This window comes from Neofelis nebulosa, chromosome 9 (genome assembly GCF_028018385.1).
Source record: "Neofelis nebulosa isolate mNeoNeb1 chromosome 9, mNeoNeb1.pri, whole genome shotgun sequence".
In the NCBI taxonomy this organism is placed as follows: Eukaryota; Metazoa; Chordata; class Mammalia; order Carnivora; family Felidae; genus Neofelis; species Neofelis nebulosa.
The window spans coordinates 56477604-56621782 of NC_080790.1; the positions used below are offsets into that span (position 1 = coordinate 56477604).

The 144179-nt window shown below is 39.6% G+C and overlaps 2 long non-coding RNA genes across 2 annotated transcripts; one reads left to right on the forward strand and one right to left on the reverse strand.

The window, feature by feature from the left end:
* The first annotated feature begins 52487 nt into the window (after positions 1-52487).
* LOC131485001 (uncharacterized) lies at positions 52488-102223 on the forward strand. The gene is made up of 6 exons (XR_009248568.1): positions 52488-52620; positions 53013-53106; positions 74180-74339; positions 78122-78170; positions 99141-99338; positions 102005-102223. It is a non-coding gene; the product is annotated as an uncharacterized LOC131485001 (long non-coding RNA).
* Positions 101344-113778, reverse strand: LOC131485002 (uncharacterized). Its single transcript, XR_009248569.1, has 3 exons — positions 113672-113778; positions 112972-113021; positions 101344-107680 (listed from the first exon to the last, which is right to left on the reverse strand). It is a non-coding gene; the product is annotated as an uncharacterized LOC131485002 (long non-coding RNA).
* Positions 113779-144179: the final 30401 nt, after the last annotated feature.

The following is a 144179-nucleotide window of genomic DNA, read 5'->3' on the forward strand; positions in this document are numbered from 1 at the left end:
AATTTTCTTGAATACAGAGTAATCATTCAATAGCTTAAAACTTAAAGTTTAGGGGCGCCTGGGTGGCGCAGTCGGTTAAGCGTCCGACTTCAGCCAGGTCACGATCTCGCGGTCCGTGAGTTCGAGCCCCGCGTCGGGCTCTGGGCTGATGGCTCAGAGCCTGGAGCCTGTTTCCGATTCTGTGTCTCCCTCTCTCTCTGGCCCTCCCCCGTTCATGCTATGTCTCTCTCTGTCCCAAAAATAAAAATAAAAAACGTTGAAAAAAAAAAAAAAACTTAAAGTTTAAATATTGAATGTCAGGTGGTCAACAAGAAGGCCCAACAGCTCCACCCTCCCGAGTGACAGGCCATCTTCAGATGCAGCCTTTCTGTGCCCACTCTTGAGACAAATTTCGATCACTTACTGTAGCTAATTCTAGATGCCCTTTAATATTGTGAACAGATATACCATCTGGTATTATGAAGCCCATGTAGGCAGAAGCCTATTCCTCTGAGATATATGGCATGTAGGTTGCTGTCTTTACAACTCCTCTCTCTCCAACCATTGTGTTCTTAGCCCATTTCTATGTGCCTCCCACTTTATTTCCAAGTGACATTTTTAGTCTTTCAAAAGGAAGAAAGGGAGAAAGACAGAAGGAAAGAAGGAAGGAAGGAAGGAAGGAAGGAAGGGGGGGAGGAAGGGAGGGAGGAAGGGAGGGAAAGAGAAAGAAAGAGAGGAAGGAAGGAAAGGAGAAAGAAAGAAAGAAAGAAAAAGAAAGAAAGAAGAAAAGAAAGAAAGAGTAGGTCATTCTGATTTTTTCTTTCCTTCTTTTGTTCCTTTTCTTTCTTTTCTTTCTTTCTTTCTTTCTTTCTTTCTTTCTTTCTTTCTTTTGTTTTACATTTGAATGGTAACTTCTTAAACAGTCTCTGTGTCCTTTCCCAACCCCGCAGATCTACAATGGACATCACATGAGGGAAACCTGAAAGGATAGAAAATGGAGACATCAAACTTAAACCTTGCTGTTTATTCTCCAGCAAGTTAATGTTAGGGTATTGACATCCAGTCCAGAGTCTAATTGGTATCTCTAAAATCTCATTTAGAAAATTCCTAAACACCATACATAGCCAATTCTCTCTTTGAAGATTGTCCCCTGTTATACTACCACAGAGGAAAAACAAAGAAAGAACGGACAGAAAATTTATACCGTAGTTCAGTAATGTGTGACTTTTGCAGTAGTTAGTCTCTCCAAAACAATCTACTTTGCTCAGTTAAATCACTGCATCAGCAAATCAGTTACTCATCAAGCTGGACCACAGATTTTATCTTGTTCAGATACTCAAAACATCACATTTCTTGAATGAACTGAATGAGAGCTATGCTTTTCATTTCTGAAAAATCCTTTGTTTTCATAGATTATCATATTAGCATATCCTATCCTGATAAGGGAACTATTTATTGTTTTTCCTTGTGATATTTCTCATGGCTATTTCTCTGACCCTTCCCCAACCTTCAAACATACATACATAAACATATACTCACCCTCCCTCTCTTAAATTTATTTTTCACTTATTTTTCAAAAATAGCTTCAAACTTCGAGACACTTCTTGCATATTTAAGGAAGATGATGAGATTCCATTGATTGTTTCTGGCTTGACAGTTTAAAATGTCAAGTTCTGTTACCCTGTATGAGATAATATTTGTTGTTTTGCTTTTATTATAGTTATTTGTCTTTCACTGATCAAACAGTGTCTCCAGTTGTTAGTTAGTGTGTACAAGATGAGGTCCATCCTTTATGCTGGTTGCATACCACATTGTGCAGCATGACCCCAGTGAATCAGCCATTAGTTGTTTTAGGCCCCAAGACAACTGAAGGCAACCCACAAATCCTCCTGCCTAAAGTGGCAAGAATCCAGATCTTGTTATCCTAGGAGCTGCTGCGTGGGGAATGAAGAATGAGGGTTAACAGAGCAGGCTTGGCTCACACTAAACATGGCTTTCTAAGAATATCCTGACATTTCCAGAAGGTTGGGACAGGTAAGATCCCAGTTGGAAAAACCATGAACGTATTTACTTCATAATTTTTAGGTTTTCATATCTTTGCTTTACTATGTGTAGAAATAGATTCAACCTGAGCAACTTGAAACAATAAAATAAAGAATGGGGTGGGGGGTGTGCAAGGAAGGCTAACTTGAGCAGAATATATCAATGTATATACACACACCAAAAAAGAAAATCCTCAAAACTATTGCCTATATTGGGAAGCGAAAATTTATAAAAGAGAGGCAGACATAAAAGAAGAAATTGTTTATTTGTTTGTTTGCCTTTATAAAACCCATTTGGGAGAAACATCCATATATATACATCAGTTATCTGGCTTGTCCCAGTTACACTGATGTTAGAGATGTCCTTTGTTAGAAATTAATGTGTGTAATAAAGTTTTACATTTTTCATATGTTTTGAAGTATATGAGCTATATTTCTTTTGACTGCATAATTACTTTTTGTACACAAGAAAAATGAGGTGCTTAGCCCTAAGTAAATAACCTCAAAACAAACCAAGAATAATAGTTACATTCTTTTCATCTTCTGGGCTGTATACAATAAATATTTCCAGAAACTTTTTAAGTTACGTTATTGTGACTTTTTGCCAAAAAAAGAACCCAAACTTTTATTGACTCAGAACCAAGTTCAGATAAAAATATGCCCACCTCCATATTGATATTTTGATACATTTGTTGAGAACACAGACTAATAGCTAAAAGCTTTTTTCCCAGTTTATATTAATTTCCAAGGTGTTTTCCCTTTACATTCTAAAGGAACAAATCTTCCACTCAGTATAAACCTTTTGGGAAATAAGACAGTAGATTTAAAGCAGTTTAAGTACTTTATTTTTTCCGTGTAGATGCTTTCAATAACTCCTAAATTCCCACAGTAGAGAACGCTATCAACAAAATTGTATGTTGTATTGATTACAGTTAGTCTCCTTTGCATAAACTTTGTTTTTAAGGCCAAGCATTTGGTTGTTTCTAAACAATGGGACTTAAAAAAAAATTAAAGAAATTTGCTCTGTCATTCACACCTTGAAGAACCAATTTGGGTCTTTAAAAATAGTTCTGTGGAGGCTGTAAAATCTCAAATTGAGAGTTGGGGTGAGACAGTGCTACAAATGCTAACAGACTTGTTAAGAGACCCCTCACCTTTTCTGGTAGCTGGCTCCACTGTAACTACCAACCTGCCTGTTGTTTTCTTTTCCCTCCCTGGTAGCATGTAATGTGACCTTGATATATTTTTTACTGCATTACTGAGTTTAGTAAAGAAGTTCTAAGGTTTGCTAAGATTGAGTAAATCAGGAAAATACTGATATTTTAAGTTGTTCATGATGGACTCCATATAAAATATGCATGACTTATTTTCCCCCTCACCTGAGTAATTATGACTGTAACTTGGATTTTTTTAAAAAGGTAATGGGGAAAATAAAATCAGAGTGGATTTTTCTTCTTTTTCTCTCTCATGCCTAGACCAAAATCTCTGTGTGTATATGGGTATTGCCTATGCCTGTAGATGTATAGAACAAGAGAGCAGGGAGTTCCGGAAGATGGCGGCGTAGGAGGACGCTGGGCTCACCGCGCGTCCTGCTGATCACTTAGATTCCACCTATACCTGCCTAAATAACCCAGAAAACCGCCAGAGGATTAGCAGAACGGAGTCTCCGGAGCCAAGCGCAGACGAGAGGCCCACGGAAGAGGGTAGGAAGGGCGGCGAGGCGGTGCGCGCTCCACGGACTGGCGGGAGGGAGCCGGGGCGGAGGGGCGGCTCGCCGGCCAAGCAGAGCCCCCGAGTCGGGCTGGCAAAAGCGGAGGGGCCGGACGGACTGTGTTCCGACAGCAAGCGCGACTTAGCGTCTGGGAGGTCATAAGTTAACAGCTCTGCTCAGAAAGCGGGAAGGCTGGAGGACAAAGGGAGGGAGAGCTGCTGAGCCCCCGGACGGCAGAGCTCAGCTTGGCGGGGAACAAAGGCGCTCGCCAGCACCATCTCCCCCGCCCATCCCCCAGCCAAAATCCCAAAGAGAACCAGTTCCTGCCAGGGAACTTGCTCGCTCCGCGCAAACACCCAACTCTGTGCTTCTGCGGAGCCAAACCTCCGGCAGTGGATCTGACTCCCTCCCGCTGCCACAGGGCGCCTCCTGAAGTGGATCACCTAAGGAGAAGCGAGCTAAGCCTGCCCCTCCCGCCCCCGTGCACCTTGCCTAACCACCCCAGCTAATACGCCAGCTCCCCAGCACCACAAGCCTGGCAGTGTGCAAGTAGACCAGACGGGCCACACCACCCCACAGTGAATCCCGCCCCTAGGAGAGGGGAAGAGAAGGCACACACCAGTCTGACTGTGGCCCCAGCGGTGGGCTGGGGGCAGATATCAGGTCGGACTGCGGCCCCGCCCACCAACTCCAGTTATACACCACAGCACGGGGGAAGTGCCCTGCAGGTCCTCACCACTCCAGGGACTATCCAAAATGACCAAACGGAAGAATTCCCCTCAGAAGAATCTCCAGGAAATAACAACAGCTAATGAACTGATCAAAAAGGATTTAAATAATATAACAGAAAGTGAATTTAGAATAATAGTCATAAAATTAATCGCTGGGCTTGAAAACAGTATACAGGACAGCAGAGAATCTCTTGCTACAGAGATCAAGGGACTAAGGCACAGTCACGAGGAGCTGAAAAACGCTTTAAACGAAATGCAAAACAAAATGGAAACCACGACGGCTCGGATTGAAGAGGCAGAGGAGAGAATAGGTGAACTAGAAGATAAAGTTATGGAGAAAGAGGAAGCTGAAAGAAAGAGAGATAAAAAAATCCAGGAGTATGAGGGGAAAATTAGAGAACTAAGTGATACACTAAAAAGAAATAATATACGCATAATTGGTATCCCAGAGGAGGAAGAGAGAGGGAAAGGTGCTGAAGGGGTACTTGAAGAAATTATAGCTGAGAACTTCCCTGAACTGGGGAAGGAAAAAGGCATTGAAATCCAAGAGGCACAGAGAACTCCCTTCAGACGTAACTTGAATCGATCTTCTGCACGACATATCATAGTGAAACTGGCAAAATACAAGGATAAAGAGAAAATTCTGAAAGCAGCAAGGGATAAACGTGCCCTCACATATAAAGGGAGACCTATAAGACTCGTGACTGATCTCTCCTTTGAAACTTGGCAGGCCAGAAAGGCTTGGCACGATATCTTCAGTGTGCTAAACAGAAAAAATATGCAGCCGAGAATCCTTTATCCAGCAAGTCTGTCATTTAGAATAGAAGGAGAGATAAAGGTCTTCCCAAACAAACAAAAACTGAAGGAATTTGTCACCACGAAACCAGCCCTACAAGAGATCCTAAGGGGGATCCTGTGAGACAAAGTACCAGAGACATCACTACAAGCATAAAACATACAGACATCACAATGACTCTAAACCCGTATCTTTCTATAATAACACTGAATGTAAATGGATTAAATGCACCAACCAAAAGACATAGGGTATCAGAATGGATAAAAAAACAAGACCCATCTATTTGCTGTCTACAAGAGACTCATTTGAGATCTGAGGACACCTTTAGATTGAGAGTGAGGGGATGGAGAACTATTTATCATGCTACTGGAAGCCAAAAGAAAGCTGGAGTAGCCATACTTATATCAGACAAACTAGACTTTAAATTAAAGGCTGTAACAAGAGATGAAGAAGGGCATTATATAATAATTACAGGGTCTATCCATCAGGAAGAGCTAACAATTATAAATGTCTATGCGCCAAATACCGGAGCCCCCAGATATATAAAACAGTTACTCATAAACATAAGCAACCTTATTGATAAGAATGTGGTCATTGCAGGGGACTTTAACACCCCACTTACAGAAATGGATAGATCATCTAGACACACAGTCAATAAAGAAACAAGGGCCCTGAATGATACATTGGATCAGATGGACTTGACAGATATATTTAGAACTCTGCATCCCAAAGCAACAGAATATACTTTCTTCTCGAGTGCACATGGAACATTCTCCAAGATAGATCATATACTGGGTCACAAAACAGCCCTTCATAAGTTTACAAGAATTGAAATTATACCATGCATACTTTCAGACCACAATGCTATGAAGCTTGAAATCAACCACAGGAAAAAGTCTGGAAAACCTCCAAAAGCATGGAGGTTAAAGAACACCCTACTAACGAATGAGTGGGTCAACCAGGCAATTAGAGAAGAAATTAAAAAATATATGGAAACAAACGAAAATGAAAATACAACAATCCAAACGCTTTGGGATGCAGCGAAGGCAGTCCTGAGAGGAAAATACATTGCAATCCAGGCCTATCTCAAGAAACAAGAAAAATCCCAAATACAAAATCTAACAGCACACCTAAAGGAAATAGAAGCAGAACAGCAAAGGCAGCCTAAACCCAGCAGAAGAAGAGAAATCATAAAGATCAGAGCAGAAATAAATAATATAGAATCTAAAAAAACTGTAGAGCAGATCAACGAAACCAAGAGTTGGTTTTTTGAAAAAATAAACAAAATTGACAAACCTCTAGCCAGGCTTCTCAAAAAGAAAAGGGAGATGACCCAAATAGATAAAATCATGAATGAAAATGGAAATATTACAACCAATCCCTCAGAGATACAAACAATTATCAGGGAATACTATGAAAAATTATATGCCAACAAATTGGACAACCTTGAAGAAATGGACAAATTCCTAAACACCCACACTCTTCCAAAACTCAATCAGGAGGAAATAGAAAGCTTGAACAGACCCATAACCAGCGAAGAAATTGAATCGGTTATCAAAAATCTCCCAACAAATAAGAGTCCAGGACCAGATGGCTTCCCAGGGGAGTTCTACCAGACATTTAAAGCAGAGATAATACCTATCCTTCTCAAGCTATTCCAAGAAATAGAAAGGGAAGGAAAACTTCCAGACTCATTCTATGAAGCCAGTATTACTTTGATTCCTAAACCAGACAGAGACCCAGTAAAAAAAGAGAACTACAGGCCAATATCCCTGATGAATATGGATGCAAAAATTCTCAATAAGATACTAGCAAATCGAATTCAACAGCATATAAAAAGGATTATTCACCATGATCAAGTGGGATTCATTCCTGGGATGCAGGGCTGGTTCAACATTCGCAAATCGATCAACGTGATACATCACATTAACAAAAAAAAAGAGAAGAACCATATGATCCTGTCAATCGATGCAGAAAAGGCCTTTGACAAAATCCAGCACCCTTTCTTAATAAAAACCCTTGAGAAAGTCGGGATAGAAGGAACATACTTAAAGATCATAAAAGCCATTTATGAAAAGCCCACAGCTAACATCATCCTCAATGGGGAAAAACTGAGAGCTTTTTCCCTGAGATCAGGAACACGACAGGGATGCCCACTCTCACCGCTGTTGTTTAATATAGTGCTGGAAGTTCTAGCATCAGCAATCAGACAACAAAAAGAAATCAAAGGCATCCAAATTGGCAAAGATGAAGTCAAGCTTTCGCTTTTTGCAGATGACATGATATTATACATGGAAAATCCGATAGACTCCACCAAAAGTCTGCTAGAACTGATACATGAATTCAGCAAAGTTGCAGGATACAAAATCAATGTACAGAAATCAGTTGCATTCTTATACACTAACAATGAAGCCACAGAAAGACAAATAAAGAAACTAATCCCATTCACAATTGCACCAAGAAGCATAAAATACCTAGGAATAAATCTAACCAAAGATGTAAAAGATCTGTATGCTGAAAACTATAGAAAGCTTATGCAGGTAATTGAAGAAGATATAAAGAAATGGAAAGACATTCCCTGCTCATGGATTGGAAGAATAAATATTGTCAAAATGTCAATACTACCCAAAGCTATCTACACATTCAATGCAATCCCAATCAAAATTGCACCAGCATTCTTCTTGAAACTAGAACAAGCCATCCTAAAATTCATATGGAACCACAAAAGGCCCCGAATAGCCAAAGTAATTTTGAAGAAGAAGACCAAAGCAGGAGGCATCACAATCCCAGACTTTAGCCTCTACTACAAAGCTGTCATCATCAAGACAGCATGGTATTGGCATAAAAACAGACACATAGACCAATGGAATCGAATAGAAACCCCAGAACTAGACCCACAAACGTATGGCCAACTCATTTTTGACAAAGCAGGAAAGAACATCCAATGGAAAAAAGACAGTCTCTTTAACAAATGGTGCTGGGAGAACTGGACAGCAACATGCAGAAGGTTGAAACTAGACCACTTTCTCACACCATTCACAAAAATAAACTCAAAATGGATAAAGGACCTGAATGTGAGACAGGAAACCATCAAAACCTTAGAGGAGAAAGCAGGAAAAGACCTCTCTGACCTCAGCCGTAGCAATCTCTTACTCGGCACATCCCCAAAGGCAAGGGAATTAAAAGCAAAAGTGAATTACTGGGACCTTATGAAGATAAAAAGCTTCTGCACAGCAAAGGAAACAACCAACAAAACTAAAAGGCAACCAACGGAATGGGAAAAGATATTTGCAAATGACACATCGGACAAAGGGCTAGTATCCAAAATCTATAAAGAGCTCATCAAACTCCACACCCGAAAAACAAATAACCCAGTGAAGAAATGGGCAGAAAACATGAATAGACACTTCTCTAAAGAAGACATCCGGATGGCCAACAGGCACATGAAAAGATGTTCAACGTCGCTCCTCATCAGGGAAATACAAATCAAAACCACACTCAGATACCACCTCACGCCAGTCAGAGTGGCCAAAATGAACAAATCAGGAGACTATAGATGCTGGAGAGGATGTGGAGAAATGGGAACCCTCTTGCACTGTTGGTGGGAATGCAAATTGGTGCAGCCGCTCTGGAAAGCAGTGTGGAGGTTCCTCAGAAAATTAAAAATAGACCTACCCTATGACCCAGCAATAGCACTGCTAGGAATTTATCCAAGGGATACAGGAGTACTGATGCATAGGGGCACTTGTACCCCAATGTTTATAGCAGCACTCTCAACAATAGCCAAATTATGGAAAGAGCCTAAATGTCCATCAACTGATGAATGGATAAAGAAATTGTGGTTTATATACACAATGGAATATTACGTGGCAATGAGAAAAAATGAAATATGGCCTTTTGTAGCAACATGGATGGAACTGGAGAGTGTGATGCTAAGTGAAATAAGCCATACAGAGAAAGACAGATACCATATGGTTTCACTCTTATGTGGATCCTGAGAAACGTAACAGAAACCCATGGGGGAGGGGAAGGGAAAAAAAAAAAAAAAAGAGGTTAGAGTGGGAGAGAGCCAAAGCATAAGAGACTGTTAAAAACTGAGAACAAACTGAGGGTTGATGGGGGGTGGGAGGGAGGGCAGGGTGGGTGATGGGTATTGAGGAGGGCACCTTTTGGGATGAGCACTGGGTGTTGTATGGAAACCAATTTGACAGTAAATTTCATATATTAAAAAAAAAATAAATTAATTAAAAAAAAAAATAAAAAATAAAAATAAAAAAAAAATAAAAAAAAAATAAAAAAAAAAAAGAACAAGAGAGCAAATGCCATAATCCATATATTAATAGTAGTTATCTCTGCAAATTAGAATTCTCAGTGATTTATTATTTTTACTTTCATATGACCTCAATTTTTCTGTGCTAAAAATTATTATTTTTATAATAAGTTAGCTTATTAATTTATTAAAAAAATAGTAGTTATAACTTGCCAATAAAATTTGTGAAATAAGTTAAAAGGAGTTTTTAAGTCTCTTTGCAAAATAGAATGTATTACTTTTCTTTTGGAAATTGTGTCTGCATTAGTGACAGTGGGAACACACGGATGATCTGGTAAGAGTATAAAAGTAAAGATAAAATATCAGTAAAGATCTATGCCAGGCAGTAATCTGCCTTAGAAAAGTTGGAATAGAGAGAGCCAATCAAAAAAGACTGAAGGAACATATTGACAGAAAAGAAGCTAGTGTGAGGAATGATGGCAAGAATATTTCATCAGTCCAGAATATTCGTTTGCTTGCTCATTTATTTGTTTGTTTGAAGAATCTGCCTACAGAGAATTATAGTCCAATACCAGCAACGAACACTGAGGGAAGGGTAGAGACTAAAGAGAGGCATTACTTCAAGTTTCCAAGTACTGTGAGTTTCCAGAAGGGTCATTCTCTGCAGTGACAGATAAAAGCCTTAAAATTAACTGTTACTCCTCAAGAGTGCAGTCCATATAACTGTGCCTTGGAATATACCTCTCAGATTCAGATGGAAAGAGAGAGAGAGAATGAGGGAGATAGAGAATGACTCTGTTGCTTTCCTTTCTAAGTCATTATCTACCATTGATGCAGGAACTTCTGATAAATCTGGTGGGTTTTAGGTGGTCAATTGGCCATGTTCTGTTCTGTGTATCTTTGCTAGAACTCATCACTGTGATGGAGATCTTGGTTTTTGGACTCTGAAATTTTTCTGGGAGATGAGACACAGCATTCTTGTCCATCTTCTCACACACTCATTTTTAGATATTGGTTTAAACTCTTTGGTGGTTTATCTAGATTATCATGTTCCCTGCCTACTCTCTACCTTTATGGTTTTCATTGTTTCCCAGCAAGCATCCTTCTGCATTCAGACCACCCTTCCTTGTACTGAATGCAAAGAACTCCTCATGGTCTATAAATACCCTAATTCATTTCTATCTTTTCAATTTTGCCCGCCTTACCAGAAATACTTCTTCTAGATTCACCAGCCACCTATTCTCAAAGATTACATAGAAGATTCCACATCCACACTGAACAAACCTTTCCCCAAATCTTTGCAGTCCGGTCGTTTGTAAGTTGAACATTGCCAGGGCAGAGAAAGAGCACAGAGTGTTCTACACATACACATTATGTGAATTACTTGTGGGTCTTCTTGCTTCCCTCTCATTCTCATTCTGCAGCCATATAAGAGAATTAGAAGATTGGTCCAGAAATGTGGCCTAAGTGCTCACATCTGGCTGACCTCTCCTTCCAGACTGCAGTTCTGCGAGCCTGGCTCTTTTCAACTGAATTAAGGTCAAAACTCTCCACGAAAAGACTCTGGCTTCTTCTGTCCTCTTCCCACTGCCCGCTCCCTCCCCCCACGTCACTGTATCCTGTTCCAGTTGAGGCTTGGATCAGTTTAACCAGATGATTTCCCTTATGTCCTATAGCAATTAAAAAATAAATAAAACCAACACTGCCGCTCCTCCTCATAACGAAGGTACTTTTTCCCTTTCAGTAAGAAAAAAACAAGTTTCACACTTTGGGTCTGTTTACTGGGTAGAACCCAAAAACAGAGCTGTAAGACCGAGGACAGAGTTTCAAATGGTGACTTGTCTGTTTACAGATGAGTAATTGGGCTCCCGCACTGGCGCTGTGGGATGGTCACTTGCAGGTCTGATATTTATTTCCACAATTCACTGAATGTAACGGATCTTGAAATATAGCTTATAAATATTTAGAAAATATTGTTTCTAAGTATCTGCAGCTTCTTTACAGTGCACCGGGCTATTTATTTTGAAACAGCATCTCTTTTTATTGAGAGGTAAAGTAGATAGCTGAGCAGAGACGCATGCAGCATGGAACATAATTAATATTGTGGGGGAGAAAGGAAGGAGATCACTGTTATGCGGCTGACAATCAGTCCTCCCTCACAGGGAAGCCTTTTCAAATATGCAGATGTGGATGTCACCCTTAGATGTGCATTTGAACTTCCTATATTATGTTCCTCGATTTTATGATGCTTTAGTGGAAACGCACTTGTTCAGGACCAATCAGTAGGCCCTCCAGACCAAAACGCTGAAGGCTTGGTGATAGCTTCCAAAAGTGGCCACAGAGCACTCTTTCCTCACCTGGCTCCACGTTCTTGAAAGCAGGCTTTGCAGCTCTGTCCCTTTGGAGATAGAGTCTACTTCTCCATTTCTTGAACCTGAGCTGCCATGATGGCATGCTTTGACCAACCGATCGCAGCAGAGGTTTATTATACCAGTCTTGATATATGCTCAAAGGGCTTTCCACCTTCTGCTCTCACTCCTAGAACCCTGAGTAGCAGCCATGAGGATAGCCTGAGCTGCCCTGCTAGATGATGAAACTCATGGCCTAGTCACTCCCATCACCACAGGTGACAGCCAGCCAACCCCAGAAGCCGAGCCCTCTAGCTGACTCGAGGCTGACCACAGATGCAGGAATAGGCCCGAAGAAGACCGAAAACACCACCCAGCTGAGAGCCCAACCCAGATTTCAGACCTATAAAACCAAAAGCTAAATTAATAATTATTGTTTTGAGCCACTAAGTTTTGGGGTAGCTATTTCGGCAGCAAAAGCCAACTGATGCAGGGTCATGATAGTACAGTGGGTCATAACCCATGACCAATGTCTCAGTCACGTGACCATAAGGCAACCTCATTTCTACATGAAACAAGAAAGTCATTTATTCAACCTAAATTTATTGAGAACCTAATCTAATTCAGGTACTCTTTGTTCAAGGTGCTGGGAAGTACAACAATGAACAAAACCGGCTGAGTTCCTTCCTTCCTTGAACTTATACTTAGTGACTCATAGAGACAATGACAAATAAAAAAGTAAATATAGAAGATAGTGTGTTATAACGACAAGTTCTATAAGATAAAGAAGCTGAAAAGAGGGGTAGACAGCAAGAAGGGAGACTAAATTTCATAAGGCAATCAGAGATAGCTATGCTGAAAAGGAAATTTGAGCAAAAATATAGGAATGAACTATATAGAAATCTACAGCAACAGTACTGTTTGATGGGACATTTTAAGTCAAAATTATATGCGAGTGGTCCCCATAAAGATCTCAGTCCAGGATTCGCTTTGTGTCTTTTAGCAGTGATTTAATAATCTTGCCTAGCATTCGTATCTATCTTGTTATTAAATCTCCACATTTTAGATTTAATGGTCAGTCATATGAATTGCTGAAAATGTTTCTGGCAGGTTGACGAATTTTCTGATGTTAAGTTGTTAATGGTAGGCAAAATCATATTTCTGTGATTATACAAATGTATCTCTCGTGAAATACAAGTTATTTCTCTGGTGATCTTTTATTAGATTTTTTAAAAAATATGTGTAATTAAGGCTCTTTTCTTTTAATCCCTCAGAAATATCTAAGGTAAAGCAAAGCTTTTGTTTTTGCTGCTGTTATTTTGGTTTATTTTAATAAAAGGCATTATGTATGTTGCCTGAAATGTTCTATAATTATGGTTTTTTGTTTGTTGTGAAACAAATTGAGTGAGGCATAGAGATAAAACTTTATAACTCATGTTCTGTATTTGATTATTAGAAAGCAATATTGAACCTTTTAATTTACTTGCAGAATTCTAAAAGCATCTGGTAAATACCATAGAAAAAAGGAAGTTAGTTGACTTCCAACAAAGATGAACTCATATGCCCTTTAACAATCAAAGAAACCATCCTCCACAGACTTGAACTAAATCTGAGTTGGAATTCATGCAATGGTTGAATAAAAGGTGAGATTTAAGAACACATTTCACCATGTGGTTGAGTATGAAACAGTGTGGTATAGGCTGCTGGCAGTTTTTTCCTCTTTCTGGCATAAAGTTGGACTACATCCCCAGCCTGTCTTTCCCTTACAAGTGATCGTGTGACTGACTTCTAGCCAATACAATGTGAGCAAAAGTGTTCAGGCCATAGAAGGCCTGGCCCATAAAAATGTACATGCAGTCACCTATGTTCTTTCTCTTCATTTGACAGAGTATTAGCACCCAGGGGATCCGTGTAAGTCTGTTCTGAAGCTGCCACAGCCTCCATCAGTCTGGGTCCCTGAAAAACTATGGGAAACAGAACTACTAATTGCCTGTTAAATGGGGAATAAGTAAAATTTCTGTTCTCTAAGCCATTATATTTGGCAGAGGGAAGGGAGTTGGGGGGCTCTGGTGTTTGCAGCTCAGCATATTGTAATTGATACAGGAAGTATCTACCGTTCTGCTTTACTGCCCACATCAGAAAAACAAATGTACAATATTTTTCAGTGAGAATGCTAAGGCCGACAGAATGTTGAATGAAAATGACTACAGAAAAAATTGTCAACAATGAGAGTTCATCAACACGTATGTCTAAGAAAACCATGTTTCTAAATAGAGATCATAATTCCTATCTCTTTTTGATTTCTAACAGGTGAAAGAGATGTTGAGTTGACTATAGGTACTCAGAAAGTACTCAGTGAACAAATGCATGCATGCATGAATGAGTTAAGGGTGCAGGGTGAGAAAACTTGAGCAACATCAGGACACACAGGTTTTTACTAAATATTTTGCCATGACATGGCTGTGTGAATTTAGATATGTTTCTCTCTCTAAGCATTAGCTTCTTTCCTGTGAAATTTATGGGGTGGAACTAAATTTTTCCAAGCTGGAAAATTCTGAGCCCTGTGTCTATGGGTAACTGGTCCTTTCTGGTAAGTAAGTGAGAAAGACATCAAAGGCCCAAGGTCACTATAGTGTGAGAATAGAGTTGTACAGCCTGGGGAGCCAACGTCTCTTAGAATTCAGGCCACAGTACAAGGTGCCTCTTTGGCTTGCAGGGTGTTCCAACCTACATATCTATAAAAAAACTCACCAAAGCAACTCTTAAATCCAAAGAGGTCCTAGCAAGTCTGTGGTCTGAACTCAGTTTCATCACAGGTGAATAAATACAAATGAGGTCCCTGGAGGTTAAGTCACAGAGTTACTTCTCCCAGCTAGGACTAGAATGTACATTTCTGAGCTTGCTACTCAGGGTACTTTCTTCATGTCTTGCCCATGCTTACCCTTATCCAAACTTAAAATTGTATCTAACCCATGTAATAAGCATTATGTTTCTTTTATTTGGTTGGTTGGTTGGTTGGTTGGTTGGTTAAAAATATTTTGTGTTATCAAGACTTCATCACATCTTTTTCTTCTCCAACAACTTTGTAGTAGACCTCTAAATCATCTCCACTTCTTTTCTCTTTTAATATGCATTCTAAATATAATAACCATAATAATCTCAAAGTCTTTTGTGACAAGTTTTCAATCTGATCTGCCATTCTTCCCAACTGAGATGGATGTTTTGGTCTTTGCCCTGAAATACACTATTTTGCAAGCTTTCCCATACCAAACTTCACCAGGCTGATACCACCAACCCAACCTCCAAATCCCAGCACACATATTTGTTACAGTTACTAGGTTAGTGTGGTTTTAATCAGCAAAGCAGGAAATCTGAAAGGAAAATCAGCGTGAGAGATAAATGCTACTAAGTTTGTCATGTCTAAGAGAAATGGTATCACCAGGACAGAATGAAGGATGTTGAAAGAGGGAACCCATAAATGTAATCAGAAATTTCAATAAAGTGGGGGAGTGCCTGGGTGGCTCAGTCAGTTAAATGTCTGAATTTGGCTCAGCTCATGATCTCATGGATTGTGAGTTTAAGCCCTGCATCAGGCTCGGTGCTGACAGTTCGGAGCCTGGAGCCTGCTACAGTTTCTGTCTCCCTCTCTGTTGCCCTTTCCCTCCTCGTGCTGTGTGTGTGTGTGTGTGTGTGTGTGTGTGTGTGTCTCAAAAATAAATAAACATTTTTTTTAAAAAAAGAAATTTCAGTGAAGGGAGTTGACACCAAAGAAACAAATAGGAAATGTAGGTAAGCCCTTAGCTCATTCATTCTTTCAGTGTTTTATAAATGAGTGTTAAATTTTGCCAAATGTTTTGTATGTATTTATTGATACAATTATGTGATTTTTCTTCTTTAGCCTGTTGATGTGATAGATTACATTAATTGATTTTCAAAGGTTGAACCAACTTTACATACCCAAGATAAATCCTACTTGGTCATGGTGTATAATTCTTTTTATACATTGTAGATTTTGATTTGCTAATATTTTGTTAAGACTCTGTATATTTGTTCATGAGAGATGCTGGTCTGTAGTTTTCTTGTAATGTCTATTTGATTAAGTTATTGTAGGGTAATACTGGCCTCATAAAATAAATTAGGAAATATTCCCTCTGCTTTTACCTTCTGAAAAAGATTGCAGAGAATTGGTATCATTTCTTCCTGAAATATTTGGTAGAATTTACCAGTGAACCCATTTGGGCCTGATGTTTTCTTTTTTGGGAGGTTATTGATTATTGATTCAATTCCTATAACAGACGTAAACCTGTTCAGATTCCTTATTTCTTCTTGTGTGCAATTTGGCAGGTTATGTCTTTCTAAGAATTGGTCCACTTCATCTAGGTCACTGAATTTGGGGACACAAACTTGTTCATAGTATTCCTTTATTATCTGTTCGATGTCCATGATCTCTGTAATGATGTCCCTCTTTCATTTTTTTTTTTCATGAAGTATAGTTGACATACAATGTTATATTAGTTACAGGTGTACAACAAGTGATTTTACAATTATATACATTACATTATGCTCATCTTAAAAGATGTAGTTACCATCTGTTACCATACAAAGTTATTATATCATTGACTGTATTCTCTATGCTATACTTTTCATTCCTATGACTTATATATTTTATAAGTGAAAGTTTGCAGCTCTTAATCCTCTTCACCTATTTAACCTACTTCATTTTGGATTCAATAAGTTTTGACTTTTCTTTTTTCTCTTAGTTAACCTATAAAGAACTTTATTTATCTTTCAGAACTTTTGATTTTATTGATTTTCTCTACTGATTTCTTGTTTTCAATTTCATTAATTTCTGCTCTAATTTTTATTATTTCTTTTCTTCTACTTCCTCTGGATTTAATCTGCTCTCCTTTTTATAGTTTCCTACAATTAAATCTTAGATTATTGAGTTTAGATTTTTCTTCTTTTCTAATATATGCATTCAAAGCTATAAATTTTCCACTAAAGCACTATTTTCACTGCAAAATTTTTCTAATAATTTTGATAAGTTGTGTTTTCATTTTCATTTACCTCAAAGTATTTTTAAATATCTCTTGAGATTTATTCTTTGACTCATGTTATTTAGAAGTATGTTTTTTTTTAATCTCCAAGAATTTGGGGATTTTCCAGCTATCTTTCTGATGTTGACTTCTAGTTTAATTCCATTGTGGTTTGAGCATTCATTGTATGATTTCTAGTCTTTTAAATTTGTTAAGATGTGTTTTGTGGCCCAGAATGTGATTAGTGAATTAGCAAATATTTCATATGGGTTTGAGAAGAACGGGTATTCTGCTGTTGTTGAATGAAGTAGTCTGTGGATGTCAATTATATACAATTGATTGATGGTGCTGTTGAGTTCAACTACATCCTTACTGATTTTCTGCCTGCTGGATCTGCCCACTTCTGATACACAGGTGTTGACACATCCAACCCTAAGAGTGTTTTTATCTACTTCTCCATGAAATTTTACCAATTTTTGCCTTGTGTATTTTGATATCCTATTGTTAGATGTATACACATTAAGGATTGCTGTGTCTTCTTGGAGTACTGAGTCCTTCGCCATTATGTGATGTCCCTCCTTACCCTTGATAATTTTCCTTGCTCTGAAGTCGGTTCTTTGTGAAGTTAATATAGTTGTTCCAGGGATGCTTGGGTGGCTCAGTCAGTTAAGCATCCTACTCGTGATTTTGGCTCAGGTCATAATCTGACAGTTCATGAGATTGAGCCCCAGATGGGGCTCTGCACTGACAGGGAGGATCCTGCTTGGGATTCTCTCTCTCTCTCTCTCTCTCTCCACCCCCCCCTCTCTGTCTCACAAAATAAATAAATTAATAAATAAACATTTAAAATATATAGTATTCCATTCCAAATTCGTTCCATGAGGCCAGTATCACCCTCATACCAAAACCAAATGAAGATACCACAAAAAAAGAGAACTATAGGCCATATCTCTAATTAATATAGATGCAAAAATTCTGAAAAAAATATTATCAAAACAAATCCAACAATACATTTAAAAAAATCAAACACTATGATCAAGTGGAATTTGTTTCTTTGTTGCAAGGATGGTTCAATATTCACGAAGTAAACAATCAATGCGATACATCACATCAATAAGAGAAAGGATAAAAACCATATGATCATTTCAGTAGATGCAGAAAAAGCATTTGACAAAGTACAGCATCCATTCATGATAAAAACCCTCTCCAAAATAATTCTAGACAGAACATACCTCAACATAATAAAGGCCTTGTGTGAAAAACCCACAGCTAACACCACTCAATGGTGAAAAACTGAAAGTTTTTCCTCTAAGGTTTGGAACAAGACAAGGATGTACACTCTAACCACTTTTATTCAACATAGTGCTAGAAGTCCTAGCCACAACAATGAGACAATAAAAATAAATAAATAAAAGGCATCCAAACTGGTAAGGAAGAAGTAAAACCCTCCTTATTTGCAGATGACATGATACTATATATAGAAAATCTAAAAGACCCCAACAAAAAATATTAGAACTTATAAATGAATTAAGTAAAGTTGCAGGACACAAAATCTGTTGCACTCCTATATGCTAGTAATGAAGCAGCAGAAAGTAAAATTCAGAAAGTAATCCCATTTACAATTGCACCAAAGACAATAAAATATCTAGGAATAAACTCAACCAAAGAGGTGAAAGGCCTGTACCCTAAAAACTATAAAACACTGATGAAAGAAATTCAGGATGATGCAAAGAAATGGAAAGACATTCCATGCTCATGGGTTGGAAGAACAAATATTGTTAAAATGTCTATATTAAAAAAAATAAGTAAATAAATAAATAAATAAATAAATAAAATGTCTATATTACCCAAAGCAATCTAAAATTTAATTCAAACCCTATTAAATACCAATAGCATTATTCATAGAATTAGAACAATCATAAAATTTGTATGGAATCACAAAAGACCGTGAATAGCTAAAGCAATCTTGAAAAAGAAAAAACTGGTGATATCACCATTCCAGACTTCAAGTTATAGCACAAAGTGGTAATAACTAAAACAGTATGGTACTGGCATAAAAATAGACATATAGATCAACAGAACAGAATAGAAATCCCAGAAATAAACCCACAATTATATAGTCAATTAACCTTCACCAAAGGAGGAATGAATATATGATGGGAAAAAGATAGTTTCTTCAAGAAATGGTGTTAGGAAAACTGGACAGCTGTGTGCAAGAGAATGAAATTGGACCACTTTCTTTCACCATAAATAAAAGTAAACTCAAAATGGATTAAAGGGCTAAATGTGAGACCTGAAACCATAAAAATCCTTGAATAAAGCATAGGTAGTAATTTTTCTGACATTGGCCATGGCAACATTTTTTTACATATATCTCATGAGGCAAGGAAAATAAAAGTAAAAATAAACTATTAGGAATAGTTTAAATGAAAAAGTTTCTGCGCAGCAAAGGAAACAGTCAAGAAAACTAAAAGACAAACTACTGAATGGGTGAAGAGATTTGTAAATGACATATCTGATAAAGGGTTGGTATCCAAAAATATAAAGAACTGATACAACTCAATACCCAATAAAAACCAAATAAAAAATAATCCAATTTGGGGCGCCTGGGTGGCTCTGTCGGTTAAGCGGCCGACTTCGGCTCAGGTCATGATCTCGCGGTTCGTGAGTTTGAGCCCCGCGTCGGGCTCTGTGCTGACAGCTCAGAGCCTGGAGCCTGTTTCAGATTCTGTGTCTCCCTCTCTCTCTCTCTGACCCTCCCCCGTTCATGCTCTGTCTCTCTCTGTCTCAAAAATAAATAAACGGTAAAAAAAAAAAAAAAAAAAATTAAAAAAAAAAAAAAATAATAATCCAATTTAAAAATGAGAAGACATAAACAGACATTTCTCCAAAGAAGACATACAGATAGCCAACAGATACATGAAGAAATTTTCAACATCACTCATCATCAGGGAAATGTAAATCAAAACCACAATGAGATTTATCACCTTGCACCTGCCAGAATGACTAAAATCAATAACGCAAGAAACAGTAAGTGTTGGAGAGGATGTGGAGAAAAAGGAACTCTCCTGCATTGTTGGTAGGAATGCAAACTGGTGCAGGCACTATGGAAAACGGAAATTTTCTCAAAAATTTAAAAATAGAACACCCCATGATCCAGTAATTGTACTACTGGGTATTTACTCAACAAATGCAAAAATACCAATTTGATTCAAAGGGATATATGCACCTCTATGTTTACGATAGCCAAACTATGGATAAGAAGAGGTGGTAGAGGGGGATGGGTGAAATAGTTAAGGGGATTAAAAAGTACACTTATCATGATGAAAAATTAATTAAATATATGTACACATAGCATCCCTTCTAATTTTGGGTTTAATGGTGGTCATGATGTACTGGGTAAAAGGAATTCTGATAAGCACAACTTTAACAGTGCCGTGGTAAGGTATGAATGGGGGAGGAAAAGCATTCTATGGTCCTGTGATTACATCTCAGTCTTTTAGTGAGTCTGTATCCATACACTGGGAACTTCATAAGTGTTTCTCAGTTTTGTTTTGTTTTTTAATTTTTTGAACCTCCTAAGGTGGTACAGGATGACTGGAGTTCAGTGTATCCCTTCTCCCCGTCAGTGAGGCTCTGCTAACAACCCAGTAGATTAGGCTTTTATAAAATAGCTTCTCTCAAGGGAAGGCTTTATTAGGAAGAACACAATGTTCTAGCACATTTCAAAGTGGTTACTTTTCCCCTCCCTCTGCCAAAAGCCTTGGCAGGGAGGAGGTGGGGGGGTGGGGGTGGGGGTTGTTGTTTTTTCTCTGATTTTCACTGTGAAAACCTGGTTGAGCTCCTACAGGTAAAACACAAAAGTGTGAAGGCCACCCTATGGCTGAGCCCCCCTGGAATCTTTACCTCACAGATTTAGCCACACTGAGCCTCCAGCAATTTATCAATTCCAGCTCAGGCTATCCTGGCACTGGTTCCGGTGGAAGTTTATGCTCCTGGGTTTCTGCTCCTCAAAGCTGTAGTTCTCTGTATCTGCCTGTTTGTCTCTCCGATTTTAGGGGCAAAATTTGGTCCTGTATCCTTACTTCTCTGACAGATTTTAGAAGACTTGTTGATTTTTCATATTGTTCAGCATTTTACTTGTTGTGAGGATGAAGTGATGACTTCCAAGCTCCTTACATGCTAGACCAGGGGACTTCTTTTTTTAACAAAATAATCATCATGGTTAAATGAGAAAGAAAGAGAGAAGAGGAGCCAGAGCTTGTAAGCTGGGTTCAAAGCCCAGTGTTCCCTCTTGCTTGTTACCGCCCATAGGCAATTTAATCCACTTGAGTCCAGCTTCCTCTTCTGTAAAAAAAGGCATATTGAAATGTATTTTCAAAGATATATATATATATATATATATATATATATATATATATATAAAATATACGATACATATATATATGATACCATATATATATATATATGTGTGTGTGTGTGTGTGTGTGTGTGTGTATACACACATATATATTCATATATAGAGATATTCATATTCTAGTTCAGGATCTGGTGAGTCATAAGTCTTCAATAATTATTAGTTCCTTTCCCCTTCCTCTTATCAGTTGCCACAATAAACCATTTAATATCTCTAAGGCTATTTCTTCATCTTTCAAAGGGGATAATGATACCTAAGCTTACAAACTTATAGGACTGTTTTGATAATCAAAGAGTCGATGTATATTATACTTAAAAAAAAAACTACAGGATAAGTTATTAAACAAAGACAAGGCAAGAATATTAGCACCATAATAATAATTATCATTACAAATATCCAAGGCTGTGCCCGACTCACCTGTCTTTATGCGGTTTAAAACTAAATCAGCAAGCCTTACATGATTATCCAGCCTGAGCTATTTTCCAAACCATTTACTTGCTTTAACATTTACTTGCTTTAACATTTTTTTCTTCGATAATCAAAGCTCTTTGTCTCCAAGAATTTATAAGACTTGTCAAAAGAGTTTTCGGTTACCTTTCCTGAATTTCCTAAGCCTGTGCAACAGAAGTCCGCAAACAGAAGGCTACAATTCTCCCCTCTCCCACTCCAAGGTAGAGCCCTTGAGGCTTATGTTCTCAAGTGCCAGCGTTTTGCCCACTCTCTACCCCCTGCCAAAGAAGATCGTTTTGAGTGATGTAGCATGTAAACCATCAACCACTCCTTAAGACCAAAGGCATCACAGTGAGCATTCTAAGCCCTGCATGGCTGGAAGGCAGAAAGAGAACTCAGAATTTGTTCACTGTTCTTCACCACTTCCATTTTACATGTATTCCCTCCAGGGCTTCTCATTTTCCAGAATTCCTCACTAGGTATTTAGACCTGCCAGGCTTAAGTGACCAACCGTTTCCAATATTCCAAGATCTTAACAAAGTTATCTTTGTCTCACTACTCAATAACTTCCATACAATATTCTCCCAGAACTCGTTCCCTTGGGGCTGCTGATAGGTCTTTGTCCTGAATGATGTGAAACCTAAAGATGCTAGACAAAACCAGCAAATGCCTTCCCTTTCCCTGCATCCTTTTCTGCTACTTCAAGTGAAAGAGTACTGCATTGTCAACTGATCGTAAGCATGTTGCATAATTACTTGTAACTAAACTGTTGCCACGATGTGTCTTTCTTAAAAAGAAAAAGATACTCCTGTTGCCCAATCTTGCACAGTCAGCAGCTTTCTTTATGGCATCGTTCATTACTGCCCTCACATTAATCCTGTGCACTGTAATGCCTCCCCAGTATGAGGTTTCCTTTCCTCTTCATATAGTTTGCTTTTCACTGTAGCTGCCGCACAGCATAAATCAATACAACGTGCACCATAAACACCACAAGTGCTAACCCTGCCAATTGGTTCTCTTTAATTGGTTTCAGCTAAAAACCTGTAAACCTAGTTGAAGTGAAAAAGCAGACAAATCAAAGGCAAGATGAATGACCCAAAAGCCCTCACTGAGCCAGGGGTTGCGAGATCCAACATGGTATTTTTCATCTCTGTCGTGGGTTTTTTTCCTTTTCTCTCTGGATCCTTTTTTACATCCCAGGTATTATACTTCAGCTGCCTCCTTCTGTATAATTACAGAAAGGAAAGTGTAAATACTCCAGAGGCCAAGTGGTGCATTTTAGCAATTGTGCCAATGGAGAAAGCAACTTGAATTGAATAAATATCCCCCACAATTAGTGTTATATTGACAATTCTTCATGGTTCCCTTCTTTATAAGTAAACTCAAGCCCTGAAGAATTCTCCCTTAGACGTCACACGCAAATGGCAGATTTGCTGGACATTTTTATCACCATGCTGAGTTTTTAAAACCTATGGCTTTGGTTTTTCAAAATACATTTACATTTCAATTTGCATTGCTGCAGGGACTGCCTATGCTTCAGATATTATCCATGTGTTTATCCACAGTGACAACAGTGCCTCAGGTACTGCTCAGTTTCTAAAAGCCTATCATTCTGTTGAGGCTGAGGTGATTGGATGAAGCCATTTCACTTGAGGGAGTCCGGCCAAAGGTCTATGGGAATGGCCTCTTCACTAGACCCCCCCAGAGCTGGCAATAATCCACTTTCTTTCTCTTGCTTCAGGTGAATACTCTAGTCAAGCAAATTACCTAGTCCATGGTCAGAGTCACTGAGCCAGGGACCCTTTTCTAGAAGGTTCCAAGTCTTGTCAAGCATGTAGTGGTATTTGAACAGGAGAGCTCATGTGTTCAACCAATGATAATTAAAACTGTGTGGTAAAGCAGCCACAGAGAAATGCCCTGGGTAGAAATACACTAAGGTTGACATTCATAGAAGGGCTTATCAAACAGTAAAACATGTGCATGCATACACACACACACACACACACACACACACACACACCATCAGGAGAAAGGAGCATTCGCTGGGCACATGTTTCAGAAGTGCAGGCTGTGTCTCAGAAGCAGGACCATCTCTTAGGCAGTTGCCACATCTAAATTAGCATTTCAATAACACAATCATTTCATCACACTCTTGAAACCACTTTTATCTTCCATTTTATTTAAACAGTGGCAGCGGCCAAATTTTATGAGAGGCTAGATACTAAGGCAGCCCCAAACTCAATTCATAAATCTTACACCCAATTCAGGGAGCACAAATGCAGTCATCTGGCATGTTCGTTCAGATCTTTCTTTAGTGTTATTTTATGGTTCTCATTAGCAGCCCCCAAAATGCTACTGACACAGTTTTCAGGGTTCAATGTGAGGTTGAATTTCTAGTCACACCGTCAGGAGGAGGCTAACGGTGTAAGGTCTCTCCTACCCAGGGTTGACATGCATATAGAAGGAAGATGGCTCCTAGAGTATCTTTAAACCTAAACAATCATCAGGGCATGCCCTTTGATCAGAGACACAGAACAGGATGCACAGGACATCTCATTACAATATGTGCAGGTCAAGGTAAGATGATGTGGAAGCACAGAGCTCAGTGCTCCTGGTTTTGATGAAGTTGTCATCAAAATGATCTCTTTCCCTGAGTTTTTGCTTCCTGCGATGGCACACCACCCCTCCTTCCTTAACCTTCTTAGGTAACATGAGCATAGCTTCATTTATTACAGGTACTGAGTTCCCATTTTAGGATGCCTTGAAGAAACTTGTTAAGCTGATGGATCACAGAATAGTCCATGATTCTGATGTGTCATTCAGTATAAAATTTCCCCCAGTCTAGTCAGTTGCTGCTCTGTAGATGAGGAAGGGGGCAGGTGGGGAAGCAGTTGGGTGTAGGACATGTAGCAATGAAGAATTGAAAAGAGTTAGAAAATGCTTTTTTTGTAGGCTGTATTACTAATTTACTAGGAAGAAAAAAAATCACCTCCTCAACTCTGTTTCAGCGAGTTGAGCTATTTAAAGTATACTGCAGGATGAGAGCCAGGGGTTTTCCACAGATGAGCTCACCTGGGTGTTCAGAGGACTATCGGTTTTCTAGAGTTTGTTCATAAACACACAGAAGCATGGAGGTTTCCCTGCACAGAATTTCCTTCCTAACTTTCTTTTCCCTTAACATCCCTATCTCCAGCAAATCTGAAAAACAGTTGTCTGGGCTTTGGCCAATACCATGTTGACGATCCTCCTCTAATTGTAGGCTCATTAGAAGGAGATGTTGAAAGTAGCATTCTTCTGCCCTACCATTCTGCCTTTTCTTTTTCTTTTTTCTTTCCATGGCTTATTTCATGTTTAATCTTTAAAGTTAAGATAAATCTCTACAGGAAAAGCAAAATATCCCTGTAATACAAGTGTATACAGAGCTTAACCTTTTCACAAAAATAATTTTCAATTATCTAAATAGCTTAAATATTAATACCACTGAAAAAGACTAAAGGCAAGATTGCAGAAGACAGAATGATGATGCCAATTTTTAGCTATAATTAAGGTTTTACTGTACCGGAGTCATCATGATGTTGAATCAGTCTACCTTGTGGATGGAATGAGCTGGGGTATGTGTTCAGAATGTGGGGCTTATTGAGAACAGGATAGTGCTGCTTTTCTGGTAACAGATCCTGTTCATGTTCACTCTTCTTATCCCTGCCCTGAATCAAAATACATGCACAATAATCCAGTCAAAGAACATGTCAAGAAGACTGCAAAACCACTGGCATTTCACCACTTCCCAAAAGACAACTGGAAACACCTTTTTATTCCCTAACACACTGGTGCATTCTAGCCAGGTGGCCCCTTCAGAGTTCTAGGCAGTGTTCCTACTCTGGAGCTACATGATTTATTTGGGGGGAAAAACTGACCCATGCACCTTTCCCTCTAACTTCATCACCGTGTTCCAATCTCCTTCATAGAGCCGGATGTTCTAAAAGACAAAGTACGCCGGCCACTTTCTCTTCCTCCAATCTGTGGAAATGAGTAAGGGAAACCTCATCTAAAATGAAGCTGGGAGGGGTGCCTGGGTGTCTCAGTCGGTTGAGCGTCAGACTTCGGCTCAAGTCATGATCTCACGGTCCCTGAGTTCGAGCCCCGCGTCCGGCTGTGTGCTGACAGCTCAGAGCCTAGAGCCTGTTTCAGATTCTGTGTCTCCCTCTCTCTCTGACCCTCCCCCGTTCATGCTCTGTCTCTCTCTGTCTCAACAATAAACGTTAAAAAAAAATTTTTTTTAATTAAATAAAATAAATAAAATGAAGCTGAGAGACCAGGAGGTGGCGCTCTCGTGCCCTATTACCCCGCACACCCTGTAAAGTGAAAGAAGCCAGGTTTTACTATCCTTGAAGAAGAGTGGAAGACTTTCTCCTTGCCTGGCAACAGCCCAGCCAATGAGAGACTGACGTAACTCGGCCAATGAAAAGCCCAGTTTAGTTTATAACAGCCCCGCCCAACTCCTCTCTCCTGTATAAAAAAGCATTTCTCTCTTTTGTTTTCACAATTGTCCAATGGTTTGGCTATAACCGGAATGTTTCAAACTGCAATTTTCTGCCATTCCCGAATAAACCCATTTTGCTGGCGAAATAACCAGCTGTTTTATTTTTAAATTTAACAAGTCTAAGTGGTAATTCTGAGCCAAACGCCTCCGCCACAGTTCAGAACAACCATCACTATCTAGGTACTTTGGGGTTTTGTGCCTTCACAATTCAAATGAATTTGGAAAGTTTTCCCACATCTCCAACCAGTATTTTGCTTGTCACGGAGAGGCAAATGAAAGGGAAGACTTGCCGTGGCAGTATTATTCCAGACATCTGCCCTTTCTTTGTCTTCTTTTTGAATGTCAACCAAAAGCATATTTTCATCTTTTAATAAGAATTGTGCAGGGAAAGTGAGATCGGCTAAACTTCTGAACAGCAATCCCCAATGGCTTCCGAAATAAATGCATCAACATTCTTATTTAGCACCACCTGCAAGAAAAGTCTATGGTCAGCGTTCAGGCTCAATAATGTAAAAATGAAAATTATTAGTTGGGAAATAGGTTTCAGGATCAGGTCTACAGAGGATAACTTTAAACAGAAACATTCCTCTTGGAGACAGCCTTCAGAATGCCTTACAAGCATGCTGTATTTGGAATTTATCTATTAGTTTCATCCCCTTTGGGTCACACTCCTTCTTCTAAATCAAATGGCTTTCAAATACAAACTCAACATTGTGAAGTAAGGTGAAGTTATTCTTTATCAGCTTTTCCTAACAGAGTTTTCTCCAGAGAATTAAGCTCCATAGAAAATGATTCAAGTGACCTTTTCCTCAGTTCTCTCGAGGAAAGGTGCTTTGCTAGTACTGTTCTAGATGCAGAGTAAATAATTAATTCTTTACATACAATTGATGCCTTAGGGCCTTAGGATTTAATTCTGTAGGCCAGCCTTGAGAAGGGTTGTGGGGTGCTTTGAAGAGCATAGAAATGTCATCACAAACTAATCTGAGTAGTGTTGCAAGGTCTTCTGTGTCCCCAAATATTACTAACATGACTACCACCACAAAAACTCTTACTACTACTAGTAAGATTAGTAGAATAGCTTCTATGTGCCAGCCAGTCACTATGCTAAGCACTTAAAACTCACCTACTCATTGAAACAACATGACAACTATATGAGATGAGTATTATTATTATTACTATCATTATCCCATTTGACAGCCAAGGAGATGGTAATTAGAGAGGTTAACTGGCAAATGCCACATTTGAACCCAGTGCTTGTCTGCCTCTGCATAACCAGGAGAGAGGGGAAATCAATTATATTGTGACAGATGCAGAGGAGAAGTAAGGTTAAGGAGGTGATGGAACTGAGAAGGCTTGCTTACTTGTTGGAATAAGCGAAAGAAGGGAAGAGGTCAAGATGGAAGGTAGGTTGGGTTCATGACCATGGCCAAAAAGGTCAAGGCATAAGAGAAGGGGAAAATGCCAAGAAGAGGACTGGGACCCCAAAGCTAGGAACCAATGGGAATCAGACCAGTACTGGGATATGTTGAGGAGGCCACCATGTATCAGAGCTCTAGGGCAATAGTTCAAATCAAAATCAAAAGAGCATTTTGGTGTGCCTGCGTGGCTCAGCCAGTTGAGCATCCGACTGGGGCTCAGGTCATAATCTCACGATTTGTTAGTTTGAGCCCTGTGTTGGATCACCGCTGCCAGCTCAGAGCCCACTTTGGATCCTCTGTCCCTGTCTTTTTCTCTGCCCCTCCTCTGCTCACGCTCTCTCTCTCTCTCACACACACAAATGAATAAACATTTTTTTAAAAAAGAGCATTTTAAAATGGTAAGTAGATCCAAATTTTTCCTTTCAGAAAAGTATTATGATTTGAACAGCCTCCTTCTTTCCTTTCCCTGCATTGCCTACTGCAGCCTTCTTTTGATTCCCGAAGGACAGTGTTTCTAATAGGATTCTTCAAACACAGTGCATAGGATAAAGAAGAAAGAGGGGCATGCCAGTCCTAAAAATGGAAGCCAAGGTGCCTGGGTGGCTCAGTTGGTTAAGTGTCTGACTCTTGATTTCAGCTCAGGTCATGATCTCAGCGTTTGTGAGACAGAGCCCCACATCGGGCTCCATGCTGACAGCACTGAGCCTGCTTGGGATTCTCTCTTTCCCTCTCTCTCTGTCTCTCTCTTCTCCTTCCCCAGTCTCATGCATGAGCACACTCTCAAAATAAATAAATAAACTAACTTAAATATATGTATATATTGAATATATATACATATATATAGAGAGAGAGACAGAGACAGAGACAGAGAGACAGAGACAGAGAGAGAGGGAGGGAGAAAAGAAATGAAAGCAGCATAATGTTGACTGTAAACTGGCTGCCTGGAGTTGAAAGGTACGTTCAAAGTAAAAGCTCATGGCTACAAGCCCAATGGTTTCCCTTTACGTCTGAATGAATCTCTTGTCTCAGTTTTTCCCACAGATAAGATCCTACTTTTAAGATTTTTTTAAAAAATTATAAAAATCAGCTAATTTCTATTAAAAGAAAACAAAGCATTTGGATGCTCTGAAAGTTGAAATTAAATATTCTGGATGGAGACATCCATGTGAACTATCTCCTCCTCTTTCCCAGTTTGTAAAACTATTTCACTGAAAGACCAAATTGCTTTGATGATAAGAGATTCCCTCATTTAAAGCTCTTCTCAACTTGGAACTCTGGTGTTGGATATCAAGGATATGGTATTTTTCTTCTTTTACGGTATTTTATTGGATATAAGATTTCATAGATTATAAGATGCACCATTATTTTGTGTACCACTAACAAAAAAAGAGCTGCTATTCGAATTATAACCAACCACCAACTTGAAGAGACATCTTGCTTTTAAACATGTTAAAATGTGGGTGGAAAATGTATCCCAGAAACAATGAAATACGGTGACTCTTTGTTCCTTACTGCAACTGCCCGCACAGTCCACATACCCCTCAGGGAGTTTAGGTGCTGCTCTATTAAATCACACATCTGCCTGCTGCTGACGAGGGCAGCCTGCCGAGGGACCTAACACCACTGCTGCTGCTTCCTGCTTGACTTAGGTCTCAGCCCGTTGAGAACTGAGGACTGTGGTCCATAGCTCTCAGACACTCCCAGAGAGCTAGCACAGGGCCAGGCACAGAGAAAGCACTCACCCAAAAGCTCTCCCTGTCTGTAGAGTCTTTTGAAGTCAGACCTAAAGAAGCCATGTTCTCTTCTGACACATGCCACATGCATGAGATAGACAAAGCAGGGAGTATTACCTGTGCTCATGGAAGAACACAGAAGTACCCAGATTAAGTAGCTCCCCCTGCCCAAAGTTACCCCGTGAGCAAATGGCATTGCTATTGGGAAAACCCAGTTTCGGACTCCCAGAGCAATACTCTATCTTTTTTCTGTTACCTCTCTCTGCTGCCAAACTAAAATGTCAAATCTGGAGGCTTCATCTGGTATTTTCCACCAGTCTTGAGACCAGGGAGCAGCATGAGCACCTGAGATTAGTCTCGGGGACCTGGTCCCTGTGGGGCTGCTCTGGGACACCTCTGGGACACCTGCTCCCGTCTCTCTATTGACCTTGCCTTCCCCAACCCCCTCTCCACCCTCTTATCACCTCCACCTGCCAGTGTTCCCACCTCACAAGCCAGGGAGCAAAGGAAGTCACAGCCAAGAGTTTAGGATTTGGATTCCTTATGACTATTTTCTGAAGTATATATGTATATAAATGTTATAAGAAAAACTAATCTCAAATCCTAGAATACCTGATTTCTCCTTATTGAGGTATAGAAGCAATGGCAACAGCCCAAAAATGGTATGATTCCATGAGCCCAACAGGCTTTTCTCTCTGGAAGGGAAAACAAAAAAAACAATTAAAACATATTATCTTTTCACTGCTCTTTCCTTGCTGCAAAAGGGAAGCTTCACTACAGAAATCAGAGCATTCAACTTGTAAAATTTAAGCAAGAGAAGGATTATACGAGATAATTCTCCCTTGATTCGAATCCCTTTTACCCCCTCCTCCCTTTTTTCAGAAAATGAAGAAAACTATTTATTTTTTTCATAAAGGGGGGATTGTGGACATCATGGGTGTCTCACTATAATGGTACACTTTCTTTCCCATTAAATAATAAAATATGCTGTAGAGTCGCACAACTCCTCAGACCCAGGGGACATTAAACCAGGCTCATCAAGCACCATCCATGTGGAAAGATATGAATATATTTTTACCTGGCACATACATATTTCCTTTGCAGCTGCCTCAGAACCCTTGCTTCCTTATGGACTCACACTCCTTCCCAAAGCGCAGAAGAGGGCAGGAGGGAGGGAGGAAGGACGGGAAAGAGAGAGGGAAGGATGGAGAGAAAGAATCAATTTTACTGATGACCAGAGAAAAAAGACTTGTAATATCTGAAAAGAAACAAGCATGAAAGCATATGTAGAATTCTTAATAATGTAACTTTTAACTATTTTTTAATTTTATTTTGTTTTCACTTGTAGGTGAATTTTTAAGTGGCTTGATTTTAGTTGCTACAGGCTGGGTTTATAGTCACTTTCTGTTCATTAATTGGTAATGATTGGATATTTTATCTTTATCTGAATTTCATTTTTCTTCCATTTTGACCCCAATGCACCAAAATGTTATGCTCAAGAAGGACCTGTTGAGGATTATATGTTGAAGCCAAGTAAAGATACAAATCATGAATTCCACTGCAAAACCTACTAATTGTCAGATTTTTGTGGAAGACTCTAATTAAATCCCATAGGAAAAGAACACCATGCAATGGAAAAAGAAAAATCAGTCATTTAAACAACTCTGCTAAGAGCTTAAAATAGACACAGAAGAACATCCTAAAAGTGCTTTTTTTTTCAGGCAAGGAACAGAAAAATGTTGGGCTAGATAATAATATTCTAAGCATCTGAAAGGTAGCATCTATAAAAACTTTATGAGATGCGCTAAATTTATTCCAGACAAAAATCCTCATCGACTGACTGCCTGTTAGATTGTCTTTATTGTCTTTCATTCTTTATAGAGCTGTCACAGGAAGATTCCTCATGCTCAGCCAATCATGGAAGATTCCTTAAAAACCCTAGAGAAGAAAGAGATTGGTACATCAACCTAATCCATGCAGATGAAAACCCCTCCTCCAGTTCTACTGATAACAGCTGCCTCCTCCCCCCCAAAACAAGTGTCTTTTATGAGACACTCTTCAACGGAACAAATGACAAATCCCCCCAAACATAAAACAGATTTCTCACAAAGAAAAAGCAGTACACTCGAACCACAAAATCCTCACAAGTTTGAAAATATCTTTCTCACAGATACAAATGTGAAAAGAGACATCAAAATTGTATTCCTCATGATTTAGATGTCCCAGATTAGTAAGGTCAACTCACAAATTTTGTTTTGGTGCCCTGACAACATGCACAAAAGTGCCCTGTCCAAAGCCATGCTCCATTCAGACCTGAACAAAGATAACTTGGTCTTACCATCTCCCTGTCCCTGGTGATGGTATTTCAAGACTGGCCAGGAATGTGAAAAGATATGTGAAGAGAGAGCTGGTTCAAGGGAACTTCCTGGATTCCATATCCCACTTGCCTTGTCCAAAAGCAGCATAGTGCTCTACAGAGCTTTCCCTAAATGCTGCATCACTGTCCCAAATGGGCACAATGGCTTTGGGTTTTGTTTTGTTTTTTTTCAAATCTCCATGTGAGTTTCCTATAAAGCAAAGAGAGACCTCCAGAAGTGGTCCTCACCCTATGGCCCTACCCCACCTCATCCCTATGGGGTCCCACCCTTCCTCTTTCCCCTCTGGCTTCAAAGAAGACAGCTGCCTTCCTCTGTCCACCTGGGATTCAGCCTTGGAAGGCACCTTGCTCCAGCAACAGTGCCATCTGTCACCTGCATGATGATGAACCTTTCCTCTTTGCTAGCATGTTCTCCTCTACACATAATGTGGATCTACATTATGATATGGATCTCTCCACAGTAACACGTTTTCAAAGTCCCTGAGGTCATGTGTCTTATCGTATCTATTGCCCCGCTCCCCCATTCCCTTACAGCTTCTTGGAGAGCAGACCATCCCCCCAATAATGTAGCTCCCATCCCCCTCTCCTAACTGGGCTCTTGCCCAGGTCAGTAAGAGCCTTGATTGACTACAGCCACAGAACCTTCCTCCTTCCTCCCCTCAGCTGCCTTCCCTCTGGAGCTTCAGACTTCCTTTTGGAAAATCTCCTCCTTTGACTTCCTGAAGGGCCTTCTCTCCTATTTTTCCTTCTATTTCTCTGGCTACTTGTATACAGCTTTCCTGCCTCTTCTTTCACCCAGCTTGTCATGGACTTGTCACCCTCTTCATGTTCCTATGTTTTCTCAGTGTACTTTCCTCTGGGAAAAGTGTACTTTCCTCTGGCTCCCTCCTCTGGGCCCAGCTTCCACAATGATTGACACTATGGGTGATGGTGTTTACGACCTGTAACTTTGCCACGTTGTCCCTGTCTCTGCCACAACTTTGTTTATGCCCATGAAATAATTTCCCAGGAAACATAGATCCCATTTCACTTTAAGTGTTTATATATTTTTAAGAAAGAGAGAGAGAGAGAGAGAGAGAGAATGCGAGCACTTGCGGTAGGGAGGGAGGTGCAGAGAGAGAGGGAGACAGCATCCAAAGCAGGCTTCAGGATGACAGCAGAGAGCCCAATGCAGTGCTCAAATTCATGAGCTGAAGTTGGGCACTTAACCTACTGAGCCACCCAGGCACCCCCCCCCCCATCTCACTTTGAAGCTTAAAATGCACAAAATTCTTGGAGGCGTAAAATTCCAGCAAATTCTTTCCTAAGAGATCATTTTGATGGTAGGGGAAGAGGAGAGGCAAGTCAAACATTCTCTATTCCTCAATTTTTCAAGTGGGATAATAACAGTGTCCTTACATCAGCCATCAGAGAGATCGACATGTCTTAAAAATTTTTTAACTATAACATTAGTATTACTAACTGGCCTGCGTACAACTAGTTTTTACTCTGGAAAGTGCTCGTGCGTCTCAAGCCTTACACTCTCTTCTGAGCCAAGGAACAACAAGTTTTGATTAGAATACCTCTCAAAAATTTCCCTAACATCTCTGAAAACCTGTTGAGTTGTCCCTGTCGGACCCTGAATTCACTAGAAAACTGAGTCTCAGGATAGATGAGAGATGGCATAATGAAGGAATAGAACAGACACAAAAATGGGAATTCTAGTATAAATATGGATGCAAAACACTTTTATATCTAGTAGGAATACTGGGGTAGGAAGCATTGATACAAAAAAAGACACCTGTTTCTTAATGTTGTTGACAGTTCTGTCTAGTGTCAAATATCTAATGCAAAAAAAGCTTGCAGTGAACCCTTACTACCTTCTCAGAATCTGAGAGGAATTTGGGTATAAATTAGGAAGCTGGGCTGCCATCAAGTCACCTCCATATTTTGGAATCTATGACCATTGTACACTGACTAATGAAATTCACCACATATTTCTCTTTCATTCTTTCTACCCTTGATGTTCCGTGTATCCATGTGACTTGCATTGGCCAATGAAATGTGAGTAAAAGTAAAAAGTAGCACCTTCAGGCTGAAGCTGTAAACACCTTTATGCAATTCATTCTATTCTCCTATTTGTTTTCTGCCATGGCCAATGGCAACATTATAGAAGAGGTGCCCATCCGCCTGGGCTCCAAAGTCAGGATAATGCAGAGAAGCAGCCCCAGTCAACGTGCAAAGAATACAGAGCATGAGCAAACCAGACTTATTTTTACATAGTATACCTAGATCTGTACTGGTCTACTCCCATCAATCTAGCATCCTAAATCCTACCTAGTTAAGTCTTCTGCTAGCTTTCTTATCCTTATTTCTCAACATGCTCCAACATGAAACAGAGGTCTATTCATTTTTTTTGATGGCTGTGTAACAAATTACCACAAATTTAGCAGCTTAGAACAATACCGTTTGACATCTCAGTTTTCAACAGGTCAGGAGTCCCGGCATAGCCCATCTCAGAAGGCTTCTGATCCAAATGCTGTGGTCAAGGTGTTGGCCAAGGCTATGGTCTTATCTGAAGACTGAGGTCCTCCTCTGAGCTCATCCAGGTTGTTGACAGGATTTTGGTTTTGGTGGCTGTAGGACTGAGGCCCTCAGTTCCTGAAGGCCATCTTTCCCCTTAGGCAGATAACAATGTGGTTGTGTGATTTCTTCCACGCTAGCTAACAAATCTCTCTCCTGTAAAGGTTCACTTATTTAGGTCAGGCCCACCATAAATATCTCCCTTTTGATTAACTCAGAGTCAGCTGATCAGAGACTTAATTGCATCTGCAAAGCTTCTTCCATCTTTGCATATAATACAACATAATCACAGAAGTGACATTCCATCATATCATAGGTCCTGGCCACACTCAAGGGGAGGAGATTATAAAGGGTATGAGTTACTGGGGGGTCATCTTGGAATCCTGCCTATCACAGGAGGCCATTTTGCTTTATAATGTCTATACCCAAGCTCCAACTTCTCTTATGGCTTGACCGATACAACACCCTCTTATATTCAGTCTTTTCTTCCCTGTGTGTTAATCCAAAATTTTTACATCCTTTAGCCTGAGATAGGCCCCTCTTCTTGAAAGCCTCCTGTAAGACTGTCACCATATGCAGAGAACACTTTCAATTTCCCACTTTAGTTAAGTCTCAACTCTGAGTCATAATCACTGTACAGCAGACACATAGCAGGAGATAAACTCTTAGGACCTTAATCATCTGCGTAACACATGTATCAGGATGATAAAATAAAGGTTTAAAATGATGCACAAAAATTCAGTATTGATGAAACTCCTACATGAAGTGCCAGATGCAAATTTTCAAAAGAAATAACTAAGAACAGGTTTCCTAAGTCAACAAACTTCTTTCCCACAAGGAGAATATAAAGGAATTAAGAGACTTGGAATTGTGGGAGAGTATTTTTGTAACAGCTGTTCAGCAGCCTCAAACCTCCCCTGTTGGGCGGGGGGGGAGTGCTCCCTATTAACGCCAAGCAAGAAGGGCAACAGCAAGCGGCATGGGAAGCTTGTTATGTGCGAAGGTCAAAGTAGCCTATGAGCAGACCAAACTCCCCTCCAATCCTGGCTAAATGTGGTAAGTCCTGAGGACCCAATGTTCAGCTTGTCCCCGAGAGAATTAGTGTGAGGTCATTTTAAACAAGACTGGAGTCCTAAAGAAGGCCTGACTTGATGGTATAAGGGGAATCAGGAGTAAACGCTACAGGAGATGGGGTAGAGCTAAACGCGGGAATCAGGAGGGCAAGTGCAGAAACCGATAGCACTTACATCAAGAGAAGGGCAGGTGATGTCTGTACAAGCCTGAACTTTCTCCAGGGGAGACAGAGTCATCTTTAACCCTCTGCTAGAACGTCCAGTCCAGAGAAAGCAAAGCCAGCTTACAACAGTATCAGTCATGAAAGAACTTTCCTTACTTCTTTCTGCAACCCCAGTGGGGTCTCTGATGGCAGCTGGACAGTGGAGGAGGAACCACACGAGGAGCAGAGAAGGAGTCAGTGGACAGGTGGGCAGGTTGGAGCGGGGGGATGAACACTTACTCTTTGTGAACTTGAAAGTTTGATTTGGATTGGCCATCTTATCTAAGTTGATACGGTTGGGGTTTTTTTTTTTTCCTTAAAGTGGACATTGGAATTTACCATCTGAAAGTATGTACAAAGGCCACAGGATTCAGTTTTTATCGAGTGGTGGGGAAAAACCATTCCTCATTGAGCAGGTTTAAAGGGAGAGGTGGGGACAAAAATCAAGTTACACTTGGGATTCCTCTCCATGAGTCCTGTTCATTATTATGAAATGTTCTTATCCAGCACACCTGTCTCTTCATGTGGTTGTGAGCTTTTTTAAGGGGGCAATTTGTTGATTTTAAAGTTCAAAGTCATAGGAGCCTGGGTGGCTCAGTTGGTTAAGCGTCCGACTTCAGCTCAGGTCTCAATCTCGCGGTCCCTGAGTTCGAGCCCCGCGTTGGGCTCTGGGCTGATGGCTCAGATCCTGGAGCCTGCTTCTGATTCTGTGTCTTCCTCTCTCTCTGCCCCTCCCCTGTTCATGCTCTCTCTCTCTCTCTCAAAAATAAATAAAACGTTAAAAAAATTTTTTTTAAAGTTCAAAGTCATGAATTAATCAGTCTTGTCACCTTCGTGGAAAACCAAGAAGTGGTATTTCTTGTCTTTTCTGAGAAGGAAGAAGGAGTGGAGACTTCAGCTCCTACACATGCACACACACACAAGCACACACACGCACAAACATGCACACGCACCACACTGACACCTCCCCCAGTCTTCTTGAAAGGAGGCAACACAATTCCAAGAACACCATATGTGCAACCATTTTTATTTCCCAAGCAGACAGCCTACCGATCTCACATTAAAGGCAGCACTGGGTCTTCTCTCCAGTTACTCAACTTTGATTTGGGGTCTGAACAAAAATTCCTGGGGAAGGAGATTAAAGGGGAGTTCAAAGTGGAGATCAGAGATTTTATGCAAGTGTGCTATAATTTGAATGATGAGAAAGCAACTGTTTGAAATATCTCAGTGTTTTTCAGACGTCTGGGGAGTGAAAAGGGAAGGGAGCAGTGGGTGTCTCAAATGCCAATTATAATCACAAATAGAATATGATCATACCTGCAATTGATTTGATTGAAGAAATAAATAATAAGCTACTTCAGTAGTCACTAAACAAGGGGAGAAGTCAATATGTGGCTCAAAAATATCACAAAGAAAACACATACACAGAGTCAAGTTAATGTGTGTGTATGTGTGTGTGTGTGTGTGTGTGTGTATTTACAAAGCTACAAATTCATTTTATATGACCACCTCTACCACCCCGCAGGCCAAAAACCAGAAAAATCAACTAATGGAATCAGATATTGCTTCTAAAATGTTCATTTGTATCTCCAAGCATAGATACACCCAAACCCTCTGTTTACTTTCATATATTCATTGGCTGGCTTATTTGTTTGTTTGTTTGTTTGTTTTGCCAGTAAACCCCAATCACTCCAGCTCCATACGATATACTGACATTTGCTGCGTGGTAGCGTGAGAAATAAACCCAAATGGGTCTTTTATTAAATGGCACTCTACAAAGACGTTTCCCAATGGCAAGTTGGTGAAAAGAGGTGTTCTGCTCCTTGCATGGGACCGGCCTGAAGTGGGACTGCATTCTCCAGATTACATCAGCAATGTTGGCTGTGGATGAACCAGGCCTGTGCATCAACCACATGCCACTGCACTGAGAAATCCGAGCCAAAGAAAAAGAGGAAAGTGATCCTAGATAAACTGGGGGGCTAATTGGGAAAGAGGGGCCAAGGAGCAGATTTATTTGTTTTGTGAATTATTAGCAAATTCCCTTAGGGTGCGGCAGATAAAGTGATACCGATCACAGTGTTATGGAAGAGGAATGAGTCTGAGATACAAAAGAGACTGAGGGATGTATTATGAATATTAATACTTCTGTTAACAAGGCCTTAAATGTGCCTTCCTTGTATTGAAGCCTCAAAGGGACCCATGTCTCAAAATGGACTTGAACAGGCTCCCTGCTGAATCATAATCTTCTAAAAGCTGATAAATTGCTCTCTTCTGGGGAAAGAAAGGAACTTCAAAGCAGACATTCCTCGGGAATAAGGATTTAGAAGTTAAAAAATAATAATAATTAATTTCATTTAAAATGTTTCAAAAAATCAGGAAACTACATCTCTATAGTTTGTCACTTATTGCAATGGAATTAAAGCCTTTACCGTGGGTTGAGGATAGGAAGTCAGAAAATTAATAACGTCAGACATGTATTCACCTACTAAGTTCACTGAAGACTGGTGCAGGCCACACGCAGGGAATGCGTGGAGCCTGCAAGATGTGGAAAAGCAGCAGTTACACCAAGAAAGCACTGTAGTGAGTGACCTCCACACCTTACCTCATTCACTTCTCACAGTGCCACTGTGAAGTAGGCTCTTGCGTTATCCCTGACTTCACAGATGAGGAAACCAAGCCTGGGAGGATAAGGAACTCTCTTAAGGTCGAGCAGATATTCATTGGTGGGGCCAAAATCACAGCACATTTTAGCCCAACTCTTTGAATCACGGTGTCACTCTGTGAACTTGCGAGACCTTGAGTTGCAGCGGGAGCAAGTAAGTGGCAGTAAAAGTGAAGAATAGGTCACATAACTAAGTGAGAGGCCAGTATGAAGACAGGAGAATGAATCCATAATCCCCTTAAATGCACCATGACCATCATACCTCCCTGCCACTGTGCAGGCTGATCCCCCTGCTGGGAAACCTTTCTTCCTTTCTTCATCCCCATTCCTGCATTCTCCTTGTACGTGGGCTCTCCACTGTCTTTATGACTATGTCACTTCCTGCTGTGGGCGCTCCCCATCTGGCACTCCTGATACTTCTGTTACAATAGGTTGCATTATAAAGTGTGCTTTATATATGTCTCTGCCATTGGATGCTAACATCTCAAGAGCAGAACCAATAGATAGATGACTCTTATTTAATTGCCCTAGCTTTTAGCACGGTGCTAGCACATAACAGGCATCTATAAAATAAATGAATTAATAAATGACTATGAGGATAGGAGAAGTGGATGCCACGTTTATGTTATAATGAGAAAACTAATTTGGGCAAAGGAAAGTAACATGAGAAGAAAAAGCCAAAACAGGAGTGTGGGGTCAGATGATGCAGGTCATTCATTGAGCACAAGGTTAAGGTGCTTGGATTTTAGATGTTATCAGCAACGGGAGGCTCAGTAGGCTTCAGGCCAAGGGAATGGCATGATCTTTGCAGTTTAGTCAGTTTCCACAGGCCTTTAGCCACAGAATAATTGGGAAGTTAAGGAAACCAGAAGGGAGCTGACTGATAAAGGACAGATCTGGTGTCATTAGTACTAAACTTCAATTGGCTTTATCCTTTCCTTGAGACGTATGCACAATAAGCGTTGACTCAAATACTGGACATATCTACTTGATAATAATATATATGTTCATAACTTAGTACAAGCCAGGCATTCTTATTTGTTATGTGTATTCTCTTTTGACCTTCACAACCAATCAGAACCAAAAGAAGCCCAGTTATTTATTTTCCTTATTCTAGGAAGCAGCTTAAGTGTTATTTTCCTTATTCTAGGATACCTTAAGTGACTGGCCCGTGGCAATACAGGTGGTAAATGGTGGAGGTGAGACGTGACCCCAAGCAATATCCCTTCAGAATTCCACTACCCCCAATACAGCATTGTCACTTGGATACCTCGCAGGCACTTCAAACTTAGTATTTCCCAAAGAGAATTCTCAATTTCTCCCACACCCCAAAAATCATTCCTTCCCAGCCTGCCTCATCTCAGTAAATGCAACCATAATCCACCAACTGCTGAAGCCAAAATAAATTTAGTCATCGTTCATTCTTTTATGAAATTCACCCCCTCCCATCTGAACTACCAGTCTTGTCCCCCAATATATTCCTAATCTGCCCACACCTTCTCCATCTCCTTTGCCTCCACCCTGGTCCCAGACACCATCAGCTCTCACCCAGACAAGACAATCACCTCCAGACAGGGATTCCTGTATATTGCCCTGTACAACCTATTCTTGACACAGCAACCAAAGCAATCTTCTAGTAATTGCAATGTCACATTACTGCTTGCTTAAAACTCTCCAGTAGCATCTCTTACTTTTCTTGGTCCTGACCAGTGGCATTTGGCCTTCTCGTTCCCTGGAATGTTCTTCTTTGCATAACTGTCTTCTCATCAGTCAAGTCTTGGTTATTGTAACCTCCTTGGAGAGGCCTGCCCTGATTACTTGGTCTAGTTAAGTCCTCTGCCAGGTACTTGCTATCCTATCACACGGTCTTACTTTCTTTATACTTGTAATCTACCTGAAAGTGTTTTCTTTATTTGTTGGTTGACTTTTATATGAATAGGTCTTTTATCTAGAACTCAGCTCTCTGGGTAGTGGCCTTTCTTCTTTTGTTTCATTTATCCCATCATACCAAGTAACTAGAACAGTGCCTGGCACGTAGTAGGTACTGAATAAACGTTAACTGACCCTGGTCAGTAAAACACTGACCCTGCTCCTTGTGCTCTGTGTAATGCAGAACAAGTGATTGGACTCTCTAAAATCTACCCCATGGAGTGATCATGAGACTTTCATGGTATGAATGATGTAACATACATAACATAGTACTTTGTACATATCAGGTGTTCAATTCACTTCTGTCCCTGTCTCAAATACACAGAATGCATATCCATGTGTTAACATTTCTTTTAATTATTTATTCCACTCTCTGTTTCTGTTACTGATAAGCATCCCTCCTGCTCTTCCAACTTCCCTCTTATAATGCTCCATTATGCTTCTTTTTCTATTGTCTGAAACAGCACTGAGATCTTAAAGAGGTGCTCCTGGGATAGGGTCATGTGACCACAAAAGCAGATTTTGCTAGTCAAAAGTGTCCAATAAAGATGGGAAGTTGCTTCCTAAATGTCTCTGGAAGTCTGTGGTTTAGTTCACAATATCTTCACAGATTAAGTTAATGCAAATAGCAGATGTATTTTGTAGCAACAAGACAAATGTTCAGCAGAATTAAAGTTATTCATGTGTAGTCACACTGGGAATATTTGCATGATATTTTGCTAATTGCTCCAAAATCTGACTTATAGCAAATAAACAAACGGGGAAAAAATAAACCAGCAAAAATTAGCCCCAGGCCTCTCTAGATTCTCTCAAAATCCCAATGTCTTTCTTCAACCCCTCAACCTTTTTCTCTGAAAGCCCCGTGGCATTGCTTAGTCTCTCAAGCATGTTTTTGGACCCATCATTTCTGTGGAGACATTCATGGTTTTCCTCTGGTAATGAGAGGTCTTCAGAAGCACTGAATATTTTTCTCTCCCCAACTCCCAGTGTCCTCCTCAGACTTCAAATCTGTCTGCTTACGTCTCCTAACTAAAGGATCATAGTGATAGATTGCATCACTTGAAGACAGTGTAAATTTGTCAAGACTTCTTAAGATATTTCAGATGATTTTTTTTGTCACTATATATGAGGTGCATTACTTTCTGAGGGCTGACAGAACAAAGTGCCACAGACTGGGCTTGAAACAACAGATATATATTGTCTAACAGTTTGGAGATTAGAAGTCTGAAGCCAAAGTATCAGTAGGGTTGGTTCTGTCTGAGGGAGAATCTGTTCCACACCCCACTCCGAGCCTGCTGTGATGGCCGGCAAATCCTTGGCATCCTTGGCTTTTAGATGTGTCACTCCAATCTCTTCCTCCATGTTCACATTTTCCCTGTGTACCTCTGTCTACATATGTCTATCTTTCAGGACACCAGTCACAACAGGTTAGAGGCCACTTTACTACAGTACAACCTCATCTTAACTAAGTACATGTGTCACAATCTTATTCCTAAATAAGGTCACATTCTGAGGTACTAAGGGTTAAGATTTCAAATAGTTTCCAATTCAAACCCTAACAGTAGGGGTTTCCAAACTTTTATAAACATAGACAAGGGCACCTGGGAGGCTCAGGCAGTTAAGCGTCTGGATATTGATTTTGGCTCAGGTCGTGATGTCACAGTTCATGGGCTCGAGCCCTGCATCAGGCTCTGTACTGACAGCACGAAGCCTGCTTGAGATTCTCTCTCTGCCCTTCCCTCCACTCATCTGTGCACATGCATACTTTCTCTCTCTCAAAATAAATGAACATTAAAAAATATTTTTAAAAAACCACAACTTACATCCTTAGTAATTAAAATATTCAGGCACATACCTCAATATGTTGTTGTGTGTTTGTGTGATAGAAACATACATATCCATGTACGTTAAACATATGGAATAGACTAATTTATTAATATGTCATATATATTATAAAGCAAGCACAAAAGTAGAAAAATTAAATAATAAAAAAAATGTTAATGATGAGAAAAAAGAGAGTAGAAGTGACAGGACTTAGTTCCCTCACCCCCAGCAGATCCTCTTGTCCTCCCTTTTTTGAAGACCACTTCCTGAGTAACGTGAAGGGGATGAATCTAATGCCATGAAGCAGAAAAAGGAAAAATAAATCATTCAAGAAAGAAAAGCAAGATGACTAAATGTGAAAGATCTAAGCTAGAGCAAAACTGAAGAGTTTGTGGTTAAATGCACATCTTAAGTTCAAGTTCATCATAATTAAAATAACCCACCATTAAATTAGAAATGGGAATTTTATTCCAAAAGAATAGGAATCACCACATTCTGTCCTTTCTCTTAGAATCAGGAAAGAGTGAGGAGAATATCATTCTCCATGGCAGCAGGACTTACTGCCCCTCTGTTTTATTTCCTTTCCATCAAGAAGTGATTTTCCGGGTGGCTTAGTCAGTTAAGTGTCCAATTCTTGGTTTTGGCTGGGGTCATGATCTCACGGTTTGTGAGATCGAGTCCTGTGTCAGGCTCTCTGTCTGACACATGGAACCTGCTTGGGATTCTCTCTCTCTCTCTCTCTCTCTCTCTCTCTCTGCCCCTCCCCCATGCTGGTGCACTCTCTCTCTCTCTCTCTCTCTCTCTCTCTCAAAACAAACAAATAAACTTAAAAAAAAATTTTAAGAGGTGATTTTTCACCAGTGTTGTTTAATCACCATGCAAGACACGGGTCCCAATGTGAAAGCAAAAGACCATCATGAACTTCACCTTGCAGAGCCCAAAGAACTTGAGAAAATGACCCTCATCCAGGTTCTCCTCTTCCTCATCCAGACATACCATCCTCCCTTTCCTCTGTGAGACCAAACATGGCTCTCGCTGGAAGCAGGCTTTGAAGAGCATGATATACTGCACAGACCATACAGGGACCCCCCTGCATGGAAGCCAATGCAAACAGCTACTGTGAACTCCCTCAGTTTCTTGATCTGTGAAATGGAAACCAAAAAGCCCATTCTGTCTATCTCAGAAGGACTTTGTAGGAACAAAATGGGAACATGGACAAAGAAATCCTTTACAATCAATTAAAAAAATGCTCTTTACTCTAAGACTATTATTCATGAATTGAGAATGTAAATGCAGCTTGCTAACTCATTAATTTCCTCTGTGAAAGTAGACATTGGTTCTCAGCTTTGAGAGACCAGCAAAGGAAGCTTCGTGTCCTTCAGCTGGTTAGTATATACCTCCACATCCAATTCAGAAACATTCACAGGAAGTCAGCGACAAGGGCAGTAAAGCCAGCGCCTGGAATCACTTCCAGCTAAGAGGAATAAACCCACATTTAAACTAAAACATCAGAGTAAAATCTACAGTCTTAAATTTCCCTGTCACCAGTACCTACAAAAATCTTAGAGAAAATTACAGAAAAGCCTATCACATTGTTGTTGCTTATTGTCTATGAGCTCTGTTGTCGATCCACATTCATCACAGCCATCTCACTTGCTGTTTTTTCCTTCTGAAGTTTGCATTTTGGTTTAAGATTTTAGGACATAGAAGGGTTGAAACCATGGAGCTCTGAAGACAGTCCTGCCTCCTGCACAGCCATCGCTCAGAATACTGACTTCCTTTGTGGTCATACAGTGAGGCCATGCCTCCATGAGGAGGACAGATTCCATCTTGAGAGAACACTCCCCACACATTACCCACCAACCGAGTGTCACCCAAGGGCCCACGGATAGGACTCCTGTGCAAAACCATTTATAGGGTCTCTGGCACATGCGTTCACTCAGAGTCATGCTCAGTGTCATGCCCCTGGCTTCTCCAACCCAACAGCCACTTTAGGGCTTCCCTTCTCTTCACCTCAAATCCACCTCCAAGCTTCCTCCTTAACCACAGCTTGTCTGGAATCCCCTCATCATCCTCTCTACGCAAGCTCTAGAAGTCCAGGGCAAAAGCCTCTCCCGTCATTTTTAAATATGTTTAGAAATTCCCATTCTTCTTCCATCCACTCTTCTGTAATCACCTGACAAGTCATCAAAGAAACATCTGACAAGTCTTCTTTAGCCGGTGTATGTGTAGATACGCGGGCTAAAGCTGCCCTCCTCCAGTTTCACAGTCCTTCTCTCCTCCACTCCCTTTATGTTAGTCATCTTGGTTTCAATCTGCCTCTGAATCAAGTACTGCTTCCTGTTCAAATCTGCACTGAACTTTATGTGCCCCCTACACGGGCCCATGGAAAACTCTTCTCCATCATAGGAGGCACGTTGGAAGATGACAAAAACAGGGCCCACTCAACTCTATTTCAGAGTAAGAGAGGGCTTAGGGCTTTGAAGCTGAGAGTTAAGATCAGAATCCAACTTTGTGATTAAAAACTCTGTGTTAGGGCACCTGAGTGGTTCAGTCAGTTAAGTGTCCAACTTCGGCTCAGGTCATGATCTCGAGGTTCCTGAGTTGGTGCCCCACGTCAGGCTCTCTGCTGTCAGTGCAGAGCAGGCATTGGATCCTCTGTCCCTCTCCCTGCTCCTCCCCTACTTGCACTGTCTCTCTCAAAAACAAATAAACACTAAAATAAAATAAAATAAAATAAAATAAAATAAAGTAAAATATAATGAATAAATTAAAACTCGGTGTTTGAGGGCAAGCTCTCTGAAGCTCTGTTTCCTCATCTGTAGAGCAAGGACAGCAATACCCACCTCATGGGATTTTTGTGAAGATTAAGTTCAGTGAGATAATATGCCAAGCTCCAGGAACACTGACAATATTCAATTCGTTAATAGCCACCTTCCCATTTTGCACAGTACATCTACAGGTAGCAAGCTATTCTAATGACAAAGCTGAAGCTAGCAAGGCTTTACATTAGAGATCCTGGGGTGCCTGGGTAGCTCAGTGGGTTAAGCACCTGACTTCAGTTCAGGCTGTGATCTCATGGTTCATGGGTTCGATCCCCACATAGGGCTCTCTGCTGTCAACACAGAACCCTCCTGGGAGCCTCTGTCCCCCATGCCCCGCTCCTTCCCAGCTTATGCCGCTGTCTCTCTCAAAAATAAATAAACATTAAAAATTTTTGATAAAAGTATAAGAAAGATTAGAGAGTCACAACCCTGACTGTACAATTAATTCACTGGGAAGATTTAAATCCCGATGCCCAGGCCACATCCCTGACCAGCTAAATCAGTCTCTCTGACATAGGACCCAGACATCAGTATGTTTAAAGTTCCCCCAGATAAGTTCACAGTGCAGCTGAGGTTGGAAACCCCTGCTTGAGATCATGGTGTTTGTTTTTCCAAAGTGCAAAAGATGAGAAGTCCTCGGCTTGCTAACCTTGAGGATGAAGTGAGGAGGATGAAGAGGAAAACCGGCTCCAGAAGTGTTCAGTTTAGCGCAGCCGTGCTGTTAAAAACTACAAATTCCTTGTCCAAATACTTTCTTTTCCGTGCAAGTGGTAAACATCTAAACGGACCTATTTCAATCACCAGATTTTGTGGCATAAGGCGCCCCTGGCTAAGGCCAGCAGTGGACATCAAGACAAGACTTCTTTATAAGACTTCACCAAAAGCCAGCAAGAGTGTAAGAGCATGGCACGCCTCAGCCCACCCCCCTACCCCACAGACTTGGAAGTGTAGAGTGTGTTAGAGCAGGATGTGTTCATGCTTTCTTTTTCCCTACAACCTTGAGACTGACATACCCCCCCAAAATAAAAGGTTCTACTCAGCCAAATAGACAAAGCCTTACCTGAAATTTTAGGAGCCTAATTATCAAACTCAGCCACAAGGACAATTTAGTTTTTCTTTCTAAAGAAAAAACAAGGGCCCCAAATAGTATTCTTGCAGGAAGCATAAATTGTATTGCTAGAAGTAATAGCAATCTCTTTAGCTATATCCCTTAGGACTCACTTCAGTCTATTTTCTTAAGTGCTGTATTTTTAAAGCTCTGTTGCATACCTCCCTCTTAGACATACTGAACTGAACATTCTAAATTCTGAGCACTTAGTGATGCAAGGTTGGTTGAAGATGTACTCTTAGAAAAATGAGTTCTTTTATCAATCACTATTGCTATGTGAGTCCCTGGGGAAGAAATTATTCACAGATCTGCTGGCCTCAATTTAGAATTTCTTGTGTTGTTATACTTAGGGTTAGATTGATTATTGCTCAAAAATATTTACTCCTGACTGCTTATTTCTTTTTTTTTTAATTTTTTTTAATGTTTATTTACTTTTGAGACAGAGAGAGACAGAGCATGAATGGGGGAGGGGCAGAGAGAGAGGGAGACACAGGATCGGAAGCAGGCTCCGGGCTCTAAGCCATCAGCGCAGAGCCCGACGCGGGGCTCGAACTCACGAACCGTGAGATCGTGACCTGAGCTGAAGTTGGACGCTCAACCGACTGAGCCACCCAGGTGCCCCATGACTGCTTATTTCTATAGGAGAAATATATTTCCCTAAATTTGGATTAAGTCATGTGACTTTCTTTGCCAATGAGATATTAGCAGGTATGATGCAAATGATGGCTTAAAATGTGCTTATACAAATGCACTTGCCCTTTTGTGCCTCTGTCATCAATACGAGAAGAGTTTGGGCCCAGAATGAGTGGATGCATATGGAGCAGACCTAACCCCAGCCAGCAATAAGGAACTCAGCCTAGCCAGACCTACAGCCATGAATCAGAATCACCCAGCTAAGCCCAGACTAGATTAGCCAACTCCCACACAACCCACAATTGTATGGGTTGAGAATAAATGATTTTTACTTTAACTCACCTTGTATTTGGCATGGTTTGTTATACAGCAATAGCTGACTGATATTCACCATAAGACTTGGTGTTGAATAAATAAGAACCCACAGAGAGAAAAAATAATGGTTTTGGAATGAACTACTTATGGCTAATTCAACATATTTTTTTGAAATGAGTTGCTAGGGTGAAAAATCCATTTTATGCTGCAAAATAATCATGCTGTTACAGTCATTATTGAATGTCTATTATTAGTGTATATATAAGTAAAGTAAATAATTACTTCTCTGAATAACTATTTTAGATGGTGAAAAACTCTATATCTTTGAAGCTTAATGGAAAAATTGGCTATAGTCCATGGTGGCTTAATTATCAGTTTTGTTATTAGCTGTAGAATACTAATCGTTACAATTGTCATTCATTGAGGACATACTACAGTACTTTACCAATATATTACCTCAAAATACCAAATTAAGGTAGGTGTGATTATTTTTACCCATTTTACAGAAGAGAACATTGAGGCTTGAAATGTTTAAGTAACCTGCCCAAGGGCACCAAGATATGAAGCAGAGACATCAGGATCTGTCCCAAGTCTGTCTGGCTCAAGAGCCTAACTCTCACTACTGCCTTTCAGAGTTAAAAAGACAAATGTGTAAGCAGAATGATGCAATAAGAATAAGATCATTAACATGGTTCTTTTCCAATCAAAGATAAGTCATAACATAAATCTCTATGACAAAATGTGGCTTCCCGGTTCCCCTCTTCTACCGACCACTTTGAGTTAGTGTCTCAAATGTAAATATTCAACGCAATTAAACAAATATTTCTTTGGCCCTAATACGTACCAGGCTTTATGCTCAGGCTGAGAAATCCAGTTGAGTGCAGGACACAGTTTTTTTCTTTTTAGAAGCTTTCAGTCTAGTAAATAATTGATGTTGAAAGATCCTAACCAAAAATCCCAGTATGAGCTCTATCATGTTCTAAACGCAGAGTGAACAGATGTTCCAACTAATGATTGCTGGGGTGGGAAAGGGTGAGGGTTGGGGAGTTAGTTACATTTACTCACTGAGAATGCTCATTCCTTTCTGAAGGCAGCCAGCGGCCAAGAAATAAGACAAATTCTAAATTAAAGGGGATATCAAGCTGTGCAAGACTGCTGATTATAGTTAGAGCAGAAAGATAATGGCTGCACGAGACATTGAGCTCTACTCCATTGTGGATGAAGCAGAGTGACATGCCCAGGCCTGGTGACCCAGATGGGCATGTTGCTGGCCAACAAATAATAAATTGAGGAAATTAATGGGGGAAAGAATGGATTCTGTATAGCATTATAAGACTGCCTCCCATATAAAAGGATTAAAATTTATTAAGTGGAGATATTTTGCTTAAGTGAAAAACAGAGTTGTAATACAGTGTTATGGTGCTACTCTCCAAATGGGTCAAATTTTCTGCTGCCCCAAGACTGAAGATGACAACAGACCCAAACATAGACTCTGTTGCCCCAAAAACTCAACATTTTCCAGCCCCTTTCTCTACCCATTCAAAAGGTGGGCCTCATCTGAGCTTCCCCCTACTTCTCAATATCATTTAAAGAGGAGGAAAGAGGGAGTTGGCTAAAGCCATTTCACAAGTGGGATGCTAAATGTCAAAAGGTATTTATCATAGAGAGAAAGCATCCAGTGTTCCATAATTTTCCTTTACCAATTTAAAATAAACTGTTCCAATTCTGTTTCATAAACAATTACCATCAGGGTACATTGATGTAATCCTGCACAGTAATAGCAAGCAGTGTCATCAAATACTACATATTATCAAATACCGTATCTCTCTTTGCAAGAAGTCAAAAATTAATTTTATTCATAATTCTAATTCTTTTTTTGTAAGTTTATTTATTTTTGAGAGAGAGAGAGAGAGAGAGAGAGCATGCATGCACTGGCAGGGGAGGGACAGAGAGAGAGGGAGAGAGAGAATCCCAAGCAGGCTCTGCACTGTCAGCACAGAGCCCCACACAGGGCTCCATCTCACCATTCATGAGATCATGACCTGAGCTGAAATCAAGAGTCAGAGGCCTGACTGAGCCACCCAGGTACCCCTCATCATTCTAATTCTAATTTCAAATGTGGCAACATCCTGGAAATGTTGCTTGCTACTTTACCTACATTACTTAAGTGATCTGAGCTTCAGTTTCCTTACCTGTAAAATAGGAATAAGAAACCTACTGAAAGCATTGTTATGAAGGTCAGAAGTAAAATACAAAGGACACTTTGCAAGATGCAGAGGAGAAAAATAAATAAATGGCAACTATTACAGGTCTCTCTGCTATCTGAAACTAGAGCATTCCTATGAAAATTTTCATGAACCAAAATGACGCAAAGTGAAAAAGCTATTACCATTAATTTATATAGAAAAAACTTCTGTTTTTCCAGACCCCAAAAATAATCTCTCTTAGGCTTTTCTGATACCTTAGGATGCACATCGCTAATGGATGCACAAAATAAATCCAGATAAAGCACACATACATACAGATGCAGTTCAAAGCTATGGTGGCTGGATGCTGAGATGCTGACTGTGGTTCCTGAGGAAGGAGCTTGGTGGTGCCGCTCTTGCTGCTCACAGTGCACACTGCCTAAGTTTGCGAAAAACAAATGTTGAATGCTACTTTTTCATAAAAACAAAGATCCTCTTTGGATTTCTTTCAGTCAGCAAAAATAGGTACTAATGCAGGTCCTTCATAAAAGCAAAGGGGTATAATCCAAACTAGAAAAACGAGGAATCATTATTATTGACACTTTTCATATTTAAAATTCTGTTATCACTTATATGTCTTAATTATGTTGTCATGTGCTTTGGTATGTTTCCTTCTGGACATAAAAGTTAAAGCAAAGTGGCCCTAACCACCTACTACTTTGTTGTGGGTCACAAGTCCTTTGGATTTCAAAATGGCACTGTTCTTCTCTCATTGCTCCATGTGTATGGGACTGGAGTTCACAACTTTAACCCCTCTTGCTTCCCAAGCTTCTTGGGATCTTGCTGAAACCAAAGTACCCTCTAGATTCAGGATTTAATGTTTGTTTAAAATTGGTGCCAACTCAAACGTTGAGGGAGAGATGGGATTTAGAGATGGTTCCTGTTAGTGACAGGACCCAAGAAATCGTAGCAGCTAGCCATCCCCTTGGTCAGTAGGGAGATTGTTCCTTTCCCAGTGGTTCACAGTTTCTAAGATGGGACATGAAAGTGCTTATGAGTGGGTCCCAGCAGGCACTGGAGTTGCAGCCTACCCCCTTCCCCAGCCAAGTCATTACCATCATCACATCTTGGCACAAGTTATTATCTTATTGGCTATTAGCTTAGCCTAGAAAACCTCAGCCAAAAGGAACATCAGTATAGTTACAAAAATAATCTAACAGTATTTTCTTATGATGGATGATGTTAAAAACACCTATTCCTCGCCCCCCCCCCATTCAAATTCCATTTCTCTTCTTTGGAAATGAGCAACTCCTTTCAGTCTTTCTACGTAAGAAAAAGTCCAGTGAGTCAAGGGGTTTGGGAGCTGGTATTTTCCTCCCAGCATCCATGCTCCCCTTTCTTTTGGTAACAATGCCCAAATTTCTTTTGGGGATCATGTGCAGTCTCAGTGGCCTCATCACACAACATGCCATAACTACCAACAACTCACTCATCCATTCTCCTCTGATGGACGTTTCAGTTATTCCAGTTTTTTTCTATTGAGAACAGAATGGCTATGAATATTCTTTTGGGGCTGAAGTTAGTCAGAGGGGGTTTCTGTTGCTTACGACCACAAAATATAAACTTATCTGTGGGAATACGGAAAATCCCCAATTATCATGTATCATTATTTATAGATGTAATTCATTGTTCTTTATTAGGAACCAATTATTTTACAAGTATAGGATTTAAGGAATTCCCAAGGGCACTGTAGCACGGTTCTGATTTCACGAAGAGAAGCTATTCCATTCCTCTTGGTTTCTGGTCATCTGTCATCTACCAATTGTGGATTTAATTATAAAAGACTTTAATCAACTGACTTCTCTTTCTTTCCTAATGAGAACTGGATAGATAGTTACCTTTCTAGCTTAAAAAAAAAAAAAGGCAGGGATGACACAAATTGCTAATAAATATTTGCAAAGATGCTCAAACTCATTAGCAATCATGGAGATGCAAATTAGGACCACAATGAGAGACAGTTTATACACTAGATTGGCATAAATTAAGACATAATATCAGAGATTGAAAATGTGGATTTATGGGAACTTATATTCATATTTGCTGCTGAAAGGAACGCAAACTGGTAGGACCACTGGGAAAAAGTGTGGCAGTGTGTTGTAAAGTGGGATATTCAAATGCACTACAACCCAGGGCAATAATCAAAGAACCTTTTGCCCATATGTCCCAGGAGACATGAATAAAAGTATCCGTAGCAGTTGTGTTCACAGCAGCCGAAAAAAATCTGGGAAACAACTTAAAGATCCAACAGCAGAAAAATAAGTGAACAAATTGTACTATAGTCATATAGTAGAAAATTACAAAGCAAGAAAAATAAATAGAATTTCACAAACAACATGGGCGCATCTTAAATATTGAGTAAAAATAGAAAGTCCCAGCAGACTAATGCAAGGTGTATCATTTTTATAAAGCTCAAAAATCCATCAAAGTCAAGCAACACTCTATAGGGAAAGTCAGACAAAAAGAGAGAGAATGATTTTTAGTACAACAAGCAATGTTCAACACAAAGTTCATCTCCAGACTTGGAGGAGGCAGAGGCACATGATGTGGGAGGAGCATACAAGCAATTACAACCATGTTTGGGTTCTAAAATTGAGTGGTGAATCCACAACCATTCATTTTACTATTCTGCTTCATTCCTTACATGTATGTTATGTGACGTATATCCCCACACTGAAGAATGGGATAAAGAAAAAGAAGCCAGAAGTAATAGCTTCATCCAAGAGCATTGTAAGAGCCTAGAGCAACACCGAAGATATCTGGGATATATTCTGAGTTCCCACTCACTTAATACCTCAATAACCTCTCCTGCTCTGACTCTCTTTTTCTGTATCTAACTCATGTTTTTCATAGACCACTTCCCAGGGAGCAGTCTGCAGCATTCTAAACACTTACAAGTCCTATAAACTGAGATAAGCAGAGTGAGAGAGTAACCGATCTCTTATAATTTTGCTAGTCACACATGCTTAACGTGTACATTTTCTTCATAACAGAAGAGACCATTTCTATCAGAACCACGGGGTTAATGTATTCTTTCCTTTCCCATCTCCCACCCCCAGACACTAACCAACCCCTCTGGGAAAAAAGCTTTTATCTTATCAGAGGCTGATGCTTTGGGGATAATGCAGCAATATTTTATTATTGCTGCTAATATGTGCATGTGGCTATAGATGGAACAATAGGCAAAGAACATTGCTTTGTTCTATGAAGTCATAAACCTACATTGACCAGTTTAAGTGGCTTCCTTCCTTTGGCAGCTGCCTTCTCCAAGATCTGGATATGCCTAGGTCTAATAGAAGGTCTTTGGAGGAGATTTTTGCCCACTAAAGAGAAGTAGAGAAAGAGATCTCTGTCTAAGGCTACTACAACTAACATGGTTCAAGTGTATGATCAGGGTATGGGAAAAATCTTAATCTTAGTCTTAATCTTAGTCACTCTGAGTTTTAAAAGGTGACAAATTGTTAACAATTATAGTGCCCAGGCTTAAAAATGAATGCAGAAATGGATTCAGTGGTGTGGCATACACAAAAAAATGTGGTTTTCTGGCTAATGCTTTGTTTCAGTTACTCCTCCACTCATATCATCTGTACCTTTTGCAATAAAAACTTGGATTGGAATACTAATCCATATTTATATTATCATGTTATGTTATGTTTGTTATGTTATGTTTTATGTTATGTTATGTGTTTGTTATGTTATGTTATGTTTTATGTTATGTTATGTTTAAAGCAACCCAATTCTCTAGCTGAATTTCCCCCAGGTCTAATACCATTTAATTGTATCTTAGGGTTGCTTTCTTCAAGGAATCCTGATGGAGAGCTGGACTTCAAATGTCTTCTTCCTTGGGAATAACATGAATAGGGAGCAACAGCAAAACAAAAGTGAGCAGACAGGATGAAGTATATTCAGATTGTATCACAGAGGCATGCTAATATAAAATCATTGACTACAACACTATGCCAAACATTCATGTAAAGTTATTTTTGGAAAACAATCGATTATTTCTCCATAGAACCAACCCTCACCACAGAGAATTCAAATCCTTTTTTTAAAGCTATCCCAGACATACTGAATCAATCAGGAAAGTCCAGGTTATGCTGCAGTAACAAAAGAGACCACATATCCCAGTGGCTTAAAACACAAAGGTGTAATTCTTGCACTGACTATCCTGCACAGGCTGACTGAACACTTGTCTCCACATTATCTGACTCTGGAACCCAGATGTGTAAAGCCCACACTATATTAAATGTTGCTGATTGCTAAGGCTCAGGAAAAGAGAAAGTGATAGTGGTGATTCATGTGCACACTCTTAAAGCTTACAACCAGAAGTGACTTTCAAAATCTCCTCTCACATTTCAGTGGTTAGAGCAAAGGCCATTCCTAACATAAAGGAGGCAAGGAAGTATCCTACCAGCTGCCTAGAAGTAGAAAAAGACAACGATTTTGCAGACAGTAGACATTGAAATAGATCTTCTTAACAGTCATCAGAAATATATTCCTCCCAGGCTGAAGGGTGGGCATGATTTTTCAAACAGGTTAACTTTTAATGCTTACTAAAGCACAGGGCTAATGCTGATGAAAAGGTATGGGCAGACGGAGAAACTCTTTAAATCAGAACCCCAGTCTGGAGTTGATATTCCAAATGGATGGGTGTTACTTCCAGACCCTGGAACCTGAATAAGGTTCTCAAAACAGTTTAATGGTATGCACCCAATGATACTGGTAATTTTAGAACTGTAGCTAGTAGACTTTCCATTTTTAATATGCAGACTAAAAGTGAACATTTCCAAAAGAAATTTTATCTTCTGAATTAACATATACCAAAATATTTCAAGCTATGGCTACAGAGCAAAATTATTCATTATTTTTAAGGAGCCAAGAAAAGAAAATGTTGTAACTGGGAACTTTAAAAGATGAATGTGAAAAGCCAAAATGCTATAAATGTTCTCTATATGCCAGAAACGCCTGAACTTTCCATTTTTACTAAATTACATCTAATGTAAGCACATTTGGCCTTTTCCTTGCTTCCTCATACTATGATATTCCAATCAAACCATTTCAATATAAACTAAATCTTGATCCAATACTATTATCTCAACCAGAAGCTCATTTTAAAGCAATATAACCTTTAATGAGATATATGTACAATGGGTATGAGCAGTGATATACCTAAAAAGCTGTTTCTCCAGAAAAAGAAGATACATTGAATGTATTATTCTAGCATCACCTTCACATTCCACTTGCCAGGGAATTAGGGGCAATAGCCTATGTGAGTTTTCAAGGAGTGAGAAGGTTCACTAAGAACTTCCTCCCCTTCTTTCTTCTTTTTTTTATGTAATACTTGATTTTCCAGGAAAGAAGGAAGAGCACTAAAGCCCATGAAGTATTATTATAACCTCTCCTTGGCATTAAAAGCAGGCAGCAGAGAAAGAAAAGAAGTTAATCCCTGTGAAGACCCCCTCCAGCTTTACTACTACACAAGTGCCCTCAATCTAGGGCAGGGCTTAGCAAACTTCTGTAAAGAGCTAGATGGTTAATTTATTTGGCTGTGCAAGCCATGAGGTCTCTATTGCAAATATTCAGTTCAGCCATTGTAGTATGAAAGCAGGCATAAACAATACATAACAACTGAGCATGGCTCTGTTTCGATAAAACTTTATTTATAAAAACTGGAGACTGGTTGTATTTGGCCCATGGGATCAGTTTGCTGATCCTTGCTCTTGGTAAGAAATACAGCCTAATGTTTGAATCTTAGATATGGCCATCGGTCTGCCTGGCTTCTTGTGTTCTGTCGCCTTACTACCTTTATTTTTCTTAATCAAACCTGCACCTAGCTTCTCCCTTCAAATATTTCTTTCCTTTCAGAACCACGATAGCTGTTGAGTCCTGTAGGTGAAATTTCAGGAAAGAAAAATTAGCCCCCTGATGTATATTTACCTATAAATCTCATCAACCAATATCACTTATTAGCTAGTAATGTGTGAAAAGCTCTTTATTAGGTCTTGAGCCAATAAAAAGGAAAGTAGCAATCAGCCTTTGCCTCAAGGAGCTAAGATTTTTATTAGAAGTGTCATGAGAAGAGGTAACTTTGCATTTCTTTGACAGAAACATGAGTGGGTATATAAGAACAAGTGAGAGAAGACAAATAGCAAATAGGTGTCTGGAGTTAGGAAGGTGTCCACGAGCACTAGGAAAGTTCAAAGGCTGGAAGGTCACTGGAGAGCCTGGGCAAGAAAGACTCATATGGAGAAGGAAGCACAGACATCTAAAAAAGAAGAGGACATGGCTTCTTCCCACTTCTAAATTATTTTCCAATTAGTCTGACTTCCTTTGAATAATAGGCAAAGGTCAACTTAAACTTCCCTCTATTGCCTCACCACTCTCCAACCTCCTCACTGCCTCCACCCCAACTCTACAGAGGAAAATCCCTGATGTGGCTCCAGACCGATGGCACTAGTACGTCCCACCCACCAAGCCAGGGTTGGGAGTGGAAGATAAGGGTGGGGTGGAGAGTCTTCCAGTGTGACTGAAAAGGATGTTTACATCTCAAGTGTACCTGAGGCACACTCCCATTAAAATCTCACATTTTGCTATTATTCTTTGGGCTTTTCTTTCTCCCATGAGGCTAATGTGATAGGAAGGGCACGGGATTTCTTCCATATTTAAGAAGGCAACTCTAACCTCTGTTCAGGTTAAGATCCAGGAAAATAAAGGCAGTGGTCATGTCATTAAGTCTGTATTACTCTCTATCAAAGATCATCTGAGACTCACGTGGGACAGTCCAACACACCAAGATGAGAGATTCCATGCAGTGTGTGGTTTAGGGCAAAAGTTTGCATATCTGCTACAGATTGAATTTTTATACCTCTGCCAACATTCTTATGTTGAAGCCTAATCCCCAGTGTGATAGCATTTGGAGGTAGGACCTTTGGGAAGTGATTAGTGCCCGTATGAAAAAGACCTCAGAGAGCTCTCTTGCTCCCCTCCTGCCATCTAGGGACACAGAAAGAACACAGCCATCTATGAATCAGGAAGCCGGTTCTCACCAGACACTGAATCTGCCCACACCTTGATCTTGGACTTCCCAGTCTCCAGAAATATGACAAATTAATATTTGTTGGTTAAGTCACGCAGTCTGTGGTATTGTTGTTATAGCAGCCTGAACAGACTAATATGATATTTAATTGATGAGTTTTTGTCTAGAGTCTCCCCCAGAACATTTCTCTTGAGCAGAAGTTTCTTTCCTTTTTCTCTCAGAAACAGGGCAAAGATCAAAGATCCCTGTTTTACACAGATATGTTCATACACAAGGAAGAAAACCTCAGCATGTTTGCTTGATCAGGTTAATAACATGCAGTGCGGCTATGACACTGAACTGTAGAGAGATTTCTCCGCCACCCCACCTCTCAGCTGTGCCACCTTGGAGAAGGTAGTTAACTTTTCTGTGTGTCCGAATCTCATCTCCAAAATAAGCATCATTACTTGATCTACCAACTGTACAGGATTGTTAGTAGGATTAACTAAAATAATGGTTTTACAAGTATTCTATAAATTGAAAAGCTATTAACAATATGAAGAAGTTATAATTACTATTATGATTGACATTAGAAATTTTAATCAAACTAGAAATAATGTTTTTGTCTCAAGCACTGAGTAGCATACTCCTAAACCAGTATTAAGCTCCTAATAGATCAGGATAACATTTATCAAACCAAGGCTCCACAGATTACTACTCTGGAAGATCTTAATAGTGATGCCATTAAAAAGGTTTTCCAAGGGACTCTGGAAATATGGCAGTGGTAGTAGCAGCACAGTTGCTAGATCTCCCAGGATCCCTACATAAAAATTGGCAGACCAATTAAATAGCAAAACCAAAACTCATAGACAAATTTAGAACAAAACTCGATAGCAAAGTATTCCTATAATTCTCAAAATATAAGCAGGTGGAGATAAACCACCAATACCCTGAAGAACAGCATGCTATCACATCTGTGCAGGTAAAAGCAAAAGGAAGCAATGAGGTGAGGAGAAAGCCAAAATGGCGAATAGGTATTCACAGAAAAGCTCGAGGCTAATATGAGAACAGCAGCTGAATCTAGGAAGGATTTTGCCCACTTAAACAGTCTGGCCACCATAAAGTGTTGAAACTGACTTTTCATAACTTGCTTCCAGACAGAGCCCCACACTGAAAGGGCTAGGAGTGGGATAAAATTAGAGCATGTTAGGGATGAGAGAGATGAGGAAAAGTAGGTATAGATAAAAATAGGGAAGGGTGGGGCGCCTGGATGGCGCAGTCGGTTAAGCGTCCGACTTCAGCCAGGTCACGATCTCGCGCTCCGTGAGTTCGAGCCCCGCGTCAGGCTCTGGGCTGATGGCTCGGAGCCTGGAGCCTGTTTCCGATTCTGTGTCTCCCTCTCTCTCTGCCCCTCCCCCGTTCATGCTCTGTCTCTCTCTGTCCCAAAAATAAAAAAATAAAAAACGTTGAAAAAAAAAAATTAAAAAAAAATAAAAAATAAAAAATAAAAAAATAGGGAAGGGAAACAGAGTCAGGAATCTCTGAAAACAAGCCACCATATTTTTTAACACTGTGTAAAAGCAACAGAAAAGATAGGTCCATGAAGTTTGAAAAGCTATCTGAATCAAGGCTTCTTATAAAAGTTCAAGAAAACTAATTTCACGTTAAAAAGATCCACAGAAAAGAATTCCATAGAAAGTTAGTATTGGAAAAAAGAGAATAAAGAGCAGAATATTACTGTTGTAGAAAACAAGAGTGTGCCAGAAAGACATACTCAAAATATAGATTAGAACTGTAGCATCCTGGGGCACTGGGTGGCTCAGTCAAGTGTCCGACTCTTAGTTTTGGCTCAGGTCATGATCTCATGGTTTCATGGACTGGAGCCCAGCATCAGGCTCTCCACTGGCAGCATGGAGCCTACTTGGGATTCTCTCTCTCCCTCTCTGCCTCTCCACCCCCGCCCCCACATGCTGTCTCTGTCTCTCTCAAAATAAATAAACTTATTTTATTCTTATAAAAAAAAAAGAACTGTAGCATCCTATTCCAAAATAGGATGAGTTAATGAGTTACTTAATGAACTCATGAACTTAACAAAGTTAATGAATAACTTAATGAGTTAAAAGACATTAAGGAAATGATACAAGACATGAAAGAAAAACATAAGCCAAAATAAAAACTCAGAAATGAGATGATAAACTCAAGGAAAACCTAGGAAAAAATTTTTTTAATCATAAAACTAAACTATATTTAAGATGGCTGATTCCGGGAATGGGGAAGGAAATACAGAAGATTAGGTTAGAAATTTTTGACATACCAGAAAATTCTCAATTAGCAGGCCATGTCCAAAGGACTCAGAACACGGCTGGAGGAGGATCTCATGGCCAAAGATTCAACAAGTTGAAGTTCAATAGTTAGAATCACAATGAATTAAACTCCCTCACATATAGTTTAACACATGAGCTCATAAAGATATTTGCCCAATAAAAGCATTTTATGTTAGAAAGTCAGGGGAAAGCTGAGTCAAACAGGTTTTTTTTCCTGTGGGGCTTTTCAGAACTATTAAAATGTGTTGTAAATCTAAAAGGGGAGATATACTGAATGCTATCGAGGCTAAGATGTACATTTGTTTTTTACACTCTAACATCTGTGAAATTGGGCTGCATCTTCCAGTCGATGGCATGACATCATTTAATTAACAGTGCTTTTCCTTTCTTAGTAGTACATAAAATAATGGTGCATCTTACAATCACAGGTTTCTTAGATTCTGTGAAATACAACAGCATACTTCCCATTCCATTCATTCTACCATCGGTAATTTCCCGTAGCACACACATTCATGGTTCTATGCTCAAGACATTTTACATTTGAATAAAGCTACAGATCACACATTGGCCCTCAAAATGTCCCAGAATTCCTCTAACATACAGACATTTTACTTCTCCAACTGGTAAAACACTTTCACTTTTGGTAGCTTGTCTATGACAACTCTCACCACAACTCCCGCCCCCATGTGGGCAGTGACCTCACCCTATGTTTCTTTCTTAACTTACCCCAAGCCTAAGCAGCTTTTTTAAAGACGGTTATTTTTTACTGACTAGCTGGTACAATTCATGTGCTGTTGAAATTTCCCTTAAAAGAGATGCCCTGAAAATACAGGTTTGTATCTTCCTTCTTTTAAAAATGTCTATTAATATTATGCTCCTCTAGGGTCTAAGAGAACGGGACTAATGAATTCTTGAAGGATACCTAGGTTATTTCGTCCAAAATATGTCTCCTTTCACAAGGCCACCTTGGCAATGCTGGAGAAAGCCTATCCTTATGGAGAGGACATTGAGTTGAGATTTTGTGGATTCATAACAAAAGAACAAGAAAGACATTTTCAACTAGAAACCCGACAGATACACAAAACAGGGTAATAAAAACCAAAACGGTAGCTTCTGACACACAGCTAATAATGGTAGAAACATGAAAAATAGATCACAAAGGAAGGTGACCCTTGCCACCTCCTCACCTATTCACCAAGCTCATTAGCTGCTGGCATCTGTGTGGGCATTGGTGCCAGCAAAGGGCCACTGTGGAAACAACTGAAGCTTTTTCTTTCAGGAAGTCACATCTAGGAAGTCATTGAAGAAGGATTTTTTTCCAAACTACAAAATCGACATGTCAGACATGTCGTACGGTCAGAGAACATGTACCCAACTTGAAGTGTCGGCTGCTGCCACCAGTTTCTGCCTCAGGCACTGGATTAAGAAGGAGATTATCTTGGGGCACCTTGGTGCTCCATTGGTTAAGCATCCAGCTCTTGGTTTCAGCTTAGGTCATGATCTCACTGTCTGTGAGTTCGAGCCCACCTGCGCTGGCAGTGTGGAGCCTGCTTTGGATTCCCTCTCTCCCTCTCTCTCTACCCCTCCTCCTCTTGTGCTCTCTCTCTCTCTTTCTCTCTCTCTCAAAAAATAAATACACTTAAAAACAATTTAAAAAAGAGATTATCTTAATTCTAGGTCAGCTCTGGAGGTTAGAGGAAGCAAGGATGAAGAGCCAAATATACAGATGGATAGACAGATATATAGACAGATAGATAGTTAATTATTGTGCCTCCATTTCTATATAATAGATATTAGGCGTATCCTTCTCCTCTTTCTGTTCCATCAAGCAACTCTACCTCTACTCCTTGGCAGTAACAAGCAACTCCAGAGAAAACTTCTCTCTTTGCCCCTCTTTTTCCCTCTCTTGTTCCCTGTCTCTTCTCCCCTCTCTGATTCTCTCTAAACTAAAAATGTAGGGAAAGAAATGGCATTAAGAGTTTGAGACAAATGGCCAGAGTCAGTGGAAGGACAGTTGTTCCGGTTCTTTTTTTCTACATTAGTGCTTGTTCCAAAAAGAAAAAAAAAAACCTAAAAATTTTATTTTGGGGGAAAAAATGAAAATATACAGTGAAGAAAAGGGGAAAGATACTGGAGTAAGGGTCCTATGTTTGAGTTCCAATTCCAATTTTCCATCACAACTTAGAAGTATGTTGATGTAGGCTTTTTTAAACCTAAGTATACCCTGGGCAACACGATATCCCCTTTTGTCATGAGCACACAGCTGCCTCCATGTGGCCTCACAGCACTTGTCAGAAATCATCACTAAGCCACGTAAGGTGGCCTTATGGGCTCATGGGCATTGGCCTTGCAAATGAAGAACAGTGAGGTAGCCCATCTGCAGCAAGATGCACACACCTGCACAGCCCAGGATCCATTGGAATGGGCAGTTCCAGAGTCCCAAGTGCCCGTATCACGGTCTAGAAGTCTCCTTGGCATCACAGACAGAAGGGAATTCTCTCTCTGTTTCTTCCATCCCCTTTTGGGATGGACACCACTTTACAACGCTAGTGATATTTTGGGGCATGTGTAGGAGTATCCTTGTCAGAGTTTGCTTGTAGTTTCCTGAACGTGGGACCAATGCCCTATACCTTTACCTATACCCTTTACATCACCTAATACAGTCCTAAGCACATTAGCGGGCATAAAAATGCATGTTAATAAGTGTTGATTTTAGAATTCAATTCCAAAATGGCTTGTATATTTTTGCCTATAATGTATAAAATTGTACCATATACACGCACCATGTTCCACATACATCTATGTGCCATATGCAGTTATCTTTCATCCCCATTGCACTGCTTGGTTAGTATACACACTCTTATTTCCCTGGAACATTCTCCTTCCAGTCTCCTGCTCAATACACTGTGTGGCTCTGGTTGTCTATTTTTCCCATCAAGATTCACAGAGTTATCTGGTATTTTACAAGCAGTTGAAATTGGACAATTTCAGCTATGCAACAGTCCCAAATACATGAGTTTATGTACCAATAAGAGGAGCTTACGGTTTCTATATTTTCTGGTTTCACAACACAGTATACTAGTTTCAATGAGTAATTTTTGGTTTTTACCAAATTTGTCTTTTACTTAAAGCTTCTTTATATATAAAACTCTAGAGAACTGTTTGTGGGAACAGAAATGTGCCAGAAAACTCAACCATATAAACGAAAAAAGAAACAAACCATCATGCTGATAGGAAAAGCACATATTTATAGGGTGAATATCGGACTGGAAAGCAGAAAGACAGTAAAAATATTCAAGGTAAATCCTTGCATTTTGGGCACTAGCAAGCCGATTCCCTATCACCAACATTTATGAGGCTTTTTTCCCCTCATTGTTACAGAATATCAAGGCACTGAGGCAATTTTTCCTTTACAAAGTAGAATTAGCTTTCCATCCTCCTCCCTCCCCACATTAACCATCTCCCCAGTGGCTACACACAAGAACCATTTATATTTACGTTAAAAATGATTTGGCCTATGTACACTGCATTGTTTGACAGGGAAGATGGATGTTCGCTTATAATTAAGTTTCAGCATAAATGACATCATTCAGGAAGATAAGAGTTCCCTTATTCCCTCTCTGCTGGTTTTCTCATAGGATACTGTGGGCTGTATGAAGATTCTGATGATTTTTCTCTGCCTTCTCATTAACAAACAGTACTGCAGCAACTCAGTTACCTCTGAAAATCTGGAGGAAATTTTCCCTAATTCATCAGCTATCTCTTGGTCCTTTGCTTTTGGGAAAGGAAGGGTGTAGAGCCTTATCACTTGACGTTCTGATACAGCATAGACATCACCTGGATGTTTGCTAGAAATGGAGGATCTCGTGGTCCCGCAGACCTGTGGAATCTAAACCTGCATTTTAAAAAGGTTCAAAGGAGGGTGCCTGGGTGGCTCAGTCGGTTAAGCTTCTGACTTCAGCTTAGGTCATGATCTCGTGGTTTGTGAGTTTGAGCCCCACATCAGGCTCTCTGCACAGAGCCTGGACCCTGCTTCGGATCCTCTGTCTCCCCCTCTCTCTGCCCCTCCCATGCTCATGCTGTGTCTCTCAATAGTAAACAAACACCAGAAAATTTTTAAAAAATAAATAAAAATTAAAAAAAAAAAAAGATCCAAAGGGGCACCTGGGTGACTCAATCTGTTAAGCGTAAGCGTATGACTTAGGCTCAGGTCATGATCTCATGGTTCATGATTTCGAGCCCCACCTTGAGCTCTGTGCTGACAGCTCAGAGCCTGGAGCCTGCTCCAGATTCTGTGTCCCCCTCGCTTTCTGCTCCTCCCCCACTCAAGCTCTGTCTCTCTCTCTCTCTCTCTCTCAAAAATAAACATTAAAAAAATTTTTTTAAAGATCTACAAGTAATTTTTCTACATATGACAGCTGCTGGTGTAAGAGACATAAATATGTACAACAGGCAGCTTTGTCATTAAGGCTTTAGGTTTTTTTCTGTCTTTACACAACATCAGGCTTTGAGGCTAGATTTTCAAACTCCCATGTATTCTTTTCCCTTACTAAAGTAGGAAAACTATAAAATAATTTTTTTGTCTTGTATAATTCTCACATTACTGTGTGCATAACCTAATCTTCCCAACCAAGGTATAGGACAGCAACCATATCAAAATAAATTATTCTACCTTCAGTGTCTGTTGAATGCATTTGACATTGTACCAAATATTAAAAAGGGTATTTGTGGAGATGTACAGGATATCATCCCTGCCAATAGTATTTGTCTGTTGTTTACCTGTTTCTTGTCTTTCATCATCACAGGACCATAAACCCCAACAAAGCAGGGATCATGCTTTTCACTCTTATACCTGCAGCTCCTTCCACAATGCCTAGCACATAATAGATGCTCAGTGAATATGTATTTCACAGATGAATGAGTTTATAACATGGTAGGGAAAAAAGGATGCATATGCAAATATTTAAAAGCTTGGCATAAGTAATAAGTGCCATACAACCACGTTGTTCACATGCCTTCTATAAAAATGGTCTGCCTAAGAAAGAACTGAACCCGCAGTGCCTGGCTGGCTCAGTCAGTAAAGCACATGATTCTTGATCTCAGGGTCATGAATTCAAGCCCCATGTTGGGTGTAGAGCTTACTTAATAATAGTAATCAAAAAAATAAAATAGGGAGAATATTTAAAAAAGAAAGAAACTCATCCAAAAAATAGAAGAGGAGGGAACACTTCTTAACTCATTCTATGAGGTCAGTGTTCCCCTGATACCAAAACTAAGGAAAGACATCCCAAGAAAGGAAAACTAAAAGCCAATATAGATACAAAAATTCTCAATGCAATGCAAGCAAACCAAATCCATTAACATGTAAAAAGGAATATACAGTATGACTAAATGGGGTTAATTCAAGAATACAAGGTTGATTCAACATATGAAAATCAATCAATGTAGCATACCATATTAATAAAGGACAAAACCACATGATTATCTCAATTAATGCAGAAAAAACATTTGACAAAATCCAACACACTTCTGTGATTAAAAAAAAATTCAACAAACTAAGAATAAAAGAGAACTTCCTCAACCTGATAAAGGTCACCTACAAAAAAACCTACAGTGAACATCATACTTAACTGTAAAAGACCAAAAGCTTTCCCCCGAAGATCGTGAATAAGACAAGAATGTCTTCTCTCACCGCTTGTATTTATCATCATACGAGAGATTCAACCCAGCACAATTAGAAGGAAGGAAGGAAGGAAGGAAGGAAGGAAGGAATCAAAAGAAAGAGAGAGAGAAAGAAAGAGAGAGAAAAAGAAGGAAAAGAAAAATCCAGATTGGAAAAATGGGGAGAGGGGGGAATATATCTCTGTATATCTCTATGACATATCGTGTCTATTGAAAATCCTAAGAAATTCACAAGACAAGTAGTAGAACTAATAAATGAGTTCAGAAAGTTTGCAGAGTATAAGATAAATATACAAGAGTAAGCTGTGTTTCTATATGCTAGCAATGAACAATATGAAAATGGAATTAAAAAACAATTCTATTTAAAATAGCATCAAAAATCTCAGCTCAGATCATGATCTCAGGGTCGTGGGAATGAGCCCAGCATCAGGCTCTGTCTGGGCTGAACATGGAGCCTGCTTAAGATTCTCTCTTTCTCCCTCTCTCTGTTCCTCCTTCCCACTTGTGTGACCTCTCTCTGTAAAATAAAAAAAATAAATAAATAATTTAAAACATTTAAAAGATAAAATAGCATCAAAAAGGATAACATATTTAAGGATAAATTCAATAAAAAAGTGCAATACATGTACAATGAAACTACAAACATGTTGAAAGAAATTAGACAAGATCTAAATAAGTAAAAAGACATCCTATGTTCATGGATTGGAAGACTCAATATTGTTAAGACAGCAATGCTTTCTAAATTCATCTACATATTTTATCTAATCCCTATAAATCCCAGCTACCCTTTTGCAGAAACTGAAAAACTGAACCAAAAATTTTATATAGAAATGTAAGCAATGCAGAATAACAAAATAATCGTGAAAAAGGACAAAGTTGGGTTTCTTCCCAACTTCAAAACTTCCTATAATGCCACAGTGATCAAGAATATGTGGTACTGGAATGGGTTTAGACATGTAGATCAATGGAATAGAATTTACATCTAGAAATAAACCATACATATATGGTCAATTGTTGACCAGACAATTCAATGGGAGATAAAATTGCATGTTCAACAAGTTGTCCCCTTTTCTGGGACAACCGGATATCCACATGTGAAAGAATAAATTTGGACTCCTACCTCACACCATATACACCAAAATGTATCAAAGCTTCAAATGTAAGAGCTAAAACTATATAACTCTTAGAAGAAAATATAGGTATAAATCTTTATGACTATGGATTAGATGACTATGGATTAGAGAATAGTTTCTTACACATGACAAGCAACAACTAAAAATAATAGATAAACTAGACTTTATCATAATTAAAAATTTTTGTACATCAAAAGACCCTATGAATAAAATGAAAAAAAAAAAAGAAGATTTACAGAAGGGGAGAAAATATTTGCAAATTATATATCCGATAAATGACTATTATCCATAATATATAAATAATACTTACAACTCAACAATAAAAAATACAAATAATCCAATTAAAAATGGGCAAAGGATTTGAATAGATAATTCTCCAAAGATGATATGGAAATGACCAATAAGCACATGAAAAGATGTTTAATATCACCAGCCATTAAGGAAATGCAAATCAAAAACAGAGTAAGAAAGCACTTCTCACCTACTAGGATGACTATACAAAAAAAAAAAAAAAAAAAAAAAAAAAAAGCACCCAGAAAATAACAAGTGTTGGCAAGGATATGGAGAACTGGCATCCTCAGACATGGCTGGTAGGATTGTAAAATGCTACTGCCACTTTGGAAACAGTTTGTCAGTTCTGCAAAAAGTTAAGCATAATATTACCATATTACCCAGCAATTCCACTCCCAGGCATACACTGAAGAGCACTGAAACATGTCTGCACAAAGCTTGTACATGAATGTCCATAGCGACATGTTTTAAAATAGCCAGAAAGTGGAAACAATGCAAATGCCAATCAATTAATGAATGAATAAAGAAAATATTGTGTATACAGATAGTGGAATATAATTTAGCATAAAAACGAATGAAATACTGACACATGCCACAAGTTAGATGAACCTTGAACATTTTATAAGTTTAAGAAGCCAGATGCAAGAAACCACATATTGTATGATTGCATTTACATGAAATGGCTAGAATAAACAGCTCATATAGACAGGAAGCAGATTAGTGACTTTCAGGGGCTTGGTAGAGGGGGGAATGGGTGTGGCTTCTAATGGTTACAGAGTTTCTTCTGGGAGTGATGAAAATATTCTGAAATTATAGAGTTATAATGGCTGTGAAACTTTGTGAATTTACAAAAACCCACTGAATTATACTCTTTAAAAGAGTGAATTTTATGGTACATGAATTATATCTCAACTTAAATAAAAACTTGTATGACAAAAAATAAACAACCTCCTCTTTTAAAATTGCTTCTCTCTTATTATTTTTTTAAAAAATGTTAATGTTTATTTATTTTTGAGAAAAAACAGAGTATGAGCAGGAGAGGGGCAGAGAGAGAGGGAGACACAGAATCCGACTCAGGCTCCAGGCACTGAGCTGTCAGCAGAGTCTGACACAGGGCTGGAACCTACGAACTGTGAGTTTGTGACCTGAGCTGAAGGACGCTTAACCGAATGAGCCACCCAGGTGGTCCTTCTGTCTTATTTTATAAAGGAATGGCATCTCTCTCATCCATTCTCTTCTTCTACAGTGCATTCTTCGGTGCATTGCCAAACAGAGGAATGATTCAAAATACTGTATTTTCCTAATACACGGAATGACCCTAACAAATCCTTTTGTGAGAAAGTTGATTTCTAACTTTTTGCTATTAAGGAAATTGCAGGAACAACTAATCAAATCTTCAGGTAAAAACTAGTTTTGATGATAAATCACAATATAATTTTTAATGTAACTCAGAATAATTTCAAAGAACTGAATGACACCATTACAAAATTCTTTCTATTTGGACCTACTTATACAGGTGAACAAGTTTTGTTGGAATTTACATCTATTACAGTGAAAAGTAGGAATAAAATTGATGCTGAAATCTTCCTCATTCTCTAATAGTATTTTGCTACAATACATGAACTAATTGAAAAAAAGCTATATCCATTTCATTAATAGATGTGTCTCTAATAAATTTTACTCTTTAATAATATTTTAAACTTTGAAATACTTTTCAATTATATTTGATTACTTGAGTGCTATAGGTATTTGTAATGTTAACTCAATTCAGAATATTTTAATGCCTCAAACCCTATAGTTGTAGGACATTTGAAAAGACAATAACAAAGCCTCAATTTATATGTATATTTTTGTGACAGAATTATGACTGAATAATCAATAAAAGATTTTAAATCATAATACAGTAGCAATATAAGATTCCAGCCGTTAAAGAGCTTATTCATGCCTTTTAAAATAAATTTTAGATTTTATTATATAGAGAGAAAGTGTAAAAACTTATTTAAAACTTATTTTGAAAAATGTCAAACATCCATAGCCTTAGTCTGAGATAAGGGCTTGGGCTGTAAGATCATGTATGTTTAGAAATTATTGTAAGGATTTGATGCAGGTAGTTCTTTAAGGAAGTAATCCTAAAGAACAGGAGACGAAGTCCAAAAAAAGTGTAACAAGGCAGAAGGAAAGACCCACCAAGGGTACGTTATCAAGTTGATCACACTAGGGGTTCCCCAGGGAACCCTCCGATCTCTGTGTAAGATGCACCCCAGAATTGTCCAGCAGATTTTGTCCCCCACTAATAAAGAATTGTCCCACGGAGTGTTAACTTTCTCACACTTTCAAATTTGTTCAGGCAGCAGAATGACACCCAAGATTTCTGTAGATGTTTCTGTGACAGGAGAGATGCATGGTGCAAACAGGGCCAGGTACGACTCCAGGGACTCCTACTACAATGGCTAATGTGGGCCCAGAGCATGCATGGTAGCATAGGAGATGCCCAATGCATAAACTAAAGAAAACAGAATGGTGTTATAAACATCAATACGCCAGCATCCAGCATCGACAATTATCTTGTTTTAACTGTATCTCCCCGATTTCTTTAACTCCCATTGAATTTTGAAGTAAATCCCAGAAATCATGTCATGTCATGTCATCTACACATATTTCAGTGGGGATCTCTGGAAGATAAAGACGATTTTTTAACATAACTCCAAGCCTTAGATTTTATTTTCCCTAACATCTTGAAATAGGATATTATTTTACTTATAATCATCTTTGACTGTCCTTTTCTGGATTTTTGAGATTAACAATCCAGTCTAATCAAAGACTGGTACCTTAAAATCCAATCTACATGTACTTAAGGCTTCAGTTTGACTTGGCCTGTTGGTTCTAGCGGGAGAAAAAGGCAAAAAGGCAGAAGACAAAAAACACACAATGACAACGAAACAAACAACAAAAACTCACCTCTTAATTAGACACTTGAAAAGGAAGAGATATGAAAATTTAAAAAAATCATGGGCTCTCTTCCCATTTCTCCCTACCAAAAGGCAATTGCGTGTTCTCCATTATTTATTTTTAATCAAGCCCCATAATTTAGGAATTGTTATTCAAAACCTAGGGTTTCACATTTTAGGTAATAATACATTTTTTTGTTACCTACTTGGGATGCCTCTTAACCTTCCAGCTCAAATTTCAGGGAACATCTGTGCATATGTGTACCAAAAATTATATAATCAAAGTAATTTTTTAATGAATTGTGATGCATTCTGGGGTTATCTGGTGTCTGTGTTGAAGTATGTCTAACTTTTGCTTTCTGTACCAAGCTGCCAGCTTCCCTCTGGAGGTACATCCAACTACTTACTAGGGATGAGAGCATGTGTTTACTCCAAGTTTAGAACCCACTAATGTTTCATAGGTATAAGGTTACAAACCAACTTGAATCTTTTGGTGTTTGACTTTGTTTGTTCTTGGCAAACCTCAAAAAAACTTAACGGGGCTCAAAAGATTTCTTGGACATGGACTTTAAGAAAAAGTATTTTGATGAGTAAAGCATAAATGAACCAGAACCCATATGGATCAAATTTTCCTCAAAATGCACATGGGTTTAATAATTAATGGAAAAAGTGCTTCTAGTATGCATTTGGGGTTTTATCAAACCCCAGATATTTGGAAAAAAAATAGTTTGATAGGTTCAAAGAACCCAAACTCTGATTTGATGCACCCACATTAGTATCTCGATGTTGAATAAAAATGAGAACTATTTAGGTGTAATGGAAAACAGAGGCAGAACTTGTTCAAAAATTACATGAATGAAAGAAAATAACATAATGCTACAAAATTCATCATTGTTCATATTTATTTTCGTAAATCCTTCTTTCAAGAATTTCCAACAATCTTTTAACTATGCTGTCTTAGCATATTAAGAGTTTTGAAAGAAATTATTGATTGCAGCTAAAAAAGAAAAAAAAATGAATGAAGGCCTTTGAGATGCATAATATGTCATGAAATTTTCTGAGTTATTTGCAAATGTTTCTGCCAATATCAATAAATCCCTGAAATGACAGGATAAACTGTATTAATTAAAGAATGTTTCTATGTATGTAGAAGTTCCTGAAAGTTGTATTTTTGAATTCACAGTAGTAATGCTGTGCATCTTAGCAAAATTTAGTTTTACCTCTTTTCCACCAAGGCAATTGTGTTCAGCTTCAGGGGCACTCTCTCAGCAGAAACTGAATATTTAAACTTTATGCACATTCAGTATGTTTATATGTCAAGAAATTCCCATAAACTTTCATGCAATTTATCTAATTTCCATTGAGTACATGAATCCTCTATAAACCTGGACTCAACCATAAATAAAAATAGCACTGTGTTTTCTTTATGTAGGCTTGTATGTATATAAAATAATAGTTAAAGCATTTTTCGGGCAATGAACGTGGAAATTTAACCTTTCAGCTAAATTTGAGTAGGATATGTCAGACCAATAAAATTAATTCTTAATTATCTTGCACTTTAACTCCTTAGAAGCTACTGAAATTTTTGAATTTTTTTTTATGTTTAGTTTAAATTCCACACAGAGTAGTTATGATCTACCTTTTTTGTTTATACCTGTACATCTATAAAAAGCGATATAGAGTAAATAATTTAATGTTGCATCAAGGACACTGAACTGAAAGAACTTTCTTAAGAGACAAAATACTTTCATAATGAAAACTGAAAATTTCGATTTTTGTTGTTACTGATTTAAAAAAAATTACCATCTCTCCTAATAGAGGCAAAGCTTGGCAAAGCCTTCTGAAGGACTCCATATTGGGTCCATATTGTGGGCCAGCAAGTCAGCTATCACAACCCTAAGAAGTGACTGCTCAGACGGGGTCTCCCTACAGATGGAGGAAGAACTCAGTGACTAGGGTTAACACCGTGTTCCAAATAAACCCAATTGCTTGGAGACGTTTATGGATGAGCCATAAATGGAGTTGAATGCTATCTCCACTCCCATTTTTCTTCCTCTTCATACTCCTGCACACAAAACAACTATTGTTGAAGGCAGTTGTATATGTTGCCAGAAACCCAGCAAAGCCATATTAGCGACGTGACCCTTTATGGTACGCGTTTATTTATATTCAGTGAAGTAGGTTACTGACAATTTGGCCATTAATTTGCTGTTTATAAATCGTATTTTCCCTGTATAGTAACCACAAGACTTTGACATTCACAGTCGTGTTGAAAGAAACAAGTTTATTAAAGAAGGCGAAGGGGAAAAAAAATCTGTCCTTTAAAGTTCACCAAATTGCACATGTCAGCCACTAAGATTCTGGACTTGAAAAACAGAAAAATGCCTAGTGTGGGGGAAAGAGAAGGGAACACCCTGTATGCATTCAATTCACATGCTGAAGGGGAATCAGAGCAGCAAAGAAAAGCCTAAGTATTCCAACCCCTAAAGAAATATAATCCGGAGTTTATATCAGATGGTTTATGGGAGTTTATTGGAATATACAACAGGGTTCATGTCGTGTGTCACAAGGTGAAGCCTGTTCGCCAGTGATTTACAGCCTGCATGTGCCGGCATTACTGTAATTTATAGGACGCAGATGGTCCTGGGGTGCCCCGCTGACTTGTAGCTGAATCAGGACCTAAGCCCCGTGTGTCATCTGCTCTGGGTATCTCAGGCTCACTTCCCAAAATTACGCGCCAACACATTTCTGTTCTGAACTGGAAGATTCCACAGACCCTTACCTTGCAACAAATGCAACTTTAAAAATACGCAGCTGGAGCAAAGGTGGGAAAACACGGGCTGGGAAGAGTCATTTTTTTCCCCATCCAGCCAAAGAAAGATGCTGTCAGTCTCTTCCCTTCCTTGGGCAGCTTCCATCAAGATGTTTGTCACTACTGTGCTAACGGAGAGACAAGACATTGCTTTCCTTTCTGAAGGCATCCAAACGAAGTATCTCTGCTAACCACCCCACTTCCAAAATTACTAAAATCTAAAAGAAGGCTAAGGCATCTAAAATTGTGTGCCTGTTTCTGATATAAGGTGCCAAAAAGCCTCTGTCCCTAGCCACCTTCAACATTGTTACATAATTGTGTCTTTATTACAAATCCTCTTTATTACCCTCAAAGGATGTGGTTCAGAAAGATGGTGTAATACCATGAGACGGATGTTTACAGAATCTAATGTAAATGGATTGACCTTTTTCAAAAGACTGTTTTATCAGCACTTGAATTCACAAATTAAGGCACACGTGTTGGTTTTGAACTCGCTTTCAGTACCTTCATTTGAAGTTCGCGGCGCTCCTCGTTCTGGCGCTAACACGTTTCATAGTGCGTTTGAACCTCCGTTGGCCAAGGGGCAGTGAGAGAAGAAAGGACCCTTGAAGTTCCATTTATGCTGCTCAGACATCTCCCTTTGAGCTCTTTATTGAGAAATTGAGTTGAACAATCTGGCAATCACAAACATGTGCCTTAATAACTTGTTCCAGCACCCTTGTACATTGCCACCAAGTGCTCCCATTTCTCCTCGCCCTCCAGCCCTCACGGCCCTAGGGATGGCAGGAAGGAACAGAAGAGACATTTCCGGTGCACTCTTCCACACTTCTGCAGGAAACTCAGTGCCCAACCACCACAATGGCGCTGTGCAAGAGAAATATCGTGTGAACCACGTACATAATGCTAAATTTTTTAGTAGCCACTCTCAAAAGAGCAAAAAGAAACGAATGAAATGAAACAATACTATTTTACACAAGCGAATGTATCCGAAGCAATACCATTCAACAAGTAACCAATATTAAAAATATCACTGCAATCTCACTTTTTTTTTTTTGCACTCCATCTTCAAAATCTGACAGGTGCTTTATGTTAATGACTCATCTTAATTCGAACTAGCCACAGTTCAAGTGTTCAATAGGTACCTGTGGCTGGTGGCTGTCGTACTGGGTAGTGCACTTCTAGAACGTTTCTCTGATGAAGAAGTTGATCTAGAAAAGCTGAAATAGGTAATAAATCTTGTGACTTTTTCCAGAAGCAACAGCCCTATATACATGTTTTAATATATTTAAAAACATGTATGTATGTAGTGTGTATGCGAGAGGAGAACCAGGAGGGCTGTAATGGAAATAAAATTGACAGCCTCTCAAAACTCAGGTGGCACTTTCCTTTTCCAGTTAATTACAGTTTTAATTACATGGCTTCTTGCGACTCCTTGATACCTAATAAACCAGACTCTTTGGGGCAGCCAAGTTGGGTTTTGCTTGAACTGCAGGTGTAAGACTCAGCATGAAACATAAATCAACTTCTTAAACACACTCCCAGGGTGTGTTCAAGCTTTTTCTTCCTGTTTGCTTGTAAAATCACATCTTTACACCATTGTTGGTAGAGAAATGATTGAAGCAGCTATGAGTTGAATAATAGTTTCGTGTTTTTGACTCACTTGGCCTGGCATAAAACATTTTGCCTCCGATGAAATAGAATAGGAAAATACATAATGTGTTGTTTTTTCCCTCTTTCAGTCTTATGAATAATATATACTCCAAATACTGACCATTTCATTTAAGAAAATAAGTATCTGTTAGGGAAAATAAAAATGAAGGCCCTGGGAATGCATTCGGATTTCTGGTTTGAGTATTTGGAACCCATAGGATGATGGGAGGTGCATTTATTCCAGGCGAGTACTGCATGAGGTCAGTCAAGTTCAAACACGGTAGAGAGTGGGCCAGGCATGGGGCCTCGGCTGCAACAGAAAGTAGGGAGGGAGAGAAGCACTCTTGAAGTCCTCATTGGCTGAAAACCCAGCAGCATCTGATGGCATTATGAGCAGCTTGCAATTTAGCTCCAGCAGCAGGAAAATCTGCACTTGATCAACTCTGCCATAACTAGTAAACGTCACTATGGTGAATGTGGATTTCAATGGAAGGTTTTGCAGTGCCTAGTGATAATTCTGCCAGTCCTCCCTCCTTCCCTCCTCCATCCATAAAGAGAAAGTGCAACATATGGTATTTGCATGTTATCACAAAATATGAGATACTGGGTGAAATAAATTACGTGTGAAGGGGGTTTAGCCCATAATTTCTAGTAATTTCAAAAACATGAAAATGGCTTTTGAAGTAGGAGAGAGGGCCTTTCTCCTTGGGGAAAACTTCAGAACACATCACACACTATATAAACACAAATGCATTTACCTTGCCTGGGCCTCCCTTTTTTTCTCCTTGGAATCCTGGCTAATTGTCAATGATGTCTGTGTTCTAACAAGAGGTTTCTTTTTCAGACCTGAATTATTTGAATTCAAGCTCTCTGGGAAGTTCTGTTGCAAAGTAGGAAAGTTTGTGGGGGAGGATGAGTGGCGGAGGGCTCGGGAGGGAAGGAAGTGCCTGTACATGAATCACAATCTTTTTATGAAAGAAGATCCAAAGTTGATTCGCGGTCCGTTGCTCCTCTCAGGTTCTCATCAATAATGTTGAGTCCTGAAAAGATGTCTTTCTTATCTCTGAGTGGTCTCTATTTGTTCTGCTTTTCTTATTAGCTTTCACAGCCCTCTACTTGAAGATGCAAGGATCAGATCAAACTTCTAGACCCAGGTTAGAAGGCGTGATGAAACCCTTGGAATACCCACATGTCTGGCTCCTACTGGCCTCTTGACCATTGTTGCATTTTGGAAAACTATGTCCAGGATGAATGTATAGGTGGGTGCAAACTCTGAGCTGGAAGGTGCTTTGTTTTCATATTAGCAATGAAGAGCTGGAAATTGGCATTCCTGGGTATTATTGTAACTGCGGCCCCAGAAGTTCCTGGATATCAGTGTTTCTGTTCATCTCTCTTTAAAATAAATGCTTGTGACCATGCACAATAGTTATGCATACTAAGTACAAATAAGTATTTGTCAAGTCTACTCTACTATAAATCCCAGGGGAACACCCAGCCTGGTGCCTAGTACATAATCGGTGCTCACTAATTATTGATTTGAACAAATAACTGAAGTGGAGTTAAACTTCTCCTCCATCTTTTCTGGATAGGTGAAGAAAGAGTGAGGATCCAGGAAAACTGGGTTCAGTTACCTATAAATAAAATGCTCATCAAGTTGTGGCGGAGGGGGAAAGGCTGATAGACTCTAATTAGACCTTCCCTGAATTCCTCAATCTCTCTTCTCAGCAAGTACTCCTGGCTGGTCAGAAACTCTAAGGAGATTATTTACCCTTGGATGCCAAAGGTATCATCCTTGAAGCAGTAGGATGAAAAGCAGAGGGAAATGATCATCAGGAAAAATGCAACATGGTAATTACTAGTAATTGGATGGCCCATGAGAGCTTGAACAGCACTTTCAAAGACCTTTTTTTCAGTTAATCTGCATAAAAATCTTGTGTGATAAACCCATCATCTTCATTTGGCAGAAGAGGAAACTACGGTTCAGAGAAATGAAGTGCCTTGCCTAAAATCACGATGATAAAAATCATAGATCCTGGCTTGATATCCAAGTTCTGAAACCAAAGAGATTGAGCCCTTTCTTAAGTTGTATTTTTAAAAATCACATAGTGAAAATGTCTTTGTCTCAGTCAGATCCCTGATTTCCTTGCTCAAGACAACTAGTGTCTAGTTTCTTTTTTTTAATATTTTAATGTTTATTTATTTTTGAGAGACAGAGATAGAGAGATCAGGCATGAACGGGAGAGGGGCAGAGAGAGAGGGAGACACAGAATCCGAAGCAGGCTCCAGGCTCTGAGCTGTCAGCACAGAGCCAACACAGGGCTCAAACTCACAAACCATGAGATCATGACCTGAGCTGAAGTCAGACACTTAACCAGCTGAGCCACCCAGCAGCCCTTTGTCTAGTTTCTTTAGTATTCTTTAAAAATTTTAAGATGTATATATGAGCATACACACAAACACACACGCAAGTGGGGCATGATACCGTGTTCTTCTGATCAAAGCCTTCCTTTGAATAACCTGTGGCTGGGTGAGTATTTGTATAAAGCTTTCATCACATATAGATCTACATCATTGTATTAAATTTTGCAAATATAAGGTATGTTACCATTTCCCCTTTAGCGGTCATTTAAGTGGCTTCTAGGAATTTGACATTGTAACCAATGCTGAAATGAATGTAAAATTAGAAAATGACACTGTAGGAAGATCTAAAGAGGTAGGACTGTGTGTTGGGAAGAGATCCAGTGTAACATTAGGACATTTGGGTTCTGGTCTTAACAAGATCTGTGATAATGAAGTCTCTCAAAGTCTAAATGATCTCAGAGACCTCCTACCTCCTCCAAAAACATCTATAGGGGAGATAATATTCTCCAGTCATTGGATGTACTGGTAGTGCTTTCAATGTAATTAACACAGTAATGGACACCATGGTTGCTCCTCATCCATGCCCCCTTTCTTGGATATCCACATCACCCCTTTACAACTTCTTTGTTCCAGGGGAAGCTGATATCAAGGTCTAAATGCGGCCTCACACCTAACTTCATCAATATAATCCCTTCCCCTGGTCACAGTTTTCAGGTCTGGGACAAGTACAGACCAAGTTGGATCACAAAGACACAAAAGCTCTGTAAAAGAGATTTCTCACTCTTTTGAGAGGCTTTCCTGGGGGGGAACATGCAAACCCAAGAAGTATTTGTGGCCATCTCCCAATCCCAAAGAAATGCCAGCCTTTGGATAAAGTTAACACCAGAAAGGAAAGATGGAGAGAAAGTTGGTTCGAGGGTCCTCAATGATATTTTTAAACCACTGAAACAATCCAACCTGAAGGCCTGCCCAACTTTGCTTTCTATTTAGGTTGGCCAATAAGTCACCTTATGGTTTAAGTCTTAAGTTTGAATCATATTTTTCTGTTGCATGCAATTTAAGGTATTTTTTAAAAACTATTCTTTTCTTAATGTTTACTTATATATTTTGAGAGACAGAGCACGAGCAAGAGAGAGGCAGAGAGAGAGGGAGAGAGAAAAATCCCAAGCAGGCTCCAGGCCATCCAGGCAGAGCCCAACAAGGGGTTCAATCCCACAAACTGTGAGATCATGATCTGAGCAGAAACCAAGAGTCGGCCGCCCAGCCAACTGAGCCACCCAGGCGTTCCTTAACGCATCTTAAGAAACACAGAATTAGATATAAATATAGATACTCAGGTAAATGCACAGTTTATTGATGTTTCTTGAATACTGGCCAGGTACTGTGCTTTATAAGCATCACCCCCTGTAATCCTCATGGCAAGCCATCGAAATGGATACTACCACATACATCTGGCAGATGAGAAAACAGCTTCAGAAATGCTAAGTAACTGTCCAGGTTATGCAGTTAATCCACAGGGGAGGTGCGATGGCCTAGCTCCAAACTCTTGCTTAGAAGTACATAGCTCCTTTAGCTTCAATTCAAATAAACATGTTTATTGAGCCTACCATCACTTTAAACAACATTGTGGAGGGTGAGACTTGTCTCTAGTGCCTTGCACTACCAGAACCCTCTTCCCGTAGAGGTACACAGGCCCTCAACTAAAACTCCCTCCCCACCCAAGGTAGAGGAACTGGGTCCAAATGGCAGCCATGTCTTTATCTCTGAGCTTCCTATAATCTCACGTTTATTGGATCCTCATCCCACTCTTCTGCTGCTGGAAACCCATTCAAGGTAAATTATTAATGGGCAAACATGTTTTCATGATATGCTTTTCTCCAAGAGTGTAGCTGCGTTTTACCAGAAACCTTTGAAGTCTTCACTCGAGTGAAAAGCTAAGGGAGGACTCTAAAGGTACCGGGTACATTGGAAAATGAGTAGATGTAATTTTCAAATAGTTCTCTTTGGATGACTTTTACCACCAGCCAGATTATAATAACATAAAGCTCACATTTTATTGACTGAAAATTGATAAGTTCATTCAAAGTGTGGCAAAATCAAGAAGAAAAAAAAAAGAAAAAAATAGCTGATCTAAAAAGATAAGAGGGGCGCCTGGGTGGCGCAGTCGGTTAAGCGTCCGACTTCAGCCAGGTCACGATCTCGCGGTCCGTGAGTTCGAGCCCCGCGTCAGGCTCTGGGCTGATGGCTCGGAGCCTGGAGCCTGTTTCCGATTCTGTGTCTCCCTCTCTCTCTGCCCCTCCCCCGTTCATGCTCTGTCTCTCTCTGTCCCAAAAATAAATAAAAAATGTTGAAAAAAAAAAAATTAAAAAGATAAGAAATAACTAGTAACAGAATCACATTTCAGTCAACAAAAATGTCAAGAAGGAATGAACCTTTCTTTGGGTATGAATGTGCCAGATTATCTATAAATAACCAAACAAATGCATATACATATACATATCACATACATACAATAGAAGCATCTTTTTTTTCCTGTTCACCTGATTAATTTGTAGAGCTCAGATTAATTTGTAGAGCTCATTGGTATCCATTCCTTTGTTTTCATCTTTTCACAGCTTAGATACTTTTAGATTAAGTTCTTCCATATAATATTGTTCTCATTGTTGTCTTTTGTTTATAGAAACCAAAGGAAGGAAGAAAAGAAGGAAAAAAGGAAAGAAGGAAAGAAGGTAGGAAGGGAGGGAGGAAGGAAGAGAGGGAGGAAGGGAGAGAGGAGGAAGAAATGGAAGGAAAGGAAATATCAAAAATAAATTGTTTAAACAGACTTCCGGAATAAAAATGAAAACTGTAATTATGTTTATTAATTTTATTTTCTGCCATAATTTACACTGCAGTGTTTTATTATGTTGATTACTAGGAAGGAATAAAAGGACCTTACCAATAATTAATTAATTGTGCAATTAAAGTCACACACCTGAATCTTCCACAAATGTTTAAATAAATCATTTTTAAGAGAATTAGTATGTAGTTGTTGTCCCAGATGTTCCAAAGGCAAACAGATGTGTTAATTAGCATACTTTAGGGCTTGAACTATACTTAAGTCTCTTCCTTATAATTTTTCCTTTTATTTCCAACTCTAAATTCCTTGGGTAAAAAAAAGTCAAAACCTGGCCTGATAACAGCAATTAATGTCAAAAGAAAGTAAATACATGTTTTGTGAATCAACAATTTAAATTTAAACTACAAACAAGTTATGTATTATTTTCTTAAGTTGGGACATTCTATCACAGTAAAAATCAAAACAAAAACAACACAAAGCACACACTTAAAAATACTCAAAAACAACTTCGACCCATATTATGTCAAGCTACTCTCACAGTGCCTCTGCGGGGAAAGTGCCATTTGTTATGCCCATTTGCACTGAAGGAATCAGAGACTGAGAGATTGCTTACATCTTCACAGCAAGTGAGTTCCAGAAGCTGGTAATACCAGAACCTAAAAATTCCCAATCGCATGCATGCTTTTTTTTACTACACAGTCCTTTCTCCCAGGAAACGAGTATTTCCATAAGTCCAAAAAGGGCTTAAGAAAGAGATGTCAAGGAAGACAGGAAAGAGCAATCTTACGAAGTGGAAAAAATCTGCAAGAAATTATTTGATGAGCCTATGGAAACCCCGTGAACATGTGTTTGGCGTAACATGGAAAGGATGAAACACTGTGAAGCTTTGAAGCAAAGATTTATTTTCTGGTGAAACAAACTGAAACTGCCCTGCTTTAGCACAATGTATTTGGTGGCGCGATGGAGTGAAGGAAGGTCTGGCCGAGGGAGGCCTGCTCCGCGGGGCTCTGGAGAGCACTGATGCTCTGAAGAACCATGGAACACAAACGGTAGGAGGCTGTTACCGCGTATAGCCTCGCAGAAAGGGCCATTTCCTTCCGATATCATTTCATTAAGAAGAACAACTTTGTTATCAAGCATAAATTGCATAACAATGATGAGGCATGAGAGAACAATCTATATAAAAGTCCAGTGGCCTCAACTCCATCGGCTCACTTTTTAATGAAGCACACAGACCCACACCTAGGGCACATGTAGAAGGAAATGAAGCACACTCCAGCAGAAGAATAAATCAAGGTGGTAGCTAGACATTCTTATACCAGAATCACAACACCAAAGAGGAGGCTTCCTAGACCGAGAACTCACCCTCCGAGATTGACCAGGACACTTCTTCCGGAAGCCGTGGATCCAAATTCTAAGTCCAAATTTCCTTACACACATTGAGAAAATATTCAAAGCAGTGACTCCCACTGCCTTGGGCTTCAAAAGAACAAAGAAACCAGTGGGAAAAAACACATTTGAAGGCAGAGTAATTTCAAGTACTGATAAATGTTCTCAGATATTTCCTACATCCATGTAAGTCACCTCCCTGCAAAGAAAAAAAAAAAAATCGCCCACTATTACAGATACAATTATCATTGTTAAAATAGGGAAATCAAGGGGTCACAGGGGAATTAAAGGGCCAAGAAATCAGTCACAGGGGAATTAAAGGGCCAAGAAAGTGTAAGAGAAGTGGACCCAAGTGTTCTGATCCTCCTGCACCAGACTACAGCTGCCAGCACACTGGCATTTTCATTTTCAGTGCGTCTGTCAATTTGTCTTTGGTGAGGTCTTCTCGAAGTCCTGAGCCTGATTTATGAATGATTTTAATTAAACTACCCATTTGCTAATGTCTGTGATCTTCATTGCCTCGTGGCCACTACCACCAGCAGGAATATCGTATAAAAGTGCCTCTCACCCCTCTCCCCTGGCAACCTCCAGTCTGCAGGGTATGTGATAGCACTTTGGTTTGGAAGTTGCAATTTCCAAATGCTGTCGTTTTTTGGCAAAGTATCACGAGGCCAACCGTGAGTCCCTGTTTAGAACATCACAATATTGTTTTGTTTTGTTTTGTTTGTATGAGCAGAAACCAGAAATACAATTAGCAGTGGGAATGGCAAGTAACCTTTTCCAGGAGAGATTATGAGTGCATATCAGGCTCCCTTCAGAGAGGATTCATCTTAGAACAATTACGTAAACACCAATAGAGCAAGGCTTGGAATTCTTTGAGAACATAAGGATAAAGAAAAACAGATAGCTGTACAGATTTTGCTACTATGTATAGCCATAATGTTGCTGCTACAGAGTAAGGGAAGTATTTACAGTAAAGACAAGGAGGGGAAGATCTAAGGCGTTTGGCAGGCATTGACAACAATTACTTGAAAAAAACCAAAAAAGCCTGGAATATTTAAAGAGTATTACAAAGGATTTTGTCAGACTCAAAGGGAGAGAAAACTCCATAGTTGGAGATGTAGTTGAGGCTCTTCGAACCGATTGCCTCAGGGAGAGCGCAGCAGCCTTGGTGGGGAGCCGTGAGGCTGCCCTTCCACGCCACCCTCTGACTGCTTTCATCAGGCCTTTGAGGACTCCTTGGCAACGTGATTTGCTCGGCCAGCAATATACACGTAGCTCAGAGATCATCTCAAGCGTGGAGTCGAGGTAGAGAGAGGCAGCTGAGTGCAGACTCACCCAAACCTAAGTGGCTTGCACTGAACACAGGGAGAGCAGGAGACGACCGACCACTTCCCCTCCTGAACTGGGTGTCCCCCTGAGCCAGAGCCACCTTCCCAAACGCATGACCTGTGTGGTCTTACAGGCACCAAGCTCAGAAGGGCCCTGGTTTGGCTTAACGCTCTACTGTCACCACCTTGAAATCCTTAATAAGTTTTGAACACAGGGCCTCACCTTTTCATTTTGCACTGAGCCCCACAAATCAGGTAGCTGGTCCTGCTCTCCCCTGTCGCCATGTCCAAAGCTGATGATTTCTGGCTCCTGACTTACCAGCAGGCTCAAAGAAATATGGAGAAAGTCGAGGTAGATACTTTTATTAACTAAGAAATTCAGTGAGATAGAATATTTTTTCTTCTTGGTAATAGCCTGACAAGGATTTATTCTCTATTCTTTACTGGAATTCTATCTTTTTCTAAAAGCCATTGTGGCTGTGGTTTGACCTGGTGCAATTTAAGAGACCGGATTGTAATCACTAGGCCAACAAGAGGGAAAATGCCCCATCAACTCAACCCAATTCAATATGCATTAACCTTCCTGGGAGGGAAATCTTGGCTAGGCCCTGGGGTGATTTTTTTAGAAGGGCCGTAACTGGTTCACTGAGTTGAAAAAATACAGCACTGAACTGGCTGGCTACTAGGCCAGGGTGAATGCTTCGTGATGAAGGAAGCATTCGAGAAGGTACTGAAGACTAGATCATTCCTGAATTGCTTTAGTTCAGACCGTATTTAATTAAGATCCTCACCTCAGTAACCTTCCTCCAATGTCCTCAAGAAAAGAGCACACTGCTTCCGTAGCACAGAAGGTCCATATAAAAAGTATTACATTCCAATAAATAAGTAATATAATTAAGAGTAATCTTTTCCATATCCCAAATTCAGCACGAAAATTAAACAAGCCCGCACATATTCCAGAGACAATAACCAAAGGGGAGGGAGTTTGAGGAAACAGATGAAAACAATATAAAGACATGCAAAACTGCTATTAGCTTGGGATAGATAAAAGAATTTCTAAATTATAGCTTTTGGTAATGTTTAAGTTGAGAGTCTAGTAATCTGGGTGCAAATTGTACTTGGGGCATTTGTTCTTTGTAAAAGAAAGTAGATTAAGAAAAAAGAAATAGAGCTGCTAAGCCCACCACCAGAAAACAAACCTTCAGAGGAGGGCTCCAGCCCTTTGAAACAATACATAAAACCTATCACCACAGGGCTTCAAAGTTAGGATGCGGAGCCAAGGCCGGCCTGTCGATTTCTACAGCTGGAAGTGAACCTAGAAATCACTCACCTCATAAACCTCTTTTCTGGTAGGAGAGGTCCTAGGGGGACAGATATCTTCTGCTGAAGTCCTCAATGCATCCAGGAAGTGAAGGGCAGAGGGGAGGCCAGTACACTGAGCACCATCATGACCCCTTCCCCAACATGGGCTCTCATCTGGCCGACTCACCCAAGATGGCCAGCTCAGTGGTTGTGGGTATGGGACTCCCACTCAGGCCTCTAGCCCCAGCCCAGTCCTTCCTGATGGGGAAGGGGCAGGAGTATATCAGTGTCCCCAGTCCCAGCCAAGCAGGAGCAGGCCACCCATCTCACCCTCAGCCTGGCACCCTGAGGCCACACTGTGCCAAGGCCTAGCCTGAGCCATCCTTGCTCTATGAAGCCATAGGGATCCAGAACGAAGATATTCCAGGCATATAAGTCCATAAATTGATGAAAACTGTTCTTACAAATTGCTTCTGCCCATGCTCCCTGAGTCACTGCAGTCAGGGCCTCAAAGATCTCTGAACTGGGCCTTCCAGGTGATCACTTCTATTCCCCGAGCAACACACACACTGTCTCTCTCTATTTCATTATTTTTTATGTGACCAGAGCCTTCTTTACTAAGAAACTATTCCATGAAAATGTGATTTTCATCTTATTTTGGAAACCCCAAACGTGCACGTATCTGAGTTTGTGAGAGCTTAAGTGCTAAGCACTAGGGGTTCTCAAACTTGAGGGTCCCTCAGAATCCCCTGGAGGCTTGTTACACAGATTGCTGGGCCCCATTCCCAGAGATTCTGATTCAGTCAGTCTGGGGTGGAGCTTGAGAATTTGCATTTCTTTTTTTTTAATGTTTATTTATTGACTTTTGAGGGAGAGAGAGAGAGAGAGAGCAGGGGAGGGGCAGAGAGAGAGGTATACAGGAGACAAAGAATCCCAAGCAGGCTCACACTGTCAGCCCAGAGCCAGGCACAAGGCTCAAACCCATGAACCATGGGATCATGACCTGAGCTGAAATCAAGAGTCGGAGCCACCCAGGTGCCCCGAGAATTTGCATCTCTTTCAAGTTCCAAGTGTGCTGATGCTGCAGGCCCAGGGACAGCACTTGGCCTCTGCAATAAACTACGTCTAGGAAATCTTGGCTCCATTAAGCATGCCTTCCCAATGCAACAGGGCTTAACACCCCTTCCAAAGAGATGATGTCTCACCTTGGTGCTCTGCTTGAGTTGTCTTCCACATGAAATATTAAGAACAAGCCTTGTTAATACCCTCAGCCTCTGCCTTCCTGTGATACCTTCTGCCCAGGCTCCTGTTCTCTGCTCTGCAAATGATCCAAACAGGGAACTGGTATCGGCTCCAAAAAGACTCATCTCTTCCTTGTAGAATGCAAAGTTAAGCAGCTGGGCATGACATGGTGACTATATCGACGCTGGCAAGACCAAGAATGTTGACAGAATAATTCAAGGAGAAAATTTAATGGCACTTGAGGGGTAAGGGATGGTTTTGTCTTGAAATTTCCAGATCAGCTATTTATACGATCTCAAATCTCAGGTTCAAGCCCGTGTCCCTTTGACAGACAGGAGGCAGTAAAATTCTTCACCGGAAGAGAAAACAAAAAGCAAAATCCTCTTCAGAAATGATAAAGCTGGTGTTCATTAACATTTAAAGAGGCAGTATTTTTTTTTATATTCCAATAACTCTTTTATTCTTTTGGGTGAATTTAACAGACAGATTTCTCTTCCAATTGTGCTGCCTATGAAAATAAGATAATTGATTTCAGAGAAATGTTATTTACAAATTAGGTAATTTTCTCATTTGTATTTTAATTTCTTGCTTAGTTCTGGTCAAAAATCCTATGAGCTATGCGTTTTAATTTATAATTAAATAATCAAGCAATAATAGAATATTACTAATACGCTGGTCTTAAAAAATGACTACTGTAAAAAAAAACTCATAGGGACAAGTCATTGTGAAGAAAACAGAGAAATACAGGTTAAAGTTGAAATTTGGTTCTTAATTTGCCATTATTACACTCTCAACTCAAGTCCAGAATTGCCTAGTTGTGTGCTAGGCCCTATGGGAAAACCAATAAATTAATAGACATGAAAGAACCTCACAAATGTTAAAACATGAAAAAATTGCATTATTATTTAATAGAAGCATACAATAATGTTGCTGCTCTCAAAATAGTTTTAGTACTCCCAACAGCAAGCCACCTGAGTCAGCCTTCTTATGACATGAGCATCTTTTCCACAGCACCACTGACAAGCATCATCAGGGGCTATTTAAACCGTCTCACATGCTCAAAACATCTCCGGATAGTCCACACTGACGGGACACACTGAATAAGGCCAATACCTCATCCAATGGAAACCCATAGAAACGTGAACACAGCTTTCATGGCCTCCACCCTAACACCTCAGATGCACTTTCAACAATTACAGTTGTATTAGCAGAATCCTTTTTTATGTATGTGTATATACCTAAGTACACACACACACACACACACACGCTTAAAGGGAGAGATCGAGAGAAAGATTAATTTCAAGGAATTGGTTCACACAGCTGTGGAGGCTGGCAAGTCTGAAATCTATAAGACCGACTGGCAGGCTGGAAATTCAGGTAAGAGTTGATGTTGCAGTATTGAGGAAAATTTGTTCTTCAGGAAACCTGTCTTTGCTCTTAAGGCCTTCAACTGATTGGATAAGCCTCACCCACATTAGGGAGGATATTCCGTTTTACTCAGAGCCTATTGATTTAAATGTTAATTACATCTAAAATATACCTTCACAGCAATGTCTAGACTAGTGTTTAATCAAACAGCTGGGCACCATAGCCTGGCCAGGTTGACACATAAAATGAACCGTCATACCGGTCCTCCCCTATTTTGGTCACATTGATATGTCAATTAGCATTCTGGCCTGTGAAGGGGCAAAGACTTGGCTCTTTGGCTTTACGTTTCTCTGAAGAGATGTAGAGTCACACTGGTTGGCTTGAGTGATGAATCCAGGAGGCTTCACTGAACATTTGAGGCTAAGTCCACACAAGACCTTCTACTTTAGAATTGCCTGTCTGCCGAGTCCGACTTCTTCCTGCCTGTGGTGAGCTCCGGGGGCAGGCCCCTTCCAGGCTGAGGGCTGTGGTTCTGGAAGCTGCACTTGGCACTTGGTTTGGTTGGGTTAAACAGACAGGATTCCCACGACCCTGGGATCATGACCTGAGCCGAAATCAAGAGTCAGACGCTCAGCTGACTGGGCCACCCAGGCGCCCCTGACATCTGGATATCTATCTGACTTCTTTGCATATTCTTTGGTTGATTCAGAAATTGGAACAGATGAAGATGTGACTAATTATCACCTCTAAATCCTCAACGGCTTCGCCTCTCAGAATGTATTCTAGCTTGTAAATCTAGCTGATTTAAGCACCTTAAAATCAGCACTCAGTACAGAGTAACTGAGGTGCTCCTCCTTTGATTCACGACCTTTGGAACAGCCCAATCAGTGCTGTCTGTTCAAAGCAGTGTGGCCTCTGGCACATTGATCAATCCTCCTTAGCCTCAGTCTTCTTGTTCACAAAATAAGGTTATTTTTACCTGCTTCATAGAGATATTGTGAGGGTTGAATTAAATGAGGCTATGAATTTAGAGCATCCAATGAAAAAGCCCAAGAGATAGTAGGTGCTCAATAAATAGTGGCTCATTTTGAGTCACTTTCAGATAAGTTCTCCTCCCACAACTTGCATTAGTTTAATGAACTTCTTAGTACAAAAAGCAGAATTTTATACCTGATTGGTTTCAGAGCTGAATCATTTGGGTGTGACCTGTTGAAGAAATCCCACTCAGGTTCGGTAGCCTCTGCTTCTCAGCTCACACCCTTCCTCCTTCTTATAAATCATCACACATTTATTGTCTGATTTAGGCCTGCTCTAAGTTCTTTAGAGACAGTTTTCTACCAGCCATATATCAACCTAATTATAATCTCTAGGTTTATGGTATCCTTAATTATCATACAGGAGATCTTGTAAAATGTAGGCTTTCTTCATTTACTTGTTTGGTAAACACATGTTGACCCTGTTACCCATGTACTAGGCTCTGGATTGAGTGCAGAAACTGCCAAAATGAAAGGTCCAGTCCCTGTCTTCAAAAGCTTCCAGACTAGAGGGCAAGACAAACCACCAAAGGCCAACACAACGCAGCACAGCTAAGGCTGCCATGGGAAGCAATGAGGGTCAGATGGGCACAGAAGAGGGCCATCACAAGTGCCTTGGAGGTTCATAACAGGCTTCTTAGAGGACAAGATGCCTCAGCTGAATGTATAAAAAGCAGAGAAAGCAAAGAAGCACCTTAACTTCAGAGGAAATGGTCCATTGAAGAGCAAGGCATGGGGAAGAAAGAGGATGGCAAACAAGAGGAACGTCAATCTTGTTAGGGTCAGAGGCCAGGGTACCCACGGGGGCAGTGGACCCAGGGACCCACCACAAACGGTCATGGGTGCCCCGCAAATACTGTTGTTATTATCCCATACACAAGGAAGAGCAATTGAAAGATTTTATGCAGAGAAGTAACATGATCCAAATGGCATTTAAAAAGATACCTAGGGCCTTGGTGGGAGGAGAGAAATGTTCTTCCTATGTATGAAGGCACAAAATCCAGAAGACAGTCCACAGCACATTTCTTTGTTGCTGGATGTTAAAGTGCAACTTTGTTGCTGAATGTTAAAGATTTTGCAACTGATAGGAGAGGTTACAATGCCCTCCCAGTAAAGTAAGCAAACTGAGTCATGCACCTAAGAATTGGGTGGGACATCACACTGCCACCTAGACCGGGTCCCTGCTTCGATGCAGGCATCGTTGTACAGCTGGCATAAGGTAGCCACGGCAGCTGAGGCTTGAGAACAGAAGTGACTGGTCCACGTAATACAATCTGCAATCGTGGGTAGAACGCCAGGGTGTCAGCTCCTGATGTACCTGCCATTCTCTGTCCACCGTGGGCTGTCACCACGGAGGTGGCCACAAGTGAAGAGGCAGTGAAATGGACACCTGGTTTCTCATGTCAGATCTCCCAGAAAAGAAAAACTATATTTGGTTTCTTCATGCACAGACATGTCGACGACGATCCTCACACAGAGAATTTTTGTTTTATTCTCCATTTTGAAATAATAGCCTAATGAGGTACTCAGTCACCTGCACTCTGTAACAACAAATTTGAAGAGGTTTACTTTAAGAAGAGAAGCATTTTAAGAAATCACTTACATGTTCTTACAGATTTCTAAAGTGTACTGGGTCTTCTCAAGCACTATGCCTCATTCTAGGAAAATACAAAGACTAATTCCCAAAGGAATGAGCCTTGAGCCATTCTGGCCCTAGCATATTGTAGCATTCTACCTTATAAGTGGTAAGTCGAAAAAGATGGGATCTGGTCAACAGGAGAACAAGGGAAGCATTCTTGTAAAGGAGGGAAGGAGGAAACTAAGATAAGAATGACTGAGACTAGAACACTTCAGTGGCTCAGTCAGTTGAGTGTCCAACTCTTGATTTCGGCTCACGTCATGATCTTGCAGTTTCACAGGTTCAAGGCCCTCATCAGGCTCTGCATACTGACCACATGAAGCCTGCTTGGGATTCTCCCTGTCTCTGCCCTTCCCTCACTTGCACTTTCTCTGACTCTCTCAAAATAAATACATAAACTTAAAAACAAAACAAAAAAAAGAATGAGTGAAGGATCAAAGCTGGAGAGCTGGACCAAGGCGTTCTCTCACCAAATATAAAGATGACAACAGGCAAGTGGTTTGTTTCACTTTCTAATAATAATTGCAGCTCATAATTATGTACCACTTACCATGTGCAGTCATTGTCCTTAGAACTTAACGCGCATTAACTCGGGATTCTCGCGGCAACACATTGAGATGGATACTATTATTGTCCCACCTTATAGGTGAGGAAACTGAGGCACAAAGAGATTGAGCAAGTCAGCCACCATCATACACCTAGAGATTGAACATAGGGAGTTTGGCTTTTAACCTGACATTAGGAGGAATTGCATTTAGCTGTGTTTTGTTCTTGTCAACTTCCTAACAGCCAATTCGAACAGGATTGTTAAAATCATTTGTTCTGAGTTAGAAAGAAATTCCTTGTCCTTAATCTATACCTTGGGGAATTTATAATTTCTTGGTTGTACTTCCTTGTGGCCCATATTGTTTTGAAAAGTGTAATTGTAAGATATAAATAGTTATGAATACTGGTTTAAAGATTAAGCAATTGCTTACTTGGGCAAATTCAAATCAATTTAAGGCTGAAATATCTTCCTTATGAAAATTTTACTTATTTTACATGTACGAATTTGTTTTTATTCTTGCTGAACTCCAGGACTTAGAAATAGACATATTTATTTAGTTTGGCCTACATCTAGTATGTGTCGCTCGGTCTATTCTTCAGAGTTTATTGTATCTCTTAATCTTCTACACATGCAACCAAGGACCTCAGTGATGAGGGCATTGGAAAAATCTAAACAAACAATAAATTCTGGCTACAAGATTCCCTATAAATGGAGCGCTTAGTAAAATAAGGCTTGGGAACGTGATATTGGATTGATTAGATCTTTATGAAGTCACCAAATTATAAATTTCCAACACTTGCCGTAACTGGTAATATTTTTTTCTTATCGCCTGAAATATTTGTGATCAGTATTTTGTACATGATAAAACAAAACAATTCCTTCTTTTGGGAAGCAAATGCGATCCAGTACTATGGTTCAAAGAAACCTAGAAGCCATGATGTCTTTCTGCCGAATCCTGGAGCTTCAATTATTACTCACAGGTCTTCTCTTTACCTTGTATTGTCCAAACATCTTAGCCATTCGACAAGTGTTTGTTAAATATCTACTGTGCTCTAAGGACTGAGAAAAGGATGGTTAGTCCTCATGAGAAGATGCAGTAACAATACAGCATAAAAGCTAGAAGCCCAGGATGCAATGGAAATGCGTAAAGAGAGTGTAAATACCAGGAAAACACATCAAAATGTTGGAGCAGTTCTCCCTAAGTGGTGGGACTTCAGTTAACTCTTTGCAGTTAAATCTTGTATTTCAAGGTCTTTCCCAAGTTTTATTTAACGGCCAAAAATATTTTTATAAAGGGAATTCTAAAAAGAAAATATATTTTAGTCTATTCCTATGCTAAGTTTTAAGATATTTTAAATAGATAAAAATATTTTTAATATCAAAATAAATTTTCAGATTTCTTCTGTCACAAGGCATCATTTTTCAGACTATGGCCATAGACCCCATTCAACCTAATGAAGTCACCATTGGATAAACACCCTTCTGAATTTAAAAAGGTCTCAGGCAGCTCTCACCTCCATGTTGCCCCCCGCCCCCCCCCAACCCCCCGACCATGAGATCTCATCTAACTCCTTCCAGCTCTCAACTTCATGGGCAGAAACCAAAGAATATAAGCTGGAGTCGCATGAAATTTTAGAGATTCCATAAATTTATCCTCTGATTCCTTCCCCAGAACCTCTGATGTCAACAAAACGGCAGATTACATTCATTTGTCTAAGAAAAATCAAAAGCATCAGCAATTATAACAAAATAGAAAATCATGATTATGTCTTAAAGACCAAGATGATTTAGATGGAAACCAACCTGAAGCAACAACCAGAACCTTTGCAGATGCTCTGTTATTGGTGTCTGTTTGGTAGAGTATTTTTTTCCAATGTGAAGGAAAAAATTATAGTTCTCATTTCTTCGCAGTGCTAAAAGTTAATCAAGAATAATTTTTCCATGTGTTAAATACGTTTCCTAGTAATAAAATAACAACACATGCTTGTTAGAACTTAAAGTCCAGAAAAAGTTTAATAAAGAAAACAAAATCCCACATAATCCAGCTGAGAAATGCCCACTTTTACTGTTAAGTCCCTGTATAGTTGGTTTTATCCTCATTGTAGTGTATCCTGAGCTTTTCATTTAACAGTGTTTTTGGAAGCATGTCGTTACTATTTTTTTTAATGTTTTTTTTTAACGTTTTTTTATTGAGAGACAGAGAGACACAGAGTGTGAGCAGGGGAGAGGTAGAGAGAGGGGGAGACACAGAATCCAAAGCAGGCTCCAGGCTCTGAGCTGTCAGCACAGAGCCTGACGCAGGGCTCAAACTCGCAAACTGTGAGATCATGACCTGAGCTGAAGTCAGTCGCTCAACCAACTGAGCCACCCAGGCGCCCCTTTATTTATGTATTTATTTACTTATTTAGAGAGAGGCAGAGAGAGAAGGAGAAAGAGAATCCCAAGCAGACTCCACACTGTCAGGGCAAAGCCAGAGGTAGGGCTTGAACTCACGAACTGTGAGATCATGACCAGAGCCAAAATCAAGAATCAGATGCTCAACCGACTGAGGCACCCAGGTGCCCCATGTCATTATTTTAAAAAAAAATTGTTTTTCATGACTATAATACTCTATCGAGTGAATATATCACTTAGCCATGTTTCTTATTTCTGTATATTTAGATGACTTCTATTATTTTACTATTATGTTATAATGAATGTTTTACATTAAGAATAGCTTATCTAAAGGACTCAACAATCTAAAGGACTCAATAATCATAAATCAAGATCAAGGAAAAAGTTTGAAGACACTGATACATGTTTTTACAGGTTATGAATGACAAATCATCTTTGGTTTCCCACCTTTATGGTGTTTTTTACATGACCAACTAATTTAATAACACCTACATTTGTAAGTACTTCAATCTATTTGTTTTAATATCCTGCTTTATTTCACAAATTCTTTAAGGGAACTTAAAGTTTTTGCTTCTTTAACAGAATATGTATTAGTTCTATTTGCTGCGTAACAAATTATCCCCAAACTTAGCTTAGACTAACATGTATAGTCTCCCACAATTTGTGTGGGCCAGGTGTCCAGGTACAGACTACTGGGCAATTCTGGTTGGAGGTGTCTCACGAGGTTCTTGCCAGGCTATCAACCGGCAATTAGTCTCTCAAATTCACTTCTAAGCTCACTAAAATTGTAGTTGGCAGACCACAGTTCCTTGCTGGCTGTTGGGTGGAGGCCTTGGTTTCTCACCTTGTGGGCCTCTCCAAAGAGGTCCTCATGACATGACAACTGCTTCCCCCAGAATGAGAGATCCAAAAGAGACATAAAGATAGAAGATACCCCACATAGAAGCTACAGTCTTGTGTAACTTAACCGTATCATCACTTTTACTCTCTTCTCTTGGTCACACAGGCTAACCTCAGTACAGTGTGGGAGGGGACCACACGAAGGTGTGAATACCAGGGAAGGGGGTCATTTGGGTTTTATGTTGAAACCAAAAAATCTTGGAGACTGACTACCACATAGAGCAATTTTTGTGAGGACCCAAAATGTGTATGCAATAATCATCTGTCAAAACTGTCTTCATGTGCCTCTACTTACAAAAGAGTTTAGGAGTGCCTGAGTGGCTCAGTCAGTTAAGCGACCAACTTTGGCTCAGGCCATGATCTCACAGTTTGTGGGTTTGAGCCCCGCGTCGGGCTCTGTGCTGACAGCCCAGAGCCTGGAGCCTGCTTCGGGTTCTGTGTCCCCCTCTCTCTCTGCCCCTCCCCCTGCTTGCAGTCTGTCTGTCTGTCTCTCTCTCTCTGTGCCTCAAAAATAAATAAACATTAAAAAATTAAAAAAAGAAAAGAGTTTACCATTACATGGTAAATTTGGATATCCGAATATCCTACAACTGAGCAACTCTGGTCCTGGTTTTGACTTACTAGAGCCTTTCAGTCTTTCGTGTGTCCACCAGGGCTCATGTAGAAGAATGTTCTGGGCAGCAGTGCTTGCAATAGCAATCAATCAATAACGGTCCAGATTCCCGTAATAGAAAAACTCAAATAAAATAAATGGTGGGGTATTGATATAATAAAATGCTATACAGCAGTGAAACTGAATGGACAAGAGCTGCCCACCTCACTACAGTTAGTTGCCTCTGTTGAATGCAAAAAGCAAGACACAGAATATATTATACTACAATCCATTAATATAAAATTCCTGAAAGATAAAAACACGTAACGTATGGTGAAGAAGTCCATTTATAAGAACTGAAATGAAGTGAAGCAAGTATATAATGATCCAAAGGTCAGGAGAGCAGTAACCTCCTGAGGGGAGGGACGGGAATGTGCTTAGGAAGGCTTACAGGGAACTCTAAGATACTGGCAGTGTTCTAGTTTTTAGTCTGGGGTGCTGAGAATATAGGTGTTCACCCTATTTTTTTTTAATCCGCAGAAATGTTTTTACACTCTTCCATAGGTATATTTTACAATAAAGTAAGTTTTCGAATCACATTGTTTAGTAAAAATATTTCAAGAATACTTCCAACCAGAAAATAGTAGTTAATGCCTACTAAGCACTTACTATGTAATAAGCACTGTGATAAGCCTGTTGTGTGATTTTGTTTTCCCTCTAATGCTCACAACAGGTGGAAGGTGAACTTTATTCCTTTTTGCCCTCACTTGCCAAATGAGAAAACTTGGAAGTTATGGAAACGAAAACACTTGCCCAAGGTTACACAACCAGCATGTCATGGAGCTGGGATTGATTCAAACCCAGGCAGGACAGTTCTAGAGCCAGCCACCCTAAGCGCTACATTAAAACTAGGCTTTATGGGGCACTGGCGTGGCTCAGTCGGTTAAGCATCCAACTCTTGATTTCGGCTCAGGTTTGTGAGCTCAAGCCCTGGGTCGGGCTCTGGGTTGACAGCATAGAGCCTGCTTGGGATTCTCTCTCTTGCTCTCTCTGTGCCTGTCCCCTGATCTCTCTCTCTCTCTCTCTCTTTCTCTTTCAAAGTAAACATCACAAAACAGTTTTAAAAACTGAGCTTTGCTCCTAGATTTAACTCCATGTATAAAATGATGAAATGCACTGCTAACTTGCTTACGTGTTGGAATGACCTCTGAATGGATAGCTCATCCTTGCACCAGTGAATGGGCCCACCCTCACAACCCCTCAAGGCTCTCCCATCTTTCTCCACTGTTCCCTGATGATGAAATACCCCTCGCCTTCCTACCAGGGTTCCAGATGGCTCTCTTATAAACACCAACCAAGTCATAGGGCACATTTACTGAGCATCCACTCGAAGTCACCTACTATAACTCGTCTAAGTTCATAGATACAACTCATTGGAGCCTCACAACCACTGCCTGTGGTAGATGTTCCTATGATACCCATTTTACAGATGAGAAAACAGGCTCCGAGACAATGAGCCAATAGTTACAATAGCTTTTAAGTGGCAGCGCCAGGATTCAAACCCAGGCATTCTGGCTCCAGAGCCTATGATCCTACTCACTAATACACTGCTTCCCATGAAATACTATGCTTTGGGCAAAGGCAAATAAGGGGGAAAAAATTGGCTCCTTTTCTAAAGAAACATTGTATCAAATAGAGAGACCTCAGTGATGTTCTAAAGAATTTCCATTATCAGATTTTCTTAAGGTGTCAGAAAATTGTAACATGTACTAGTGTATTAGGAAAAAAACATGACGGTTTCATCTCAGAGGTGGTAAGAACAATATAACTGCGCTTGAGTTTTTAATTTAATTTTGTTACAAGTTCACTGTCTTTAACACATCTAAAGCTAACAAGAGTTAATTCAACTAGTTAGCATCCACAGGCATGTCATTCTCATGTACTTTAAGTCACTTTTTTTAGGAGTGGAGAATGATATTTTATATATTAGTCTAAATCTAACCTATATGTAAAGCTCTCGAACAAAAGATACCAGGTTGAAAAAGACAGTATCTCTGCCCACAGGGGTCCACACTAGCGGGAGACAAATAATTACAGTGCATATAATGACCATTCAACATCTGAGGTTCTCAAACAGGGGGATGTACTGTAGAAGTGACCAACTCCATTTACACTGCCCTAAAAAACGGGTGACTTGAACTGAACCATGCAAGATAAGTGTACTCACCAGGTGGGAAAGGAAAGGAAGGGCATTCCCAGTAGAGAGCACAGCACGTTAAAAGTCTGGAGGCATATGAGAGTATCACCTGTATAATTTTTTGCTGCTAGAGTGCAAATTGCTTAGGGGGACATGATGGAAAAGACCAATCGGCAGGGCATTTGCCTAAGTGGTTGGACTTGAGGGTAACAGGGAGTCTTAAAGAGTTTTAAGCAGAAGAGAATCATGTTTATTACTTTATAATGATAACTCTGGTGAAGCAAGGAGGCTGGATTACAGAAGGGAGAGCCCGGCTATAGTTCAGTCAAGCAAAACCAGGAGTCTGAACTAGGCTACCTTATAAAATAAGTGATATTTCCAGCCCCATTTTACAGATGAGAACATCAGGGCACAGAGGAGTAAAGTCACTTCTCCAGGGCTGCAAACAGCTGGCAAACAGGAGCCAGGATTCACACCCAGAGGGTGGGCATGAAACACCCCTGCACCCGTCTCTGCTCTGCCAGGCTGGGTGGCCATCGAGGTAGATGAGGTGGGAGAGAGTGGAGGCAGGCAGAAAGCCCTCAGCCCAGAATGCTGTGTGGAGTGACGATGCTCCCAGTTAAACAGCAGGTGTATCACAGAGGAGAAGTAGGTCGGGTGAGGGACCAATGAGTCTAGCGTCAGTCGTGTGGCCCAGAAGGACTGGGAGAGGTAAGCTGAGATACCAGGACTGTGGAAGACACCAGGCCCAGGCATCAGGAAGGGCGTGGGCTGGAGAAAACCAACCCAGACACAGAGTACCACTAAAGAGACACCATTCCACACAAGATCCTCACCATGAAGACAGAGAACCTGAGCCCCCAAGAAGCAACTCAGAAGAAACAGCTCTGGGGCCAGTCTCGCGCTCAAATTCTGGCCTTAGATGCATGTTCTGGGACAAGTTTCTTCACTTTTCAAACCAGAGATTTTCAGTTATAAATAAAGACTGCCAATATTTAATTTGCCACCTTGTTGTAGGATTAAAAGTAGTATGTATCTAAAGCACCTAGTACAATTGCTTTCCAAAAGTAAGTTCCCAAGTAATGGTAATGTAATGGTTGTCATCATTATTATTTAAAGGGTTTGTTAAAGAGGAGGCTATAGAAAATGCTCTGGGCTGCCAGCCCAATTACTCTCTTGATAATTTTTCCCATAAAATTCTCCTACCTATATGGAATTTTCACTAATTTTTCCACCCAAGAAGCTCTTTTGAGGAACGTGAGTTGGCCTTTTTTTGAAAAACCAGTTCTCTATTAGCCAAAAGAAAAACCTGGAAAAATCAGCTAAGGATGACATATATGTTTATGTGATAAAATATAAAAATATTGATTGAAAACAAATCAAGAGCCACATTTTCCTAGTGTCTTAAATGACAGGCGAATTCGTGGTGCATTTCATTGCATATAATGGAGAATTGGGACAGGAGTGATAGAAAGTACATTGTCAGCCATGGTCACCTTGCTCAGGATTTTTTTTTAGTTTATTTGTTTTTTGAGAGAGAGAGAGAGGAGAGAGAGAGAACCAGTGGGGAGGAGCAGGGGACGGGGGGCAGAGCAGCAAGCCACATGCGGGGCTCGAACTCACGATCATGAACTGAGCCAAAGTCAGACCGACAGGGCCACCCAGGCACCCTTTACCCAGGATTTTCTATTGTGACAATATCCATGTTCACAAGGGCCACATCTCCCACAGAGGACGGTCTTTCAGGAGTCACAGACAATTTTGAGATTTAAAAATCCAGCAGAAAAGATTTGGACTTGGGAATAAAGTAGAAGCCTTGAAGACTGAAGGATTCGTAACCATTTATTTATCACTTTGTCATTTCCAACTTCGTCAGACATGTTTTTCTTTGGGATTCGATGTGGTGACTAACAACATGGTTATTTAAGTCAAAGACCTTGGGTTTGAAAAATTACAGTAGAAAAGAATTTCTGGTAAAAGGACTCCAATTCACATCTCTCTCTCTCTCTCAGACACACACACACACCCCACAAAGTTCAAAACACAAACAAATACACTGAAGAGGGAAAAAAAAGGACATACAAAATAAATGAAATTTATTGTTTAATTTGTTTGTGTCTAAGATAATATGTTTGGTAAGGATATGAAGATAAGCAATGTAGAAAAAGTGAAAAAAGGAAAAAGAGAAAAGAAGTGCCAACCTCTTCTATTAGAAATAAGGAGAGATATTTTGAGACAAAAATCTTTCTTCCTTCCCCACTAAAGATGTTTGGCCTTTTTAGTTCTCTTTTCTGAACACGGCTGTGGAGCATCAGATTCCACTGGTTCTCGCGCCTTCCATGCCCCCGCCCTCACCCACGCTTATCTGAATATATAAGCCTGCCCTTTGCTCAGATTTATGGGTCGGGCCAGGGCTGTGTGTATTTACAGTGTTCTGACCTGAGGACCCTGGGCTGAAAGAGAAGAGGAGGAAACTGGGCCCATTCCATAAACAGAGACAGATAGGAGGGGGAGGTAAAAGGCTTTGCTAGCACTTAACATTTTTAACTATTTGGCCAAGCTTAAGAATTAGCGATTAGATTAGCAAGAAAACCCAGAGATATGGGTGCAGACGTTGGGGGGAGTCAATTGTGTATTTTTGCTTTAGTCTGGCTACTTGAAGGTTCTAGGCTGGGTGGGGGGAGGGGGTGGATAGGAGTGGGGTTGGATTTAATGTGGAAGGTCCGAAAGAAAATGGATACGTCAGATACAGAGGGAGCTATAAAATGCTTTGGGAAGACAGAGAGTCTACAAAAATGAGGATATAAACAACATTTAATAAGTTGGAAAATGTCTCCAACCACAAGTTGCACTCCTTGTGCGAAGCAGGGCTGCTTGCATTTTTTACACTGTAATTGGTTAGAGAAGAAAAATCTCCCACTCCGTGCTTAAATGAGAACACATTGCCATAGATTACCAAAACCCAATCAATTTTGAGTTGAAATATTTTTCTCAGCGCCTGGTGGCCACTTGAAAGCAATTCCATTTTCAGACAGGGCCGCCTGGTAAATGGGCCATCCCTGTGCAAAGCCGCTGGCACACACACCAGTTCAAATAGGAAGTACAGAGCGGTTGAATCCTGAGCGGACTTTGGCGCCCAGAAACTGACCCCTCCTTCCCCAGGGCCACATCTTTGTGCCCGGGCAAAATGTGAAGGCACAACTTGTGTTTGGGCTATTCCCAAATAATTTACTTGCTGAAAACTTGAGTTCACGTGGAAAAACTGACCCACAAGCCGACTAAATTAGAAATACTATGGCATCCTAAGTAAAGTATCATATTCGTGGGAGGCCCCCAAGAGCAAAGCGACTGGGACAACAAAGTGACTCCTCTACAAATCAGTTTACACTGGGATGGAGCAAAGGGCTGTCACAGACATGAATCAAGGTGCTGTGATTGGAGAATTTGTGAAATGTCCTCAAACTGTGTCTTTCTGCTCATCATCACTTTTGATGTCTTTTCAATCATTCTTCCGTGATGTTACCTATTAAAGCATCTGCAGTAATGATGATACTGTTTGATTGGAATTTTTTGCTTTAACTCAGTTATGCTCTGGGTAATGAAGAGGGTTATTCTTACAGCCCACTCTACATAGGTTTCTGTGATTTGGACTGAATTATCACTAATAACTGCATGAGAAAATGCGTGTACTTAGCACTGTGTGTGGCACTTCAGGAATGTTAACGTGTTTGTTATCTCGTATAATTCTAATGTTCTCTATGATTATTAAAATCACCAGTCAGATATCCAAAGTAAATTCTAAAACTGAACTTTGAAAAAACTCACACAAAAGGCACTTCGATGCATTTTCCTTTCCATTGATGTTTGGCATTTACTGTTGAAAAATTACACATAATAGCCAAAGCACTGGAGCTAAAGAAGGTATTTGGTTATTACTTGGGTAACTATTGATTATTACCTGGGTGCAAGCTGACTATGTAACAGTGAAAACTTGGGCAAACAAAAAAAAAAAAAAAAAAAAAAAAAAGATGAATGGGAAGGACTACCCTAACCAGGTTGCCTTTCTAAAGTAAAATGAAATACAGAATAGTCTAGGAAACTAATATTTTATTGCTATTGTGTCTGAACTTTTCTTTAAAATAATGAAACTTCCGCTTTGTAAATAACGCATGCTCAAAACAGATGCAATCACATGAGGCATATTTAGGAGGAATTTTGGGACAATTACATCACAGCTAAAATCCTTTCCTTGTCATTTCTGTTGAGATCCATTTGCTGGTGAAATAATTTTTTCTCTAATATGGTGTGGATCATAGCAACAGTGGGTTCAGATGTAACCATTTAGGAGCAGAGGCCTAGCTCAGTATGCCAGAAAAAAAAAAAAAAAAAAAAAAAAAAACACGCACCACAAAGAACATTGAGATGAATGGCTCTATTTTATGAGCCATAAAAGTTTTATTCATCTTGACACTGAAACAGGTTTAGGCAGTGAGTTGACACGCCTTAAATAAATAAGTGGAATTAATTCCCCAGCCCTTGAAACAATAGCAGCATGCACGTAGAACGGAGAAATGCCCCATTGTTTCCTGTGGCTGCCTGATATTGATATTATTTGTGTTTTTCTGTGCTGCTGCCTCAGGGGCCTGGTTGATCCACTTCAGATTCATCCCCTGTTTTATTAGAGGTTGAAAAAGGTTCAAGACCTGTTTGTACCACAGCTCCCACCGACAGCTAAGGAACCAGTTTGGCGTCTGGTTTGTCTGTTGTTTTACTGCTGACCTTCAAATCAACTTTAACCCCTGACCTCTGGAGGCATCTATCATGACAAGAGGCTGTTTAACACAAATGGTGCCCATTTATAGGGGAAGAGACTCAGAAGATTTCCTTTTTATGAAGAATTTAGTTTTTCACCCCTCTTTTCTCAGTCACCACAGGTGAAATCCCTCTTAGCAGCTGGCTTATGAAATAATGTGAAGGGAGGCCTTAATGAGCAGAAAGCACCCTCAGCTGGAGATAAATATATGCAAATGAGATGCACAAACAAAGGAGCCTGGACAGAGAAATATCTGCAATTCCAGCAAAATGCTGCCTGCAGCTCGAAGATGAACAGCTTTGATAAAATGGTAACAAAAAGCACCTTTTTATCCTCCAGCGTGTTTTACATTGCAATAGACCATTGTCATTGCAACCCAGTGGAGCATGCAGAGGTTTTCTGCACTGTTTCAGAAAACTGTTTAAACATTTGTTTTAAGGCATTCATGAAATATAATCAATGGACTGCTTCTCTGTTGTTGTTGTGATTTTTTTTTTTTTTTTTTTCTGAGTGTGTTTTAGATGTTGCTGTAGTTATTTTACCTGTTGGTCTTTTCGGGGTTTAACGTTGCTGTCTCGCTATGCTATTTCACTTTTCGGTGACTGTTCCCTCCACTGGCTAGAATGACTTTTTTTTTTTTTTTTTTTTTTTTTTATTTCAATGGAAAGAGATTTCAAGTTAATAACTAGTAAGAATCGGCTTTGAGGAAGGGTTTGAACCATCACGGAGCAGCACCCAAACAACTCGTTTTAATGATGGCAATCAAGTGTGTAGAGCTAATTCAGAGACAGGCATGGAACATGCTGATTTTAATAAGCTTTCAAAAGGCAATCTCTAACTTTTAAAAGTCTCTTTTTAATTTAATCGTCCTTGGTTCATACGATGCCAAAACAAACAAAACCATTAAAATATGTTTTCAATATGTATCCGCAGTGTTATTTGATAGTGTTTTAAATTAGCATTGTGTTGGTAAAATATTGATTTGATGAGCTTTAAAAATGGAAGAGCTAAAATCATCAACCTATTTGGGGGGAAAAGGAACATTTTTCCTCTAAAAAGGAATTAAGCCCCAGCCCCAGGATCTTGCCAGAGAGAGGCTGGACCATGACACGGAAATTGCTGCGTTCGAGCATACGTATTACGTTTAGGTTAATAATCAAAGCGGTGAAGGTGAGAGAAGAAACACTATCTATACACTTCCCATGTGTCAAAACACTATTGCCCTAAAAGCTCGGCAAGATTTGGTTCTTTCATTTATAATACAATCCTAGCATTCTGCGGTAGAGACGTACGAGGGTCTTTACATTTCCTTTGCCTAAATTATTTCATCTCGGTTGCTTGCACTGGAGTAGAGACATTTCTTCTGAGTACTGTGTAGCTTTCACATTTTATGTGCATTTCATCAGGCAAATGTCAAATTTGCTAATAACAAGAAAATCTCCTCATTTTTAATCATGCCACTCCTGTTGCATGGGGGTGGGGGGGGGGGTGGAGGAGGGGGTGGAGGAGGGAACATAAATGCATTGAGCAGTCTGACCAAAAGAAGAAAGAGAAAAATGCTTATTTGGGTTTTAAAATGACACATGCTCGGTTCTATCAATGTCTGCATCAGTGCATCATTAAATTCAGGATTTCAGGAGTTAATAGAAACTTGGTTATATTAGGGATGCTTTTCCAAGCCCAGGTTTGAAGCAGCATAATTATGTTCAACTGCTGTTGTTTGGAAAGGGCGAACAGCATCTTAGGCACAGAACAATGAAATTACAGCTGAGATTTAGGTTAGCAAAAGCCGTCTTCTCCAGGCTTTTATGATTCATTATTTCCCATTAAATACAGTATTAGAAGCGTACACTGGATAGCTCATGGTTGCTGCTCTCGGAGCACATTATCTATATTACACAGGTCTGGGGAGCAGAATTAGAAAACTTTGGGGGAATGAGCAATATGTGTTTGCTGATAGAAGTACCATATGGCTCATCTTCTTCAATTGCTTTCATTGCGACTCTGATGCTGGAGAAATTAAAGTTTTATTTGATGTGGCACAGCTTAATGAACTGTCTTCTGTTAGGAAAATTGAATATGTTTCCTGTTATTTGAGCACAGAGCCTCCATGGTTTGGCTGATGAGGGATGCATTATGTATTGTTTATTTAGCATTTTGAAAACAAAAGCAAGATATTGAAGGTAAAATTGATTACTGCTGGATTGCATTATATAATCAAGTTTTCTCCTTTTAAATTTCCCTTCACAATCCTTTTGTAGTGTTTTAATATGAGATTGTTGCATGGTTTTTTGTTTTTCAAAAATACACAGGGCTTGGTTTTTATCAAGATACCTTTATTTGTAAACAAGCCACAGGAAACTCTAAACTCAGTATTGTTATATTTGTAAAGTTCGAAGGAGAATGTTTGGAGATAATGAACATATTCAGCTCGTGTGAACCTAATTGCAAAACTTCCAGTTTACCCCCAGTTGGTTTAGGGAATCCAACATTTGCTAGTTGAAAGGGGAATGTCATTTTCTTTTGTCTGAAAGAGACCACTTCAGAACATGCTGGGAGGGGCCATAAGGAAAGGAAGAGTTTTTTAATATTTGGAAATACAAACCTCAAAATATCAAATGTAAGATTTTTGAGTTAGTTGTAGGTAAATGAAAAGACCACATTCAACCTGTGAATTAAAAGAAAAAAAGGAAGCGTATACACCATGAATTTAGATTTTCTTTTTTTTACTAAATAAATCTGATTAAAGAAACCGATCAAAAATATACTTACACGATGAGAAAATTGGCATGTCAATCCATGTGAATGGTCTCCATTCCCTGAAAGAATCTGCAAAGAGATTCATTTAGCATTTTGTTTAATTTCCCCATTTTTGTTTTGGATCTGATTGTTTTAGAAATATGAAATCTGACTGATCTCTAAATGATTTTACACTGAATGTAAAATCATCTAGTTGCTCTTTCTCTCATTTTCCAGTGAGAAATAATCCTCATATGTGCTGATGACTCAAGCACACGAATCGGCAACAAGCAAGTAGGATAAAAAAATAGTTAAAATGAATCAACATTTATCTGGAAGATACAGTCCTGACCCAAAAAAAAAAAAAAAAAAAAAAAAAGAGTCATTTATCTTCTGTGTCCTGTGATGTTTTGAAGATTCTGGCAAATATGGCAGTTAAACAAACTTCTCTCACAATCTAAATACTGTCTGTTCAAGAGAGGCTTCCAATGTTTATAGCTCATAAGTAAAGAAAAAAAAAAAACAAAAAACTCTGGTATTTTACCAAGAGTAGTGCTCTTGAAAATGTCTCCGAACAAAGTGTTTAAGCAAAACTTTGGCCACAGATATTCTCAATTCCTCATTCTTCCTCTGATTTTTTTTCAGTGAGGTATTTTCATAGTCTATCATTATCTTCCCTTTCTTGAAATTAACAAATTAATTTCAAAAAATTAACGCCTGACTATGACCTGGTCATACAAACTTCCTTCAGAAACAGTTGAGAAGAAAACATCACATTTTTATGAACCCCATCTCCTGCCAGGGGCCTCAGAGGAGGAACACCATTATGCATTGTTATCAGCGTGGTGTAATTTGACTGTTGACAAAGTATCCGTGGCAGTGAGAATGAGCGCAGTTAGAAGGGTGGCGGATTGTAATCAAGAAGATGCTTAGCTGTGCAACACTGCATCTTGAGCAGATTTGAATCAACATTGCCTTAAGGGGACACACACACATACCAAAAGAAAAAAAAAATCCATTAATTTTTAGAGGAAAATTAGAGTGGCACTTGATGAAGTAAAATTTGACATGCGTTAATTGCTCCGCAGCTCTCCTAATTAGAGATTTTCAAATTCTTTTACTGCTGTCACCATGATGGCACATTGTCTTGCTGGACAAATACTGAAATTGCAGATTCGTTTCATCGGGAAGTTTTATGGAGGAAGATTGGACCGTGTCCTCTAGTCTACTTCCAAAAGGTGGACAGCTGGAGAGCAAAGAGGGGTTTTCGGCATTACCTTCACCAAAGATAAAAATAGGCTTGTTAAAACAGTTTCTGTTACAAGACTTAATGTAAAGGAAGTAGGTGCTGATGCGATTTTCTTAAACAGGCGGAAATGTTCCTTTGATACTCATGCCTCTGCTGCATATGAAATATTTCAGGTGGGAAGAAAAAAAAACCAGTGAAATGCTGCATTATAGGCACGTTCTCATATTTCTACTTACATTCTTCAGAAATCAGAGAAAGGGGGTTTTGAAAGGCCATGTCACATTTTTCCCAGGTCTGAAGTGGAGGGCAACAGCATCTCTGGTCCCCCTTCTTATCTAATAGTAATGATGCTGCTCTTTGGCCCTCAGGATGGCACCAAATATGATCCCATAATAATTCTGGTTTCCCTTTTTCAACCCCTCTGTCTAGCCCTTGAACCTCTCTTAATTCATTAACATATCGAGTTTTTTCAATTTTCTATTTTCTTGCAATAACAATATTAATGCCGGGGTGAAAGCTTGATTGGAGCTAAATTACTTGTTACCTGCTGGCATTTATTTATATGGCATTGAATTATAAAGCTTTGCTATTGTCATGCCTTGGGCGAATTGTTTATGACACCAGTAATAGGAGTAATTGTTATTGTTGAAATTACCTGTCAGCTACCCATAGCAGTGGCCCTTGTCCCACTGACAAATAGTGACAAGGGAGAGGTATCCTCCATGCGTCCCCCTGATGGCTTCTCCTCTGATAATAAGAAGTGCAGGGCCTCTGATAATTTGCCTGTCACTGTTGAGCGCAGCTCAGAGAGAGTTAGCCAAATTGTTGTCATTCACTTTGACAAAGACAGCAAGATGCTCCTGTGCAAGAGGAGGATTATCAAAATAAATGAAATCGCTTACACACCCTTTGTTTGTTTGGCTCAAGAATTGCCTGGCTTTGTATGAGGTTGTGAGATCAGGGTCCGGTTCTGGGAATATCTCTGTTCATTCTAAGATGAGGATCCCCGGGAAGAAAAGGCCCTTCAGAAGACTCACTATTTTGCAATTTGCATTAGCTATTTAGAAATTATTTTTGGATATAAAGAAAAAGTCAATAAAATTGTAACAAGAAGTCTGTGGACGTGTGGGCGAATGCATTGGTTTAAAGCACATGTGAAATCCACACCTTTTCTCTCCTGCCTTCCTTTTATCCCTCTTTTTTGTTTTTGATCCATGCAGGCATTCAGATTCAGTAAGTGTGCAAAAATGCACAAATTTCCCAGGTGCGATCAAGTTTTCTTTAAAACTGTAGAAATCTGCATCTTTGACTCTTAAAACCTTTCAAGATTATACAGTCAAATTTAGGATTATTATTTCAAATGGCTGTTTCCTTTCCATAAATTATCTTTTATTTATGTAATATCTTCATGTGTAAAGAGATAAATGAAACGTAGTTCCAGGTATGAAGCATCAATTATCACAGGCTAACAGAGGAAGCAAAACGACTCTGTTATTGCCAGAGTTCCAATATAAATATTTGCATTTTAAAACCCCTTGGTTGCAGCCTGTGAACCTGTCATAGAGGAGAGAGGGGGACATGGGAGTGGGGGATGGGGTCTGGGACTGTCCACATCTGAAAGAGAACTACTTTAAAGTAATCAAACCTCTGCTCTTATAAAAACCAAAATCATTCTCACCATTGCACAAAAAGCATCATTTCACGCCAGGAAAATTCTTATTTTTAAGGGGCCTGTGAGGTTATTCCTCATAGATCTTGACAAATACTTTCTGTTATAAGACGTTGAAAAGAAAAGATATAACTAAGGTAAATGTAAAATATTGGCTCCTTATAGGATAGTAATCATCTGTTTATTGGTCTCTACCAGACAAGTAATGACCAAGCCCAGCATTAAGCGCCAGCAACATTGCCTTGGGCCCTTCCCCTCCTAACACTGGCCATCATCTGATTAGAGAACCTCAAAGAAGTCACTATTGCATAATTTTCTGGGTCTTAACAGTGCAGGTTGGCTGGCAGGAAAACTACCTAGGAGGGTTGATAAAGCAACAGTGAAACATGATTTTATTTACTCCACTTACACCGTGCTCTCTGAAAAAAAAGTCTCTGAGTATCTCAGACGCTGGTGGCTGCACAAGGAACCTAAAATTGGTTCAAATAGGAATTGTGGGAGATGTGGGGGAGGCAGCGGGGCTGGGGGAGGGGGGCAAGACAGGAAAAGTAAAATTATCCATCTCTTAAAGCTTTCCATGAGCTGCACCTAGAAGTAATTAACAACATTGTCATGGGCATCTAGACCTTTTCTTAGGTGTTCTGTATTTAAAGCAGGTAAGTTTTTAGCAGTGCTAAAATCATATATGCAAAAACATGATGATGGGAATAGAATGAGTTTTTAATTCCTAATAATAATGAAGTCGACAAAAGGCAACCGCTCGCTGGTTAACCATGTTGAATGTCCCTGATTAACAAGTGGAAGGCAGTGACATAATTAAGAGGTTATCGGTAGTAATAAAAATGCTCAAACCTGTCTTGGAATGTGATCCCTTTAACAGATAATTTTTAAGAATGTAGCATGTCCTTGCTTTCTCTGTCGAGACACATGTTAGTGATCCCAGGAGGGAAAATAAACATACGTTTTTAAATGAAGATATTTAAAATGTACCCCATATTTCAGCGTGTTGCTGTAACCTGGTCTTTTTTATGTTCCTCCTATAAAACCTAAATTAAGCCTCTTAGGAGTGGTTTTGCTGTAGGCTTCGTCTAAAAACACAATACATTTTAAATGGTTCCAGTACTTGAGCGCACTTTAACATGTGATCACTACTGTGCATTCTCTTCCCCCCTCTTCCAAGCAGCAGGCTTCTTTAAAATTTAGCTTCATTTGAAATGTAAGCTTTTAACAAATAGTAATTGCTCCTGTAGCTCTATTGATACAGTGACTGGCAGCAAATCTTTTCTCTCTCTCGCTCTCTCTCTGTCTCTGTCTCTGTCTCTCTCTCTCTCTCTCTCTCTCGTAACATTTTGAAACACCCATCAGTGTCAAAGGAAACTGCACACGTCTCCTTTGCTGCTCTAAATAAGGCTCAGCAATGTTAAGAAAAATGTCAGAAAAAGCTCAGTGGATTAAAGTAACATTTCTGCACCATGTCACGGAGAATGGCAGGGCAGACTGGTCTGCATAATTCTGAAAGAGATCTTGTGTAAAATGCTTACTCTATAAACCAAATGAAATTTTATTTGGAAAGATTTAAGATTGTATTTGATAACATACAACATCCAGTTGTTTTTCTAGATCCTGTTATTCCTTAAGATGCCTTTGCTATGTATTTTTTAAATCAGAACAATAATACACTCTTCTCTTTGTAACATGTTTCTCCACCCGTGTGCAGCGTTAAAATACATTTCAGACTCTTCAAAGCATTTTTCTTTTCTTTCTAAAATTCCTAGGATGTTCATTCAGTGAAAGCAGTAAAAACGCTGCGCTTTTGCGCATGCAAATTTATTGAACTAATCAGTCCTTTTTCACCTTAAATAAAATTTGTATATAGCTTTGGAGATTCTCAGAACCGTTCGCTTATAGATATAAAAAATAGAGAGAGAGCATTTACATTTCATTCATGTATTAAAAATAAATTACTGGTTTGAGATTTTTAGTTTTGTTCTATTTTTTTAAAGAATATTCAATAATTGCAAAAGAGTATAACGGTAGTAACATATCTCATAGTATCACAAGTATGTAATTAAAACTTAACAGTTAAAAAAGAAAATAATGCACAGATTCATTACTGGATACCAACAGACACAGCAAAATTAGTTTTACAGAAACAAGGTAAATCTCAGCTGATTTTAAGTATAAACTTTTTCAAAACGGCTTAAAAATGAATTTAGACAAATTTGTCTCTTAACCTTTAAAGATTTCCTGCCTGTTTCTGTATGTCCTTTATTACATTAATTTTTTATTTAAATTACACCATTAACTGGATATGAATTTATCAAGAATACATGTATTGATTTATAAAACAGTACCATTAATTATTATAATAGCTAGATGTAGCTGATATTACAAAGCCATTTAAAGGTTTTTAATATAACTTGGACATACATAGATAGATAGACATTATGGACAAGACTACAATTTAAACTGGCTACTAGCAGTTAATGAAATCCTTGATTTATATTCTAGTTTAGAGATTGATTATATTGTTGCTTTGTAAAACTATTTATATTATGCCATTTTTCAAAGGATGTCTCAATAAAAAAGCTAAATAAAATATTCAGTCAATTCCCAAAGCAGATTTTGTTTTCTATATTTTAAATGCTAGTGAAAATAATTGATTGTGTGTGTTCCAAGCTTTGTCATTTCCATTCCAGAGGTGGCTTTCTTGATGGGAGCCTCGTTTGCAATGCACACTTTCACACACTCTTGATCCTTGCAGAAACAAACCCCTTCTCTTTATTTCATTACCAACATCGTTCCCCGCCACCCCCCCCCCCAAAAAAAAAACAAACCCATGTATATTTCACAAAACCCGCACATCAGGACACATAAGTCTTTTTGGCATCTTTTATGTTATGCATTTTTTTTTCCTTAAGGTTGTGGAAAACTGGGACTTACCCCAAAGCCGCAAAGCAGGCAATCACGAAGAGTATTTGGGTAAGAATGCAATCTGAAGAGAAAAAAAGAAAAATGAGGAAGAATATAAGCAAATAACTGTAACACTTTCAAATTACTTTTCAAATGATAATTAGCCAATGCATAGATTGAAAGTTAAATTCTTTTCACATTGTACTTGGTTTGGGTCTCCTAGTCTCTTTATTTATATCACTTTTCCTTGCCTGGCAACATATGTTACCGATTTATTATAGTATTTTTACTGTTAGCAGACAAATCTAAAGGCTAGCTGAGAAGGCTAGCTTCATCTGATGACTTTCACAACAACTGCAGGGCATCCTTGAGGGTGAGCCAATAGGCTCTTTTGAAGCTATAATACTATTAACCATTTTGATGCCGAAATATTCCTTATGGCTAAAGTTGTTTCTCTTTTTGTAGGTGCTCTGGGTTTTGCATATACAAAAGTTTAATGTAAATGATTTGTTTAGTAAATATTTCACTAGCCTTCTAAGCACTTTCTTCCATGTGTCCTAAGTTGCATAAAAGCCACATGAATGCTTTGGTTTCTTTATTTTCCCTTTCTTTTACAGGACACTGAAATCTGGACACACATTTATAAGTAAACAGCTATCAAGCATCAACTTAAGTTGTCACTTCACCCTCCCCCGCGCCATTAATTTTCTGCTATGCTACTAAAAGAAACAAATAATCTTTTAGAGTTTCAATGATCACATCTCTGATATATGTACAGTCCAGAGAAGTAAAGTTCAAGCAAGAGAGATTCTTTTTGACTAAGAATCTGAAATTTCTTGGCAAATTAAAGGTGCCGTTTGTTATGGCCATTTCAATGGCTACGTGGTACTAGCCAAAGGTTTATGCCTTTTAATACGTACACATGAAAATGTTTTCGAATTGTATTTGTTGACTAAAGCTATTCATTTTAAAGCTGCCAAATAACAAACTTCCATCTTTGATCACCTGTAATTGACTTCAGACCAAATTAGCTAGTTACTTGAATTTAAAATCTTGTTTAAAAACAATCTCTTTCTCCACTTAAATGTCCCACGTGGCGTTCACTTCCAACTTCAGGTACATTTTATAGACTTTCTTCTGAGCATGCATGGCTTAAAATTTTAGAAATTAAATCTCAAATTTTGGAAGCCAGTGTTTCTGGTCTACAAGGTCCAGCTTAGCCACTAAAATTTTAATGTAATTTTGATATTAGAATTCAGCCAATAAAACCGAGATTCTTCATGGCCACACTGAGGGGTCTCACTATCCAGAAAGTGCATTTTGAGGACCTGGAATGCACCCTGCACCTCTGAGATGCAGAAGGTGCCTAAGAGGTATTGTCTGTCCAAACACACCTAGCACAGTAGACGGTCTTCAACCCATAGCCATAACTTTCCAACGTGTTTCAGAAAACACCACCAACTTGGTTTTAAGATATTTGCATGTAGAATTTGCTTTTGGAACAGGTGGTGAAACAACTACAATCCATCTCACCATTCAGCTAATTCTATTTTTCCTTGCTTAAAAGTTCGCAGATCTTCATCGTTTATACTTCAGTATACTGGCCATAAATTTTATTTAAGTATTAATTATAATTATCCCAGCACAATAAGTACATTTTATATTTATTCATACATAGATATGCAGCTTCGTCTTAGTCTAATGTCAGATAATCTTTAGGTGGGTTTATTGTTAATACCTATTGTCAGATATTTACGGTATTTATTTCTCTTTTGTCCCCAGGAGGCATCTTATGGTGACTATAGGTAATTTTAAGTCAGAAGCAATTATGATCAACAGGACTTGAGCTTCAGAGAATGAGACCAACTTTCTGAAAGCATAAAGGCACAGCAATTCTGAAAGTGATTGTGTGTAGGGTTATCAATACCCAAGTGACTCAGTGCTAGTCCTGTCATTCCATGAATGACTCTATCCTAAAGGCAGTGATGAGGACAAGTCAATTTAAATATTAATTTTCTCATAAAAAAAAAATGAAGGGAGACAACGCCATAGAAGGCCCTGGAGTTTCCTTCTTCAAAAAATTATACTCTTGAAGAAAAACTGAATCTTCAGCAGGATTTTATCCCCATATTTAGAAGCATGCCAACTGTGAGTATGGCGATCCAAGCTCCTTGATGCTTTTTTTCCTTCCAGACTAGGTCCTCCACTCCACGACACAGTGCCCTTAGTAGAGGCCATGGGCCTGCTTCTCTGCTTCTCTTAATCTGCCCTGTCCACCCACCACATCCTCTCTCCCTCCACCACCTTAAAACAGGTGCTTTTTAAAAACCTGAATTTAAAAATACAGGTTCCTCTGGCTTCCTGACTGGGGCTCCGTCATTATCATTCTGTAATGTGTCTAAATGGCCCCTTACAGCAACTGGTCCAAGGCTAAGCTGGGATCCCCACTTCTCTGTTGTTCTCTCACCTCCACCCCGACCCCCAAGGGCCACCCCCCTGCTTTCTGTTTTGTCCATCACCTCAGTTCTTTTCCCTTGTTTCTGACCTGCACTTTTTCTGGATCAGACGCAGGCAGGTTGAGAGGTAATGAGAACCAGATGGACATAGCACAGAAATTGCCCAAATGGGTATGAGAATGTGGGGAGCTGTCAGGCATGGAGAGAAGCTGGAATTTTTCAGCAATAAAATGGGATTTATCGCCACTCTACCACAGTCATTGCCGACAACCGTTTACCTTGACAGGAACCCCATTCCAATAGGCCACGCCGATGCAGATTCTTTTTTCCCAAAGAGTGATGATTGGTATTTGTTCTAAGGCTCAAATGGCCTGCACTAAAGGTGAAGCATTAGGCCAAAGTCCTGTATTCCCCACTGAGGCAAATGAACCTGCTAAAATAAGTTCCTTCCACAATGGCTGTGTAATTGAAACCAGAAAGTGAGGGAATTTGATAAATTGCTTGACCCTGAAGGAATGTTAAGGTCATAAATTTCCATTGCATTTTTTCTCTCTCTTTTTTTTTTATTTTTATATATTGATTATATTTAGTATTTGCTTCAAAATTCAACAAGCTTACAGATCATCAGTTGTGGCCCCAGGGGAGAGCACAGTAAATCATCAATTAAGAGGGCAGGGGCCATTCTCGCCTCATCTTCCAGAGAGGACTGTCAGCTCCTCAGTATTCCAAGGACAGTCATGGAGGTGTCTTACATCTCAGAATTATTCCAACTTTGCCCGCAATTTGTCCTAGCGTGGACAAAGTCAAATCCACAGGAAAGATTTTTCTCCGAGGGTACTGCTCTACTTCTATCATTTAAGAATGATGAACTGTTAAGAGGCTGGCAATCCATTTACAGCGATCACACCCACATCCCTTTTTCCCCTGGAACCTGAAAGTAAGAACAATTGTATTTTAGTTTAAAAAAAAAAAAAAGGCGCTCCTCCTTTTTAGGTAAATTGAAAGTGTGCCTGCGCGCGCGCGCGTGTGTGTGTGTGTGCTTGAAAGCGCCCGCGCTTCTGAATGCTGGTTTTGGCAAGTCTGCTTTGAGATCTTTCAAACTTACTTTTTTAAAATCTGGATTATCTTAATGTGGAAATAAAACATAGGTCATAAAAACAGCCCAAACCACATATTACATAACGTAAAAAGGACTGAAATACTAAAGTCATCACATAGTAGCAAATTTCTACACATCTTGCTTGAAGGCTTGACCTGTTTTTCTAAAAAGTGGATAAACTAAGCTTGTCAGCATTCTAATTTAGTTGTATTTTCTACCAATTGCTGGTAGTGGTATATTACGAAGAGAGTGTGTGTTTCGCCACCCTACCAGGTTAAATAATTTCTTGAGAGCCAAAACTCCTTATCCTTGAAAATTTTAAAGAATAACCTATCTCCTTTGTGTTCATGTGCTTGGCTTGTTCTCGCTGTGAAATAAATAAAATCAGGAGTACTTGATCACTAACGCATAACTTTCTGCTCAGATTTTTCATAATTCAAGACACCCAAACTGGGATGCAGAGTGGAACTTCTGAGTGATCGCTGGGACAGTTTCTCTAACTTAGGAAAGATTCGTGCTGATTTCTTTTCAACCATTAATGATCAGTTTACAGACTGAAACCAATACTAGCTCTGGGATGTTTAAGTATTAAATAAGCACATGGACTTTTCTTTAAAACCAGCTAAACGGGAGAAGAAAAGAGATAGTTTAGGTTGCCTTCCTTAAAGTATTATCAAGAGGGGTGAGGCTAAATAATTTCCAGCCCTATATCCTACTTTATTCTGTTCAAAAGTAATTAATGACAATATTTGTTAAGAGTATTTCTATCTCAATTTTTTTTTGGGTCAAGTAAAGGAATGGGAAAGAGAGTCCATAAAAGGAACCAATTCAAGTCCTTGTTATTCCAAAATGTAAAAGTCAGAGAATTTGTGAGTGATACAAAGTAGTAAGGAATAAGTAGGACCAGAGCTGTTGGAAATCTTAGAATCTGGCTCCAAAGTACAGGGAAGAAGATAATTTTCATATGTGAGTGCTTATCTGTATATAAATATTCAAATAAGAATTCAGCAATGATCTGTCTTCATCTTATAGAGGGGAGCTCATGATGTACACATGATCTACCTTTAATCTAGCGGCTTTGTCCGTGTTAAAAACGTGGCTTCCTTCCTCTATACTTGAAAATTGTGTTGCAAGGCTGCTTCAGAAAAACAAAAAATAAATATATGCATATGTATGTATATATACATACATGTAAGTATAAATAAAATATGAACAGAAAATGGCTTCAATCACTAATATTTTTGCAAACTAATGTTCAGCTGATGCCCCTCAATTTTATATTGCATCACATTAGTGTCATAATGGTAATGACTAGCCTTTATTCACTAACAGTTTGAGTCAGCACTTTGAGACATTTTCAAATTAGGTCATACTGCACATTTGTGGCTGATACAAAGGTTGATTAAGAGAGCTGCACAATTTTAAAGTGATGTGGTGTGAGTTGAATTAAGTTCTCTCTGATAGTTACGGGAAATGTGAGCCACCATAACTAAGCAGAAATAATGTATGGGCTATAGGGGGAGAATATATTTCCACAGAGTGCTTGAAGTCATACTCATTTACAATTTCACAAAGTCCTCTGTCTGTTATGGAAGAATTCTATCATGGGGCCTAGAAACAAGCAATGAATTACAATAAGGACACTGGAGGCCTGGTCCTCAGTCCTGTTGCAGTGAAAGTCAGTTTTTGCCTTTAAGTCCCTTTTGATCTTCTCAATAAAGAGCTTCCTCCTCCCCCCCCCCCCCCCCCCGCCTTCTAGACACTGACTACTGCTTTTCTGAAGTCAAAACGATCCTGTGCCACAACCAAACCATTTACCCATAATGTGATGATGCTGAGGTCTGGCTACATTGCTATGCAAGCTGGACCTGAAGAGAGAAAAAAAGAAAAGAAGGAACAAGGTCAATTTAAAGTGGTATTATCATGACAGACCCACAACCTCACCTAAAACGTGTAGGCACAGGACCGGCTTTAATTCACCCAGCACTGCCAATGAATTGTAAAAATGGCTCCTGAAAGGCAGAGCACCTTTTCATTGGGTTTAAGAGGAACAAAAATAAAAGCTGAAATTCTTACTCCGTTTGCTCAGAAAGGGCCAAAGTAGCTGTTATTCACTCTATATTGCCCTCTATGTAGCAGAAAGGAGCCAGAGAATATTTTTCTAGATAAATACATATATATTTTTCTATTGTGCAAGTGGCCTTAGAAGCCAAGGAACCTGGAGAAAAACTGCACCAGTGCATGGCACTGAACCGAAAGAAAAGCTCCTTCCTTGGCCAGCAGACTTTGGTCCCGAGGACACAAAAGGAGTTCCCTATAGTTTCTCTTGCACATACACCTGGCTTTCTTTGCATAGGCATCTTGAAACACAATGTGATCAAATCACATTGTATTTCTGTTTTTGTTCTGCTTTTTCAAATTTCAACTTCCCATGCAGACCTTTCTGGGCTTCTGGATTCTGTCCCTGTCGGGAGGGACATTACAGGATGTGCTGCCCTGCCCCCTGCAGACCCCTTACCTCCAGTTTCTTCTCAGTTTTTTAGGAATTCCATCTGAGCTTTACGCGAAAGTTTGGGCTGAACTTGTTTTCTCAGGGAGAAGACATAGGCAGAGTAACAGGACAGGGCCCCGCTTAAAAAAAAAAAAAAGTATACATGATTAAAAAAAAATAAATAAATGCACCTAATTAGGAATATAATGTTGTAATAGCCACAATCATTCTCAATATTTATAAATATGCTTATATTCCAGGCTCCTTATGATTTTCACAAGAATTAAAGGCAAACAGTCTTCAGACTTTGAGAGGGATATAAACAAGAACTCTTTGGGAGGAAGAGAGGGAAGGAAGGGAAGAGGAAAAGCACAGGGAAGGAAGGAGGAGAAAGGAAGATGGATTTCAGCTCTTTCTGTCCCAGCGAGGACCTGCTCCCAAGGTGTCCACCCCTGTTCACTGATTTCTATCCTTCAACTGTGAAAGTTACAACCCATGCGAGTGGTAGGCAGTGACCCATACTGCCTTCAATTCTGCTGTCATGAATGTCTTGCTTTTTAAATGTTTATTTATTTACTTGAGAGAGAGAGAGAGGGAGAGAGAGAGCAGAGGAAGGGCAGAGAGAGAGGGAGAGAGAGAGAATCCCAAATAGGCTCCGTGCTCTCAGCACACAGCTTGATGCCACAAACCACGAGATCATGACCTGAGCCCAAATCAAGACTGGGACACTCAGCAGACTGAGCCACCCAGACACCCCATGATTTTCTGGTTACTACACACAACCAATAATTCTAATAAGCTGTAGCTTAAATTTGGACAACTCCTGGTTCTTGCTGAACTACAGAGGTTGCTCTGGGCAGAGCAATCTGATGATTTATCACAAAAGCAGAAGTCACGGAATGTCCTGTGACCCAGATTAAAACACAAATATCCCTGGGTTCATAGTCTGCCAATTAATACCTGAAGCAATGGCAGTGCTATGTCTCAAGCACATACATTTTCATTTTGAACACACCCCTGGTGTGTGCAATCACTTAATTTACATTTTCAAAAGGTCACTTGTGGTGCTCGCTAGAAGCGACTATATATTTTACTTATTTTGAAGTAGGCTAATTTGCCTACCTTGCACACCTTTCTGGCCACTGGGATGACAGATATCTGATTCAGACATAATATCGCAATGAATAGATAAAAGTAGTTTTGCCATTTTGTTAAGCAATTAAGGGAATACTTGAGTTTCTCCAACAGTTTAATTTAGTACACAAGAATAGCATCTATGAGCTATGTTTATTAATAGTGGGTTTTTTATTATTATTTTTCAGAACAGATACAGTAACATTACAGGGGTTCAATATGACTTTTGATGATCTGGCATGCAGTGATTAAATAAGGTTAACCCTCATTTTATATGCTAATAGGATATTTATAATCTCCACAGCATATCCAATTTAACGATTTTATTCTCTGTTGTTCAGAAAGTATTTCTTATTAGTGAAAGAGAATACCCTTACATTCACCACAGATGCTAGTTTAATTGGGCTTGAGTGCATTGTGTATAATTAGTCCACTTCTCTAATATTTCATCTATAATTACACAATGAACAATGTGCTTAAATTTCATAAAATTAGTGGGTTCAAAAGAAAGACTTCAAAAAAAAAAATAAGCATTCCATTTTCAAGCTTTCCCAAGCCTTACTGAGAGTCCAGTGAAAATACAGTTCAGGCCAGTGTGAGTTCCGTGAATGGTGAATGGATGCCCCAAAGGCTCTGAAGTTAAAAGCAAAAATAATGGTCTCCCCTAGCTCCACTCATCCCACCCAATGACAATGTTAGTGGCAAAACTGTTTGGTCCAGGCCCAGCTGTCACTGGAGAAACAGGATTAAAATCCCTATATACTATACTCCCAAGGTCCCTGCAAATGTCCGTCTTCAGGAAGGTATTTTGAATGTCAAATCTGTTTGGTTTGGGGTTTGGGTATTTCTCTCCCCCAGCAGTTAGAACTATTTTGGGCAAACTCATTTCAGATAGCAGCCTATGAAGTTTATCACGGAAACCAACTTTTAGTTCTGTTAGGAGTGTGACCAAATAGAGAAAGAGGGGGAACAAAAAGAGTGAGAGAATCTAGTTTGTGATTTTGAGCTTTTCTTTATTGATTGGGGGAAGTTAGAGGAGCCTCTGAGTGTGCAGGTGTGTGTTGCCCATTTTAGTTCAAATGAGGCTATTTTTACACTGGCAGGATACTTAACTTGCAGAATTAAAAAAAAAAAAAAAAAGAAGATTCAAGGACAAATGAAAAATGTATTGTAGGGGTTAAGAGACTTTTTCAAGGGCCATAGGTAGCCTTCATTTTCAGTGCTATCCAGCTCAGGAGAGTTAGCCAAGGTCAACAACAGGTCCACATGTCCCCTTCAATGTGCCTTCTCTTGTACCCCTAAAATATCCATGTTATAAGGTTCCTAGAGGTTCTTAGTTCCTCATTTTGCTTCCAACATGTTTGTTCCGCTTCTACCAACGAGAATGACAATTGTCAAAGTGATCACTGGGACCTGGCAGACTACCCATTGGTCAACAAATAAAGACCCCCCCCAAAAAAAAACAAAACTTCAAAAAGAATCACTTACCTTTTGAACCCAGAACCTATAAGGAAAAAAACAGTTGTTTGTTGTAATTGTCAGGATCTACTCAGGAAAATAGAATCACCACCAGATAGTCAACAGAGGGATTTAAACTAGGGAACTAGTTACAAAGGTGTTGAAAGAACTGAAAGGTCAAATGGAAGCCACCAAGAGTTTGGTAATAGCAGAAATCCACTGCCATCCCTAGATGGAAGGGACAGAAGGAAGGGAACAGGTTCCAGGACCTCAGAGGAGACCCAGCTATTGCCAGAACCACCTCCAAAGCACATGGGGGCAGAGGGTGGACTATTCCAGCTCTCTCATCCACCCTACTCAGAGGGTCCTTTTGCAGAACCTTTGTAGAAGCCAGATGGCAATGTACTTTGCAGGGCTGAGCCCCCTAGACTATGAAAGAGCAAGGAAAGAGCAGGAATGGGTCTAAGAGCAAACAGATACATGCCCCAAAGCGTGGTTCCTTCTCAACAAGACTTTTGTGTGAAGATAAAATTCCAAATGAATCCCGGTGTGAATTCGGTAGAAGAAAATTGATATTTATTTTGTTTTCAAATTCCCAATGTGCTATATCTAGGAGTGCCCACTAGGAAAACAGCTATCATATTGAGGTTAAACACTGAGCAAACTCAATATATTTCACCTGTGTGGATTAAAAGGCGATACAGGTGCTTAAAACGTTGAGGGCATCCTCAATCCCAAACCCCTGAGGTTGTGAGGTGCAGGTACACCAGTAGGAGAGTGCAGCGTGAGGTGCAAACAGAAGGTCATTCTTGACTTCAAGTTTTCTGGTCTCATAGACTTTGTACAACCCAGACGTTGCTTGAACAAAGATGGAAGGTTTTATTCAGGATGCTTTGCTGCATCCCAACTGAGTAACCATAGATCATCTATGTTCCATGCTCCTTCACTGTGCTGCTGCCCCATGGCCAGAAAAGAGCAGGACCACGGAAAAGCTGTTGATTCTATTGCGCTCATAACCCTTTATTCTTCCCGGACACCTGCTAACACTAACAGGGTTTGTTGTTCAGGCTCAGGGACAATGTCACCTTGAAACCTAGACACAAGTGCACTTTCAACATTTAACATCTTATCTCCCTTCCCCTCTATTTTCAGCCATATCACTTGTCCATTACAATACATGCTGCAGTTAACAGAGATTTGCATTTGGTCCTACAAAAATGAAGATTTCGTAAGTTGGCTTTTTTCCCCCCTCCTGACCAGAATCCATATTACTTGAAAAGAGAAAGGCCAAAGGGAAATTATTGCTATTTTAGACAGCAGCATAAATTTTCTTCCTATTTTTAACCTAGCTTTTAATTTAATAAGTTTTATGACCCTTATATTAAGTACATATGTTTTACAAGACATTGTGTCCCTTGAGTCACCCTGAATTTGCTCTACTGTACCAGAGTTAAATGAATGAATACCATGTTTCTGATTTTAGTTCTCCCTGCATTTGATCCTTGTAATATGCCTGGTAAACCTTCATAAAAACAGAGAACTCAAAGGCCATCTAAAGGCTAGCATATATTGTTTTAAATGAAGTGAATGAATATGCATCCCCCTGAAGTATTTTAAATTTCGAATTTCTCTCCTACTGGTGTTTGTAATAAATAATTAAGGACATACAGAGTAGTGGAAATGGTCTCTCTCCTTCAGAACTAGCAACTAAGCATACAAACACCTTTATGTGTTTATTCCATTGGCCAATGCGCAGACATCATTCCTTCAAATTAAGGTTTCAAAATTGTAAACAACCAGATTTGGTGCTCTGAAGTGATCTTAACTTCCTTCTGCAAGAAGTTCTATCATCATGTGTTCATGATCATTTGAAAATGAGTTTGGTGCTACTTAAACATAATAGAGGGGGGCGCCTGGGGGGCGCAGTCGGTTAAGCGTCCGACTTCAGCCAGGTCACGATCTCGCGGTCCGTGAGTTCGAGCCCCGCGTCAGGCTCTGGGCTGATGGCTCGGAGCCTGGAGCCTGCTTCCGATTCTGTGTCTCCCTCTCTCTCTGCCCCTCCCCCGTTCATGCTCTGTCTGTCTCTGTCCCAAAAATAAATAAAAAACGTTGAAAAAAAATTTTTTTTAAAAATAAATAAACATAATAGAGGGTCTCACCATTCCTAAGAAAAAGACTATTTGAATAATAATTCCATGTCTACGCAAGGATAAATTTTTGAATTCATAGCAGAATGGAGAAAAACACCTACAGTGTTAGTGGAGAGGTGGGTTTAGTAGTTAGTAGTTGGTTAATGAAGACGTAGGTTTTCCTGAGTTTCCTGTGGGGTGGGCAGTGGGTTGGAGCTGTGGGAGCAGAGCAGTAAACAGTGCAAAAATGAAACAACCTTGCATTGGTGACAAAACTTGTTTCTTCGTTGTTAAGATGTAGCAGATTTTTATATCCTACCAGAGTACTGGAGCTATTGATTAGCTGAATATTCAACCAGAAAATCTTTATAATGTAATAAGATTTGTTCTGAAATATGCTTTATAAATTTTCTGCTTCAATTCTGATTTTCAAATGGTTTCCCTACATATGCCAAAGTTTAGTAAATCAAGAGCCTACTAAAAGTGCATTTTAGGTCAACGAATTGAGGGTGGCTTAAACTCAAGATGGCAAAATTAGCCTTTACACCACAGTTTCAGATTATGTGCCAGACTGTATGACTGGGTACACTTAAGTTTACTAATGTATCAAATCCAATTCAAGAAGCCATTAATTTCTTTCCTTTTCATTTTGTTTGCTTTTGTCCTACTTCAGTGACTTTGAAGGACATGACCTTAAAATATAATTGGTTATTCAGTAGAACTTCCCTCAAAGATCTACATAAGAATTGATGTTTATTTCACAATCGTGTATAGGCTCGAAAATTGATATGTTGCCTTGCGATTTTATTGTTAGAGGAAACCATCCATTATTTTCAAAAGGAAAGAATCTCAGCCTCTCTATATTTCATTTCAAAACTGAGTGACCAAAATACTAGACCTGTTTGAAATCTATTTAAATATTTGGTACCTTATAGATTATTTGCATTTAAAAGGCTTTTTGTTTTGTTTTTTAGAAAACATGTAAGAGTCTCTAATATCTAGAAACTCTTGGTCATTCAACCATCTATGTTATGACTACTCAGCTGGGAAATACAGGTTAGGATAGAATGTTGGCATTAGGCTCCAGGAAAACCAGGGCTGGCCATTTTAGCCCGTCAGCTAGAACTCCTGGTCACCTCCCAAGGGGCAAATTGATGTCAAGTTCTGCTGTCTGTCAGGATTAAGTGCCTGTTTGCTTTTTCACTAACATGTGGTTTGAGAACAAAGCAGCTCAAATCTCCTCAGTCCCTAACAAAGCATCTCAAATTGCTGAGTAAAATTCCTTAATCCCCCATCTTAATCTGAAAACACCATCAGGCATGGTAGGACACTGTGGTCTCTTTTTGTGTTGCTTCTCCTCTCCACCCAACCCCCTTCCCCATTCCTGACCACCTCCTCCTCAACACTGCCATTAACATGTGCATTTGACTCCCCCGTGTAAATGATTCTTCAACAGAATATTAGCCAGTTGGAAATTCAGGTAACTTGGTCCACGATCATGCTGGTTGTAGTCATTTCTATTCCTTGTCAACTTCCTTTTTAAAAGTGAAGGGAAAAAATAAAGATCATAACAGAGGGACTGATTAACCCCCCTCACATACCCTTGAAGGTTTTAGGTACACAAACAGTATCCTCAAAAAGTTTTAATGGACAGGATTTAATTGCTTGTTTGCAATATTTGTCAACTCTCAGTCAGAAGTCAAAAGGATATGGGGATTTTGCATACAAACCCAGGATATTTTCACTAAGGTAAGAGAAGGAAGCAAAACCAATTTCAATGACTGGTTTGAAACTGTGAAACAGTCTTTGTTAACATGCATGCCGCAGTTAAAAGAGAATCAGCATTCAGAAAATAGTTCACATTATTTGCATATGTTCATTACATATTAAGGATGAAGACTTTATCCATCAACTACAGTTGAAAGGCTTCAACTTTTTGCTGCCTTAATTTGCAAAGCATTCAAGTCTGCACGTTGAATCACATGAAACCCTATTTCAACACTTCATGAGATCTTTCTTTACTAATTTTAGTTGAAAATTGAATTACTAAATTTTTCTATGGGGGATTTTCCGGAGAGCTGCCAAATTAAGTTCTGGTCTTAGGGAAGCTGAAACTAAGTCATGGCAGTTATCTTTTTTTTTTTTTTTTTCTATAGGAAAGTTGAACAAGATTCACCATAAAAATAATAATAATAATAATAAAATCAGAAAACTCTACCCCTTCACTCCAAAAATTTCATTCAGTTGAGTGCCAAGATAGATTCTGGGAGTGCCTGGGTGGCTAGTTAGGTTAAGCGTCCAACTTCGGCTCAGTCATGATCTCACAGTTCATGAGTTCAAGCCCTACATCAGACTCGATGCTGTCAGCACAGAGCCTGCTTCAGATCTTCTGTCCCTCCTTCTCTCTGCCCCTTCCCTGTTCTTTCGCTCTCTCTCGCACTCAGAAATAAATAAACATTAAAAAGAAGATTCTGATCTAGTAGATTCTCACTCTTTTTTCCCCCCTCTTTCATAATATTCTCCTCCCTAAAACAAGTGAAGTGAATAAAACCCCTTTCCCCAGAAATCTTGGGCTCTGTTGTAGTGTATATATATATATATATATATATATATATATATATATATATATGTGAAAACTGGCAGTAAAGTTTTATAGAGAATGCAAAAGTAAGAAACCTAAAACTTTCAAACACCTATGAAAATAGCACCTGTAGTATATTTAATACTATCTCTTTCCCCATTTTTCTTCCTGGCATTTTTATTTTCTACAGGGATGCGTGAAGGGAAAAAGCAAAAGAAAAGGGACCTGCAAACATCATCATTCTATTTCAAGCCTTCGTCGCCAACCATCCCTTTGAAATGTTAACCTTTATTAGGAAAAAAAAAACATAATTGGAATTCAGCTACAAAACATCACATTTCTTTCAGTAAATTCATTTATCCTCATACAATTCCCACTTAAACAGTGAAGAAAAAAAAAAAGCTCCCTCCCCAATTCAGAAATGATTATCTTTTACAATTTTCAGGTTTTTAAGCTCATCACTTTTAATATAAGAAAAATAGAAAATCTGGGCAGTTGTTGCAGCCTCCTAATCCATAGATCCTCAAACATGAACCTTTCCACCCTAACCCCAAGGTTGAAGGCAATGACCTCAGATGACCTAAATAAGAGCAGTAATCCCAGAAAAGCTTGATAATACAACATAGTATGGGTAAGAGCAGGAACTATAGCCAAACGCTCTGTACTTGAATCACAGCTCTTTTGTTTCCTAGCTGTGTGACCTTGGGAAAGTTACTTGATCTCTCTGTGCCTCAATGTCTCCTACAAAATGAGAATAACGGTCATACCCAACTTATATGAATATTAAATGCATTAATAGTTGTTAAATACAGCACTGTTTGTTATCAGAATGTTTGATTTTTTTAAAAAAATTACACCTTACCGGGTCAGTTTGAAAATATGATCTCTCTTTTTCTACTCTACTCCAAGAAAACCACTCTACATCCTAAGGTGACAACAGAGAAAGAAGAGAAATAAAACGGTCGGAGAAGATTTTTTTTTTCTGCTCAGAAGAGGGAAGAATATGTAAGCCAAAAAATGTGAATATGTGAAATACATGAAAAAGATATCTTTAAGTGTTCAAAGGATTCGGAAAAGGATCTGATGTGTTGCATGTCCTAATAGCCTACCTCAGTCATAACCAATAGTTCTTTGAGAACTCTTGATTATTCTAGGCAAGTTATTTTGTTAAATGAGCTGTTGTATATTTAGGCTATATCTACCTTGGCAAATATTTATTCCTAGAAGCTGGGCTTGAGCAAATAAATGCCATATTTTGGGACATCTTAACAACCTAAGTTGAGATCCCAAAACAAATATTCTTAGTAGCTTTTTTTTTTTCCTAACGGACATGCTCATTTTAAGCATTAAATAAAATGGCACCTGCGTGGAAGTCTCTATAAAGTTTTCATAAGCTTTCTCATATACCCTTCCAGCTATCATTTAAACCAGCACTCCCAGTTGCCCCATTGAAATAGTCATGAAAATATTTTCTTTCATTCCCTCTTTCAGCAAGTATTCATTGAATCTCTACCTGTGCTAGGCCCTGCACTAGGTATTATTATACAGCAGTGAACCACATAGACATAATCCATGCCCACAAGCATACGATTGGCAAAAATTCCCTACATACACCCACATGAGAATATTGGAAAACTTTCTTGTCACTTGTCTTCCAGCCTGGATGTGTTTTCTCAGCCTCTTCAAGAATAGGGGTTATGATGACTGAGCAACACAATCTGTGAGTATTCGAGGACTCTGACTAGGAGATTTGGGTAACATTTCAAGACATTAATCTCACTTTAGTATAACCAAGTTCCCAAGGCTAAGCTTGAAGGAAAAACAGTGAGAGAGTCTTTTAATACAGCTCAATTCTAATGAGGGTTAGAGAGAAAGATAAAGCATGGCTGTGGTACAAGAACAGCTGAACATTTTGTTGATCAAGGTATCAAGAAAATTTCTGTAAAGGATAAGGATCAAAATGGGGGTGTTACCAGCTGCACATGTACTGTAGCAACAGTATTTAGAAAGTTCAGGAGAGTCTCCAAACTTCTCTCAGGCCATAACTCTTCTTCACAGGTTGTACTGCAACTGAAATCATTAAAGATGGCACCAGTCAGGGACACCTGGGTGGCTCAGTCAGTTAAGCATCCAACTCTTGATTTAGGTGCAGGCCACCATCTTGCAAATTGATCTTCGTCAATTTGAGCCCCGCGTCAGGCTCTGCGACAGTGCAGGGCCTGCTTGGGATTCTCTGTCTCCCTCTTTCTCTGCCCCTCCCTTGCTCATGCTCACTCTCTCTCTCTGTCTCAAAAATAAAATAAATAAACAAACAAACAAAAAAAAGATGGCACCAATCACATACTCATGAAGCCGAAGTTAGTGATGCAATTCTTATGCTCTCCAGCTGCTTCTGCCATATCTCACAGCTATAAACTGGTTGGTTTTGCCATATCTCACAAGTATAAACTGGTCTAGTTAGTTTTTCCATATCTCACAGCTATCAACTCATGCTAAACCTAAATAATCTTTCTGAAATGACATATTTGCAGTCACCGCCAGTCAAGGGAAAGATACCAATAAATCAACTTACATATCAATTGAAAAAACTTTCAAAACACATTCTTTAGGATCTGCCAGTGTGTAGAATGTACCACATATTATTATTCCCTAAGAAAAGTCTTTCCAATCATATCTAATTACAAGCCCAAAGAAAACCTGAAGGAAACCCCTCATGAAATGGAAGATCTTATAATGAAATGGAAGCCCAGATAACACCTGGTTTTCTAACTTTCATAAAACTGGTACAGAACAGTGAGGGCCTGGCCACACGAGTCTAAGGATATTGATGTTTATCTCCACTTTATTCAGTGCTTAACAGAATTTCAGTTTTCTATAATGGTTAAAAAGAAAAACTGCTGTCAATAGGCAATTGGTCACACAATTATTAAAAATGACTCTGTGTGTGTGTGTGTGTGTGTGTGTGTGTGTATTTTGTCTTATTGGCGTTCGTGCCATATTCTTACCTTAAAAATGCAGGTGGGAAGACCATATGCATAGTATGACCCCATTTGGGAAAACACATCTGTTTTCATAAAAAATAAAAGTCCGAGAGAGAATACTAAAAAGGGAATAATGGTTATCTGTTCAGAGGGTTTTCCTTTCTCATTACATTCTATTTTCCCACCTATATTTTCTCTTACTTTCATAAGTTGAGACCCAGGTAGTGTTTCATTATTTAAACCCAGATAGGTGCAACCAAACTATCAGTTCCAAACGTTTGCACCTAGACAGAGGGTACCTTCGTATACATCTGTTAGATTACACAGAAATCTTTGAACTACTGCCAACCAGAAAGTCTGACATAAATAAATACAGAAATATATGCATTGTTATATCACATGTCTTATGAATTAAGATTACTATTAATAATAATCACCCACATCTGTCAAAATGGCTACTGTATCAGCCGTTCTCAAACTTCAGGGAGCATGAAAATCCCTTGGAAGACTTATTAAAACACCAATTACTGGTGGACCCACACTCAGAGTTTCTGATTCAGTAGGTCTGGTGTGGGCCCTGAGAATCTACATGCCTAGCAGGTTCCAGGAGATGCTGATGCCAATGGTCAAAGAACCACCTTGAAAACTACCGACATATCGATGCTATTTTGCCTAAATGATGGAAGTCTGAGTGATTTGGTGCCTCTCTGTTCAGTGTCTTCAATTCTACTCTCAGGAAGATGGTAAACAGCTGTTTTTTCTCCTCACTAGAGAGAAGAGAGGAAATGGAATTAACGTGCAGCATAATGATTTAGGTTTGCTCTAGAGGGAAAACATCCTTACTTAAGGGTTATTAAGCCCTGAGATGGGCTTAGAGGGTTACTAAGAGGAAGTTTTTGTTATCTGCATCCCTGGAGATTTTTCAGAATTTACAGACCTAACTTGAATGGAGGGGAAGGAAGAAGAGTTGACATAAGGGACACTAGTTATTTTCAGGTGAACCCAAACCCATTCCACTACCTTTTGGTGACCTGGGATAACTAAATATTTTTTCTTCCTCTGCACCCCAATCAGAGTGATGTGCAGTTGTTCTCTGTGTCTTCTCTCACTTCAAGGAGAGTGTTCTGATCCACATCACATTGAAATAGTTTAATTTATACCCTTTCCTTGATATGGAAAGATCAACCAAGGCATCTTTCTTATCTGACTTTCTATTGCCTATGCTACAAAGCACCAAATCAAGAGGTTTACATCTATCTCCTTTGAGGAAAAAGCCCAGATATCAGCTCAGTAAAATTTACAAAAGGTTGATTTCAACACGGGTCCAGTGCTTCCCGAGAAAAACTTTGGAGAATGAAAATAGGATTAGTCATATAGCCTACTCAACTAATTTTCTTCAGGTTAAACTCTTCGTTCTCAGCTGTTGGCCAGCTCACAGAATAAAACAAATCTCAAGCTACATCCTACATTTCCCTTCACTTATTACACATGTGGACTTTCCCATGGTTCCCATCATGCAACTGGGAAAATGGACATACCACTCTCTCACTGCATTTCAAGACCTTGGGCTCTGGTGGGTGAAAAACTTGGATTCACAGCCCCATCCACATTTCCTGCCTGTGTGACCTTGAGCAAGGTAGTTAATCTCTCTGTTCCTCCTCCATAAAATGGAGTCAATAATATTTCCCTTGGAGATTAAATGAGATGTGGTGTCCAGAGGACCAAGCCCAGTGCCTGTCTCACAGGTGGAGATTAACAAATGTTAGTTGTGTTTCCCTTCAAGACCCAGTCCATGAGGGGAAAATGGTCTGGATAGGAGCCATCTGATGGCTCTTAAGTCTGATTCTACACTTGTTACAAAGACAATTTTGTATACAGATTTGGTCTACTTCTTATCTTTCTCCCAGGTCAACACAACTTTGCTTCAATGAATGCCTCTGAATTTTCACTGACCCATGTAGTAGAAAAAGCCTCTCCTGCACTGGTACATTAATAAACTAAATTGTTTTGGATGCAATTATGTAATTAACTCCTAATCAACATTTCCTTTGGAACCCATTATTTCTTTTAATATGCAGTGAGAAAATGGAGACATAGCTTTGGAGTCAACATTGGTATTCAGATTTCTCTGCTTTATTAAAAAAAAGCAAATACTAACTAAGCTCCAACTATTTTCAAATGGGGACTTATTCAGAGTATAACAAAAAAAAAAAAAAACCAACAAAAAAAACCCCACACAATAGCTACAAAATGGGAATAGTATGATTATATATCTCAAAGCATTATTATGAGGATAAAATGGGATAATGCATGCAAAATACCTCGCAGAGTTCATAGGACATAGTTATCTGTAATTATTGTTATTATTATCATGGTTTTGAGTATGTGATGATGAAAGTCCTCTTCAGATCTAAAATTAGACGCTTAGAAGTAATTTAATCCTCAGGAAAGCCTGTTTCTTTCCTTTACTCTATGCCTACCACCTTCCAAGACAGATAACACGTAGGGCCTATGTGACCATATCCATAGCAAATTCCTACTTGTGCCATAACTTCTTTCTTTATCATTAATTTGTAAGAGTGGGCATTGACGGAAAATCCCTAAATACTTTTCTTTCATAACTGACTTATGTCTCCCACACTTGCCCTCCCAGCCCACATTTCAGAAAATGAATGTGGAATCATAATCATTTGGAACTGAAGGGACCCTAGCAGTCACCTAACCCACTCTTGTTATTTTGAAGATGAGAGAACTGAGATTCATAATGTGAAGTGACCTCTCAAAGCCCCCAAACTAGTTTTTTTTTTCACACCAAGAACCCAACTTTCCTCTTTCCCATCCCAGTAGATAGGGAGTTAAGGGAAGCACTAATAGGTTTTGGATATTTGTTGCATGGAGAGTATGCCATTTTTTATTTTCCTATCCCCAGGAATTCTTTTCTCTGCAAATGACAGAAACACAAATTTAGGAAACTTGAACGAAACAGGTTTCCATTGGCTCATATAATACAGCCCTAGGCTGCACAGAAATTCTGGATGCCAGAGACTTGAAGACCATGACTTGTTATTGGTCTCTTGACTCTTTTTTTGTGGATTGACTATGCTTTCTCAGGCTGACCTTCTCAATAAAGCTGCCCTAATATAGGGAAAAAACTACACAGATATAACCATGTGATTCTGAATATAACAGCAACCCACACACAGGAACATAACTGAATACAGGTGTTACTTTTCTCACATAGCAAGAATTATGAAGTTGAACAGATTAAGGCTGGAACAGCTACTCAAGACAGTCTCAGTGATTCAATGCTCTCCCTATTCCTACTCTATCGTTCTTAGGCTTTAGACAGGCCATGTTTCAAGCAGAAGAAGGGAAAGGAGTAAGGTTAAAAGTCGCCTGTCAGATGAGTGTGACCCTTTTTATCAGGACAATGACTTTCCAGAAGTCCCACACAGTAGACTTTCATCTATATCACATTGGCTGGAAATGGGGGACAAGGTCACCTTTGGCTCCAGGAGAGTGTGAGGAGATGGATATTTTCAACTGGGGACATTCCTACTCAAATCAATCAATCAATGAATTAACAATGGTAGAATTTTGTTCATAAGAAAAGAGTGGAGGGGCACCTGGATGGCTCAGTCGGTTAAGTGTCTGACTCCTGATTTCCACTCAGGTCACGATCTCATGGTTCATGGGATCGAGCCCCACTTTGGGCTCTGCAATGACAACATATCTTTCTTTCCCTCTCTCTCTGCCCCTCCCCTGCCCACACACACACACACACACACACACACACACATAGATACACACACACAGACACACACACACACACACTCTCTCTCTCTCTCTCTCTCAAAATAAATAAACTTTAAAAAATAAATAAATCCTTAAAAATAAAAGAGAGGAAACTAGATATGGAGCAGGCAACTTGTTTACCACAGAACATTCCTCTTATTTCCAACTAGACAAATCCTGAAAAGGGCCATTAATTGGCTCTCTTGGGCCCCAGACCCACCCTTGAGGCCAGGGTGGTGGGATATCATGATTCACAGCCCCAGCTAGAACCACAGGAAGGTTAGGAGAAGATTTTGACATAATGAGGAGGTACAGTTGCCAGGTAAAAAGGACAGAAGCTCAGCAGGGGAAACCATAGAAATCATGACAGTCCAAATTGCACCAGCTATATCCAAGACTATATCCAAGAATCTGTTCAATATTTAAAATACCGATCATAAACATGAAAAGCACCAAGAATTTCCTCAGATGAAGTTCAAAATGTATCCCAAAGCCACAGGGAAACCCGTAGCAAAAGGCCGATTCCAAATATGAAATATATGAGATTGCATACCCATTTGTCAGGTGCATCATTTTATGGCCTACGGGTGAGTAATAGGTCAAGGCTAGGTATCTGCTGCCTCATCCAGTGATATTATCTTCAATCATGTTAATTAAATTAATATGACTTGCACTAATGAAAACCGCAAAAACCTATTTTGGTTTCTATCAGCACATACATTTTGATAATTTAGTCCTGTCAGACTTGTGTGCCTCTCGGTTCACACGAGTCCCAGATTCAATGTTCATAATACCAGGGTAATTGTAAGCATTTTCTATACAAAACTAACAAAGAAAATGACTTGTGAACTAAATTTCACTTCGGTTGAGCAGCAAACCAAATCAAGAATTACATATTCGTGATGACATTACTGATGCTGGTGGTTTCATCCATCCGTCTCTCTTTCTTAACATATATTCTTCTTTGACATGTTTTCTAAATGATTAGCCACCTGAGAAAATATTTAAATGAGCACATCATAAGGTAAAAGATTTATGGCCTAAATTACATTAAACAAATTCAATATGCTGTGCATATGGAAATTAGAAGCTTTTAGATTATATTTTAGCCATTAAAATGTGCCTTAAAATATTTAGCTTCTGTTTGCAACAGTATGATTTTTTTCCCCTGTTCATCTGATGGCAGATTCTCAGAGTAACCAAGCGAAAACAAATGACTTAGTCCTTGGTTCAGAGAAATAATGGGTTACTAGCATAATTAATTTTATGTTTAATTACTGTAGAATGAAACAATTCAACAATATCCAATCAATCCTTAGAATGACAGAACAGAAGGTCAGCAGTTGCTAAGTCAATTGTTTTGAAAGAGAAATTTATGTCAGGTTCTCTTTTATGTGCTATGGAAAGAAATTGGATAAAAGTGGTCAAGCAAACATTAATTAATTGTATAAATGTAATCTGGTTGTCATGCTAAATCATACAGCCAGGAGATACAGTTCTCAGAACGGTGGCCATGCACCCACGGCAAATTTCAGTGACATGCCCAACCCACCCCCCTTCCCAGGCCATACACAATCAAAAGCCCGGAGTCAAATATTAACATCCCTAGAATTATTTTTCTAAAATTTGTATTGATAAGCCCGTGGAAAGCAATTGGTGATTCCGGTCCATCTCCGTCCACACCACCAACTTCAGCATGCGGAGCTGAGACTAACTGACCTCTCTATTCCCTCCGCCTCCCCACCTGTCCTGCTGTCCCATTAATAGGAAGAAAGAGAACCCCAGCTATTTCACAGAGTGATTCTTCTGATCCTAGCACTGATCATATTCGGGAGCTCATGTAGACAATAAGCTAGTGGATACAGAAAGTGGTCCCCATTACCTTTGCACATTTAAAGAGTTAATGAGCCAAGGTCTCCTCCTGACTGTAGATTTCCCCAGCATTTAATGCTCTTAAATACTCTGCATACTCAACTCAGAAAACCCTAGCTTTTCCTCTGCCATAACTAAGATACTTCCATCCATACGACAGTGTACTTGCCCCAGGACCATTCCTTCTGCCTCTATGACAATTCTTCTGGGAGATGCCCCCAAACATCGTATTTCATTTTTTCTCCGTGGTCCCTTTCTGAAACGAGAGTATGAAGTAGCAGTTCCTTGGCAAGCACGAAGGTGAAAAACCACATCTGCATCTTAGGTGACTGAGAATTTTCTGCGAAAAAACTGAGGCATCGCCGTATCTACCAACTCCTTGAACACAGCCTGGAGAAATGCTGGGGTGCAGAGGAAATGCTTTCTGTATTTAGGATGTTACTAGAAATGAAGAGCATGTGGCCATTTGATTCACGGGACTAGCAAAATGTAGAGCAAGCTCATTCATGGATAATAAAATCAGTAATGTCCGAAGGATGATCGAGTTGAATGATTCACATGAGGGAGGGTGCTGGAAATGTTCTGGGTTTGGAGCTGGATGCTGATTGTGCAGATACACTCAGTGTGTGAAAATTCACTAGCCACATAATTTATATATTTCTCTGTATATAGGTATACTTCAAGAAAAGTTACTTGAAAATAAAGAGATCCGAATTATCTTACCAAGTGAAGCCTCTGACATACAAGCCTTAGAGTCCAGGAGTCTGGGGCAAACTTTCTCTGGGAGGATCTGGATTCATGGTAGAAAAATTGTGTGGACAATGCTGGTGTCTCATGAAATGATTAAGGTTCTCTGCGTGTGCTGAAAATTCCTGAGCCGTGACCTGATTCGGCGAGGCTGACCTGAGCCGTGTGAGAATTTTGCCGTTCTGTTAATGACAATGCAGCACTTTGAAGCTCTATCTTAAACACAGAATTTTCATTTGAGAAGTCAGAATAACCCGCAACTCCATGAGACATGTGCCTAGTTACCAGGACCTGTGGAAGGCCCATGGACCAGAACAGGTGGGGAGACCCCACGACAAAACTCATCCACTATCTGTAGCAGCACTAAGTTATCCTGGGTGACCCGAATCAACCACAATATTGAAACAGCTGTTTTCCTTGAACCGCTACATATTTTCCAATAGGAGAATTCAGCTTGACTTAACATTCTTAAGTAGAAAGAAATGCTGTGATGACAAATTTACTATCTTCAGAGTAATCTACGCATTATTTCTTCCAGTATTAAGATTGCTCTCAGTAGCAAAATGGTTTGTCTACAGAAACAATCCTCTCTAAGTAGATACCGGGCTGACATCCACACTGCCTGGACTTTGAAATCATTATTTCTGATAGTAGAACTGGCTGACACTCTGAATGGCAACTTGCTGCTCTCTAATAAATCCAATAAAGCCAGAAAGAGAAATGCGGAAGCAGACTAGATTAAAACCATTAAATTATATTCCTCAAAAAAGGCACTGGATAAATCAGCCACTGATATTTTTGAGTAAATCCAGTTTAATGTGTGTTGATTTGTCCAAAGATATCCCATGCTTTGTGATATACGTTCTTTAAGACCACATTCTAATTTCTCAATTGTACAACTACTCGGATCTGGAACCCTTATAAAAAACTATGTCCCCTCTGTTATGGATTACACATAGGTGGGTATATAATAGTATAGCATAATATTGTATTGTTCAGTATTACATGTCATTGAAACTAAGAAGCCATCAACTCTGAGAAGCACAATTACTATTTTTTTCTTTTTTCATTGAACAAATTTGACATGTAACACTGTGCATGATTGTACAATGTGTTACTTTAATGAATTTATACTTTCTAATATGATTGCATTGTAGCAATGTTTATTACATTGTAAAATTAATTGATAATTACATAACTACAATACTATTTCCTATATTCATATACTGTGCATTAGATCACTAGGGCTTATCTACTACTCGTCACAGGGTTATACCCTGAAATACCATCAATCTTGCCCATCCCCACCCCCTGGTAACGACCATTTTACTCTCTGTTTTTTACAGGTTTGACCTTTTTATATTCCACATATAAGTGTTACCATGCACTGCCTTTCTCTATCTGACTTATTTTGCTGGCAACTGAGAAGCACAATGATTTTATGTAATATCACTAAGAACGGGGGAAAAACCTCCTAATTTAAAAAATTTTACAGCATCTCTTTTAAGAAGCGGCTTTATTTCAGGTATTAAAGGGTAAAAAATGTGTCTTAGGTATGCTGAAAATACATGTTTTTCCTACTATCAAAAAAAAATGTGGGAAGAAACCTCCAGCTGATTTTAAAATTCAATAGCAATCACCAATTGACAAGGATTCCTTTGGGGGAGGTGGGGTTGATGTTGTTTTTAAATACATTGTATTTGTCATAAGCCTTTTTATGATTTAATATGAAAGAGGAGAGGGGCTCCTGGGTGGTTCAGTTGGTTGAATGTCTGACTTCAGCTCAGGTCATGATCTCACAGTTCGTGAGTTCGAGCCCCATATCAGGGTCTGTGCTAACAACTCGGAGCCTGGAGCCTGCTTCGGATTCTGTGTCTCCCTCTCTCTCTACCCACCCCCCACCCCCACTCATTCTCTCTCTCTCTCTCAAAAATAAGTAAAGTAAACATTAAAAAATAAAAAGAGGAGAATATTGTTCTACTTCTTTACAAACAAAGTTGCTGTCTTCCACAAAGTGAACATAAAAGGTCAGTTTCCCTCTTCCATTTTCTGCAATAGCTTTTGCACTGCTAATGAAAACACAACATGAAATAGGGTACTATGATCCACACAAACTGTAATTCACAAAATGCAGCCTCTCAATATTCCCTTTAAACACAACTCTAAAGCAATTATACAGCCACTTTACAAGACCTTAGAAACGTACAATTATAGAAGAGAAGTGCATTTGCAACACTGAATTCAACCACATTCCCTTAAACTTGATCTCCAAATGTCCGCGGCAGTAATAAAACTATCATTTGCCCCAGTGAATGTGCTTTGAAATTAATTTTTCTTTCCATTTTTAATTATAACACATTTTGCTTTCAAAGGAATAAGTAGAAGTCTAAATTAGAAGGAAACTCAATTATCTGAAACTTAGAATTCATTCTAAACATATTGCTGAAAAACTGTGCTCGAAGCAGGAAAGTTCATTGTTCTTTTCCCTTTGCGAGTGGAGCTGGAATGAATCCTCTAGGTTTGGGGCTTGAATCCTCCAAATGTTCTGAAACCACAGGGTAAAGCATATCATAGTTCTATGAGATTGAAGTTTTTAAAATTATGAATAGGTGATGATACTTCCACATGGCCACCAACTTAGAGTAAAATGTGAGGTGCCTGGGTGGCTCAGTCAGTTAAGCACCTGCCTTGGGCTCAGATCATGATCTCATAGTTCATGAGTTCTGGCCCTTCATCGGGTTGTCTGCTGTCAGCATAGAACCTGCATAGGATCCTCTGTCTCCCTCTCTCTCTCTGCCCCTCCCCTGCTCATGTGCACACACGGGCTCTCTCTCTCTCTCAAAAATAAACATTAAAAAAAAAATTTAAGTTGAGGGAAACTTGTTTAAATGCACGGAAAAGCTCTTCATCTGAATGACACTGAATACATGCATACTTTACTCTTTCCCTACATTACAGTAGTTGGTTTTAATATGTGCTTCTCTGATGGTCCAATAAAATACTTCTGGAAGAATAGTAGGTCAGCAGGCCTTGTTTTAAGTTTATTAACTGACAACCTACTTTCAAATGCAAAAGAAAATGTAACCTAGGTCTGTTTTAAAGCAATGATTGTCAGCTCACATGGTCAATATGTCATGCAGGGTACAGTTCATTAAGGAGTGAATTACTTTACTTGTAATCTGAGCTAAATGAATGTCAATGTCAGGTTGCATAAATCATAGATTAAAATGTATCACTAAGTGCAATCAGATAGGCAGCATAACCCTTTGCCCTCCAAAAACAACCCCAAATCGGGGCTTATTTTATACAAGTTTTCCAAGTGGCAGATAGAAGTCTCTTGTACCACAAAGAAGCAATTTGCTTCTGCCAGTGAAAGTGCCACAGGGGTTAGGTGTAACGTTTATGTGTCTAATTGCCACACCTTCATCTCGGGTGAGCCCGAAAAGTAAAACTTCACAATGTCCAAGCATTCATTAGCTAAGAGAGCAAAGTCTCCAGGTTGATATCCCATGTTATTTTAAGAGAAATAAACAAAAACTCTCTGCAAAAGGTAAATACTAGAAAGTATATTATTTTGGCAGAATACCTCTCATATCCTATGCTTTACAGAAAAAGCCAATTTCCTTGAAAAGATGCTCTCTGAAGAGAAGGCCCGTTTACATAAAAGGCATCTATTGTAATGCACTCATCCTTGGCCAAGGCAATGGAATGTGTGTCTGTTCTCTGGTTGTTCTAAAGGAGGCAAGAGGATTCAGCAGCCACGTTCAGCCAGGCACCCGCTGACCATGTTGAAGGTTTTGAACATGGGAGAAGACAGAGACCTGACTCCAGCATTAGATAAAAAATGCAATTTCACCCCAGTGCTGCTGCTGTCTACGAAAGTTTGAGAAGGTTCGTTAAGGTTTCTCCTCTTCAGTTTCTTCATCTATGAATAGATAATGCCCACCTCTCCAGATTGTTGGAATAGTTAGCAATAATATATGAAAAACATCTTGTAAGGGCCTGACATATATCAACTACTCCAAAAAAGAGAATGATTATAAATTGTTTAAAATGGTAAATTTGGGGGCACCTGGGTGGCTCAGTCCATTAAATGGCTGACTCTTGATTTCAGCTCGGGTCATGATCTCACAGTTCGTCGGTTCGAGCCCCACGTTGGGCTCTGCACTGACAGACTGCAGCCTGGTTTGGATTCTCTCTCTCCCTTTCTCTTTGCCCCTACCTTGCTCACGCTCTCTTTATCTGTCTCCCTCTCTCTCATAATAAACATTTAAAAAAAAAAAAAAAAGCAGTAAATTTTATTCTCCAAGGATGTGAATGATTTTTGATGGAGCAGATCACTCGATCTTAGTCTCATTAGATAATTAATGTGCTTTGGATGGAGAGTTTGGTGCATATATTAGTGATTCTGTAACACTCAGTAAGGCACATTATGCATAATACCAAGTGAGCTAGATTACTATGGCATCTCATCACTATGAACAGCTCAAGGAAGATCTGAATTTTCCAACTGGGAAGAAAGGCAGGAGAGAGACAGATACCATACGACTTCCCTCACATGTGGAATCTAAAAACCAAATAAATAAACAAACAAAAAGCAGAATCAGACCTGTAAGCATAGAGAACAAACTGATGACAGCCAGAGGGGAAGTGGGTGGCGGGACAGGCAAAATGCATGAAGGGGAGAGGAAGGTCCAGGCTCCTAGTTAGATGGGGTGAGCTACACGTGGGGTGAGCATAGCACAAGGTTTAAAATTGTCCAATCACTATGTTGTACACTTGAAACTAATGTGACATTGTGCGTCAACTACACTCAAATAAAAGGATTAGTATTAAACAAAAAAAGAATGGTAGGTAATGGTCAAATACCTCATTTTGTGCCATGCTCCTATTCCTAAGTGAGATCTCCTAACCTTGGGTGGAAGATGAACAGCTACTTTGCATTTCCCAGGAGCGCAGAGTGGGGAAGGGAGCCCACAGTGGCTTCCAGAGGTGGGGATCAATCTGGCAGGGGAACATGTGAAGGAGAAGTTCCACAGAGCACAACCACCCCCACCGAGGATGCTTCTAGAGGGACGTACCTGGCAATTTGCTAGGTAAGGCCTGTTGCTGTCTTTAACCTGTGGGCCTGTCTCCTACTTGTGGAGTCCCATCCTACACCCATAGCATTTCACTGTGAACTTACTTCTCCCAAAGGGAAACGCCGGCAAAAGTAAAACAAGTTGAAGCTTATAAAATGTCAGGACTCAAGGTGTTTTGTGTTGACATGACCTCCAATAACTAACTAGTCTCTTCTGTCTGCAGATATGTACAAATAACATTGTCGAAATGTGATCTTTGTTCTCTCGGTAGAGGGGTATGGATTGGGTAGCAAGGGCCCAGCCCAGGGCCAGACACACAGTAGGTGCTCAGTAAGTAAACAGAGAATGAAAATGTGCCATCGCGTTTTCCTTCTGCTTGAAGTAGAAAGAGACAATTGTCATTGTCATCCAACAAACGAAAAGCCATCTGAATAGCACCCTCTAGAAAAGCACTCTGGCCATGCAAGTTTGCATTTTCAGTGTTAACCTAAACAATCCTTAAGTTGGCTAGAAGGTCAAGACAGCAGCTAATAAACCCAGCAACTGAATTTAAAATAAAGAAATGTCCTTCCCCTGCATAGGAAATTTTTATCTTGCCCTCTCCTTTGGTCACAGACGGCATGAGAATTCCTTTAGATTTTTCAAAAGTGAAAGTTGGACTAAATAAGATGTGAGAGCATTGGAGGCTGAGATCTGCTAGATGTGTTTTTTAAACAGCTCTTTAGATGGGCGAATGCAGCAGCCTGATGAGGAGATGCATGCCTTGATCATCTGTCATCTGCTTGTCTTTAAGCCCTGAGGGGTAGTTTGTGCCAGATCGGGAAAGAAGTATGCCCCAAGAGACTGAGGACAGCACTACCTGGTAATCAAAAAAGAGAAATGAACATGGCATTGAAGAGACTTAAAGAGGCGGGCACAAAACTCATTTGTTTATCCCCTAATATAAATTTCCTCACAGATCTCGTTCATTTCTGCTATCCTTCTCCCTAGCTGGGGAAGAAATTGCATCATCCGTCCTCCTCTGCCTTTACGTCTCCATTCTGGTAGGGCACCACACACATCCCCAAGTGTGCTGGATGTCGGCACTGCCCACAGCTCAGGACCGGGCTGGCGGGGGCCCGCTTCTGAGTGGCTTTCAGAGGTTTTCATGGGACAAAGGGCTCTTCTCATAGGATGTCAGCCACAGGACCTTGGGAATACAAGGAAGGAAGACACAGATGGTTCTGGACAGAGTTTGAGAGGTTCGATCTCAGCTGCAGAAGCCCCTGACCCAAATCCAGCTCCTTCCACACCATTCCAAATGGCTATAAGGCTGAAATGACCCAGCAAACCCCACTCATTCATTCTGGTACAGATGCTCCAAATGGATTTATGTCCATTGGACTTTGCTGCATTATCCTCTTTGGAAACCAGCTAGAATTCACTGTGGTTTTTTTCCATTTTGTATTCCATACTTTGTAAAGTGAAATTGTTTATCATTTCTACTCCCAACCCCTGTGATACCTACTCCAGAGTGATAGACATAGCAGTCTAGGTAACATACTTCATCAGTGAATACATGAATTACGGAATTCTTTGAGAGAGAAGGGGTTACAACAATATTTACTTAAAATCCTGTGTTTCACATCATTAATTAGGTTGACAAAATACCATCTATTTGTTTCAGAGGGTAAAACTGACTTCTAAGAAAAATTCATTCACATTTAGAAGTTTTGAAATAAAAAAACATTCCTCCTAAGGTTCATTTCTTTGCCAAATTATGAAATTTGGCAACTAGTGAAAATGAGTGAGCTTTAACCCTTTAGAAATATAATGAGTCAGGGAATAAAAAAAAAAAACCAGTAATAATCTCATTATAATTTTTTTTGCAAGACAGACCGAGAGAGAGCACAAGTCGGGGAGAGGCAGGGGGAGAGGGAGAGAAAGAGAATCCCAATCAGGCTCCACCCCCAGCACATAGCCTGATGCTGGGCTTGATCTCACAATGCGAGATCATGACCCAACCTGAAATCAAGAGTCGGACGCTTAACTGACTAAGCAACCCAGGCACTCCTTATTTTAATAATTTTTAATTCACTTGTTGTGAAGTGCTTTTGAAAATAGAAATTGGTATGAAAACAATATAGAATATCTTTTGGGCTTGCCATGAAGTTTTAAAAAGTTAAATATTGGGGCACCTGGGTGGCGCAGTCGGTTAAGCGTCCGACTTCAGCCAGGTCACGATCTCGCGGTCCGTGAGTTCGAGCCCCGCGTCAGGCTCTGGGCAGATGGCTTGGAGCCTGGAGCCTGTTTCCGATTCTGTGTCTCCCTCTCTCTCTACCCCTCCCCCGTTCATGCTCTGTCTCTCTCTGTCCCAAAAATAAATAAAAAACGTTGAAAAAAAAATTAAAAAAAAAAAAAAGTTAAATATTACAAGCACAGCTGTGGTTGTCATCCTAAAGCATATCTTTATACTTGTATGCATATGTAAATTTCTCTAGCCAACATACAGAAGCATTTTGCTTGTTTTACACTGTGCATGAATGGTACATTTTTAAAGAATATATTGGGGCGCCTGGGTGGCTCAGTCGGTTAAGCGCCGACTTCAGCTCAGGTCACGATCTTGCGGTCTGTGAGTTCGAGCCCCGCATCGGGCTCTGGGCTGATGGCTCAGAGCCTGGAGCCTGCTTCCGGTTCTGTGTCTCCCTCTCTCTCTGCCCCTCCCCGTTCATGCTCTGTCTCTCTCTGTCCCAAAAATAAATAAACGTTAAAAAAAATTAAAAAAATATATATATCTGCACTGATATGTGTTGTTCTAATTTCTTCATTTTTCACTGTCACATATTATTCTACCACATGACCACATGAGTGATCCTTTGAATACCTGATTTTCAAAAGAGGAGAAGAAATCTTTCTATCATGGGGAAGAAAAGGACAATCACGTAAAACGGGCCTTTCAGTTGTACACACCGTGTTCTAAACCAGGGCTTGGTCATGAGTCTTTTCTCCTTGCAGCTCAGGAATGCTAAGGCAGAATTGTTAAGGAAACTCACGAGCAGAGTGTAAGACTGGTGGTGACAGGCAAGTACCACTTACTAATCCCATGCCTCTCCCCAGTGTCAATGGCACCAGGGATACCAAGTAATACGTATAATGGGCCACAGATCAACCAACTGGACACACCCTGCCAAGTCAGCCTTCAGAATGCAGCGTCTTTTTCTCTAGGAAAATCATTTATTTTATCATATCACTTCACTAATACCGTGTACTTGGAGTTATGCATTCCCAAAACAACCGTAAGGCATGCTCTTTTCCTATCCTAAACATTTCCCTGGATTATCCAGGGTTGCTTTGTTTAATAATGGATTGAAAGGAAGATAGGTTGCTTCTCAAAGACAGGCCCCAACATAAGCAGCTTTCCTGCCCCCCCAGCCTGCCCAACCCTGCCATTCTGGACAGACACCCAACCCTGCCATTCTGGACATTCAAACCAACAAGTGGGAGAGTGGGGAAAAGAGCAGTGAGCTGACAGAGGAGCCGGGGGACCTCACCCACTCCAGCGAATCTCAGAGGATATCAGGCAAAAGACCTGGCTGGAGGATGGTCTGTCTACACAGTGGTGATAGGAAGGGCCAGTGGGTCCAGCCCACAGGAATAGGAGCCTGGAATTAATAGTGTCTGCAGGGCAAGTACAAAGCGCTGCCAAGGGTGGGGCCTCTTGTTGACGCCCAGAGGGAGGAAGAAACCCACTGACACTAACAAAAGGCGTGTCCCTGAAGCGAGAGAAATGTGTTAGGTAATCGGCAATGAGGTCCCCACACAGGCTATCTGATCTTTTAGGATTCTACACTTTCCTTTCAGTAGCAAGATTCGGATCCATATTTTTTAAAAAGGCTCTCATTTCTGCAAGACCCCTATTTAAAAACCAAGGAGGTTTATGCGTGCAATGCTAATCCAAAATAAAAAGGTACAAAATACTGCTACACAAAGCATCATGGGCAAACCTCTAGATCACGTTGATACATTCTCTGAAATATACACATACATATACATGCGTGTGCATGTCTATTTAATTATATTTTCTATTATGTATTTGGTGTTTGTCTTTCTCCATCTAGAATGCAAACTCCACAGGGGCAGGCATTTTTGTCTGTTTTGCTTACGTATCCCCAGGGCTTAGAAAAATGCACGGCACGTGATATGCCTTCAATAATTTTGTTTTGAATAAGTGAACAAGTTAGAGGAAAGAAAAAAAATTTGACTTTAGAAATCAGTCACTCCTAGCCTGTTATTTTACAGATGAAGACACTGAAACCCTGAGAGACTGAATGGCTTTTCTCCACCACAAAATCAGAATGTGGCAGCATTGAGGGTGAGAACGGGCCACTCCTCAAATCCTTCTTCTCTTTGTTGGGTAAGGTCATAAGTAACTCCTTGTTTGATCAAAATTATTAGTTCTTCTTAACTTCCTCTCCAAGCATACTTATAATTATTCTAATTTAGTGGATCACCAAGCTTAAAGAAAAAGACATGGAATAAACAGGCTACTCATATTTGCCTCTTACTTCCAAAATAAACAATATAACGCTGTTACTAATGTTTATAGTAAATCTAGTCTGGAATGACATCACTTGAAATCTTTCTACATAAAGATAATTCAAGGTTCTGAATGTCTGCTTTGTACAGAAAGTACTGTCACTAGGTTCAAAAGGGACAAATGGAATATTCTAAGAAATGCAAGGTACCAAAAGTACTTGGTGCAATATCACTCCATAATTTAAGGCAAAGCAGAGTAGAGCCCAAGTGTCCAGGGCTCCTTTGCTATATTTCCAAACATGATGAACCTTGAGCTAAGGAATGAAGATCTATGTAAGATTCCAGGCATCAGTCAGTAGTTGCCCTCCCTATATTCCTAAAATTGCACCCCTTTTCTTCAAGAGATTCCCTTGTTAGTTTTCCAGTACAGGTTGCTGGGTGCAACAGTTTATCTACAGTGACAGCAACAGATCAGGTGGCCTCCAAGAGCGAGACCAGCAAGGACTGACAAAGAAGAAAAGAAAAACCAGAGTCACACTCGGATAGTCTTGGGAAAGGCGAGAGCAAGTTGTTATGCTATGCTAGCATCCTTTTCCAAGACTCGAGACCCACCTTCTAGTATCCTCCACAAAGACACTTCAAGAGTCTTTCTTCCTTTCACTCACCCAACAAGTTAGAATGCCCATGATGGGACAAACACCTTTCAAGTTGCTAGATGTTCTCTGGCGAACACATCGGGGCCACATCTGATCTCTTCCCACACCCACTACACCATGTTCCAACTCTTCCCCCTTCAAACAACTTCTGTGCTCTCAGTGGAATTAGCCTCAGCCATCTGCCAGCAAGGAAGGGACTTGGACTGACCAATATTCCTCTATTGTCTGAATAATTAATAGTCTGTTAATAACAGTATTCTCCTCCTACACACACACACACACACACACACACACACACACATTTGCATTTTAAAAGCTAATGCTTGTTAACCTAAATGGTCCTTTAATTGTGGAACTTCATGTAGATAACAAAATGAAGTCATATTAAAGATTTGGGTAGTAGAGGAAGAAGGATAATTGGCAAACCAAAGGGTATCTGGGGGTGGGCAAACGTAGCGTTCGCTGCTTCTTGCTTGTTGCTTCTGCCTTTCATCTTCACCTGAACCCACCATTTAAAAAAAAAAAAAAAAAACCTGCAAGGATTTTATATGAGGGATGAAGGTGCAGATGAAGGTAGGGAAGTTCTATCCGGTGCAAGAGGAAGGGGCAAAGGAGAAATGTTTACATGTTCATCATATTTAGAGTGGTGGAGGTTTTTAGGTTAGAGAGTACCAAAAAGAAATTCTTTTGAGTTCAATTTTCCAGGAACTTCTTGGGGACTAAATAGCAAGCAAAGAATTTAACACCCCTTCTTATGGACTAAACATTTGTGTCTCTCCCAAACTCGTATGTTGACAGTCTAACCCCAATGTGACTGTATTTAGAGATGGCACCTTTGGGAGGTAATTCAGGTTAGATGAGGTCATGAGGGGGTGGCCTTCATGATGGGATTAGCGGCCCCAGACACTCACTTACTCCTACCCTCACACTCTCTCTCACTGTCTCTGTACACAAAAAGGAAAGGTCAGGTAAGCACACAACAGGATGGCAGGCTCCTGCCAGCCGAGAGAAGAAAACGCAGAATGAAACCTACTTGACCTGTACCATGATATTGGACTTCCCAAGCTCAAGAACTCTGAGAAGTAAAATTCCATTGTTTAAGCCACCCAGTCTATGATATTGTGTTATGCAGCCTGAGCTAATATACCTCTACTCTATATTCCTAAATCAGAAATTATAATTTGCTATAATTTCTGATTATATTAATTCCCCTCACCCTTGTTCTTTCCTCCCTCCCTCTCTCTCTCTCTTCTCACACACACACACAGAAGTTAAGAAAATAACTACATAAATAAAATTGCTAAAATAGAACAGGTGTTTAAAATGTGCTACGCATACCATATACAGCTTGAATTGAAAAGGAAATAGATCAGCCTGAGTAATTTTGTTTTTTGGTTGCTTTCAGTTGTCTTTTGTGATGAGTCCTTATAAAGTCATGGCGATAAAGATGTACAAAGGGTACCAGCCCATCTTTAACACTCCCCCCCTCTACTTTTTCCTCCTGACTCAGAATTTACTAAAGCTCCTCAAGCCCTTCCCAGTATTTTGGCTGGATCAGTGGGGTTTATTTCTCCTGCAGGGCTCCAAGCTGGTGCTGACTGTCTCACCGTGAGGGCCCCCGAAGGCAGCTGCCTGGAGAGCTGAGCTGAGTTGAGCAGCCCGGGGGGTAAGTTCATACACGGAGGAACTCATTTATCTTCCACAGGACCCTCCCCCATCCCCTCAACCAACTACAAACTACTTACCCCATCAAAATGGAGATCTGGCCAAAGCCACTCTCCTCCCAGGACTGTAAACACCTCCACAATCACTAAGCTTTTCAAGCTAGCATACTCAAGATTGGTTTAAACTGCTAAAACCCTGACTACCTTTAGATTCAGATTTCTCTCTTAAATCACTAGTCATTATATATATATAGTTAAAATTAAAGGATTGGCACTGAAGATAAAAATAAATGAGGAGTTGCATTACCATCATGATCGTGTCTCAGGAGCTTCAGACTTCTCACATAGGGCAAGAATATTGCAATGTACAGACTCAGAAAGGGGATGTTAAATGTTATAATCAAAATGTTTTACTTACCAGGAGTTTCAAGGAGCTCTCGGCATGTAATGTGAATGACCTGCAACATTAACATGGTCAGGAACTCCTGTGTCTTTATTGCCATTCTGAAATACGCGGAACCATGCGAAAGGGTTTGAATAATGTATTTTGTTCTTAAGTCACCATGTGTTTGGAGTCAAATCACTGGTGATTGGTTAGCCTCATTCATTCACTTAAAAAAAATTTTTTTTTTATTACGTTCCTTTATTTTTGAGAGGCATAGAGAGACAGAGCGTGAGTGGGGGAGGGGCATAGAGAGGGAGACACAGAATCCGAAACAGGCTCCAGGCTCCGAGCTGTCAGCACAGAACCTGACGTGGGGCTCGATCTCACTCATGTGAGATCATGACCTGAGCAGAAGTCGGATGCTTAACCGATTGAGCCACCCAGGCTCACCCCTCCCTTTTTTTTTCTTGTCTTCTTCATTCAGTTGTCATAAACATTTATTGCTGGCTAAGATGTATGTTCAAGAATATTGGTTGCAAAAAAATGTTGATTGCAAAATTTCACTAATATCAAAAGCTAAAAAAAAAACCAAAAACACAACTAAATGTTCCTCCATAGGGAGTTAATTAAACAAACCATGGTCCACCCATAAAGTGGCATACTATGCATCAGTTAAAAGATGTGAAGTGGACTTTAATGTGTGGACATGGAGAAATCTGATCTTGCTATACAGGTAAGGGCAGGGAGAAGCAGATTGTAGAATAGCATTTCTAGCGGGATGCTTTTAAATTAAATTATATGGATGTGTGGGCACATATGTATATGTCTATAAGAGTCTAGAAATATATCTCAACTTGTTAACAGTGGCTATCTCTGAGTATCATTCAGGGATGTACTTTTCTACTATTTGAAAACTTTTTACAATAAGCTAATCCATTAATCTGTTCATCACATAGTTGAAGTTCATTGTCTTTGGAGCCCATAGAAGAATTACACACCCAGGACACTTGTGGTTGGGTCGTACCATATGATTGGTTCTATCTAATGAATTGTAGGCAAAAATGGAGTATGTCAATTCTAAGCTGGAACTTTCTATTGCTCCTGAGCACTTTTCTTCTGTCATAAAACCCAGCAATATTTGAGACAGTGGCTGCAGCCTAGGTCCTAATTGAGAAGCTGTCGGTGGAATAGGGCCCCTAGTCAACCCACATGGCATGGCATAAGAGCAAAACATAAACTCTTGCTATCTATAAACCTCTAAGATTTGGAAATTGTTCGCAAAGAGTAACCCAGTCTATCCTGACTGGTACAAGTAAGCATTTATTAATTGTATCTTTACAATAGAGACGTTGCTCTTCTGAAAAGCAGTGTGTGTGAGCCTGCCACTATTTGGGGCCATGGAGATAAATAGTAAAAAGCAAAAGAAATACCTTGCCCTTTAGGACCTCAAGTTGAATTATATTTTTATCTTATTAGGAGTTTTCATAAATGTCCTTTATTAGATTGAATAAGTTCATTTCTCCTAGTCTGTTGAGTG